Source organism: Anomaloglossus baeobatrachus, chromosome 5 (genome assembly GCF_048569485.1).
Source record: "Anomaloglossus baeobatrachus isolate aAnoBae1 chromosome 5, aAnoBae1.hap1, whole genome shotgun sequence".
Lineage (NCBI taxonomy): Eukaryota > Metazoa > Chordata > Amphibia > Anura > Aromobatidae > Anomaloglossus > Anomaloglossus baeobatrachus.
Genome location: NC_134357.1, coordinates 546387708 through 546526423, shown reverse-complemented (window position 1 = coordinate 546526423; position 138716 = coordinate 546387708). Strand labels below are relative to the sequence as shown.

The following is a 138716-nucleotide window of genomic DNA, read 5'->3' as shown; positions in this document are numbered from 1 at the left end:
TGCCTGACATTAAGAATCTCTGGCTTAATACTGGCTGGTAAAACAAAGCCAGTATTAACTCATGATTACCCAACAAGCCACCCGGCTCCAGGGCTGTTGGAAGAGTTGGATACAGCACCAGATGATGGCGCTTCTATGAGAGCGCCATTTTCTGGGACGGCTGCGGACTGAAATACGCAGCAGAGGCGCCCACAAACCTCGGGCTAACCTGTGCTGCGGATTCCAATCCCCAGCTGCCTAGTTGTACCCGGCTGGACACAAAAATAGGGCGAAGCCCACGTCATTTGTTTTTTTAATTATTTCATGAAATAAGTGAAATAATTAAAAAAAACGGGCTTCCCTATATTTTTGGTTCCCAGCCGGGTACAAATAGGCAACTGGGGGTTGGAGGCAGCCCGTGGCTGCCAGCTGTACCTGGCTAGCATACAAAAATATGGCGAAGCCCACGTCATTTTTTTGGTGGGCAAAAAACTTCTGCATACAGTCCTGGATGGAGTATGCTGAGCCTTGTAGTTCTGCAGCTGCTGTCTGCTCTTCTCCATACAGACAGACAGCAGCTGCAGAACTACAAGGCTCAGCATACTCCATCCAGGACTGTATGCAGAAGTTTTTTGCCCCCTGAAAAAATTATGTGGGCTTCGCCATATTTTTGTATGCTAGCCAGGTACAGCAGGCAGGTACGGCTGCCCCCAACCCCCAGTTGCCTATTTGTACCCGGCTGGGAACCAAAAATAAAGGGAAGCCCTTTTTTTATTATTTCATGAATTTCATGAAATAATTAGAAAACAAATGACGTAGGCTTTGCCCCATTTTTGTGTCCAGCCAGATACAACTAGGCAGCTGGGGATTGGAATCCGCACCACCGGTTGGCCTGAGCTTTCTGGGCCCCACTGCTGCGAATTGCAGTCTGCAGCCACCTCAGAAAATGGCATTTTCATAGAAGCGCCATCTTCTGGCGCTGTATCCAACTCTTCCAGCACCTGCCTGCTATACCTGGCTAGCATACAAAAATATGGCGAAGCTCACGTCCTTTTTTTTTTTGTAGCTTTTTGGCAAAAAAAATAAAAAATGCTTCCCTGGATTTTCCATTGCCAGTGAAGGTAACACCAAGCAGTGGGGGTCAGCAGCCAGTAGCTGCTTGGATTACCCTTAGCTAGCAATACAAAAAATGCAGCGGGAGCCCATATATATTTTTTTTAATTATTTATTTAAATAACTAAAAATAAATTGGGCTTCCCTGTATTTTGATTGCTGGACATCACAGTGCTGTAAAAATAAATCTTTAAAAAAATGACGTAGCGCTCCGTGGTATTTTTGATTCTCAGCGCAGATAAAGCAGACAGCTATGGGTTGCCACCCCCATCTGCCTGCCGTTACCTTGGTTGTCAATCAAAATACAGGGAAGCCCATTAATTTTTTCTATTTAAAAAATAGTTAAAAAAAAAAAATGACGTTGGGTCCCCCCATTTTTGATAGCCAGCTAGGGTAAAGCAGACGGCTGTAGCCTGAAAACCACAGCTGGCAGCTTTACCGTGGTTGGGGATCCAATGTGGAGGTCCCCTCAGGCTCTTTTTTATAATTATTTTATAAATATTAATAATTACACAATAAAAGTAGGGTCCCCCCCAAATTGGATCACCAGCCAAGGTAAAGCGGACAGCTGTGGTCTGGTCTCAGGGTGGGAAGGTCCATAGTTATTGGGCCTTCACAGCCTAAAAATAGCAGGCCGCAGGCACCCCAGACGTGGCGCATCCACTAGATGCGCCAATCCTGGCGCTTCACCCCAGCTCATCCCGTGCCCTGGTGCAGTGGCAAACGGGGTAATAAATCGGGTTGATACTAGCTGTAAAGTCACCTGAGATCAAGCCCAGCAGTTTGTGATGTCATGGCGTCTATTAGATACCCAACATCATAAACTGTCAGTACTAACAAAAACAAAAAATCGACAAAAGAAATTTATTTGAAAAAACAGTCCCCAAAACATTTCCTCTTTCACCAATTTATTGTAAGAAAAAAAATAAAGGGGTCCCACGACGACTCTGGACCGTCTAGAATATGGGGGGGAGACACTCGGGGAACGTATCCCCCATTTTCTAGGAGTGCGGACCCTTCATGTGAGGAGTGTGGGTGCAATGAATCTGCACTCACTCTCCCCGGGTCCACAGCAGCAGAGTCCATGTCGTAATGGTTGCTACCAAAGCTGCAATGCCCTGCTCATGAGGTAAGGGCATGCCTAATCAGGAGAACTACTGTAGAGGAAGCTCTGCTCACTGGTATATAGGTGCTCAGAGGTAATAATAGATAAAATTAGTGAGTAACCTCGGCACTCTATATCTCCCAGACTAAGTCAGTAAGTCACAATGGATAGTAATGCAAAATCACTCTTTATTGGTCCGTATTAAGAAAAAAATTTTTTCATAAGCATATATGTTTTTGTCCAAAACAAGTTACAAATGATGTTTCGGCCTGAGCCTTCGTCAGATTGGACTTATCTGCATGTAATCATGAAAAATGACAATAATCAGTATCACATAAGAGTGAGAGAACAATAACATAAACTCGAACAATGTAGAGGTACAATTGGGATGCAGCAAAAAAATTGCAACACAGCAAGAAATGAAACACATGATACAAATGTCATAATACAGTACAAGTACAATATAGTAATGACAAATATGGGGTCAGAGTAGGCTTAGACAGCTCTGGTACGAAAGAGATGTCAATCATAAAGTAACATGTGCAGTAGGTGTAGAGCTACAGTATGCATGGCAGAGCTAATGGGTAGACCGACCATAGAAAAAGAACGGAGAAAAAGTGGAGAAAAAGTGGAGCATAAGAGGAGAAAAAGTGGAGAAAAAAGTGGAGAAAAAAGTGGAGAAAAAGTGGAGCATAAGAGGAGAAAAAGTGGAGCATAAGAGGAGAAAAAGTGGAGCATAAGAGGAGAAAAAGTGGAGCATAAGAGGAGAAAAAGTGGAGAAAAAGTGGAGCATAAGAGGAGAAAAAGTGGAGCATAAGAGGAGAAAAAGTGGAGAAAAAAGTGGAGAAAAAGTGGAGCATAAGAGGAGAAAAAGTGGAGAAAAAGTGGAGATTAAGAGGAGAAAAAGTGGAGAAAAAAGTGGAGAAAAAGTGGAGCATAAGAGGAGAAAAAGTGGAGATTAAGAGGAGAAAAAGTGGAGAAAAAAGTGGAGCATAAGAGGAGAAAAAGTGGAGAAAAAGTGGAGCATAAGAGGAGAAAAAGTGGAGCATAAGAGGAGAAAAAGTGGAGAAAAAGTGGAGCATAAGAGGAGAAAAAGTGGAGAAAAAGTGGAGAAAAAGTGGAGAAAAAGTGGAGCATAAGAGGAGAAAAAAGTGGAGAAAAAGTGGAGAAAAAGTGGAGCATAAGAGGAGAAAAAAGTGGAGAAAAAGTGGAGAAAAAAGTGGAGAAAAAAGTGGAGATTAAGAGGAGATTAAGAGGAGATTAAGAGGAGATTAAGAGGAGATTAAGAGGAGAATAAGAGGAGAATAAGAGGAGAATAAGAGGAGAATAAGAGGAGAGTAAGTGGAGATTAAGAGGAGATTAAGAGGAGATTAAGAGGAGATTAAGAGGAGATTAAGAGGAGATTAAGAGGAGATTAAGAGGAGATTAAGAGGAGAATAAGAGGAGAATAAGAGGAGAATAAGAGGAGAATAAGAGGAGAATAAGAGGAGAAAAAGTGGAGAAAAAGTGGAGAAAAAGTGGAGATTAAGAGGAGATTAAGAGGAGAATAAGAGGAGAATAAGAGGAGAATAAGAGGAGAATAAGAGGAGAATAAGAGGAGAATAAGAGGAGAAAAAGTGGAGAAAAAGTGGAGAAAAAGTGGAGATTAAGAGGAGATTAAGAGGAGATTAAGAGGAGATTAAGAGGAGAATAAGAGGAGAATAAGAGGATAAAAAGTGGAGAAAAAGTGGAGAAAAAGTGGAGAAAAAGTGGAGAAAAAGTGGAGAAAAAGTGGAGAAAAAGTGGAGAAAAAGTGGAGAAAAAGTGGAGAAAAAGTGGAGAATAAGAGGAGAATAAGAGGAGAATAAGAGGAGAATAAGAGGAGAATAAGAGGAGAATAAGAGGAGATTAAGAGGAGATTAAGAGGAGAATAAGAGGAGAATAAGAGGAGAATAAGAGGAGAATAAGAGGAGAATAAGAGGAGAATAAGAGGAGAATAAGAGGAGAAAAAGTGGAGAAAAAGTGGAGAAAAAGTGGAGATTAAGAGGAGATTAAGAGGAGATTAAGAGGAGAATAAGAGGAGAATAAGAGGATAAAAAGTGGAGAAAAAGTGGAGAAAAAGTGGAGAAAAAGTGGAGAAAAAGTGGAGAAAAAGTGGAGAAAAAGTGGAGAAAAAGTGGAGAAAAAGTGGAGAAAAAGTGGAGAAAAAGTGGAGAATAAGAGGAGAATAAGAGGAGAATAAGAGGAGAATAAGAGGAGAATAAGAGGAGAATAAGAGGAGAATAAGAGGAGAATAAGAGGAGAATAAGAGGAGAATAAGAGGAGAATAAGAGGAGAATAAGAGGAGAATAAGAGGAGAATAAGAGGAGAATAAGAGGAGAATAAGAGGAGAAAAAGTGGAGAAAAAGTGGAGAAAAAAATGGAGAAAAAGTGGAACACCCTTTGGTACCTTTCATGTGGCACTAAGGGGTGCTTAGCTTTGTATTTAGCCAAAAAAATGAAAAAAAAAATGACGTAGGGTTCCCCCTAGTTTTGTAGCCAGCTAGGGTAAAGCAGACGGCTGCAGCCTGCAGACCACAGCTGGCAACCTCACCTTGGCTGGTAATCCAAAACTGAGGGCACCCCACGCTGTTATTTTAAATTAAATAAATAATTAAAAAAAAAAACACGTAGGGGTCCCCCAAAATTGGATCACCAGCCAAGGTAAAGCAGACAGCTGGGGCCTGATATTCTCAGACTAGGGAGGTCCATGGTTATTGGAATCTCCCCAGCCTAAAAATAGCAGGCCGCAGCCGCCCCAGAAGTGGCGCATCCATTAGATGCGCCAATCCTGGTGCTTCGCCCCAGCTCATCCCGCGCCCTGGTGCGGTGGCAAACGGGGTAATATATGGGGTTAATACCAGATGTGTAATGTCACCTGGCATCAAGCCCTGGGGTTGGTGAGGTCAGGCGTCTATCAGATACCCGACATCACCAACCCAGTCAGTAATAAAAAAAATAGACGACAAACACATTTTTATTTGAAAAAACACTCCCCAAAACATTCCCTCTTTAACCAATTTATTAGATTGAAAAACAAATCCAGGTCTGCTGTAATCCAAGGGGTTGCCATGACGATCCACACTGTCCCAGTCAATGAAGAGCAGGATGTTCCCCATTGGCTGGGAGAGCAGTGCAGTGACCTGAGCTAACATCAATGGGTCAGCCCAGGTCACTGCAGGGGGGTGACAAGTGCTGCTGTCAGCGAGGTACATTACCTGCGCTGATCTCCTGCACTGCCGACAGCCCCTGTCACTGAGCTCAATGACCGGCGCCTTCACATCAAGTATCGCGAGAGGTCCGTGACGTCACCGCTAGTCAGTCTCGGGTCGGAAGCGAGAGGTGATGTGACAAGCGGCGGCCATGGAGGACAGTGACAGCGCTGAGGTCGGGATGGCGGGACTTCATCACCGCAGGTAAGCCGAGCGAGCGGGGGGGGGGCGGGGGGGGGGTGTTTGTGTGTGTGTGTGTGTGTGTGTGTGTGTGTATGTATGTGTACATGCCGCGGGCAGGAGGGGGCGGAGCGAGCTGAGCGGGGAAGTGTGGGCTTCCTGCACGTAACTAAGATAAACATCGGGTTACTAACCAAAGCGCTTTGCTTGGATACCCGATGTTTATCTTGGTTACCAGCTTGTGGCAGGCTGCCAGCGATGGCTCCTGCTCACTGTAGCTGTAAAAAGCCCTGCTTTTTGCTGCTAGAACCGTTCTCGAACGTATCTAGAACTATCGAGCTTTTAGCAAAAAGCTCGAGTTGTTCTAGTTCGATCTCGAACAGCCCCAAAAATCACTCGAGCCGCGAACTGGAGAACCTCGAACCGCGAACCGCGCTCAACTCTAGTAGGGTGTGACCATTTATTAAAATCTTGTATCATATGCTGTTTTAGATGGGGGAGATTTCATTTGGGTAAAGAAGATTTGTGGCTAGTTAAATTGATACCCAAATATGAAATATAGTGTGTCTGTTTTTGAAACTTGAAGTTAGTGAGGATGTTGTTTTGAATATTATTTGGGGTGTTTACGAAGAGCGCCTCCGTTTTCTCTACATTGACCCTGAGTCCAGAGAGGGCCTCAAAGCGATGCAGGAGCGACATGAGATTGGGGAGTGAAGTGTGTGGGGATGTGACTGTTAACAGGAGGTCATCTGAAAACTGGCTTAGCTGATAAGTTTCCACCCCAATCTTGTATCCCCTTATACCTGGATGTTCTCTAATGGCTTGTGCCAGTGGTTCCCTTAGCTATTGCGAATAACGCTGGCGACAGTGGACAGCCTTGTCTAGTTGCTCTCTTGATACAGATTGGTTGTGGGTAGCTTTAGGTAGGCCTTAGGGTTATCATACAGAATTTGAATAGAGCGAATAAAATTATTTGAGAACCCCATTTTGTTCATGACCCTAAATACAGTTAGGTCCAGAAATATTTGGACAGTGACACAAGTTTTGTTATTTTAGCGGTTTACAAAAACATGTTCAGAAATACAATTATATATATAATATGGGCTGAAAGTGCACACTCCCAGCTGCAATATGAGAGTTTTCACATCCAAATCGGAGAAAGGGTTTAGGAATCATAGCTCTGTAATGCATAGCCTCCTCTTTTTCAAGGGACCAAAAGTAATTGGACAAGGGACTCTAAGGGCTGCAATTAACTCTGAAGGCGTCTCCCTCGTTAACCTGTAATCAATGAAGTAGTTAAAAGGTCTGGGGTTGATTACAGGTGTGTGGTTTTGCATTTGGAAGCTGTTGCTGTGACCAGACAACATGCGGTCTAAGGAACTCTCAATTGAGGTGAAGCAGAACATCCTGAGGCTGAAAAAAAAGAAAAAAACCATCAGAGAGATAGCAGACATGCTTGGAGTAGCAAAATCAACAGTCGGGTACATTCTGAGAAAAAGGAATTGACTGGTGAGCTTGGGAACTCAAAAAGGCCTGGGCGTCCACGGATGACAACAGTGGTGGATGATCGCCACATACTTTCTTTGGTGAAGAAGAACCCGTTCACAACATCAACTGAAGTCCAGAACACTCTCAGTGAAGTAGGTGTATCTGTCTCTAAGTCAACAGTAAAGAGAAGACTCCATGAAAGTAAATACAAAGGGTTCACATCTAGATGCAAACCATTCATCAATTCCAAAAATAGACAGGCCAGAGTTAAATTTGCTGAAAAACACCTCATGAAGCCAGCTTAGTTCTGGAAAAGTATTCTATGGACAGATGAGACCAAGATCAACCTGTACCAGAATGATGTGAAGAAAAAAGTTTGGAGAAGAAAGGGCATGGCACATGATCCAAGGCACACCACATCCTCTGTAAAACATGGTGGAGGCAACGTGATGGCATGGGCATGCATGGCTTTCAATGGCACTGGGTCACTTGTGTTTATTGATGACATAACAGCAGACAAGAGTAGCCGGATGAATTCTGAAGTGTACCGGGATATACTTTCAGCCCAGATTCAGCCAAATGCCGCAAAGTTGATCGGACGGCGCTTCATAGTACAGATGGACAATGACCCCAAGCATACAGCCAAAGCTACCCAGGAGTTCATGAGTGCAAAAAAGTGGAACATTCTGCAATGGCCAAGTCAATCACCAGATCTTAACCCAATTGAGCATGCATTTCACTTGCTCAAATCCAGACTTAAGACAGAAAGACCCACAAACAAGCAAGACCTGAAGGCTGTGGCTGTAAAGGCCTGGCAAAGCATTAAGAAGGAGGAAACCCAGCGTTTGGTGATGTCCATGGGTTCCAGACTTAAGGCAGTGATTGCCTCCAAAGGATTCGCAACAAAATATTGAAAATAAAATTTTTTTTTTTGGGTTTGGTTTATTTGTCCAATTACTTTTGACCTCCTAAAATGTGGAGTGTTTATAAAGAAATGTGTACAATTCCTACAATTTCTATCAGATATTTTTGTTCAAACCTTCAAATTAAACGTTACAATCTGCACTTGAATTCTGTTGTAGAGGTTTCATTTCAAATCCAATGTGGTGGCATGCAGAGCCCAACTCGCGAAAATTGTGTCACTGTCCAAATATTTCTGGACCTAACTGTAGGTATGGCCAGATAAGTGAGTCAAAGGCCTTTTCTATGTCTAAGGCTAAAAGGAGATTTGGATTTATTAGCATGTTGGATAATGTTGAGGTTTTTTCATATGTTATCTGGAGCTTGTCGTGTCGGAATGAAACCAACCTGGTCAGGGTGGATGAGGGCCTGTAGACCTCTATTGATTCTGTTTGTCAAAATCGATGTGAATATCTTCAGATCTACATTTAAGAGAGAAATGGGTCAATAGTTCTTTACCTGTAGAGCAGGGGTGGGGAACCTTTTTTCTGTCGGGGGCCATTTGGAAATTTCTACCAACCTTCGGGGGCCGCACAAAATTATCAATGTTTAAATGACCCTGCTATATTGGGTGAAGGAATTAATTAACTGGGGGCATGGGGCTGGGGGCACAGACGCCATAAGCGGTTCTGGGGTCACAGACACCACAAGCTGTTCTGGGGCCACAGACACCACAAGCTGTTCTGGGGCCACAGACACCACAAGCGGTTCTGGGGGCACAGACACCACAAGCGGGGCTGGGGGCACAGACACCACAAGCGGGGCTGGGGGCACAGACACCACACGAGGGGCTGGGGGCACAGACACCACACGAGGGGCTGGGGGCACAGACACCACACGAGGGGCTGGGGGCACAGACACCACACGAGGGGCTGGGGGCACAGACACCACACGAGGGGCTGGGGGCACAGACACCACACGAGGGGCTGGGGGCACAGACACCACACGAGGGGCTGGGGGCACAGACACCACACGAGGGGCTGGGGGCACAGACATCACTGGGGGGAGGCACAGACATCACGGGGAGGATGCTCACAGAACTGGGAGATGGGCTGCACACAGGACTGGGGGATGGGCTGCACACAGGACTGGGGGATGGGCTGCACACAGGACTGGGGGGGGCTGCACACAGGACTGGGTGATGGGCTGCACATAGGACTGGGGCAGCTGCACATAGGATTGTGTGGGGGTACACACAGGACATTGGGGGGCTGCACACAGGAATGGGGGAGGGGTGCACACAGGACATTGGGGGGCACACTGCGCTGAGAGTTTCATGCAACTCTGGGGGAGAAGGTTTACAGAACTGGGGTGGGGAGGCACAAAGCATTGGGCAAGGCACATAGCAGCAGAGGGTCGGCGCTGAACTCACAGCAGCATTGCATTCACATCACCGGAGTGCAGGAGCCGGACACACTGCATCAGAAGGAGAAGGTGGGCACTGATCTCCGGAGGGCAGGGGGCGTGCACACAACGCTGGAAGCTGTGAGGCTGCTGTGGACCCGCCCACAATTGGCACTGGCCGACGGGAGCACACATTGCAGCACAAACAGCAATGTGTGGATTTAAAGGGCCGGCGGCAGCAAGACCGCGGTGACAGCACGAGCACTGCCTCCCCCGGGAATCTGCCCGGGTGCCACATAAAAGGTCATGGCGGGCCGCATGCGGCCCGCGGCCCGGAGGTTCCCCACCCCTGCTGTAGAGAGTCTTTTTTTGGTTTTGGGATGACTGTGATATGGGCCAATAAAAATTCTGGAGGTACTGTTTTACCCTCTATAATTGCATTACATAGGTTGAAGAAGTGGGGTTTTAATATGTGGGACAATTTTTTGTAGTATGCAGCCGACAGCCCATCATGGCCAGGTGCTTTATGCAGTTTTAAATTTTTGACCACTTCATCTACTTCCTGCTCTGTCACCTCTGCTTGTAGAGTGGTGGAGAAGCTGGGCGTAAAGGATGGTAGGGAAATAGAATTTAAAAATTCGTCAATTGCACCTGTGGTAGGGGATGATGGTTGTGTGTATAGTGTTTGGTAGTAATTATGGAATATTTGGTACACTCTATCTGGGTGTGTTGTTTGGCCCCCGTGAGTATCATTTATTGTGTATACCAAATTTCTTCTTTCTCTTGCTCTTAATTTTCTGGCCAGGAGCTTATCCATTTTGTTAGATAATTTATAATAAGTTGCTGGCGTCCATTTTACGGCCCGTTCAGTAGCAGTTGTTAATTGGATCTGTAGCTGAGTTTTTGTGTCTGCTATCTGTTTCATGAGGTGTAGAGTGGGGTGTGCTTGGTTAGCCAATTCCAACCTCATTAGGGTATTTTCTAGATTCCTCTGTTCATCCGTCCTTTCTCTTTTTTTCTTTGAGGCTATTTTGATGAGAGTGCCCGTAATGAATTTTTTATGGGCCAACCAAAGATTCCATTCAGAGGTCTCTGGTGTGTGGTTTGTGGAGAGGTACGTCTCCATTCTTTCTCCACTTGTTCCCTCACTCCCTGGTTGGTCAGCAAAGACTCATTAAGTCTCCATCTATATACTCTTGCTGATTCAAAATTAAGCCCAAAGGCGGCAAGAACACAATCGTGGTCCGGCCATGCTGAAGGTATGTGCCTGGAGTATAGTACGGCTGGCATATTTTCAGCATTCGTAAATATATAATCAATTCTGGAGTATGAGCGATGGATGTTCGAAAAATATGTGTAGCCACGAGTGGAGCCTTTTGATTCTCTCCATGTGTCAGCTAGGGTGTGTTTTTTCACTATTGCATTGAGGGATTTCCTGTCTGTGTTTCAGATATCCATTCTCTTTGCCGATGAGCTATCTAAAGTTAAATCCAGGACTAAATTCATGTCACCACCCCAGATCAGAGAGTCGTAATCTACATTTGAAAGGAATCTTGAAATAGCTCTAAGGCCAAGTGCGCACGTTGCGTTTTTTCATGCGTTTCTGCAGCGTTTTGAACTGCAGCGTTTTAATGCAAAAAATGCATGCGTTTTGACTTCCAAGCAAAGTCTATGGGAAATTAGGCATATTTTGTGCGCACTATGCATCCAAAAAACGCTGTGTTTTTTGTGACAAACGTTTGTCAAAATCTCTGCGTTTGAAGAAGCAACATGTCAATTGTTTTGAGCGTTTTGGCAGCGTTTTGGTAACATTGAAGTCAATGATAATTATCAAAACGCATCCTAAAACAAATTTCTAGCGTTTTACATGCATTTTTAATGCATAACGCATGCTTTTGTCAAAATCAAAGCATGCGTTTTTGGCATTATAGTGAGGTCAAGAGGTTTCCTTTTGTCCTCACATCCAGCCCGACTAAAAAAAAAGAATCAAACAATAATTTTACTTTATTTTGAACATAATTATTAAATCTCAATAATCATTTTCAGCTTTTTTTTTTTTCACTTTTCTCCTAGTGTTTGAGTGTTCAAACTTTATTTAGTAATGTCTTCGTATTGAAAACGCATCCCATTCCATTTTAAGCACTGGAAATGCATGTAAAACGTGGTCAAAACGCGGCAAAAACGCAAAAAAAAAGGCATGCGTATTTCATGCGTTTATGAGGTCAAAACCAAATTTTATAATCACAAATTCTGCCAGAGGATGCGTTCATTTCTGAAAGGTACAGAACGCAACGTGCGCACATAGCTGTGTGGAGGAACAGGCTCCACCGTCTTTTAAAGGTGTGATAGGTCTCCAATAACCTGTGACCCTAGCAGCAATGCACGGGCTAGCAGAAATTAACTCCTGCTACACTGATTACTAATAAGCACACAACTGGTCGACGCCCGAGTCTGACTGTGCAACTCAAAAATACCAGGTGTTGTGTCAGATTCTGCAGTGTGAAGAGGGTCAGAAGTCGCCGTGATACTCGTTGAGCTTAGAGCTGAACACCGCATGATAATGGGAAAATGTATATACTGTGTACGTGTATGCAAACATGTATTTGTAGTAAAGCTGTATGTGTGTATATAATGTATATATGTAGCAGAGCTCTATGTGAATATCAATGTGCAGATGTAGCAGAGCTAAGTGTGCATGTACTGTTCATGCAGCAGTGTTGTGTGTGTATATACACGTGCACTACAGATTGCTCATTAATTTCCTTGCTGTGAAGCTACATGTACAGTAAATAAAACCTCTGGTGCAGAAAAACACTAATAGAATTATTACTTCCCTATTCTACCCTAGTGCATTAAAATTTGTGATATTGACCCTCCTTTTTAGATCTCCAGGGAAGATTTTAATTAGTAAGAAATATATTTTTTCTATTTGGTACTTTCTAAATCTGCAATGGGTCTTATCTTGGGTTTATCTTATAGTTCAAAAAATATTGTTATATACAGTACAGACCAAACGTTTGGACACACCTTCTCATTCAAAGAGTTTTCTTTATTTTCATGACTCTAAAAATTGTAGATTCACATTGAAGGCATCAAAACTATGAATTAACACATGTGGAATGAAATGCTTAACAAAAAAAGTGTGAAACAACTGAAAATATGTCTTATATTCTAGGTTCTTCAAAGTACCCACCTTTTGCTTTGATTACTGCTTTGCACACTCTTGGCATTCTCTTGATGAGCTTCAAAAGCTAGTCACCAGAAATGGTTTTCACTTCACAGGTGTGCCCTGTCAGGTTTAATAAGTGGGATTTCTTGCCTTATAAATGGGGTTGGGACCATCAGTTGTATTGTGCAAAAGTCTGGTGGATACAGAGCTGATAGTCCTACTGAATAGACTGTTAGAATTTGTATTATGGCAAGAAAAAAGCAGCTAAGGAAAGAAAAATGAGTGGCCATCATTACTTTAAGAAATGAAGGTCAATCAGTCCAAAAAATTGGGAAAACCTTGAAAGTGTCCCCAAGTGCAGTGGCAAAAACTATCAAACGCTACAAAGAAACTGGCTCACATGAGGACCGCCCCAGGAAAGGAAGACCAAGAGTCATCTCTGCTGTGGAGGATAAGTTTATCCGAGTCACCAGCCTCAGAAATCGCAGGTTAACAGCAGCTCAGATTAGAGACCAGGTCAATGCCACACAGAGTTCTAACAGCAGACACATCTCTAGAACAACTGTTAAAAGGAGACTTTGTGCAGCAGGCCTTCATGGGAAAATAGCTGCTAGGAAACCACTGCTAAGGACAGGCAACAAGCAGAAGAGACTTGTTTGGGCTAAAGAACACAAGGAATGGAAATTAGACCAGTGGAAATCTGTGCTTTGGTCTGATGAGTCCAAATTTGAGATCTTTAGATCCAACCACCGTGGCTTTGTGCAACGCAGAAAAGGTGAACGGATGGACTCTACATGCCATACCATAAAGCATGGAGGAGGAGGTGTAATGGTGTGGGGGGTGCTTTGCTGGTGACACTGTTGGGGATTTATTCAAAATTGAAGGCATACTGAACCAGCATGGCTACCACAGCATCTTGCAGCAGCATGCTATTCCATCCGGTTTGCGTTTAGTTGGACCATCATTTATTTTTCAACAGGACAATGACCCCAAACACACCTCCAGGCTGTGTAAGGGCTATTTGACTAAGAAGGAGAGTGATGGGGTGCTACACCAGATGACCTGACCTCCACAGTCACCAGCCCTTAACCCAATCGAGATGGTTTGGGGTGAGCTGGACCGCAGAGTGAAGGCAAAAGGGCCAACAAGTGCTAAGCATCTCTGGGAACTCCTTCAAGACTGTTGGAAGACCATTTACAGTGACTACCTTTTGAAGCTCATCAAGAGAATGCCAAGAGTGTGCAAAGCAGTAATCAATGCAAAAGGTGGCTTTGAAGAATCTAGAATAGAAGACATATTTTCAGTTGTTTCACACTTTTTTGTTAAATATTTCATTCCACATGGGTTAATTCATAGTTTTGATAGCTTCAATGTGAATCTACAATTTTCAGAGTCATGAAAATAAAGAAAACTCTTTGAATGAGAAGGTGTGTCCAAACGTTTGGTCTGTAATGTATGTTCATATACAGCTGGTGAAATAAGTATTGAACATGTGTAACGTTCTGTCCAGAGGTGGATCCACAGGACCATGCACCGGACTCCCCCAGAGAGACAACCAGGAGCGAACCCCTCTACAGGGACTGTCTGGCGGCCTCCCCAGAGGGCCTAGATGCACAGCAGCCGGGACACAAGCGAGTTCGGGTTTCGCGTCCTTCAGATGTCCGTACGGGATATGGCGACTAGTCCAACGGCAGCCGTCGGCAGGACGGATGACAGGAACTGGGTACAGGTGCCGAGTGGAAACAGCAGACCAAGTCCGGGTCCAGCGAGGAGTGCAGGCTGATGTGGCCAGATGGAATCCAGAACAGATGACTGGTACAGGCTGGCAGAAGATGACGGGATCCACAGCTGCTAGTCACCGTGGCAACTCCTGGGAAACGGTAGGCTGGACACACTCAGGTTGGCCGTCGGACACTGTGGGCAGAGATAGGGTTAAACTAGGTACAAAGCACAGAGGGACCTGAACATCTAGTGCAAGAGATAAACTGCAAGAACACGTTGAACAGGCACCGCCCACAAGAAAAAGGAAGTTTTATATACCCTGTACCTGTAATGAGCCATATCCTGTTTCAGTGACGCTGGCCCTTTAAGAAGAGATGAGTGAGCGCGCCCGCACCCTAATACGCATGCACGAGGCCCGAGCGCCGGAGATCAGCACAGGACGCAGGGGAGAGAGTGGAGGAGATACAGGGGGGCCAGAAGCTGGGTCCCGGACCGCAGCGGGACGCCAGGGCTGAGGAGCGGGGAGCACGGAGGACGCACAGGAGGGAGAGCGGGGGCATCAGCCATGGCCAGGGTTCCCGGGGACTGGATCGGTGAGTGACGGGCGGTGCCGGGATCTCAGGAGCGTGACAGTACCCTCTCCCTCATGCCCCCCTCCCTGCAACCGGGACAGGAATTCGCAAAGAAGAGGAGCAGCAATGTTCTCCCGGGGTTCCCAGGACCGAATTTTTCCCAATCAACAAGAAAGAACTGCTTACCCCTCACTCTCTTCATGGCCAAGATGTCTCTTACCTCATACACATCATAATCAGCAAAAGGTGGAGGAGACGTACTGGGATCAGAGAAGTAGGTACTTAGGATGACTGACTTGAGCAAGTTAGGGATGCGCATTGTGGCCAGAAGTCTCGTACAAACTTCAGCCTTGTTGATCCGGTTGATGATCTTGAAAGGACCGATGTATCGAGGACCCAACTTGTAGGATGGAATCTTCAGCTGGACGTACTTGGAGGAAAGCCACACCATATCCCCAGGAGAAAAGTGAGGAGGATCGAGGCGTCTTTTGTCAGCATGTTTCTTCATCTGAGCGGAAGCACATTCAAGAGAGGTTTTGACGGTGCTCCATATCTTGGAGAAATCTCTGGACAGGACGTCTGCAGCAGGTACACCAGAAGTAGAGGGTACTGGTAGTGGCACAGAAGTCTGAAGACCGTAGACAATATGGAAGGGGGAGCTGGAGGAGGACTCACAGGTGTGATGGTTTTATGAGAACTCAGCCCAAGGTAGCAGCTTGGTCCAGTCGTTATTGTGGACGTTGACAGAGTGTTGAAGAAATGAAGTCAAGACCTGGTTGACCCGTTCGACCTGACCATTCGATTGAGGATGGAATGCCGAGGAGAAGTCTAGGGACACTCCCAGGAGTTTACAGAGCGCTCTCCAGAAACGTGAGGTGAATTGACTCCCCCTGTTGGACACAATATGCAGAGGAAAGCCGTGAAGCCGGAAGATATGTTAAATAAAGATGTTGGCGAGGTCTGGAGCAGAGGGTAGTCCGACCAAGGGAACGAAATTGGCCATTTTTGAGAAACAATCCACCACAACCCAGATAACAGTACAGCTCGAAGACAATGGCAAATCCGTGATAAAAATCCATGGCAATGTGTTGCCATGGGACGGAGGGAATGGGCAGAGGCAAGAGACGACCGGTGGCCAGGTGCTTGGGAGTTTTGTTGCGGGCACGGGACGGACAAGCTGCAACAAAAGAGACGACATCCTTACGAAGAGATGGCCACCAATAGTGACGGGAGATAATGCCCCAAGTCTTCTTCTGACCCGCATGACCGTCCACCTTCGAGGAATGGCCCCACCTTTTGTCTGTCGGCATCCACAACGAAGGTCTTCCCAGGAGGTATCTGCAACAAAGTCACTGGAGCCACCGGAATGACCTTACTGGAGCAAATGATGAACTGGTCCCTCTCTTCCTCTTGTTCTGCAGGTACGAAGGACCGGGACAAGGCATCGGCCCGCACATTCTTGTCAGCGGGCCGGAAATGTAGCTGGAAATCGAAGCGGGCGAAAAACAGAGCCCACCGGGCTTGTCGAGGATTGAGTCTCCGGGCCGAATGCAGGTATGCTAAGTTCTTATGATCAGTATAAATTATGACCGGATATACCGCTCCCTCGAGCAAGTATCGCCACTCCTCCAAAGCCAACTTAACAGCCAAACGCTCCCGATCACCGATTGTGTAATTGCGTTCCGGAGCAGAGAAGGCCTTGGAGAAGAGTGAAACAACTGAAAGTATGTCTTATATTCTAGGTTCTTCAAAGTAGCCACCTTTTGCTTTGATTACTGCTTTGCACACTGTTGGCATTCTCTTGATGAGCTTCAAGAGGTAGTCACCGGAAATGGTTTCCACTTCACAGGTGTGCCCTGTCAGGTTTAATAAGTGGGATTTCTTGCCTTATAAATGGGGTTGAGACCATCAGTTGTGTTGTGCAGAAGTCTGGTGGATACAGAGATGATAGTCCTACTGAATAGACTGTTAGAATTTGTATTATAGCAAGAAAAAAGCAGCTAAGTAAAGAAAAACAAGTGGCCATTATTACTTTAAAAAATGGAGGTCAGTCCGTCCGAAAAATTGGGAAAACTTTGAAAGTGTCCCCAAGTTCAGTGGCAAAAACCATCAATTGCTACAAAGAAACTGGCTCACATGAGGACTGCCCCAGGAAAGGAAGACCAAGAGTCACCTCTGCTGCTGAGGATAAGTTTATCCGAGTCACCAGCCTCAGAAATCGCAGGTTACCAGCAGCTCAGATTAGAGACCAGGTCAATGCCACACAGAGTTCTAGCAGACACATTTCTAGAACAACTGTTAAGAGGAGACTTTGTGCAGCAGGCCTTCATTGTAAAATAGCTGCTAGGAAACCACTACAAAGGACAGGCAACAAGCAGAAGAGACTTGTTTGGGCTAAAGAACACAAGGAATGGAAATTAGGCCAGTGGAAATCTGTGCTTTGGTCTGATGAGTCCAAATTTGAGATCTTTGGATCCAATCACTGTGTCTCTGTGCGATGCAGAAAAGGTGAACGGATGGACTCTACATGCCTGGTTCCCACCGTGAAGCGTGGAGGAGGAGGTGTAATGGTGTGGGGGTGCTTTGCTGGTGACACTGTTGGGGATTTTTCAAAATTGAAGGCATACTGAACCAGCATGGCTAGCACAGCATCTTGCAGCAGCGTACTATTCCATCCGGTTTGCGTTTAATTGAACTCTCATTTATTTTTCAACAGGACAATGACCCCAAACACACCTACAGGCTGTGTAAGGGCTATTTGACTAAGAAGGAGAGTGATAGGGGGCTACGCCAGATGACCTGGCCTCCACAGTCACCAGACCTGAACTCAATCGAGATGGTTTGGGGTGAGCTGGACCGCAGAGTGAAGGCAAAAGGGCCAACAAGTGCTAAGCATCTCTGGGAACTCCTTCAAGACTGTTGGAAGACCATTTCCGGTGACTACATCTTGAAGCTCATCAAGAGAATTCCAAGAGTGTGCAAAGCAGTAATCAAAGCAAAATTTGGCTACTTTGAAGAACCTAGAATATAAGACATATTTTCAGTTGTTTCACACTTTTTTGTTAAGTATTTCATTCCACATGTGTTAATTCATAGTTTCGATGCCTTCAATCTACAATTTTTAGTCATGAAAATAAAGAAACCTCTTTGAATGAGGTGTGTCCAAACTTTTGGTCGGTGCTATATATATATATATATATATATATATATATATATATATATATATATATATATATATATATATATATATATATATATATATATATATATATATATATAATATACAGTCATATGAAAAAGTTTGGGCACCCCTATTGATGTTAACCTTTTTTCTTTATAACAATTTGGGTTTTTCCAACAGCTATTTCAGTTTCATATATCTAATAACTGATGGACTGAGTAATATTTCTGGATTGAAATGAGGTTTATTGTACTAACAGAAAATGTGCTATTGGCATTTAAACAAAATTTGACCGGTGCAAAAGTATGGGCACCTCAACATAAAAGTGACATTAATATTTTGTAGATCCTCCTTTTGAAAAAATAACAGGCTCTAGTTGCTTCCTGTAGCTTTTAATGAGATCCTGGATGAGGGTTTATTTCACCATTCCTGTTTACAAAACAATTCCAGTTCAGTTAAGTTTGATGGTCGCCGAGCATGGACAGCACGCTTCAAATCATCCCACAGTTTTTCAATGATGTTCAGGTCTGGGGACTGGGATGGCCATTCCAGAACATTGTAATTGTTCCTCTGCATGAATGCCTGAGTAGATTTGGAGCGGTGTTTTTTATCATTGTCTTGCTGAAATATCCATCCCCTGCGTAACTTCAACTTCGTCACTGATTCTTACACATTATTGAATCTACTGATACTGAGTTGAATCCATGCGATCCTCAACTTTAACAAGATTCCCGGTGCCGGCATTGGCTACACAGCCCCAAAGCATGATGGAACCTCCACCAAATTTTACTGTGGGTAGCAAGTGCTTTTCTTGGAATGCCGTGTTTTTTTTCCTCCATGCATAACGCCTTTTTGTATGACCAAACAACTCAATCTTTGTTTCATCAGTCCACAGGACCTTCTTCCAAAATGTAACTGGCTTGTCCAAATGTGCTTTTGCATACCTCAGGCGACTCGGTTTGTGGCGTGCTTGCAGAAATGGCTTCTTTCGCATCACTCTCCCATACAGCTTGTCCTTGTGCAACGTGAGCTGTATTGTTGACCGATGCACATTGACACCATTTGCAGCAAGATGAAGCTGCAGGTCTTTGGAGGTGGTCTGTGGATTGTCCTAGACTGTTCTTACCATTCTTCTTCTCTGCCTTTCTGATATTTTTCTTGGCCTGCCACTTCTGGGCTTAACAAGAACTGTACCTGTGTTCTTCCATTTCCTTACTATGTTCCTCACAGTAGAAACTGACAGTTTAAATCTCTGAGACAACTTTTTGTATCCTTCCCCTGAACAACTATGTTGAATAATCTTTGTTTTCAGATCATTTGAGAGTTGTTTTGAGGAGTTTATGATGCCACTCTTCATAGGAGATTCAAATAGGAGAACAACTTGCAAGTGGCCACCTTAAATACCTTTTCTCATGATTGGATACACCTGCCTATGAAGTTCACAGCTCAATGTGGTTACAAAATCAATTTAGTGCTTTAGTAAGTCAGTAAAAAGTAGTTAGGAGTGTTCAAATCAAGAAATTGATAAGGGTGCCCATAATTTTACACCGGTCAAATTTTGTTTAAATGCGGATTGCACATTTTCTGTTAGTACAATAAACCTCATTTCAATCCAGAAATATTACTCAGTCCATCAGTTATTAGATATATGAAACTGAAATAGCTGTTGCAAAAACCCAAATTGTTATAAATAAAAAAGGTTAACATTAATAGGGGTGCCCAAACTTTTTCGTATAACTGTTTGTTACAGTTCAAAAAATATTTTCTTATTGTTTAAAGGAAAGCACATTTTTTTTTCAATTAAGCTAACATTAAATTAAACAAATACATTCTACACATTGTTAATGTGGTAAATGACTATTCTAGCGGCAAACGTCTGGTTTTTAATGTAATATCTACATAGGTGTATAGAGGCCCATTTCCAACAACCACCCCTCCAGTGTTCTAATGGTACATTGTGTTTGCTAACTGTGTTAAAAGGTTAATGGAGGTTTAGAAATCCCTTGAAAACTCTTGTGCAAGTATGTTAGCACACCTAAAAAACAGTTTTGCTGATTAGAGAAGCTATAAAACTGACCCTCCTTTGAGCTAATTGAGAATCTGGAGCATTACATTTGTTGGTTCTATTAAACTCTCAAAATGGCCAGAAAAAGAGATCTTTCATGGGAAACTCGACACTCTATTCTTGTTCTTAGAGATGAAGGATATTCCATGCTAGAAATTGCCAAGAAACTAAAGATTTCCTACAAAGGTGTGTACTACTCCCTTCAGAGGAGAGCATAAACAGGCTCTAACCAAAGTAGAAAGAGAAGTGGGAGGCCCCGCTGCACAACTGAGCAACAAAACAAGTACTTTAGAGTCTCTAGTTTGAGAAATCAATGCCTAACAGGTCCTCAACTGGCAGCTTCATTAAATACTACCCTCAAAACGCCAGTGTCAACGTCTACAGTGAAGAGGCGACTCCGGGATGCTGGCCTTCAGGGCAGTGTGGCAAAGAAAAAGCCATATCTCAGACTGGCTAATAAAAGGAAAAGTTTAAAATGGGCAAAAGAAGACAGACATTGGACAGAGGAAGATTGGAAAAAAGTGTTATGGACAGACGAATCAAAGTTTTAGGTGTTTGGATCACACAGAAGAACATTTGTGGGACGCAAAACTACTGAAAAGATGCTGGAAGAGTGCTTGACTCCATCTGTCAAGCATAGTGGAGGCAAAAAAAATGCCCATCAAGGCCAGTCCAACTTCTGGGAGGGGCTTCTGGAAGCATAGGGTGAAATATCTCCAGATTACCTCAGCAAATAAACAGCTGGAATGCCAAAGGTCTGCAAAGCTGGAATTGCTGCAAAGGGAGCATTCTGTGCCGAAGGCAAAGTTGGAAAGAGAAAATTATTATTTCAAGTAAAAATCATTATTTCTAACCTAGTCAATGTCTGGACTATATCTTCTATTCATTATGTAACTCATTTGATAAATAAAAGTATGATTTTTCATGGAAAAGATAACATTGTCTGGGTGACCCCAAACTGTAGTGTACATATTTGTTATATACATACAGTTAGGTCCAGAAATATTTGGACAGTGACACAATTTTGGCGAGTTGGGCTCTGCATTCCACCACATTGGATTTGAAATGAAACCTCTACAACAGAATTCAAGTGCAGATTGTAACGTTTAATTTGAAGGTTTGAACAAAAATATCTGATAGAAATTGTAGGAATTGTACACATTTCTTTACAAACACTCCACATTTTAGGAGGTCAAAAGTAATTGGACAAATAAACCAAACCCAAACAAAATATTTTTATTTTCAATATTTTGTTGCGAGTCTTTTGGAGGCAATCACTACCTTAAGTCTGGAACCCATGGACATCACCAAACGCTGGGTTTCCTCCTTCTTAATGCTTTGCCAGGCCTTTACAGCCGCAGCCTTCAGGTCTTGCTTGTTTGTGGGTCTTTCCATCTTAAGTCTGGATTTGAGCAAGTGAAATGCATGCTCAATTCGGTTAAGATCTGGTGATTGACTTGGTCATTGCAGAATGTTCCACTTTTTTGCACTCATGAACTCCTGGATAGCTTTGGCTGTATGCTTGGGGTCATTGTCCATCTGTACTATGAAGCGCCGTCCGATCAACTTTGCGGCATTTGGCTGAATCCTGGGCTGAAAGTATATCCCGGTACACTTCAGAATTCATCTGGCTACTCTTGTCTGCTGTTATGTCATCAATAAACACAAGTGACCCAGTGCCATTGAAAGCCATGCATGCCCATGCCATCACGTTGCCTCCACCATGTTTTACAGAGGATGTGGTGTGCCTTGGATCATGTGCCATTCCCTTTCTTCTCCAAACTTTTTTCTTCCCATCATTCTGGTACAGGTTGATCTTTGTCTCATCTGTCCATAGAATACTTTTCCAGAACTGAGCTGGCTTCATGAGGTGTTTTTCAGCAAATTTAACTCTGGCCTGTCTATTTTTGGAATTGATGAATGGTTTGCATCTAGATGTGAACCCTTTGTATTTACTTTCATGGAGTCTTCTCTTTACTGTTGACTTAGAGACAGATACACCTACTTCACTGAGAGTGTTCTGGACTTCAGTTAATGTTGTGAACGGGTTCTTCTTCACCAAAGAAAGTATGCGGCGATCATCCACCACTGTTGTCATCCGTGGATGCCCAGGCCTTTTTGAGTTCCCAAGCTCACCAGTCAATTCCTTTTTTCTCAGAATGTACCCGACTGTTGATTTTGCTACTCCAAGCAGGTCTGCTATCTCTCTGATGGATTTTTTCTTTTTTTTCAGCTTCAGGATGTTCTGCTTCACCTCAATTGAGAGTTCCTTAGACCGCATGTTGTCTGGTCACAGCAACAGCTTCCAAATGCAAAACCACACACCTGTAATCAACCCCAGACCTTTGAACTACTTCATTGATTACAGGTTAACGAGGGAGACGCCTTCAGAGTTAATTGCAGCCCTTAGAGTCCCTTGTCCAATTACTTTTGATCCCTTTAAAAAGAGGAGGCTATGCATTACAGAGCTATGATTCCTAAACCCTTTCTCCGATTTGGATGTGAAAACTCTCATATTGCAGCTGGGAGTGTGCACTTTCAGCCCATATTATATATATAATTGTATTTCTGAACATGTTTTTGTAAACAGCTAAAATAACAAAACTTGTGTCACTGTCCAAATATTTCTGGACCTAACTGTATACACTATATATGTATATATACTGTGTGTGTGTGTGTGTGTGTGTGTGTGTATGTGTGTATATATATGTATGTATGTATGTGTATATATATATATATATATATATATATATATATATATATATATATATATATATATATATATATATAAAATAATTAGTACAGACCAAATTTTGGACACACCTTCTCATTCAAAGAGTTTTCTTTATTTTCAAGACTCTGAAAATTGTAGATTCACATTGAAGGCGTCAAAACTATGAATTAAAACATGTGGAATGAAATACTAAGTGTGAAACAACTGAAAATATGTCTTATATTCTAGGTTCTTCAAAGTAGCCACCTTTTTGCTTTTATTACTGCTTTGCACACTCTTGGCATTCTGTTGATGAGCTTCAAGAGGTAGTCACCGGAAATGGTCTTCCAACAGTCTTGAAGGAGTTCCCAGAAATGCTTAGCACTTGTTGGCCCTTTTGCCATCACACTGCGGTCCAGCTCACCCAAAACCATCTCGATTGGGTTCAGGTCTGGTGACTGTGGAGACCAGGTCATCTGGCGTAGCACCCCATTACTCTCCTTCTTAGTTAAATAACCCTTACACAGCCTGGAGGTGTGTTTGGGGTCATTGTTCTGTTGAAAAATAAATGATGGTCCAACTAAACGCAAACCGGATGGAATAGCACGCCGCTGCAAGATGCTGTGATAGCCATGCTGGTTCAGTATACCTTCAATTTTGAATAAATTCCCAGCAGTGTCACCAGCAAAGCACCCCCGCACCATTACACATCCTTCATGCCTCACGGTGGGAACCAGCCATGTAGATTCCATCCGTTCACCTTTTCTACAAAGACACGGTTGTTGGATCCAAAGATCTCAAATTTGGACTCATCAGACCAAAGCACAGATTTCTGCTGGTCTAATGTCCATTCCTTGTGTTCTTTAGCCCAAACAAGTCTCTTCTGCTTGTTGCCTGTCCTTAACAGTGGTTTCCTGGCAGCTATTTTACCATGAAGGCCTGCTGCACAAAGTCTCCTCTTAACAGTTGTTCTAGAGATGAGAAGATGTGTCCAAACTTTTGGTCTGTACTGTATGTATGTGTGTTTTTATATATAATATATATATATCCTATTTATATGCTGTTATCTATAAAGTTCAGTCTCTTTTTTTAGCCTTATGTTGTTTTACAGAGACGGATGCTTTCCATCCCATACATGTGCGGATATTATACAGCCACAGCTCTCTTGATTCTAATCTCATGTTGTAATTCAAATAGATACAATTCTCTTACTCTGGTCAAGTGTCAGCAATTAGAGGGGTTATCGGACTTAATTTGACTTTTTCTTGTTATTACTAGAGATGAGCGAACTGGTCCCGGTTCGGCTCGAGGCCGGTTCGCCGAACGGGGGTCCCGTTCGAGTTCGGTTCGTCGAATGTTCGACGAACCAAACTCGAACGTATAGGCTAGAATGGGAGGCAATCACAAACACATAAAAATGCATGATAAATATACACAAACAGTTAATAAACATTGCCATAACACTTACTGGTCCTCGCGATCCCTTCTGCACTCTGTCTCCTGCCGCTATTCCATCCGATGATCGCTGAATCCTCCCGGTGACCTGCACTGCCAGCAGAGATGCAGGACCTATCGTGACGTCAAAATAGCCATGTGACCAGTCACGTGGCTATTATCTCATTGGCTACAGACTGGTCACATGACTATGACACGTCATGTAGGACCTGCGAGTGCATCTCTCCGGTACACGGAGCACATATGTGTATCGCCGTGTACCGGTGACATGCTCTAGCACACGGTCGACTCCCCGTTCCGTTAGGGACCGGCTGACACAGCCGGTCATTAACGGAGATCACCGTTGCCATAGCAACGCAGTTAGCGGTGACGTCACCGCTAACCGCGGCTCCGAGAGCACCGTTGCTATGGTAACGCGTCTGTCAGCGTTACCGCTAGCAGCCAGCAGTGATCACTCACGGAGTGAAGGCTGCACGCTGCTTCCCGATTGTAGTGATGATTGTAGTGAGGATGGAGGTTCCCCAGCCCCAAGTGATGAGCTGGTGAATCTCATCCTCACTACAATCGTCACTACTACTACACTAGTGATGATTGTAGTGAGGATGGAGGTTCCCCAGCCCCAAGTGATGAGCTGGTGAATCTCATCCTCACTACAATCGTCACTACTACTACACTAGAAAGAAAGAAGACAGAAGAGCAGGATCGTGGAGGGCTGACAGGGGGTAATAAAGATGGAGTCTCTAATGTCTCTGTATATTTATTTCTATTTAAAGTATTTTTTTCTCTGTGTGGTGTCTTTTTTTTAACCCTTTATTGGAGATTCTTAATGGCCGGGTCAAACGTGCCTGACATTAAGAATCTCTGGCTTAATACTGGCTGGTAAAACAAAGCCAGTATTAACTCATGATTACCCAACAAGCCACCCGGCTCCAGGGCTGTTGGAAGAGTTGGATACAGCGCCAGATGATGGCGCTTCTATGAGAGCGCCATTTTCTGGGACGGCTGCGGACTGAAATCCGCAGCAGAGGCGCCCACAAACCTCGGGCTAACCTGTGCTGCGGATTCCAATCCCCAGCTGCCTAGTTGTACCCGGCTGGACACAAAAATGGGGCGAAGCCCACGTCATTTGTTTTTTTAATTATTTCATGAAATAAGTGAAATAATTAAAAAAAAAACGGGCTTCCCTATATTTTTGGTTCCCAGCCGGGTACAAATAGGCAACTGGGGGTTGGAGGCAGCCCGTGGCTGCCAGCTGTACCTGGCTAGCATACAAAAATATGGCGAAGCCCACGTCATTTTTTTGGTGGGCAAAAAAATTCTGCATACAGTCCTGGATGGAGTATGCTGAGCCTTGTAGCTCTGCAGCTGCTGTCTGCTCTTCTCCAGACAGACAGCAGCTGCAGAACTACAAGGCTCAGCATACTCCATCCAGGACTGTATGCAGAAGTTTTTTGACCCCTGAAAAAATTATGTGGGCTTCGCCATATTTTTGTATGCTAGCCAGGTACAGCAGGCAGGTACGGCTGCCCCCAACCCCCAGTTGCCTATTTGTACCCGGCTGGGAACCAAAAATAAAGGGAAGCCCTTTTTTTATTATTTCATGAATTTCATGAAATAATTAGAAAACAAATGACTTAGGCTTTGCCCCATTTTTGTGTCCAGCCAGGTACAACTAGGCAGCTGGGGATTGGAATCCGCACCACCGGTTGGCCTGAGCTTTCTGGGCCCCACTGCTGCGAATTGCAGTCTGCAGCCGCCTCAGAAAATGGCATTTTCATAGAAGCGCCATCTTCTGGCGCTGTATCCAACTCTTCCAGCACCTGCCTGCTATACCTGGCTAGCATACAAAAATATGGCGAAGCTCACGTCCTTTTTTTGTAGTTTTTTGGCAAAAAAAATAAAAAATGCTTCCCTGGATTTTCCATTGCCAGTGAAGGTAACACCAAGCAGTGGGGGTTAGCAGCCAGTAGCTGCTTGGATTACCCTTAGCTAGCAATACAAAAAATGCAGCGGGAGCCCATATATATTTTTTTTAATTATTTATTTAAATAACTAAAAATAAAATGGGCTTCCCTGTATTTTGATTGCTGGACATCACAGTGCTGTAAAAATAAATCTTTAAAAAAATGACGTAGCGCTCCGCGGTATTTTTGATTCTCAGCGCAGATAAAGCAGACAGCTATGGGTTGCCACCCCCATCTGCCTGCCGTTACCTTGGTTGGCAATCAAAATACAGGGAAGCCCATTAATTTTTTCTATTTAAAAAATAGTTAAAAAAAAAAAAATGACGTTGGGTCCCCCCATTTTTGATAGCCAGCTAGGGTAAAGCAGACGGCTGTAGCCTGAAAACCACAGCTGGCAGCTTTACCGTGGTTGGGGATCCAATGTGGAGGTCCCCTCAGGCTCTTTTTTATAATTATTTTATAAATATTAATAATTACACAATAAAAGTAGGGTCCCCCCCAAATTGGATCACCAGCCAAGGTAAAGCGGACAGCTGTGGTCTGGTCTCAGGGTGGGAAGGTCCATAGTTATTGGGCCTTCACAGCCTAAAAATAGCAGGCCGCAGGCACCCCAGACGTGGCGCATCCACTAGATGCGCCAATCCTGGCGCTTCACCCCAGCTCATCCCGTGCCCTGGTGCAGTGGCAAACGGGGTAATAAATCGGGTTGATACTAGCTGTAAAGTCACCTGAGATCAAGCCCAGCAGTTTGTGATGTCATGGCGTCTATTAGATACCCAACATCATAAACTGTCAGTACTAACAAAAACAAAAAATCGACAAAAGAAATTTATTTGAAAAAACAGTCCCCAAAACATTTCCTCTTTCACCAATTTATTGTAAGAAAAAAAATAAAGGGGTCCCACGACGACTCTGGACCGTCTAGAATATGGGGGGGAGACACTCAGGGAACGTATCCCCCATTTTCTAGGAGTGCGGACCCTTCATGTGAGGAGTGTGGGTGCAATGAATCTGCACTCACTCTCCCCGGGTCCACAGCAGCAGAGTCCATGTCGTAATGGTTGCTACCAAAGCTGCAATGCCCTGCTCATGAGGTAAGGGCATGCCTAATCAGGAGAACTACTGTAGAGGAAGCTCTGCTCACTGGTATATAGGTGCTCAGAGGTAATAATAGATAAAATTAGTGAGTAACCTCGGCACTCTATATCTCCCAGACTAAGTCAGTAAGTCACAATGGATAGTAATGCAAAATCACTCTTTATTGGTCCGTATTAAGAAAAAAATTTTTTCATAAGCATATATGTTTTTGTCCAAAACAAGTTACAAATGACGTTTCGGCCTGAGCCTTCGTCAGATTGGACTTATCTGCATGTAATCATGAAAAATGACAATAATCAGTATCACATAAGAGTGAGAGAACAATAACATAAACTCGAACAATGTAGAGGTACAATTGGGATGCAGCAAAAAAATTGCGACACAGCAAGAAATGAAACACATGATACAAATGTCATAATACAGTACAAGGACAATATAGTAATGACAAATATGGGGTCAGAGTAGGCTTAGACAGCTCTGGTACGAAAGAGATGTCAATCATAAAGTAACATGTGCAGTAGGTGTAGAGCTACAGTATGCATGGCAGAGCTAATGGGTAGACCGACCATAGAAAAAGAACGGAGAAAAAGTGGAGAAACAAATGGAGAAAAAAGTGGAGAAAAAGTTTAGAAAAAGTGGAGAAAAAGTGGAGCACCCTTTGGTGCCTTTCATGTGGCACTAAGGGGTGCTTAGCTTTGTATTTAGCCAAAAAAATGAAAAAAAAAAAAATGACGTAGGGTTCCCCCTAGTTTTGTAGCCAGCTAGGGTAAAGCAGACGGCTGCAGCCTGCAGACCACAGCTGGCAACCTCACCTTGGCTGGTAATCCAAAACTGAGGGCACCCCACGCTGTTATTTTAAATTAAATAAATAATTAAAAAAAAAAAAAACACGTAGGGGTCCCCCAAAATTGGATCACCAGCCAAGGTAAAGCAGACAGCTGGGGCCTGATATTCTCAGACTAGGGAGGTCCATGGTTATTGGACTCTCCCAAGCCTAAAAATAGCAGGCCGCAGCCGCCCCAGAAGTGGCGCATCCATTAGATGCGCCAATCCTGGTGCTTCGCCCCAGCTCATCCCGCGCCCTGGTGCGGTGGCAAACGGGGTAATATATGGGGTTAATACCAGATGTGTAATGTCACCTGGCATCAAGCCCTGGGGTTGGTGAGGTCAGGCGTCTATCAGATACCCGACATCACCAACCCAGTCAGTAATAAAAAAAAATAGACGACAAACACATTTTTATTTGAAAAAACACTCCCCAAAACATTCCCTCTTTAACCAATTTATTAGAATGAAAAACAAATCCAGGTCTGGTGTAATCCAAGGGGTTGCCATGACGATCCACACTGTCCCAGTCAATGAAGAGCAGGATGTTCCCCATTGGCTGGGAGAGCAGTGCAGTGACCTGAGCTAACATCAATGGGTCAGCCCAGGTCACTGCAAGGCATGACAAGTGCTGCTGTCAGCGAGGTACATTACCTGCGCTGATCTCCAGCACACTGACAGCCCCTGTCACTGAGGTCAATGACCGGCGCCTTCACATCAAGTATCGCGAGAGGTCCGTGATGTCACCGCCAGTGTCAGTCTCGGGTCGGAAGCGATAGGTGATGTGACAAGCGGCGGCCATGGAGGACAGTGACAGCGCTGAGGTCGGGATGGCGGGACTTCATCACCGCAGGTAAGCCGAGCGGGGGGGGGGGGGGGTGTGCGTGAGTGAGAGTGTGTGTGCGTGTGTGTATATGTATGTATACATGCCGCGGGCAGGAGGGGGCGGAGTGAGCTGAGCGGGAAGTGTGGGCTTCCTGCACGTAACTAAGATAAACATCGGGTTACTAACCAAAGCGCTTTGCTTGGATACCCGATGTTTATCTTGGTTACCAGCTTGTGGCAGGCTGCCAGCGATGATGGCTCCTGCACACTGTAGCTGGGAGGGGGGGGGGGGGGTGTGCGTGAGTGAGAGTGTGTGTGCGTGTGTGTATATGTATGTATACATGCCGCGGGCAGGAGGGGGCGGAGTGAGCTGAGCGGGAAGTGTGGGCTTCCTGCACGTAACTAAGATAAACATCGGGTTACTAACCAAAGCGCTTTGCTTGGATACCCGATGTTTATCTTGGTTACCAGCTTGTGGCAGGCTGCCAGCGATGGCTCCTGCACACTGTAGCTGGGAGGGGGGGGGGGGTGTGCGTGAGTGAGAGTGTGTGTGTGTGTGTATATGTATGTATACGTGCCGCGGGCAGGAGGGGGAGGAGTGAGCTGAGCGGGAAGTGTGGGCTTCCTGCACGTAACTAAGATAAACATCGGGTTACTAACCAAAGCGCTTTGCTTGGATACCCGATGTTTATCTTGGTTACCAGCTTGTGGCAGGCTGCCAGCGATGGCTCCTGCACACTGTAGCTGTAAAAAGCCCTGCTTTTTGCTGCTAGAACCGTTCTCGAACGTATCTAGAACTATCGAGCTTTTGCAAAAAGCTCGAGTTCTAGTTCGATCTCGAACAGCCCCAAAAATCACTCGAGCTTAGAACTGGAGAACCTCGAACCACGAACCGCGCTCAACTCTAGTTATTACACTATTGGGCTACATTGGGGCAGGTAAGTAGATAGTGACTACTTGCCTGCCCTGATGTCAGCCCCTCTTCCCCCGCCTCAGAACAGTCATGTAACCACTCCTACCGTGATTTTGCTGCTCCCTGTGATGTCGCGACGACAAGTGCAGAAGCTTATGTGCCTGCCTAGTCAACATGCAGCACAGGCGAAGTTATGTACCCGCCCTGCTGGGCAGGTACAGTGCGTGGCATCCCTGCCCCCTTCCCTGCACCCTCCCACACATCCCATAGTGTAGGGGTCTCGCTGCCTGTACACTGCATGCTGCACCCATGCTACTGGCAGCGCACAGGCAAATGGCCACCCTTGCTGAACGCGGCCTGTGCTGGAAGCCCGTGCAGTCAGCGCTGTATATCAGATACCAGATTCCAGGGCGACCTGCAGAGCCTCTATACAGCGATGATCAGCCGCCGGCCAATCAGAGGCAGCAGCTGATCAGTGGAGAAGCTGCATAGAGAGGCGTCCCTGCACAGTACCTGGAGTCTAGTCATCTGATATAAACCGCTGACTGCACAGGCCGCGATCAGCAAGGAAGGGGCTGCGGCTGCAAGAGACAGACAGGACACCAAGGAAACTAGGAGGGGTGAGGAGCGTTTGAATTACTTTTTTTTGTGTGTGTCTAGACTGGCAGACTAGGGAGAATCAATGTCATTAAAATAATAGTCCTTCCTAAATTCTTATATCTTCTGGAACATTCAGCCTCCTTTGACCCACTAACGGTCTTTGACATGATCAACTTTCATTTAGCATCCCTCACATGGTGCTTAAACAGACACAAAATGAAACTGACTACTCTTCAGAGTCCAATGGATGAGGCAGGTGGGGCACTCCCGGACTAGTTATACTACTTAGCTGGCCAACTTCACTTTCTACAACACTGGATAGCAGATAATTATTGGCCTAATTCTGAACACCACCTTGCACACTTTTTCAGCCTTCAGAGTCTATAGGGGGTCATGGAGGAACCAAAACAACACTCACGCTCCTTTTTGCCAATTCACAGACCTGAGGTCCTACATATCCAGCTACCAGACTTTAGAATTTTTTCTAATATACTCAAACCCCCTGAATGGTATTCTAAGGAGCCAGGAACACAAGTGGCTGATCTCCTTTTTATACACCCAGTTACTAAGCAGGAGATGTTGCTCATCACAATTGTTGATTGAGGCCAAATGAAGAACAGTAATACCCACCCTATTGGAGGAGGATTGAAGCAAGCCCTTCACCTCCACACAATATGTTCCACCGGCAATTAATAACATACTAATCCAATAGATATATAGTCCATCAATGTTACTTGACATCTAGCAGGTTATATAAAATGGTTAGATCTACCACTGCAGATTGCCATAGGTGTGGGGAAGATTTTATACACCTGATGTGGCGTTGTCCTCCTGTTGCAGACTTTAGATAAAAGAGCATAGCTATCCTCAAGATTATACAGTTCCCTGTATTAAGTCCCCGTCACACGCAGCGACGTATCTAACGATATATCGCTGGGGTCACGGATTCCTTGACGCACATCCGCCATCGTTAGCGACGTCGTTGCGTGTGACACGCACGAACGGCCGTTAACGATGGAAAATACTCACTATATCGTCCATCGTTGACACGTCTTTCCTTTTTAAAAAAACGTTGATTGTTGAGCACGCTGGTTGTTTGTCGTTTCCGAGGCATCACACATCGCTACGTGTGACACCTCGAGAACGACGAACTGCAGCTTACTTGCGGCCGCCGGCAATGCGGAAGGAAGGAGGTGGGCGGGATGTTACGTCCCACTCATCTCCGCCCCTCCGCTTCTATTGGGCGGCCGCTTAGAAAGGAGGTGGTTCGCCGGCAACAGCAATGTCTAGGCAGGTAAGTCCATGTGACGGCTCCGAATGATATTGTGCGCCACGAGCAGCGATTTGCCCGGGACGCACAAACGATGGGGGTGGGTGCTTTCACAAGCGATATTGCTGCGTTTAACACCCCCTTTACTCTGCCCTAAGGTGTATTTATTAGGGATCCTTAAGAGACAACCTGGCCTCACCACCCTCGCTTTCTTCTCTTGGAAACACTGATTTTGACTTGTAAGGTTATAGCCATGATATAGATAGATAGACCACCCAAATTTACACTGGTTTAATATGGTAAATACTGCCGCTTCCAAGGAGAGAGTGTTACATAAAAAATTCGATAAGATATGGAAGCCTTGGTTTGATTCTCCTTTGACTCACATTAGTCCCCAGGCGATGAGGAATATTCTCGCATGATTAAAATGTGATATTTGGTGTTTTATGCTATTGGTTAAAATATTAGACCCATGGTATGCCAATGGCAAAGGTTAGCTTGTCAGACAATATTAATAAACAATGAGAAATGCTGATTGTTCTTTTGTTCTACGATGTAACTTTGTTATGTTGTATAATCTTCAACTAAACCAGTTTAAAAATGAATAGAATAAAAGGACGTTCAAAAATATAATGCCGCCATATAGTAGACGTCCAATTACTGGTAATAATTACCTCAGTTGTGTCGTGTTTATAGCAAGGAAAATAACATATTACATTCCACACATAAAACTGCCTAGAAAAGGTGGCGCGAGGGAATAGTGAGAGAAGTGAGGAGCGAATAATGCTGGAAACGTAACTGACTAAGCAGCCATGTCCATGTAGAAACTTCACTCCAGATATCACCGCAGAGCTCACTCTTTATATACACTGAGGAAACTGATCATGTGACCCCTGACTCCTCCCCTCCATGTGACATCACAGGTCCTGGAAGCACAGAGCAGCCATATATCTAGTGTGCTGCTCTGCAGGAGGAGGTGAGTGGAGATTCCCCATTACTGGGGCAGGGGGCATTAACCCCTTCAGCTCGGACACTTTCTTGGTGTTTTCCTCTTGCTGATTTATATGAATCGTGAGGTCTTTGTTCCTTTTCCTCTGATAGATACAGACGCCCCAACTATGAGAGGACGGAAGTGAAGAAACCCGTCTGCCCTCAGTCCTCGGCCCCTTTCTGCCCTCAGTCCTCGGCCCCTTTCCTGCCCTCAGTCCTCGACCCCTTTCCGCCCTCAGTCCTCGACCCCTTTCCGCCCTCAGTCCTCAGCACTTTTCCAGCCCTCGGTCCCTTTCCTACCCTCGGTCCTCGGCCCCTTTCCTGCCCTCAGTTCTCGGCCCCTTTCCTGCCCTCAGTTCTCGGCCCCTTTCCTGCCCTCAGTTCTCGGCCCCTTTTTGGCCCTCCATTCTCGGCCCCTTTCCTGCCCTCAATCCTCAGTCCCTTTCTGCCCTCAGTCCCCGGCCCCTTTCTGCCCTCAGTCCCCGGCCCCTTTCTGCCCTCAGTCCCCGGCCCCTTTCTGCCCTCAGTCCTCGGCCCCTTTCTGCCCTCAGTCCTCGGTCCCTGCCCTCGGTCCCTTTCCTGCCCTCGGTCCTCGGCCCCTTTCCTGCCCTCAGTTCTCGGCCCCTTTTTGGCCCTCCGTTCTCGGCCCCTTTCCTGCCCTCAGTCCTCGGCCCCTTTCTGCCCTCAGTCCTCGGCCCCTTTCCTGCCCTCAGTCCTTGGCCCCTTTCCTGCCCTCAGTCCTTGGCCCCTTTCCTGCCCTCAGTCCTTGGCCCCTTTCATGCCCTCAGTCCTTGGCCCCTTTCCTGCCCTCAGTCCTCGGCCCCTTTCCTGCCCTCAGTCCTCGGCACCTTTCTTCCCTCACTCCTCGACCCCTTTCCGCCCTCGGTCCTCGGCACTTTTCCTGCCCTCGGTCCTCGGTCCCTTTCCTACCCTCGGTCCTCGGCCCCTTTCCTGCCCTCAGTTCTCGGCCGCTTTTTGGCCCTCCGTTCTCGGCCCCTTTCCTGCCCTCCGTTCTCGGCCCCTTTCCTGCCCTCAGTCCTCGGCCCCTTCCTGCCTTCAGTCCTCGGCCCCTTTCTGCCCTCAGTCCTCGGCCCCTTTCCTGCCCTCAGTCCTCGGCCCCTTTCTTCCATCGGTCCTCGGCACTTTTCCTGCCCTCGGTCCTCGGCCCCTTTCCTGCCCTCAGTCCTCGGCACTTTTCCTGCCCTCGGTCCTCGGCACTTTTCCTGCCCTCGGTCCTCGGCACTTTTCCTGCCCTCGGTCCTCGGCCCCTTTCCTGCCCTCAGTCCTCGGCACTTTTCCTGCCCTCGGTCCTCGGCCCCTTTCCTGCCCTCAGTCTCTGCCCTTTTCCTGCCCTCGGTCCTTGTCCGTTTTCCTGCCCTTGGCCCAAAAGGATGTCTGAAAACCCCCACAAACATTAAAACATAGAAAAATAAAACAAGACACTTACCCTCCTTCATCAGTTTATTCAAAACAAATTTCCCAGCTAGTTCAACATAGTCCAGTGCGAATCCAAGGAATAAAGTCTATAGAACATTGTGCTGACACTCCATAGGCTTTGCTTACAGGGAATTCCAGATCTTGCTGTGCTGCGTGAGACCCGGCTATCTGCTGAGCAATGACATCAGTAATGTTAGAGATGCTCAGGGTTGCCGCTTCAGGTCATTCTGAGTTACGTTTTGCGTGACCCAGCGTTTGAGTAATGATATCATTGACTTTACCGCTCATCAGAGTCGCCTAGTCAAGCGCAGCACAGCGTGACCTGGAGACCCTGAACAGCGGTAACATTACCAATGTCACTGCTTATCAGAGGTGCAGGGTCTCACACAGCACAGTGTAGCATCCAGGGGGTCCAGGTCGGGTCTTGTACCTGTTTTCACTAGTCACCGGGCCGATGCGGAGGTCGGGGATGTCGATTTAGCCTGCCCGGTTTTGTGCCCCGAGGTGTCCACAATAAATGGGGGATGATGAGGTGGAGGTTAGGAATGTCGTGACGCCACCTGTGGTATGCGGCCAAGGATTAGCTCCCACTGCTGTCGCTGTTCTCTGGGGCGGATGGTAATAGCAGCAGAGATAGTGTTACTCCCCACAGGTGAAGCGGGTCCCGGGTAGGATGATGAGGGGAGTAGTTGTATTGGTGGCGGTGGCCGTTGGGGGTGAGGTGTGGGGCGCCAGTAAAAAGAGTCTTAGTCGGCTGCTGCGGTTCCAGGTGTCTTTACTCACAGTTCTTTAAGTAGCCCAGTTGCTGTGATGGGCTCCGTCGACCTCGGATAAGTTGGAAGAAGTCACCGGTGTTTGGAAAATGTTCTTTGTAAGAGTTGCCCCTCCAGTAGTGAGAAACCTGGGCTGAGCGTTCTGCTCCAAGCCTAGGCCACTAGAAGAAAAAAATGAAGAGAAGATGGTGTCGTGTCCCAGAACTGAAGTTCTGGGTAGACTGACTGGTGATTGTGTGAAGTTGCTCCTACTTCTACCCCAAGTGGAACCCGCCCCCCAGGTGGTTGTCCTAGTGACCGGGAAATTCCCATGCTTCGTGATGGCCAACCCCCTACCTACCCTAGCACAGCTCCCCAGTGAGAAGGCTCATAAGCTGTAAAGGTAAAGTGTGAATATGGAACACCGGTGATTAACTCCCTCCTTACCCGAGGTGAATACCGCACCTAAATTAAGGTGCAATACTCTGTGGCGACTGGAGCCGCAGGGGCGCCACACAGCGTGACCCAGAAGTGCCTGTAAGCAAAGTCTATAGAATGTCAGAATGAAGCTAGACTTTGTTTGTCTGAATCCCTCTACTACGTCTGACTAGCTGGGTTTTTTTTTTTTTACTTTTGAATAAAGTTGTCACGCTGTACTCTAAGATGTACAATAGCAGTACAGCGCAGTAATGTGGGACTGAGAGGATTCCTGAAACTATCTGAGAAGGTAGTTAGCTGGTAAACCACTAGGGGGCGTAAAAGTAGAGGAAACGTATGAGCAGGGAATTCCCTAGCAGAGGTAATACTAGTCAACCCCATCAGATGGCAGTAGAATCGTCAGAAAGCCGTGTCACAACATGAGGTCTTGTAAGTACACAAGGGCAAAGTCTAAACGTAGTCGGAGGGAAGTAAATAATCAGAGCCTAGAAGCGAGGAGGAGTGGGAAGACAAGACAGAATAAAGGTAAACAGATAAGGAGCGAACAGGGAGACAGCAGGAGAGACACTGATGGAAACAGACAACAGAGGAGGTTAACAGGTCAGGTGAACATGGAGGTCAGGAGGGGGCAGGGCAGATAACAGGTCACTCAAGAGCAGAACACAGCAGAGCCAGAAGTATCATCGGCGAAGTCCAAGAGATACACTGCCCTAATAAAGCAGCCTGACCTCCAGAACGAGGCAGAAAGGATTAACCCCTAACGTGACTTGCATCAGAAGTGAAACTAAAAAAAAGGCTCAGCTCCAGCTGAGCCAGGAGTCAATCATGACAGTACCCCCTGCTCAAGGGGGGCCACCGGACCCCCAGGTTTCCCAGGAAACCTTCTATGAAAGGCACGAGTAAGTCGGTCAGCATGGACAGATTGTGCCGGAACCCAGGATCGCTCCTCCGGTCCGTAACCCCTCCAATATACCAAGTACTGAAGCAAACTACGGACCCGCCGAGAATCGATGATGCGCTCAATCTCATGTTCCATCTGACCATCCACCGAAACGGGAGGAGGGGGGTGAGGACACTCGGAAACAGAAGGAACAAAAGGCTTGAGCAGAGATTTGTGAAACACATTAGAAATGCGAAAGGACTGCGGTAACCGCAGACGAAAAGCCACTGGGTTGACAATCTCGATGATCTCATACGGACCAATAAATTTTGGACCCAACTTAGTGGAAGGAATTCTCAGACGAATGTTTTTGGTAGACAACCAAACTTTATTCCCCACCTGAAAATTAAATCCTACCGATCGTCTCATTTCAGCAAAGCGCTTTTGCTGCCCTAAAGCCACCTCAACATTATGCCGGACCTCCCTCCAAACCTCCTCCAACTGCTGAACTGCAGAATCAGCCCCAGGACACCCAGAATCAAGTCTGGAAAATTCACCAAAATGGGGATGGTATCCATAGTTACAAAAAAATGGAGTAGTACCCGTGGACTGATGGACCCGGGTATTGAAAGCAAACTCAACCATAGGCAGTGAGGAACACCAATCGTCCTGCTGAGACGTAGCCAGACACCGCAGAATTTGTTCCAATGACTGATTAGTTCTCTCAGTCTGCCCATTGGTCTCGGGATGGTAAGATGAAGAAAAGGACAACTCAATTCCCAGCCGTCTACAAAATGCTCTCCAAAATTTGGAAACAAACTGAACCCCCCTGTCGGACACAATGTTAACAGGGATGCCATCAATCTAACCACCTGTTCAATAAACAATTTGGACAGAGTCTCAGCATTAGGTAATCCCGACAAGGGAACAAAATGCGCCTGTTTGCTGAATCTGTCCACCACCACCCAAACAACAGTCTTGCCAGCGGAAACAGGTAAATTAGTGATAGGCCCTGGACTCATTTGTCCATGGATTTTATCTGGAATTGGTAAGGGCACTAATTCCCCGGCCGGCCGGTTATGGGGAACTTTAGCACGTGCACACGCATCACAAGCAGTCACAAACACGGCGACATCGGAGTACATAGAGGGCCACCAAAACAACCTGGCAATAGCCTTACGAGTAGCTGAGACCCCCGGATGACCACCAAGCACACAGTCATGAAATTCCTGGAGAACCCGTAATCGAAACTGGACAGGAACAAACAATTTGGCATCGGGCAATGAAGGAGGGGCCAATGCCTGTGCAACACGAATCTCAGCCTCCAATCCGGAGGATAAAACAGCAACGACTACCCCATGAGGAATGTCGTGGAAACCTTGCTATACAAAAAAAGCTATAGGAGAAAGACAAATGGTCTCACACGTTTGCCAGTGTTAACTAAAACAAGTTGGTCGATCGATTGGAGAACAAGGACACACACACAGCCAATTGTGTCAGTGTGCTAGGCTTGTCTGGCTCTCAGATGCCCAAGACACTAGTTTTATTACTGTCACAAAGAAAGGGGCATGACTTAATAGATTACCTTAAATGGGTATATAGGTTGACAAAAACAAGATCGTAAATGATGGATCCTGCTGCATTCCTAAAAGTCTAGTTCTGTCCAGTTTTCTGGACATTCATTAACAAAGACATTTGAGACAAAAGCATCTTTATAACAAAGAGTACACCCTGTGTTATTGCTTTTATGAATAACACTTATGAAGCTAATATAAAAGTACAAAATTATCAAAGATATATAGATATATAAATTGCTTAAATGATAATCTAACTTAATATAAAATATTAACCATAACAGGAAGAATGGAGGAAGGAGGTTCGGGAGGTGAAAACGGATCCAAACTGTGAGATAACGCATCCGCCTTAACATTCTTAGAACCGGGCTGAAAAGTAATGGAAAAGTGAAAACGGGAAAAAAAAAGTGACCACCTAGCCTGTCTAGGAGTCAACCGTTTAGCAGACTCGATGTAAGACAGGTTTTTATGGTCCGTAATAACAGTGATCCGATGAACAGCCCCCTCCAAAAAATGCCTCCATTCTTCGAAGGCCAACTTTATGGCCAACAACTCTCGATTCCCCACATCATAATTCTTCTCAGCAGAAGAAAATTTTTTGGAGAAGAAGGCACACGGTCTTAAATTAAAGTAGCGGGTCCTTGGGAGAGCACCGCCCCCACACTCACCTCTGAAGCATCAACCTCCACAATAAACGGCTGAGAGAGGTCAGGTTGAACAAGTACAGGAGCAGTCATAAAACATTCCTTTAACCTCAGAAATGCTTCTATCGCCTGCGGTGACCACTCCCTAAGATCAGCCCCCTTGCGGGTGAGATCCGTGAGTGGCTTGACCACTTGAGAAAACCCTTTAATAAATTTCCTGTAATAATTGGCAAAACCCAGAAAACGCTGCAGACCCTTGAGGTCTCTGGGTTGCACCCAATTATAAATGGCTTGTACTTTTCTGGGATCCATCCGAAAACCATCAGCAGACAGAATAAAACCTAGAATTGTGATTTCTTGGACACAAAAAGTACATTTTTCAGGTTTAGCAAATAGGGAATTCTCCCGTAACCTATGAAGTATTGTACTTATATGATCAATATGAGACTCTTTGTTGGACGAGAAGACAAGAATATCATCTAGGTACACAACCATAAAACGGCCAATAAATTCAGAGAAAATATCATTCATAAAATTCTGAAACAGGAGCATTAGTAAGGCCGAAAGGCATGACCAAGTTTTCAAAAAGGCCCTCTGAAGTAAGGAATGCCGTTTTCCACTCATCCCCTTCCTGAATGCGAATGAGGTTATAGGCTCCCCTGAGATCAAGCTTGGAGAACCATTTAGCTCCAGATAACTGATTATAGAGGTCCGGGATGAGTGGAAGTGGATAGGTATTTCTCACCGTGATCTTATTAAGTTCCCGAAAATCGAGGCAAGGGCGTAGGTCACCATCCTTCTTCTTAACAAAAGAAGAACCCAGCAGCAACAGGCGAGACAGAATGACGGATGTGTCCCTTACGTAAACTATCGGATATGTAGTTTTTCATGGCAGTGCGTTCCGGGCCAGTTTAAGCAAAAATTCCTCACAGACAAATTCAACCACATTTCGTGACAATGGTGTCCTATCAATAGCAATAATGTGAACCGGAGTCTCTAGCCTAACTGTCCCTATCTTAGCTTTGGAAACCAGACTGGAGTCAATGAAGTTCATGGAGGAACCACAGTCCACGACAGCATAGGCTGGAATACAACAGTCTCCTATTACAAGTTCCACCTCAAGCAAAATTTTTTGGAAAGAGGAAAAGGGTACCTGAGGGTCTGGGTGACCTCCTCGAACATCACCCAGACCTAAGCGTTTCCCGACGGTTTAGTAGCAGGAGGACAGGTAGGACAGTCCTTCCTCCAATGTCCCGGACTTCCACAGTAGAAACACAATTTCCACTCCCGTCGTCGTCTCCTCTCCTTCTCCTTGGAATCTGTGGCACTGACCTCCATGGGCTCCGCAAGTGAAACAACCTCAGCTTTGACCGGGCATAATGAGGTTTCCCGCAGGGTCACTCCTCTCTCCCGCAACCTCCGATCCATCCGTACTGCCTGGGTCATGGCCTCCTCCAAAGAACTGGGTGGAGGATGAAGGGCCAGAGCTTCCTTGAGATGATCAGAGAGCTCTCTCCTAAACTGGCATCTCAGAGCAGAATCATACCAGGAAACCGTCGTACACCACTGCCTGAACTCAGAACAATACCACTCTGCAGTGCGTCTACCCTGAGAGAGACCCATGATCCTGTCCTCTGCCACCATGACCCGGTCCGGTTCATCATAAAGAAGTCCTAGGGCGTCAAAAAACCTATCCACAGACATACGCTCAGGGGCTGTTGGAGGTAAAGAAAAGGCCCAAGTCTGAGGTCCCTCCCTAAGCAAGGAAATTATTATCCCCACCCGCTGACTATCATCCCCAGAGGAACGGGGTCTAAGAGAAAAAAGTAATTTACAGCTCTCCCGAAACGTGTGAAACCTCTCCTTCTCTCCGGAAAACTTATCCGGGAGCATGACCGTGGGTTCTGGAGAATAGAATGATACATCTACGGGACCGGGCTGTGATTGAGTCATGGAATCCTGGAAAGCCTTTACTGCAGCAGCAAGCTCCCCCTAGAGTTGAGTATGGGAAGAGGCTAGGGCTCTATGCTCAATGGATAAGTCCTGGATCATTTGAGTCAAATTAGACATCTGATCCGTAATGATACGTAACGGATCCATAGGGGTAAAAATGTAAGGGCCAGTGATAATGTCACGCTGTACTCTAAGATGTACAATAGCAGTACAGCGCAGTAATGTGGGACTGAGAGGATTCCTGAAACTATCTGAGAAGGTAGTTAGCTGGTAAACCACTAGGGGGCGTAAACGTGGAGGAAACGTATGAGCAGGGAATAATTCCCTAGCAGAGGTAATACTAGTCAAGCCCACCAGATGGCAGTAGAATCGTCAGAAAGCCGTGTCACAACATGAGGTCTTGTAAGTACACAAGGGCAAAGTCTAAACGTAGTCGGAGGGAAGCAAATAGTCAGTAGCCGGGAAATCAGACCCTAGAAGCGAGGGGGAGTGGGAAGACAAGACAGAATAAAGGTAAACAGAAAAGGAACAAACAGGGAGACAGCGGGAGAGACACTGATGGAAACAGACAACAGATGAGGTTAACAGGTCAGGTGAACACGGAGGTCAGGAGTGGGCAGGGCAGACAACAGGTCACTCAAGAGCAGAACACAGCAGAGCCAGAAGTATCACTGGCGAAGTCCAAGAGAAACAGTGCCCTAATAAAGCAGCCTGACCTCCAGAACGAGGCAGAAAGGATTAACCCCTAACGTGACTTGCATCAGAAGTGAAACTAAAAAAAAGGCTCAGCTCCAGCTGAGCCAGGAGTCAATCATGACAAAAGTCTTGTTTTATTTCTCTATGTATGTTTGCGTGGTTTTTTTTTTCAGATATCCTTGTTTGGACTGTGACTGATTCTGTGGACTACAGTGGTGCCACATTTTTTTTTATATTTTTTTAAATAATATGGTAAATGTGGGAAAGTTTCGGGGAGTGTAAAAATGTTTTTCTTGTGTGTCCATCTTTTTTTGGGGGGATTACAAAGTTATTGTAGCATTGGCAGCCTTGCACTGCTCTTTCTCTCCCTACCAGAGACGCCGACTCACTCACCGCTGCGGCCTGCACCTCCTGCCTTGCTTCCCCATGGTCCTCCATGTGTGAGCATGGCTCTGAAAGGGCAGGCATGTCATTTCCTGGAAGTACCTCTCAGCCTATCGCTGAGAGGCACTAGCTACTTAAAGGGAAGGAGTCGCGTTTTTTATTTTTGTATTAATATTAGTGATTATGAAATCAAGTATGTTTAATACAAAATTAAACTCACTGTTTAGTTACTTTTTATTTAATTCTAGTTTTACTGAAGCACTGGGGCTGCCATCATGGATTTGGTATTTGTAACGACAGTTACTCACCTCCTTTATGGCAGCCCCCTGGGCATAGAAGACCTTTGTCGGACTCTGACCCTATACTGTAACATAGAGAAGGCGTCTGCTGTGAAATGGACGCGCCCCCTGGGCTGTCCAGCTCACAGCAGAGGAAGGAGATTGGCGCCATCTTTGTGCAGCTCACAGCATATGTTGTATGCTGCACTTTTCCCCTGTCACCCATCCGCCTGTGTGAGTATCGGTGCCCCTCCCCCCGCCAATACCATCTCCAATAGCCCCCCCCCCTGCTCTCCCCTCCCTGCGCCGCCACTACCCTCCAACCCCCACTCTCCTTGCCGCAGCCACCCTCATGGTGCGTGCTCGGTCACACACACAGCATATACACACAGTACACACAGTATATAGTGTATACACACTGGTTCCGCTGCCTTCATGCTGCTCGGTCACACACACAGTATATACACACACAGTACACACAGTATATAGTATATACACACACTGGCTACGCCTCCCTCATGCTGCTCGGTCACACACACAGTATATATACAAACAGTACACACGGTATGTAGTATATATACACACACTGGTTCTGCCGCCCTCATGCAGCTCGGTCACACACACCGTATATACACACAATACAAGGTATATAGTATACACACACACTGGCTCCATACCCCCCATGCTGGGTGCTCGGTCACACACACAGTATATACACACTTGACACACACACACACACACACACACTGTGTGCATGCATGTGGCAGAGCATTGCGGGCATGCATGTGGCTGAGGATTGTGTGTGGGCATGTGTGTGGCACAGGATTGCGTGCATGTGTATGTGGCAGAGCATTGTGTGTGTGTGCATGTGGCAGAGCATTGCTGGCGTATATGTGGCAGAGCATAGCGGGTGTATGTGTTGCAGAGCATTGTGGGCGTGCATACGTGTGGCAGAGCATTGCATGTGGGCGTCCGTGCATGCAGAGCATTGCGTGCATACATACAGAGCAATGCGTGCGTGCATGCAGAGCATTGTAGGCATGCATGCAGAACAATACATGTGGGCGTGCGTGCATGCAGAGCATTGCGTGTGTGCATGCAGAACATTGGATGTGGTAGTGCATGCATGCAGAATATTGCGGACGGGCATCTGTGCGTTCGTGTGGCAGAGCATTGCAGGCAGGCGTGTGACGGAGCATTGCGGGCATGCGTGTGGCAGAGTATTGTGTGCATGCGTGGAGCAGAGTATTGCGGGCGTGCATGTGGCAGAGCATTGTGTGCATGTATGTAGCAGAGCATTACGGGCATGCATGTGGCAGAGCATTGTGTGTGTGCAGGCGTGTGGCAGAGCAGTGTGTGTGCGTGTGGCAGAGCATTGCGGGCATATATGTGACAGAGCATTGCGCGTGTGCATGTGGCAGAGCATTGTGTATGTGCGTGCAGAAGAGCATTACGGGCGTGCATGTGGCAGAGCATTGTGTGTGTGCAGGCGTGTGGCAGAGCAGTGTGTGTGCGTGTGGCAGAGCATTGCGGGCATATATGTGACAGAGCATTGCGCGTGTGCATGTGGCAGAGCATTGTGTGTGTGCATGTGTGTGGCAGAGCACTGCGGGCATGTATGTGGCAGAGCATAGCGGGCATGCATGTGGCAGAGCATTGCGGGCATGCTTGTGGCAGAATATTGTGGGTAGGCATGCATGCGGTAGAGCATTGTTGGACTGAGGCGTGCAGAGCGCCATGTGGGGAATACTATGCAGCTGTCCTTGGTGACACCTTAGACATTTGTGGTCACCAACAAAATGGCTCTGCACTGTGATCCTAAACTTCATCTTCCCCTATCCTTTTGGAAACACCCAGATTGGGAGGGGGAGCAGTGACATCACACACAGGAGAACATATTCTGCCCACTTTTACTGCAGTTGTAATGTGAGCTAGTTCTACAGTAGTTCTGCAGTAGGATTTCAGCAGCTGTTCCCCCTAGTGTTTAAGAGTAGAAAATATCAAACTTTTTCATTTTTTTTACTTTGCTCAATTAAAAACAAATAATAATATTTAAACAAAACATTAAAACATTAATACTTTACATATTTTCAGGTATTGAAATTTTTTTTTTTTTCGGCCAACACCTTCCCTTTAAGGCACAGACAACTGTTCTACTCAGCCAGGATTTACTGTGGTCTCCATGAGAGACCAATTGGCAGGTTCCTCTAGCAAAGGATAATCTCCACGAAGAAAAAACAAATCAACTTCTGAATTTCAGCATGACACATCCTTCGTTCATCTGACATCATCTGTCTTGAGACCATCACATATGTTAGTAAACTAATTGCCCCTGAAATGAGAGGTTTCAGCTCCCATGTGTATGGGAGCTTTACAAGGTAGCGTAAACAAAATGTTGTGAAATAATAAAAATACCATCGCTGCTTGGGTGTCCTGCCAGTCTCTGTATTTCCTGGCCTGTCCCATAGAACTTCTGATTCCTACAGCCATTCAGTTGCTGGAGCAGTGGCCAAGCTAGCCAGTGATTGGGAGCATGGAGGAGATGTCTTAGGCTACTTTCACACATCAGTTTTCTGTATTCAGGCACAGTCCTTTTTTTTCCTGATCCAACGGATCCTGAAAAAAAAGTGAAAACCGTATCCACCGGATCCGTTTTTTTAACGGATCCGTTATGCCGGATCCGTTAAAAAACGGATCCGGTGGATACGGTTTGCATCCGTTTTTGCATCCTTTTCGTCCGGTTTTTGGCTGGATCCGTTTTGTTAATTACATTGGTGCATGCGCAGTTAACAAAAACGGATCCGGCGGCCGCATCCGTTTTTTACCGCATTACGCCGGATCCGGCGTCCATAGGCTTCTATTGTAAAACACGCCGTATCGCGCCGGATCCGGCGCGATGCGTTTTTTTTGCCAGACAAAAAAACGTTGCAAGCTACGTTGCCTCCGGCCGCCGCATTTATTTATTTTGCCGCATCCGGAAAAAAACGGATGCACCGCAAAGCCATCCGGTACAATCCGGTAACAATGCAAGTCTATGGGGAAAAAACGGATGCGGTACTGGATCCGTTTTACCCGTTTTTTTCCGGATTGAACCTGATGGCAAAAAACTGATGTGTGAAAGTAGCCTAAGTCAGTAATTTAACTTATGTTCCAGTCTGTATGAGACACGAGAGAATAAATTATCTACACCTACACCAGGGGTCTCAACTTGGCTGGGTATATGGGCTGCAAATAGAAAAAAAGGTAATTTGGGGGTCGCATTCTTTGCAAGGCCAAGTGACATTTTTAGTGGTACCATTATATTTTTTTATACACACCTGTGAATCACTGTTTTTGAACATTTTTCGCTTGCTTATTATAACAAGCATGCACTTTTTTGTTCATATAAATATATATATATATATATATATATATACATATATAAAAAAATATATATATATTAACCCCTTCACGACCGCGGGCAGTAAAATTACGTCCTATTTTAACGTGACTTAACGACCAGGGACGTAATTTTACTGCCTAAACTTCATTTGATTGCCGTGGCCAATCTCTCCCCCTCTGCTCTCCCCCGACGTCCTCTTACCTGTCTTCACCGGCCTGATCACATCTGCGTCCATCGCTGGGTCCTTCCTGGGCATTCTGCTGATCTGCCTGCTGCTCCTGTAAAGCTGTCCATCTCTCTGCCATCTGTTCCTCTGCAGCTCTTCTGGTCAGTGATCCTCCTGCTAGTCCTCTGGGTACTGTGAGTATAACTTTTTTTTTTTTTTTTTTCCGTATCCCCTGTCCATTTTTACACCTCATCCGTCCGTGCGTCCCGCCAAGCGCTGATCAGGAATGCAGATAACGGATCGGCATCCCTGCTCAATTTTTGGCGTGACTTTTTTTTCCGTATCCCCGACGCTTTTTGTATCGCATCCGTCCATGCGTCCCGCCAAGCGCTGATCAGGGATGCAGATAATGGATCGGCATCCCTGCTCAATTTTTGGCGTGACTTTTTTTTCCGTATCCCCGACGCTTTTTGTATCGCATCCGTCCGTGCGTCCCGCCAAGCGCTGATCAGGGATGCAGATAACGGATCGGCATCCCTGCTCAATTTTTGGCGTGACTTTTTTTTCCGTATCCCCGACGCTTTTTGTATCGCATCCGTCCGTGCGTCCCGCCAAGCGCTGATCAGGGATGCACATAACGTATCTGCATCCATGGTCAATTTTTGGCGTGACTTTTTTCCGTATTCACGACGCTTTTTGTATCGCATCCGTCCGTGCGTCCCGCCGAGCGCTGATTAGGGATGCAGATAACGGATCGGCATCCCTGCTCAATTTTTGGCGTGACTTTTTTCCGTATTTGCGACGCTTTTTGTATCGCATCCGTCCGTGCATCCCGCCAAGCGCTGATCAGGGATGCACATAACGTATCTGCATCCATGGTCAATTTTTGGCGTGACTTTTTTTTTTACGTATCCCCGACGCTTTTTTTTATCGCATCCGACCGTGCATCCTGCAGCGGCCGATCAGTGCACCGCGTCTGTGCGTTTGAAAAGTCAAATGGCGCTCCTTCTCTTCTGAGCCCCGCCTTGCGCTCAAACAATTACTTTCCACCACATATGAGGTATCTGCGTACTCAGGAGAAATTGCACAATACGTTTTATGGTGCATTTTTTCCTGATACCCTTGTGAAAAAAAAAGCTACCTAGTTGAAGCAACCGTTTTGTGGTAAAAAAAAATTTTTTTCTTTTCACGGCTCAACGCTATAAACTTCTGTGAAGCCCCCAGGTGTTCAAAGTGCTCACCAAACATCTAGAAAAATTATTTGAGGGCTCTAGTTTCCAAAATGGTGTCACTTGTGGGGGAGCTCCACTGTTTAGGCACCATAGGGGGTCTCCAAACGTGACATGGCGTCCGCTAATGATTCCAACCAATTTTGCTGTCAAATGGCGCTCCTTCTCTTCTGAGCCCCGCCATGCGCCCAAACAATTACTTTCCACCACATATGAGGTATCTGCGTACTCAGGAGAAAATGCACAATACATTTTATGGTGCATTTTTTCCTGATAGCCTTGTGAAAAAAAAAGCTACCTAGTTGAAGCAACCGTTTTGTGGTAAAAAAAAATGTTTTCTTTTCACGGCTCAACGCTATAAACTTCTGTGAAGCCCCCAGGTGTTCAAAGTGCTCACCAAACATCTAGAACAATTATTTGAGGGCTCTAGTTTCCAAAATGGGGTCACTTGTGGGGGAGCTCCATTGTTTAGGCACCTCAGGGGGTCTTCAAACCCGACATAACGTCCGCTAAGAGGTGCAGCTAATTTTGCACTCAAAAATTCAAATGGCGCTCCTTGCCTTCCGAGCACTGCTGTGTGTCCAAACATTTGATTTCCACCACATATGAGGTATCTGCGTACTCAGGAGAAAATGCACAATACATTTTATGGTGCATTTTTTCCTGTTACCCTTGTGAAAAAAAAAGCTACCTAGTTGAAGCAACCGTTTTGTGGTAAAAAAAAATTTTTTTTCTTTTCACGGCTCAACGCTATAAACTTTTGTGAAGCCCCCAGGGGTTCAAAGTGCTCACCAAACATCTAGAAAAATTATTTGAGGCCTCTAGTTTCCAAAATGGGGTCACTTGTGGGGGAGCTCCATTGTTTAGGCACCTCAGGGGGTCTTCAAACCCGACATGGCGTCCGCTAATGAGTGCAGCTAATTTTGCGTTCAAAAATTCAAATGGCGCTCCTTCCCTTCCGAGCTCTGCCGTGCGCCCAAACAATTGATTTTTACCACATATGGGGTATCAGCGTACTCAGGAGAACATGCACAATAAATTGTATTGTGTACTTTCTCTTTTCTCCCTTGTAAAAATGAAAATTTTATGGCTAAAGTAACATTTTTGTGTTAAAAAGTAAAATTTTCATTTTTTCCTTCCACATTGCTTTAGTTCCTGTGAAGCACCTAAAGGGTTAATAAACTTATTGGATGTGGTTTTGAGCAGTGTGAGGGGTGTAGTTTTTAGAATGGGGTCACTTTTGGGTATTTTCTGTCACCTAGGCCTCTCAAAGTCACCTCAAATGTAATGTGGTCCCTAAAAAAAATTATTTTGTAAATTTTGTTGGAAAAATGAGAATTTGCTGATGACCTTTGACCCCTTCTAACTTCCTAACGGAAAAAAAAATTGTTTCGAAAATTGCGCTGATGTAAAGTAGACAAGTGGGAAATGTTATTTAGTAACTATTTTGTGTGACATATCTCTCAGATTTATGGGCATAAATTTTCAAAGTTTGAAATTTGCGAAATTTTCAAAATTTTCGCCAAATTTCCTAAATTTTCACAAATAAACGCAAAACATATCGGCCTAAATTTACCACTGACATGAAGTACAATATGTCACGAAAAAACAATCTCAGAATCGCCAGGATCCGTTGAAGCGTTCCAGAGTTATAACCTGTCAAAGTGACACTGGTCAGAATTGCAAAAAATGGCCCGGTCATTAGGGTGTTTTAGTGGCCGGGGGTGAAGGGGTTAAAAAAAAAGCATTTTTAATGGTAAAATAAATAAATCCTACTTTATTTTTTTTATCCCCTTCTTGTAAATAATAAAGTCTTATAATTAGTACCATATAGTAATTTTGGCCAACATCTTGTAGTAATGTTCCCATCCTGGTCCTCATCTTTTAGTAATGTCCCCCATCCTGTTCCACTTCTTGTAGAAATGTGTCTCATCTTGGTCTAATTCTGTAGAAATGTGTCCATCCTTGTCCTCTTGTAGTAATGTGCCCCATCATTGTCCCCATCGCGTAGCAATATCCCCATCATGTTCGCTATTCTGTAGTAATGTGTCCCATCCTTGTCCCCATCCTGTAGTAATGTGCTCATTCTTGTCCCCATCCTGTAGTAATGTGCTCATCCTTGTCCCCATCCTCTAGCAATGTGCCTATCTTTGCCTCATCCTGCAGTAATGTGCTCATTCTTGTCCCCATCCTGTAGTAATGTGGTCATCATTGCCCCATCCTGTAGAAATGTGCCCATCATTGTGCCCCATCCTGTGAGTAATGTGCCCATCCTTGCCCAATCCTGTAGTAATATACCTATCCTTGCCCCATCCTGTAGTAATGTGCCCATCCTTGTCCCCGTCATGTAGTAATGTGCCCATCATTGTACCCTTTTAGTAATGTGCCCGTGCTGGTGTTCTTCTTGTAGTGATGTTCCCTTTCCTGGTCCTCTTCTTATAGCAATGCCTCATCCTTTAGAAGTGTCACCTACTGTGCCATCCTTCACACATATACACACACAGACACACACAAAAAAAAACCAAACAATTTTTCTCACCTATCTTGTGTTCCACAGTGTCTTCTTTCCTGCTTCTTGCTGCCCGCAGCCCCCTTGATGATTACGGCCGGTGCAGGGGGGCAATCGCATTCAGCACTTTATTTCAGATAACTGATTTGTAGGCACTGCATAGAGACAAGCTCTGTGCACAGCTATTTCAATGGCAGCCGCCGACCAATCAGAGGCAGCAGCTGATGCGTATGACATCAGTTGCTTGCCTCTGATTGGACAGCAGCTGTCAGTGGACTACCTGTGCACAGAACTTGTCTCTACGCAGCGCCTGCAAGTCAGTCATCTGAAATAAAGCACTGAATGCAGCGTCCTCCTGCACAGGCCGTGATTATCAAGGTGGCCACAGGCCTGCGGTGTGTTTGATACTCTTAATCTTAACGTATATATCCTCATATGTTTCCGTTTATTATCTCCAGTAATTGTATTATTACAGTGGATTCTTTATGATGGTACATCATTATCTTCTCCCCATTCAGGTCCCTACAATATCTGATCCCCTCAGTGGGAATTTTCTATATGTAGAGAATTTTTCTGATTTACTTCTCAAGGATGGATATGGACAGGGACAAGATGGTGGAGAGGATATTACACCTCACCCTAGAGATCCTGTTCCGGCTTACTGGAGAGGTGAGAGATTCTGATGACGTCACATTACATCATTCTTATCTATGGGAAAACAGATGGACAGAACTGGAGAGGTGAGGACTCTGGAAATGTCTGTAGTGAGATTTATTACTGTGTCTCTCCATAACCAGGATTACACAGTAGTGAAGAAGACCTCTAGTGAGCGCTGTCAGGACCCTGTGTCTGAGGGATGGGGAAGACTCCTGACCCGAATCACGGGGCCTTCACTTCACCCCCCGATACATGAGGACATGAATGACCAGAAGATCCTAGAACTCGCCTACAAGATGATTGAGCTGCTGACTGGAGAGGTGACACTGCTGGGAATGCTGGGAAATTACACAGTAACACTATGAAGGGATCGGGGATGACGGTATCATTGTATGTGTCAGGTTTCTATAAGGTGTCAGGATGTCACCATCTATTTCTCCATGGAGGAGTGGGAGTATTTAGAAGGACCCAAATTTCTGTACGAGGACAGGGACAAGATGGCAGAGAGGATATTACACCTCACCCTAGAGATCCTCTTCCGGCTTACTGGAGAGGTGAGAGATTCTGATGACGTCACATTCCATCATTCTTATCTATGGGAATAACAGATGGACAGAACTGGAGAGGTGAGGACTTTGGAAATGTCTTTAGTAAGATTTATTAATGTGTCTCTCCATAACCAGGATTACACAGTAGTGAAGAAGACCTCTAGTGAGCGCTGTCAGGCCCCTGTATCTGAGGGATGGGGAAGAACCCGGAGCCCAATCACGGGGCCTCCACCTCACCCCCCGATACATGAGGACATCAATGACCAGAAGATCCTAGAACTCACCTACAAGATAATTGAGCTGCTGACTGGAGAGGTGACACTGCTGGGAATGCTGGGACATTATACAGTAACGCTATAAAGGGATCAGGGGATGACGGTATCATTGTATGTGTCAGGTTTCAATAAGGTGTCAGGATGTCGCCGTCTGTTTCTCCATGGAGGAGTGGGAGTATTTAGAAGGACACAAAGATCTGTACAAGGACGTGATGATAGAGGTTCCCCAGTCCCTCACATCACCAGGTAATAGACAGGACTAAATACACACAGCCTATAATTATCTGTATGTAAGGAATTAATTCAGTCCCTGTATGTGTTTCCTCCAGTTCTATCCAGTAAGAGGACAACACCAGAGAGATGTCCCCGTCCTCTTCTTCCACAGGACTGTAAACAAGAAGATCCCGATGTTCCTCAGGACCATCAGGTAGATGGAGAGAAGGTGTCATGAAATCTCCGTATGATGTGTAGACGGCTGTGAAGGTCTTGTGCTCAGTCTTGTTTTATCCACCAGTATTATATGTTTTATACTTGTGTAATGAGAACGGTGGAGATGACAGGATTAGAGCTGATCATAGATGGGACTTCTCCATCTGTCTGTAACTTTTACAATATTTGTTTCAGGGGGAAGACCTGACCCATATTAATACTACAGAGACATATATGAGGGGTGATGAGCGGTGTAAAGAGGAGATTCCTACATATGACTACCCTGGTGAGTAGTGACCACTAAATACAGAGAAGTCACAGATTCTTCTCAGTCACCGGCTGTGGCTGCTTTATCAGTGGTGTTGTCCAGACATATCATAATTGTGTGATAACCATTATGCCGCTAGATCACAACATTGTCTTCTACCCAGAATTGTTCAAATTAAAGGGGTGGTTCACCCATATTTTTTATTGTCTAAATCGATATTATATTGAGAAACAATGTTTCTCTCAAATACCTTATGTTGGCAATAGTGCCTGTGAGAGGCGCTATTGTGCACCGCTGTTCTCCACTCTGTGACCCCCGGGCTCCGCGATCTCGGGGATCCAGTGACGTCATGTTTAGTCCCGGACACATCACATCCCTGCGGCCGGCCCCAGTCTTCCTGACTCACTGAGCTGTGGGCGGTGTTTCACCGCTTGTCACAGCTCAGCGTGTCTTCTGCTTGCAGTGCTTTGCTGTGAGGGAGGAGGGAGCTGATGGGCTGTGATGAGCGGTGAATCACAGCCCAATACCCAGTCACTGACGGACACTGCGGCCCGCCGCGGTGTCATGAACTTGACGTGACGTCACCGGATCCCCGAGGTCACAGAGCCCGGTGGTCACGGAGCGGGGAACAGCGGTCTGCAATAGCGCTTCTCACAGGCACTTTTGCCAACATAAGGTATTTGAGAGAAACATTGTTTCTCAATATAATATTGATCTAGTCACACTCAAACAGTCACACTCTAAACTCCACTATGGTGAAGACCAAATAGCTGTCGAAGGACACCAGAAACAAAATTGTAGCCCTGCCACAGGCTGGAAAGACTGAATCTGCAATAGGCAAACAGCTTGGTGTGATGAAATCAACTGTGGGAGCAATAATAAGAAAATGGAAGACATACAAGGTCATCTGATAATCTCCCTCAATCTGGGGCTTCACGCAAGATCTCACCCCGCGGGGTCAAAATGATCACAAGAACGGTGAGCAAAAATCCCAGAACCACATGGGGGGACCTAGTGAATCACCTGCATAGAGCTGGGACCACCGTAAAAAGGCTACTATCAGTAACACACTATGCCGCCAGGGACTCAGATCCTGGAGTGCCAGACATGTTCTCCTGCTTAAGCCAGTACATATCCGGATCCGTCTGAAGTTTGCTAGAGAGCATTTGGATTATACAGAAGAGTGTTGGGAGAATGTCGTATGGTCTGATGAAACCAAAGTAGAACTGTTTAGTAGAAACACAACTCATCGTGTTTGGAGGAGACAGAATGCTCAGTTGCATCCAATCAACACCATACCTACTGTGAAGCATGGGGTGGCAACATCATGCTTTGGGGCTGTTTCTCTGCAAAGGGACCAGGACGACTGATTTGTGTACATAAAAAAATGAATTGGGCCATGTATCATGAGATTTTGATTGTAAACTTTACATCACCAAGTGCATTGAAAATGAATCGTGGTTGGATATTTCAGCATGATAATGATCCCAAGCACACCGACAGGGCAACGAAGGAGGGGCTTTGAAAGAAGCATATGAAGGTCCTGGAGTGGCCTAGCCAGATCTCAACCCCATAGAAAACCTTTCAAGGGAGTTGAAAGTCTGTGTTGCCCAGTAACATGCCCAAAACATCACTGCTCTAGAGGAGATCTGTATGGAGGAATGGGCCAACATACCACCAACAGTGTGTGCCAACCTTATGAAGACTTACAGAAAACGTTTGAACTCTGCCATTGCCAACAAAGGCCGCGCATCAGCCAAAATGAAGATGTAGCACGTTGATGTTATAAACATATTCTTTTATTCCATCGGTCTACGCGTTTCGAGGATACACCTCTTCTTCAGGACCAGTGCATCAACATAGTATAGCATAAATGAAGATGTCAGACATATATATACAGCTGATAACAGAGAGCACCGCCCATTAGATGAAAGAAAAAAAAAAAAAAAAAAACTAGTGGGAGGAACCACTGATTCAGTGACATAACAGATATTTAGTAGAACTCAAATTCACATATAGACTAATAGATAATAATGAATAACAAATATAAAATTTATAGGAGTGACAAATTATTCTGAAAAGAAAAAAAGAAAACAGAAATCATTATATAAAGAAAAAAAAAAAAAAAACCTTTTCTAGGTGTGAACATTACACTAGAACCCACATAGGGTGGATTCCTTAAAACCTCAAAGTCAGTGTTATTAGTGAAACTGGCTATTCCATATTCTGTGAAAGATGTGTAGGAAATAAAAGAATCAAATGTGAAAACATGTGGTGATGTTTCTACAAGTTTTAACATTTTTTATTGCTCTTAATAAAGGTTTTTACCTATTTTTAATGTTTTTTCCGGTCAGCGCTATTTTTTATTAATTGTGAATGTCACTTCAGGTTTTTTAATACACATAGACCCTATCCCTTTAATACACATAGATCTCATACCATACACTCCTCTTTTGTTTTCACATTTGATTCTTTTATTTCCTACACATCTTTCACAGAATATGGAATAGCCAGTTTCACTAATAACACTGACTTTGAGGTTTTAAGGAATCCACCCTATGTGGGTTCTAGTGTAATGTTCACACCTAGAAAAGGTTTTTTTTTTTTTTCCTTTATATAATGATTTCTGTTTTCTTTTTTTCTTTTCAGAATAATTTGTCACTCCTATAAATTTTATATTTGTTATTCATTATTATCTATTAGTCTATATGTGAATTTGAGTTCTACTAAATATCTGTTATGTCACTGAATCAGTGGTTCCTCCCACTAGTTTTTTTTTTTTTTTTCTTTCATCTAATGGGCGGTGCTCTCTGTTATCAGCTGTATATATATGTCTGACATCTTCATTTATGCTATACTATGTTGATGCACTGGTCCTGAAGAAGAGGTGTATCCTCGAAACGCGTAGACCGATGGAATAAAAGAATATGTTTATAACATCAACGTGCTACATCTTCATTTTGGCTGATGCGCGGCATTAACCCCCTCTTCACTCTGATTTGTATGCACATCCTTGTGGGGCTGCAGCAGACGCCTTCATCCTATGCTCTATCAGTGGTTGTGACTATCTCACAACCTTTTCAGGTGAGTGTATTTTTCCTGATCTACCTCACTGATCTGTTGGTATTACACTATCAGCGCTCCTTATTTTTCAGTTTATTGCCAACAAAGGATATATAACAAAATATTGAGATTACTTTTTGTTATTGACCAAATACTTATTTTCCACCATAGTTTGCCAAAAAATCTTGCCAAATCATACAAATTAATTTTGTGGATTTGTTTTCTCATTTTGCCTCTCATAGTTGTGGTCTACCTATGATGTAAATTACAGGCCTCTCTCATCTTTTTATGTGGGAGAACTTCCACAATTGGTGGCTGACTAATTACTTTTTGTCTCCACTGTACATAGAATGCTGTGACAAGTTAGAAAATCATTTGAAGAAAAATATTGTGATGGGCAATGATGCTGTTACCTTCCTAGAATCGTGATATCTCAATTGATGAATCTACCTTTTCTTTTTTCTGTGCTGCTGAATGTGCTCACAATGTCCCTACAAGATCAGGTTCTTTAATCGAAGTACACGTGATCACCCAGCATTGGCTTTCTACAGCGGCTGGGCGATCACGTGAACATCTATTAAAGAATATGAATATTCACTGCTCCCTATGATGATAATCCCGGGCATGTGGAGCAGCGAATATGTCGGCAGCTGATGCTGGTGTAAGTGGCCACGCATGGGAGTGACCTCATGTGCTGCATCAGCATCAGCATCAGAGGACCAGAGAGAAGGTGAGCATAATTGTTTTTTTTTCTTCTTTTTTTTTACTGTGTGTGGCATGATGGAGATCATATGTACCAGTATAGGGCCATGCTTTGGGCATATACCAAGATGGGGCCATGTTGTGGACATTTACAAGAATGGGAACATGATGTGGATTTATACCAAGGTGAGGCTATGATGTGGACACATACCAGGATAAGCCTATTGTGAGGAAAATCCTGGGATATGAAGAGGAATTATGATTTCCAGTCATAATTGCTCTCATCACTCCATGGCAGTGCCCCTCCCTTCTTGTTCTCAATGTCCAGCATCTGGGAAGGTGTCACATCTTAGCAACACATCCCATGGCCATCTCCTGTGATATGGAGATTAGATGACCTGGGAACAGTGGAGACAGGATGCCTCCCTGCCGTGACCCTGTAACAAGAGTTTGTATCTCATTATAAGGCTATGGAAGTATCCAGACAGAACGACTCCAGTAAAAAATGGTTTATATCTCGCAAGCCATATTTCCGATAAAAATGGCAACCATAAAAATGGTGTTTCCGCATGCGGATGATGCTGGCACACCTTTTTTATGGTAGTGGGAGCTTGGGAAGTACCCCAGGCGTGATATCAGCCAATGGGGAACTAGTAGACAAGTCATGAGTCCTCTCGTTCTGTAGCTAAATTCATAACTGTCACAATGAGAGCGTTGGCGTCCGCCTACGACGCTCCCAGGCAAAGTTATGGCCCATATCCCCTGTTGTGGATATTGTCCATAACTCCAGCCAGGGGTGGAGCAGTGCTCCCTCTGAGGTCACTAAGGTAGGAGGGGACCTGGATTTGCCCAGGTTGATAACCCTACTTTGGCCATTTTCCAGTGTTCTTTTGCTCGGGGGTCTGGTCAGGGAAGACCTGTGAGGGAGATCCTGGAAACCTGGTCCACGGCGCCCCCCTGTGGCCAGACGCACAAGGTAACTGCTGGAACTGTGTATGCCTGTTTGTAATCCATATCTTGCTTGTAACTGTACTCTGACCTATGTATATTCTGTAGATCTCCTATTGTATATATTGTAGTTTCTAGTGTGGCTTCGGCCGATTAAAATATATAATTAATCTTGGGTTGTTCTGTTATCTCGATCTTGAATCCCACGTCTGTGTGTTCGGCTAATAGTTACCGTGAAGCGGTTGGTGGCAGCGAGTTGTGCCAAGGAGTATTGTGGGGAGGCCAGTGAGATTCGGGGAGATTTTTTATATTCCGCCCGCGGAGGTCGGGGGAATATATACCCTACTCTCACCGGGGACCCTTCAATAATCGGCATAAGTAGTATAGCGGCCTCCTTGCTTATGGTCGGGCAATTCCATAATTGGCCTGACTATAAGAGGGGCGCTAGAGAGCGCGTCACGTGCTCTGTCTGTCGGTCGGGAGGTATAAAGGAGGGGTGACCCCCACTTGTTACCCCCCGATTGTGACGTACTGGTAGCCAGCGCGGGGGATTTCTGAGTGAACCCCCGGTGGTTCGTGACACCTATGTTGTGAACATAAACCAGGATGGGGATATATGCCAGGATGGGACCATGATGGGGACATATACTAGGATGGAGACATGATTTGGACATTTACCAGGATGGGGTTATGATGTGGAGATATACCACCGAAGGGCCATAATCTGGACATATACCAAAATTAGGCCATGATGTAAATATAAATCATGATTGGGATATATATCAGGATGGGGCAATTATGGGGGTATATATACCAGGATGGGGCCAAGATGAGGGCATATATGCCAGGATGAGGACCATGACGGGGACATATGTACCAGGGTGGGGCCATGATGGGGACTTATATACCAGGATGGGGCAATGATGGGGACATATATACCAGAATGGGGCCATGATGGGGACATATATACCTGGATAGAGCCATGATCGGGACATATATACCAGGATGGAGCCATTATGGGGTCATATATACCAGGATGGAGCCATTATGTGGTCATATATACCAGGATGGAGCCATAATGGGGTCATATATACCAGGACGGAGCCATAATGGGGTCATATATACCAGGACGGATGATGGGGTTATATATACCATGATGGAGCCATGATGGGATCATATATACCAGGATGGAGCCATAATGGGGACATATATACCAGGATTGGGCCATGATGGGGACATATATGCCAGGATAAGGCCATGATGGGGACATATATAGCATGATGGGAACATACAGCTCTGGCAAAAATTAAGAGACCACTTCCAAATTTTCACTTTTTCTGATTTTTCTCTTTATAGGTATATTTTTGAGTAAAATATAAATGGTTCTTTTATTCTATAAACTACTGACAACATGTCTCCGAATTTCCCAAAAAAAAATTTGTATTTATTTTCTGAAAATGAGAAATGGTCAAAATAACCAAAAAATGCATTGCTTTCAGACCTCAAATAATGCAAAGAAAACAAGTTCATAATCATTTACAAACAACAATACTAATGATTTACCTCAGGAAGAGTTCAGAAATCAATATTTTGTGGAATAACCATGACTTTTAATCACAGCTTTCATGCGTCTTGGCATGCTTTCCACCAGTCTTTCACACTGCTTTTGGGTGACATTATGCCACTCCTGGTGCATAAATGTAAGCAGTTCTTTGTTTGATAGCTTGTGACTATCCATCTTCCTCTTGATTACATTCCAGAGGTTTTCAATAGGGTTCACGTCTGGAGATTGGGCTGGCCATGACAGGGTTTTGATGTGGTGGTCCTTCATCCACACATTGATTGACCTAGCTGTGTGGCATGGCGCATTGTCCTGCTGGAAAAAACAGTCCTCAGAGTTGGGGAACATTGCCTGAGCAGAAGGAAGCAACTGCTTTTCCAGGATAACCTTGTATGCGGCTTGATTCATATGTCCTTCGCATGAAAGCTGTGATTAACAATCATGGTTATTCCACAAAATATTGATTTCTGAACTCTTCCTGAGTTAAAACATTATTAGTATAGTTATTTCTAAATGATTATGAACTCTTTTTCTTTGCATCATTTGAGCTCTGAAAGCAATGCATTTTTTTGTTATTTTGACCATTTTTCATTTTCAGAGAATAAATACAAAATGTATTGCTTGGAAATTCGGAGACATGTTGTCAGTAGTTTTATAGAATAAAAGAACAATTACCATTTTACTCATAAATATACCTATAAAGAGAAAAATCAGAAAAACTGTCAATTTGGAAGTGGTCTCTTAATTTTGCCAGAGCTGTATATACCAGGATGTGGCCATGATGGGGACATACAAGTGCTTCTCAATAAATTAGAATATCCTCAAAAAGTTAATTTATTTTAGTAATTCAATACAAAAAGGGAAACATATATTATATTATATAGAGTCATTACACACAGAAGGATCTATTTCAAGTGTTTATTTCTGTTAATGTTGCTGATTATTTAAGCAAGCATTGTTGACCTTAGGGAGATCAACATATCCACTGCGGAGACACCATCACGTGTTTCTCAATGCAGTGATTCTAGAGCATTGCCCCCTGGGAAGTATGCAAATAAGAAAGCCGCGGAGACACCATCACGTGTTTCTCAACGCTGCCAGGAAACTAGCCAGGTCTTTCACCGGGAAGGAACAACCACGGGAAGGGCAGTCTCCAGTCAAGGAGACCACCTATACCAAACATGGTATCCATCCACAGACAGCCGTTTCGGGGTATTTGCCCCTCATCAGTGTGGAGTAGGAATCTGGCTAGTGGGGGCAATGCCTAGTAAAAGACTACTTAAGCAAGCATTGTTGACCTTAGGGAGATCAACATATCCACTGCGGAGACACCATCACGTGTTTCTCAACGCAGTGATTCTAGAGCATTGCCCCCTGGGAAGTATGCAAATGTTGCTGATTATGGCTTACAGCCAATGAAAACCCAAAAGTCATTATCTCAGAAAACCAATGATCAGAGTAACCAATTCAACATATGGTATGCAGGCAGAAGAAATGTTTACGGTTGCATATTATGTGATCTGTCTCATTCTTGAGAAAATATGTATTTAATCTGCTTTTTAGGTAGTGTGACTTTATAGAATTAGGTAGTTGGGTGTTTTTCCAAAAGGGTTAATGTTTGGAAAGTTATTAATTGATTATCACATTCATGTCCGTTTTGTACTAGGTTGGTTTCATATAAGGATTTATGTTTATTTATCTGTGTATGCCTATGAGTCCTTTCCAAAACGCGTAAGGCAGGGGCCTTATTAGGTCCACATCATGAGACATATTTGATTTTATCAAGTATGTGTTTTTTCAATAAAGAAGACAGAATTTTTTGGTACTGGACCTTTCCTTTTTTCTATTTGACTTGTGGTAGCCAGCCACGTCTGCGCACCTGTGGATCTGCAGAACTAAAGATGAGCTTTCTCCCCATCCCTGTTTTTTGTGGGTTACATATTCAGCTCCTTTTGATTATTGGGCCTGGTGTCTTTCATCTTTTTTTCTCTTGACAATACCCCATAGATTCTCTATGGGGTTTAGGTAAGGCAAGTTTTCTGGCCAATCAAGCACAGTGATACTGTGGTTATTAAACCAGGTATTGGTACTTTTGGCAGTGTGGACAGGTGCCAAGTACTGCTGGAAAATGACATTTCCATCTCCATAAAGCTTGTCAGCAGAGGGAAGTATGAAGTGCTCTAAAATTTTTTGGTAGACAGCTGCGTTGACTTTGGTCTTCATAAAACACAGTAGACGTACGCCAGCAGATGACATGGCTTCCAAAACCACCACTGATTGTGGAAACTTCACACTAGACCTCAATCAGCTTGGATTGGGGCCTCTCCACTCTTCCTCCAGACTCTGGGACCTTGCTTTCCAAATCAAGTGCAAAATTTACTTTCATCTAAAAACAACTTGGACCACTAAGCAACAGTCTCTGGTATAGCAAGGCCACCGGGGTAGCTGAGGCTGGAGGCATGGCCAGGTCAGACAGACTGGGGTATAGTACACTGTAACAAAGCACAGTGGGCAAGGGGACCTGTCAGCTAGCTGGCTAGGGCAAACACTAACTAAACAAGTTGATCAGGCACCTTGCCTAGTGGAGAGAGCAGTACGTATCCACTACTTCTCAGCAGTAGGCAGCATCGCACGCGCGCACCCCAAGGACACTCCCAGGAGAAGGAAGCAGGGGGCGCACACGTGGAGGGAGAAAGAGACACTGGGACACATGTGAGAGCTGGACGTGGTGGTGAGTAGCACACATGTGGGAGGAGGAGAGCAGAGAGCGCAGGGACGCCAGCGCTAGACATTCACTCTGCCATATAGCTGTATGAAAGGTCCAACTCCTGTTGTAGAAAACATTCCCTGAACCATGACACTTCCTCCACCACCTTTCATTAACTTCTTAACACACTTTGGGTTCAGTCTTTCCCCAGTTTGTTGACGAACATGTTTTCTATCAGACCCAAATAAATTAAACTTGTTTTCATCACTAAAGTAACCTGTGGACTACCTCTCCTCTGTGCACACAACATGCTCCTCACCAAAGGTGAGTCTAGCCTTTTAATTTTTTCTGCTAATGAGAGGTTTGGTCACTGCAGAGTGGGATTTCAGTCCAAATGCTCTTAAACGTTGTGACACTGTATGACGAGACAGATCCTTACCCTGTTCAGTACTGAACTGGCGAATAATTCCAGCTGCGGTGTTGAAACGAGTACCCATGAAGTTCTTCCGCATTATCCTGTTCTCTCTTGCATTTGTCTCTTGAGGGTGACTAGCTTTTTTGGGGGACTTGAAAGAGTTTGTGATGTTGTAAAGATGCAATATTCCCGAAAACACAGAGCTGGAATGACCAAATTCTCTTGCTATAGCTAATAGGGTCACCGCTTTGGATTTCATCTGGACAATCTGCTACCAGAGGGTTTCAGTCATTTTGGAACGGCACACCATTTTTGCATAGACAGTGCCAAATGGAAAGTTAGGCTGCCAGTTACATAGGGTTTGTCAGATTATTAAGGAAATTAGCGTCAGGTGTCAGATTAACAGCAGTAACTTGCAGGTATCTAAAAGTGTTCTCTAATTTTGATCAGAGTTCTTTTTCATTTATCTCATTTACATTTTAAGTATGTGCTTTGTAATAAATTAAATTTATGAAATAAGCTTAACCCCTTCACCCTCAGCCACTAAAACACCCTAATGACTTGGCCAATTTTTACAATTATGACCAGTGTCATTTTGACAGGATATAACTCTGGAATACTTCAACGGATCGTGGCGATTCTGACACTGTTGTTTCATAACATATTGTACTTCATGATAGTGGTAAATTGAAACCGATATTTTCTTGTGTTTATTTGTAAAAATTTTGAAAGTGTGGCAAAAATATTAGACTCTTTGCAATTTTCAAACTTTGAAAGTTTATGCCTATAAATCCCACAGATCTGTCACACAAACTAGTAACTAAATAACATTTCCCACATGTCTACTTTACACGAGCACAATTTTCGAAACAAAATTTTATTTAACTAGGAAGTTAGAAGGGTTCAACGTTCATCAGCAATTTCTAATTTTTCCAACTAAATTTACAAAACCATTTTTTTTATCAACCTTATCACATTCGAAGTGACTTTGAGAGACCTAGGTGACAGAAAATACCCAAAAGTGACACTATTCTAAAAAAGGCACCCCTTAAGCTGCCCAAAACCATATCCAAGAAGTATATTAACTCATTAGGTACTTCACAGGAACTAAAGCAATGTGGAATGAAAAAATGAAAATGTTACTTATTTACACAAAAATGTTACTTTAACCATAAAATTTTGCATTTTCACAAGGTAACAGGAAAAAATGCACCATAAAATTTATTGTGCAGTTTGTGCTGAGTATGCCAATACCTCATATGTGGTAAAAATCAATTGTTTGGGGGCACGGCAGGGCCCGGAAGGGAAGGAGCCCCATTTGAATTTTTGAAAACAAAATTAGTGGATACAATGTCGTGTTTGGAGACCCCCTGAGGTGCCTAATCAGTGGAGCTCCCCCCACAGGTGACCCCATTTTAGAAACTAGAACCCTCATGAAATGTATCTAGATGTTTGGTGAACACTTTGAACCCTGGGAGATTCACAGATGTTTATAACGTTGAGCCGTGAAAATATATATTTTTTTTTTTACCACAAAACTTACTTCAACCAGGTAGATTTTTTTTCACAAGAATATCAGGAAAAAATGGACCATAAAAGTTATTGTGCAATCTCTCCTGAGTACGCTGATGCCCCATATGTGGTGTAAATAAATTGTTTGGGCGCGCGGCGAGGCTCAGAAAAGAAGGAGCGCCATTTGAATTTTTGAAAGCAAAATCAGCTAGAATCATTAGCAGACGTCATGTCGCATTTGGAGACCCCCTTAGGTGCCTTAAGAGTGGAAACCTCCGACAAGTGACCCCAATTTGAAAACTAGATCACCCTCAAGGAACCTATGTGTACTGAGCACTTTGAACCCCCCTGTTGATCCAGTGAATTTTATAATATTGCACCGTGAAAATGAAAACAATACATTTTTACCACAAAAATGTTCTTTCTTTTTTCATTTTCACAAGGACAACAGGATAAAATGGACCTCAAAATGTGTTGGGCATTTTCTCCTGAGTATTCTGATACACCATATGTGGGGGGGGGGGACCACTGTTTAGGTGCACGGCAGGGCTCAGAAGGAAAAAAGCGCCATTTTAATTTTCAAAATTGTCTGCAATCGTTAGCGAACACCATGTTGCGTTTGAAGAGCCCCTGATATGCCTATACAGGGGAAACCCGTCACATGTGACCCCCAAAGAACCTATATGTGGGACATTGTGTAGGGGGTGTGGGGCGTGTGTAAAAAAAAAAAAAACAAAAAAAACCCCAAACTAGTCAATATCCAGCTCTTGACGAGTTTAAAGATATGAGAAGGGAAATACCAAGGCCAGGTGACCACCCACAGACAGCTGTTTCGGGGTATTGCCCCTCATCAGTGTGGAGTAGGATTCTGGCTAGGTGGGAGCAATGCCTAGTAGACCAGCAAGACAAAACAATCACTGATCTCAGGGAGACCAGCCAGAGAAAACACTGCCGGCAGCCAGCAAAGGCGCTCAACACAGTGAAATCTTAGGTGCTGCTGAGCTAGGGACAGATTTAGTTTGTGTCTTAGGTAGTGTAGGTACTAGGTAGGGTACACAATCCATCTCAACAAACAGTCCTTTTCAGGACAAATACAGCTGTATATAGGCAGTGTATATAGGCAGGCAGGGTATATACTGTGACAGAGTGCTGTGCATAGCACAGGAGGCTCCATTCCAGTCACGTTTGGGGCTGGTGTAGCCTGTTACACATATTATCCATCTCTAAAAAAAAGCCAGTCCTTTTCAGGATTAATCCAGCTGTATACAGGCAGTGTACAGTCCCTGACAGAAGTTCTGTCGCTTATCCATGTTATGTAAATAAAAGCTTATCACCTTACTTTAAATTCATCCATTGGTTTTATAAATTACTCTTTTGAAAGCTGAAACCCTCCCAAATTTGGTTTAAGTTATTAAAATAAAGTTGCTGCATAGCTGAAATATTGATAATTTAATGAACACAGAAAGGTCAGATTTTGGCAAGAAAAAAGTTTTGTCGCCCACAGAAAGTAATGTGAAATTCAAACAAATAATTAACTTCTAATACAAAGATATGTTGCATAACGTTGGTGAATGAAGTTGTGGTACTATTAGAGCCAAATTTAATATTTTGTGTGACTTCCATGAGCTTGAAGGACTGTATCCATGCGGTTCAACAATGATTCATACAATTTATTGATGAAGTCATAAGGAATAGCAAAGAATGCAGTCTTACATGCCTCCCAGAGTTCATCTAGATTCTTTGGTTTTGTCTTCCAAGCTTCCTCTTTCATCCTACCCCAAACATGCTCAATGATGTTCATGTCTGGTGACTGGGCTGGCCAGTCCTTGAGCACCTTGATCTTCTTTGCCAGGGGGAACTTTGTTGTAGAGATGGATGTATGAGATGGAGCACCATCCTGCTGCAGAATTTGACCCCTTTTATGATTGGGAATGTAAGAGGTAGCTAATACTTCTTGATATTTTAGGCTATTGATATTGCCTTCCAGCTTGCAAATGTTTTGCACATCCTCATAGTAAATGTAACCCCAGACCATGATCTTTCCACCAGTAAACGTATGTTTTCTGGATCCATACGGGCTCCAGTAGGTCTCCTGCAGTATTTGTGGCAGCTGTGGTTTAATTCAACTGAAGATTCATCAGAGAAATCCACCTTCTGCCACTTTTTCAGTGTACATCTGTTTAGCAAATCAAAAACGGTCCGTGGAGCCTCTGTTAGGAGTCTCGAGACAGAAAACAGCCAGATATCCCTCCGGGAAGGACCTAGCCAATGAGTGGCTCTTTTTAGGAGACAACCATAACCACCCACAGAAAGTAATGTGAAATTTGGCTCTAATAGCACCACAACTTCATTCACCAACGTTATGCAACATATCTTTGTATTAGAAGTTAATTATTTGTTTGAATTTCACATTACTTTCTGTGGGCGACAAAACTTTTTTCTTGCCAAAATCTGACCTGTGTTCATTAAATGATCAATATTTCAGCTTTGCAGCAACTTTATTTTCACAACTTAAACCAAATTTGGGAGGGTTTCGGCTTTCAAAAGAGTAAGGGGTGCTTCACACACAGCGAGCTCGCTGCCGAGATCGCTGCTGAGTCACGCTTTTTGTGACGCAGCAGTGACATCATTAGCGATCTCGCTGTGTGTGACACTGAGCAGCGATCTGGCCCCTGCTGCGAGATCGCTGCTCGTTACACACAGCCCTGGTTCGTTTTCTTCAAAGCCGCTCTCCTGCTGTGACACACAGATCGCTGTGTGTGACAGCGAGAGAGCGACAAATGAAGCGAGCAGGGAGCAGGAGCCGGCGTCTGACAGCTGAGGTAAGCTTGTAACCAAGATAAACATCGGGTAACCAAGGTGGTTACCCGATATTTACCTTAGTTACCAGCCTCCGCAGCTCTCACGCTGCCTGTGCTGCCGGCTCCGGCTCTCTGCACATGTAGCTGCTGTACACATCGGGTTAATTAACCCGATGTGTACAGCAGCTAGGAGAGCAAGGAGCCAGCGCTCAGTGTGCGCGGCTCCCTGCTCTCTGCACATGTAGCTGCATTACACATCGGGTTAATTAACCCGATGTGTACTGTAGCTAGGAGAGCAAGGAGCCAGCGCTTAGTGTGCGCGGCTCCCTGCTCCCTGCTCACACTGGTAACTAATGTAAACATCGGGTAACCATACCCGATGTTTACCTTAGTTACCAGTCTCCGCAGCTTCCAGACGGCGGCTCCGTGCAAGCGCAGCGTCGCTTGCACGTCGCTGCTGGCTGGGGGCTGTTCACTGGTCGCTGGTGAGATCTGCCTGTTTGACAGCTCACCAGCGACCATGTAGCGATGCAGCAGCGATCCTGACCAGGTCAGATCGCTGGTCGGATCGCTGCTGCATCGCTAAGTGTGAAGGTACCCTAAGTTATAAAACCAATGGATGAATTTAAAGTCAGGTTATAAGCTTTTATTTACATAACATGGATAAGCAACAGAACTTCTGTCAGGGACTGTACACTGCCTGTATACAGCTGGATTAATCCTGAAAAGGACTGGCTTTTTTTTAGAGATGGATAATATGTGTAACAGGCTACACCAGCCCCAAACGTGACTGGAATGGAGCCTCCTGTGCTATGCACAGCACTCTGTCACAGTATATACCCTGCCTGCCTATATACACTGCCTGTATACAGCTGGATTAGTCCTGAAAAGGACTGTTTGTTGAGATGGATTGTGTACCCTACCTAGTACCTACACTACCTAAGACACAAACTAAATCTGTCCCTAGCTCAGCAGCAGCTCTCCCTACACTAGCTGACTGTGGATCAGAGGGATGAGCACAGCGTTGTCAGGTCTTATATAGACCTGATGACGCTGCGTGGCCAGCCAATCACTGTAATGCCACAACCAACATGGCTGTGGCATTACAGTGTCTGGCAGCCAATCTCTGCATGTGGGCTGACTCTGTAAAGTACGCAAACATGCAGGGAGTGGGAGCCGAGCATATGCCTGAGCATCTCGCTAGTACTCGGCGCTCGCCGAGTATCTTCGAGTACTGAGATGCTCGGGCGAGCACCGAGTACCTGCGAGCATGCTCTCACATCCCTACAAACAACCCCATTTTGGAAATTTAGACTTTTCAAGGAATTTATCCAGATGCTTGGTTAGTACCTTGAACGCCCAGGTGCTTCACAGAATTTTATAACGTTGAGTGGAGAAAATAAAAAAATACATTTTTACCACAAATTTGTTACTTCAACCAATTTGCAACTAGCTTTTTATTTTTTTAACAAAGGTAACAGGATAAAATGCACCTTACAATTTGTTATTTAATTTCTTCCGAGCATGCCGATACCTCATATGTGTGGTGGTAATCAACTGTTTGGGCGCATGGCAGGGCTTGGAAGGGAAGGCGTGCCATTTCACTTTTTGAATGCTAAAATAGCTGCAATTGTTAGTGGATGTCATGTCGCGTTTAGAAAGCCCCCGATTTGCCTACACAGTGGAGCTCCTGCATAAGTGACTTCATTTTGGAAACTAGACCAAGGAATTTATCTAGATGGTTGGTGAGCACCTTGAATCCCTGGGTGGTTCACAGAATTTTATACATTGAGCCGTGAAAATATAAAAAAAATGTTTTGTTATTTCAACCAGATAGCTTTTATTATTATTAACAAGAGAAAATGGACCATACAATTTATTCTGCAATTTCTCATGAGTACGCAGCATTTGAATTTTGCAGCACAAAATTGTCTGGAATAGATAGCGGACTAGCGGACACCATATCACGTCTGGAAAGCCCCTGATGTGCCTAAACAGTGGAGCTCCCCCACAAGTGACCCCATTTTGGAACCTAGACCCCTCAAGGAGTTTATCTAGATGGTAGTTGAGCACCTTGAATCCCTAGGTGCTTCACAAAATGTTATAATTTTGATCTGTGAAAATGAAAAAATTCATTTTTGACCACAAAAATATTTTAACACCAAAGCTTTCCTTTTTCACAAGGGTCACAGGACATAATGGATGTAAAAGGGGAAATAATCTTGCTAATATATAAAAGGCTAGCTTGCCTTTGTGGAAGGGGGAAAAAAAGCAGGAAAATACAATAACTTATTCCCGTCTTCCTGCATAAAGGATCTATTTCCACACCACAGATATACTGTATGTATTTCAAAGGGTATATTTTCTCTTACAATTACTGCTTTTCCCTAGCTACCTGGTGTACCCTAAAAAAGTGCAGATGTCAGACACTTTGTTGTAATAATAAAATATAATAAGTTTATTCGCTAACAAGACTACGCTTAATACACAATATAATATTAACATATGTAAACAATATTAAAAACGTACTAAATAATACACAAATACAATACAAGAGAACACCAGTAACTAACTACACAATTAAACCCATCTCTCTCTCTCTCTCTCTCTCCCTCTATCCCTCCCTCTCTCTCCCTCCCTCTCCCCCTCCTCTAAACGTGGAGATTTAGGGTATGTGTCCACGATCCTGGATGCAGCGTGTCTTCTTCTGCAGGAGACCGTAGTTGCCCGTGCACTCAATCAGGGTTTGGGGTGCTGTGGAACTCTGTTTTCCCTGCGGTGAACACTTGCATCTCCGCAAGCATAAATCGGCATGCTGCAGCTCAGTAAGTTGCGCCGCATTGTCAGTTTACGCTGCAAGGAAAAAAAGTACAGTGGGCATGGGATTTCTATAAATTCCATCCACTGCGTTTGTACAGTACAATACAGCGTTTTGATCCCAGCAAAAACACGCAGCTTCCAAAACGCTGTTATTTCTCAATGTGGGGACATACCCTTACGTGTAATCATGGTGTAAGCGCTCAGCATAGAGCCCAGGATAAATATGAGCTGCTCCGTACTGTGATCTATTAGAGGCAGAATGAACAAATCAATAGCTGTTGAAGAATTGGCTTTATCTACCTGTCTTTATTTTTTATGCCATTCACCTTGCGATATAAGTGATAAGGCGGCTTTATTCCTCCAGTCAGTACGATTACAGCGATACCAGATATATATTGTGTTTTTTAGGTTTGGCAACTATCACACTAAAAACGCATTTTTACGATATCAGCAAGGTGCTGGGGGAATACTATAGAAAGCTATATGGGTCAGGAAACAATGATTTCACTGACGAGGATGATTGGTTAAGACAAGCTCAAATGCCTAGCTTAAAGGAGGAAGAGCTGGGAGCCCTAAAAGCGGACATTTCAGTGGAGGAGGTAACAAGAACAATCGGGGAGCTTAACACCAATAAAGCGCCAGGACCTGACGGTTTTAATAGCAAATTTTATAAAGCACTTAGGGATCTAATTGTACCGAACTTAACCTCAGTTTTTAATGCAATCCTGGGAGGAACAGAAATTTGGAAATGCCAACATAGCATACATTAAATTACTCCCGAAGGGTAACAAAGACCTAGGTGATTCCTCTAGTTACAGACCCATATCGCTCATTAATCAGGATTTAAAAATAATGTCCAAAATCATGGCCGATAGACTAGCACTGATTTTGCCTAGGATAATCTCCGAACATCAGGTAGGGTTTATCAAAGGGAGAAATGTGGTTACCAACATCAGGAAGACGATCTTAGCGGTAGATGCGGATAGATTGGGGCATGGCGAGAGAGGGGCAAAACCTGCTTTAGTTACATTCGATGCTGAGAAAGCGTTCGATAATATTAATTGGAACTGGCTAGATAAGGTGATGGAGGCCATAGGAATTACCGGTAAAATGAGACTTTACATCAGAAGTTTATATGCCAACTCGGGAGCAAGGATACATACCCCGGGATTCCTGTCGGAAGTGTTCCCCCTGATGAAGGGGACAAGGCAGGGCTTCCCGCTATCTCCCCTACTATTTAACCTGGCAATTGAGCCATTATGTAGAGTTCTCCACGGTCCTAACAGCTTCAAAGGGATCAAAATAAGGGGGGCAGAAATGAAGATAGCGCTTTTCGCTGATGATGTGATACTGTATGTGGGAAACCCAGGCGTGAACTTACCCCAAACCCTTGACATGATTGAAAAATTTGGATCATTCTCAGGCTTTAAGTTAAACAAAAAGAAGTGTGAGATCTTGTTCTTGAGGGGAGGTGACGGTATTGTTTGGAGAAATTTGAGAGATGGTTGTATATGTGGGATCCCTATAGCACAGACATCAATGAAATATCTGGGAGTGCAGATAGGGAGAACGGTGGAAACAATTTATAAAATGAATTATGGCCCGCTGATCAGGAAAATCATTACACAACTAAGGGGATGGAAAGGCTTAGGGGTACTTTGCACACAGAGATAAATCTGCGGCAGATCTGTGGTTGCAGTGAAATTGTGGACAATCAGTGCCAGGTTTGTGGCTGTGTACAAATGGAATAATATGTCCACAATTTCACTGCAACCACAGATCTGCCAAAGATTTATCTGTGTGTGCAAAGTAGCCCTTACCATTGCTGGCAAGATGCCACTTGATAAAAATGATGAGCTTTCCTAGGCTACTGTATCCTTTTCAGACAATTCCGCTACTATTAAAACTAAAAGATGTTAACAGACTCAACGCAGCATATGCGGATTTTGTGTGGAGGGGAAGGAAACCCAGAATAAAATTACGCACATTGATGAAGTCAGTGGAGGAGGGAGGAATCAATTTCCCGGACGTTAGGGGGCATAATCTGGTGTCTATTATGAGACACGTGATCGACTGGTTGAGAGGAACAAGTAGACACTCAGATCATGACATGGAGAACAAATACGCAACATCATGGGACCTGAAGTCCATTCTCCACGCCCCATTGTCTAGGACTGAGGGTCACATAAGAAACTCTATCATATTCCGAGACACCATGTAGTTAGAAAGAAACTGGGACTTTCCTGGAAGGTGTCTAAGTATTTAAATCCCTGGGCATCCCCAAATTTCCCTCAGGGTCGAGACAACAAGTTATTTCTGGGATGGAAAGAGAAGGGCATCAAGAGAATGCAAGATGTTATGAATGTGGAGGAGAGACGCTGGATGACAGGAAGGGAAGTGCTCGATTAAATATGACCTCAATAGCATTCACATTATCCAGTATGAGCAATTGAAGTTTGGAGTAATCAGAGATCTTGGCGAGATTGGAAGGGAACTGAACAAAAGTCCGATTGATGAGCTCCTGGAATGTGAGGTTACAAATGTAAATGTGTCCCAAATTTACCGAACACTTAGGGAGGTATTAATATCTCGGGAGGATAGTCGTACCTTATTAGCATGGGAGAAACAACTGAAAGGTCAAGAAGTGGTGGGAAATAAATTGAAAGGGTGGGTCCAAATGCGGAAACACATCACCAACGAGGGTTGGAGAGACACCCAGTTTTGGATTTTACATAGGGCTATTGTAGGTTTTAATATTCCGGGTAGAGATGCACGTTGTCCAAAATGTCAAACAGAGAAAGCAGATATGCTACATGGACTCTGGAAATGTAAGGAAGTGCAGAGGTTCTGGAATCGAGTAAGAATGTTGGCCCAAACAACATGGGGGATATATTGCAGACCAGAATTAATGGTGTGGATTTTCCATTTCTTTGAGGGTGGAGTCAAAGGGGGATCAAATACTCGGGATAAAAGGACATTTGCAATCATACATGACTTGGCCATGATAGCTAAAAGTTGTATCTTAAGACCCTGGATACAGAGGGAGGGTCCATCTACAAAGGAGGTTATTGGGGAATTGCATGCTTTTCTGAAGTTGGAAAAATTGGAAGCGGAAAGGGATAAGGATCAAAAGACAGCCACGTTCTTTTGGAGATGGAAAACTTTTATTGAACACCACTTCACACAGGGAGAAATCAATAACTTGGTGACACCTTTCATACACACGGAGTGGTATCTCCTGAATAAAATCCAGGGTAGCTTGGGCAACCTAAGGCTCACTTAGCGGGGGCTCGAGAGGAAGGAGGAGGCGAGACGTCAAGTAAGTATTAAGACACATCATTGATTTTGGAACCACTAAAGAATGACACAGGGATTTGAGAGACTATATTACATGTGGTTTATTTTGACTTTCTAGTTCGGTTTCATCACATGTCATTTTTCATGGAAGAACAATCTGGACTAGCAAGAGGGGGTTGTACCCCTTTTTTTCTTCTTCTATACCATACTCTGCCAATTGATTGTCCTTCCCTTTAATCATACTCATTTTGTTATGGTTTTTATAAAATTTGGGAAATCAATAAAAAATGTTTGGAAAAAAAACCCGCATTTTTACAAAATAAAGGTTTTTTTGCATCACTGAATTTTGAAGACTATAGTTTTTTCATTTTTCTGGCGACAGTCATCAGAGGGCTTGTTTTTTGCGAAATGAGTATAATATAATAATATATACATTTGTTGATCGCTTTCTATTCCACTTTTTGTAAGGCAGAATCTAGAAGAAACAGCACCTTACAAATAGTTTTTTGTTTTTTATTTACATCGTTCACCAAACGTTAAAAATAATAAGGAATCATTATTCTTCAAGTCGGTACGATTGTAGCAATACCACAATTATATAGTTTTTCTTATGTTTTGCCGCTTTTACACCATAAAAACTAATTTATAGGAAAAAAAACTATTTTTTCATTCGTATATTCTGAGAGCTGTAAGTTTTTTTATTTTTTTGGCTCATGGATGTGGTGTGGAGACTTGTTTTTTTGTGGTGACTTGTTTTTTTGCTGGACAAAATGACGTTTTCAGTTGTACAATTTTTATGTATATACAGTCATATGAAAAAGTTTGGGCACCCCTATTAATGTTAACCTTTTTCTTTATAACAATTTGGGGTTTTGCAACAGCTATTTCAGTTTCATATATCTAATAACTGATGGACTGAGTAATATTTTCGGATTGAAATGAGGTTTTTCTTCAGCGCTCTATTGGGAGACCCAGACGATTGGGGTATAGCTACTGCCCTCCGGAGGCCACACAAAGCACTACACTAAAAAGTGCAAGGCCCCTCCCCTTCTGGCTATACCCCCCCGTGGTATCACGGGTTCTCCAGTTTTCAAGCTTTGTGCGAAGGAGGTCAGACATCCACGCATAGCTCCACAGATTTTAGTCAGCAGTAGCTGCTGACTATTTCGGATGGAAGAAAAGAGGGCCCATATAGGGCCCCCAGCATGCTCCCTTCTCACCCGTGGATGGTGTTGTAAGGTTGAGGTACCTATTGCTGGTACAGGGGCTGGAGCCCCACATGCTGTTTTCCTTCCACATCCCCTTGTAGGGCTCTGTGGAAGTGGGATCCTGCCGGCCTCTAAGCTCTGACGCCGGGCTCCATCCACAGACCCATAGCACCTGATGGATATGGAGCAGGAGTACAATCAGGGACAAGGCCCTGCATCATACAGGTACTCTGTGTCCCCGGCAGGCACAGACACACTCCGGGCTGGCTGGGTGTTGTAGTGCGCCGGGGACCGTAACGTTGGAGTTAGTGTTCCTACAGTTTACTGGGGGACTTTGTGTTGTGGGAACGCAGCGCCGACCCCCACTGGACCGGGCGGCGCTGCTGTGACTTGTGGTGCGCCGGGGACACGCCGACCGCGCTTTTACGGCGGCGGCGTTTATAAATCCAGTCCCCGGCTTTTGCGGCCTAGCTCCGCTTCGTTCCCGCCCCCACCCTGTCAATCAGGGTAGGGGAGAGACGCTGTTTCGCAGCAGCGACGAGGGCTGGAGCCTGATTTACATGCTCCAGCCCTCTCACTAGGCACAGAGGGAAGCAGGCTTCCCGCTCTTAGTCAGGAACGCCCAGGGCCCGCCCCCCCTCCTCTCCCAGGACGCCGGCAGCCATTACATGCAGTCTGGCTAGAGGAAGGACGCAAGGCTTTGGGAGACCTGGACTAGGGGGCTTTTGGAGACCACACACCCGCTCTTAAGCGGGCGGTAAGCGGCATTTCAGCTGGCCCCTCTAGTGCCTCAGTGTGTATTGGTGTACTGTGTCACCAGATATATATATTTAGTTATTTCTTGCACTGTAAGGTCGCTTCCTGGCTGGATACCCCAGATCGCTCTGAGGAGGCAGCAACATGTCATCCACAAAACGCAAGGCTGCCAAGGCTAGGGCTGTGTACACTGCGTGTGCTGCATGTGGGGCTGCTCTACCAGCAGGTTCCAAAGACCCCCATTGTGTGCAATGCTCAGATCCGGTGCTGCTTCGCCAGCCGGAGTCCGGAGAGGTAGTGACCCAGGCTGAGACGCTTGTAAGTCCTGCCCCGGTGTCAGGGACAGACTTTGCAGTTTTTGCTGATGGAATGTCTGTGACTATGGCAAAGATCCTTGAAACTTTGCAATCCATGACTGGGGCTCAGTCTATGGACACGGCGAGGTCTCTGTCCTCTAATCCCCCTCAGTTGGAATTAATCCAGACTGCAAGGGGGTCCCCGGCTTCCCAGGCTGAGTATTATGACTCAGATGATAGCCCCAGCCACCCTAAGCGAGCTCGCTGGGAAAGACCCTCAACGTCATCACACTGCTCAGGGTCTCAGCGCAATCAGTCGCCCTGTGATGCGTCTGAAGAGAGTGATCAGGAGTCTTATCCTGGAACCCCTCTCAATCTGGATACCCCGGATGGGGACGCCATGGTAAACGATCTTATCTCAGCCATCAATAGACTGTTGGATATTTCTCCCCCAGCTCCTTCTGCAGAGGAGGCAGCAGCAGAGCAGGAGAAGTTTCGTTTCCTCTATCCCAAGCGTAAATTGAGTGCTTTCTTGGATCACTCTGACTTCAGAGAATCAATCCAGAAACACGACGCTCATCCAGAAAGGCGTTTCTCTAAACGTTCTAAGGATACACGTTTTCCTTTCCCCCCTGATGTGGTCAAGCGCTGGACCCAGTGTCCAAAAGTAGACCCCCCGATTTCCAAACTTGCAGCTAGATCCATAGTTGCAGTGGAGGATGGCGCTTCACTTAAGGATGCCAATGACAGACAGATGGACCTTTGGTTAAAATCTGTCTATGAAGCTATCGGCGCGTCGTTTGCTCCAGCATTCGCAGCCGTATGGGCACTCCAAGCTATTTCAGCTGGTTTAGCAAAAGTGGATGCTATCATACATCCAGCGGCGCCGCAAGTGGCGTCCCTTACCTCGCAGATGTCTGCGTTTGCGTCTTACGCTATCAATGCGGTCCTAGAATCTACCAGCCGCACCTCAATGGCGTCCGCCAATTCGGTAGTTTTGCGCAGAGCCTTGTGGTTAAAGGACTGGAAAGCAGATGCTGGTTCCAAAAAATGTTTAACCAGCTTGCCTTTATCTAGAGATAGACTGTTTGGCGAGCCATTGGCTGACATCATTAAACAGTCCAAGGGTAAAGACTCTTCCTTACCCCAGCCCAGATCAAGCAAACCTCAGCAGAAAAAATGGCAGCAGAGGTTTCAGTCCTTTCGAGGTTCGGGCAAGACACAATTCTCCTCGTCCAAAGGGACTCAGAGGATGCAAAGAGTCTCAGATTCCTGGCGGGCTCACGCACGCCCCAAGAAAGCAAATGGAGGAACCGCTTCCAAAGCGGCTACCTCATGACTTCCAGCCCCCCCCCCCTCCGCATCTCCGGTTGGGGGCAGGCTCTCCCGCTTTTCCGACATTTGGACGTCACAGGTCAAAGACCGGTGGGTGACAAACATTTTGTCTCGCGGGTACAGAATCGAGTTCAGTTCTCGTCCTCCAGCTCGGTTCTTCAGAACCTCCCCACATCCAGACCGAGCAGATGCCCTGCTGCAGGCGGTGGACTCCCTAAGAGCGGAAGGAGTAGTGGTTCCTGTACCGCCTCAGGAACAAGGGCGAGGGTTTTACTCCAATCTCTTTGTGGTTCCAAAAAAGGACGGCTCGTTCCGTCCTGTTCTGGATCTAAAGCTGCTCAACAAACATGTGCACGCCAGACGGTTCCGGATGGAAACCCTCCGCTCTGTCGTTGCCTCAATGTCTCAAGGAGACTTCCTTGCCTCAATAGACATCAAAGATGCTTATCTCCACGTGCCAATTGCTACAGAACATCAACGTTTTCTACGTTTTGTGATAGGAAACGACCATCTTCAGTTCGTAGCTCTGCCATTCGGTCTGGCGACAGCCCCCCGGGTCTTCACCAAGGTCATGGCGGCGGTGGTAGCAGTCTTGCACTCTCAGGGACACTCGGTGATCCCTTACCTAGACGATCTACTTGTCAAGGCACCCTCTCAAGAGGCATGCCAACTCAGTCTACATGCTACGCTGGAGACTCTACAGACGTTCGGATGGATCATCAACTTTCCAAAGTCGAATCTGTCACCGTCACAGTCGCTAACGTATCTTGGCATGGAGTTTCATACTCGAGCAGCGAGAGTGAAGCTTCCGCTGAACAAGCAGCGGTCCCTACAGACAGGGGTGCAATCCCTCCTTCAAGGCCAGTCGCACCCCTTACGGCGCCTCATGCACTTCCTCGGGAAGATGGTGGCAGCCATGGAAGCAGTTCCCTTTGCGCAGTTTCATCTGCGCCCACTTCAATGGGACATTCTCCGCCAATGGGACGGGAAGTCAACGTCCCTGGACAGGAAAGTCTCTCTTTCCCAGACGGCCAAGGACTCTCTACAATGGTGGCTCCTTCCCACCTCATTGTCTCAGGGAAGATCCTTCCTGCCCCCATCCTGGGCAGTGGTCACGACAGATGCGAGTCTGTCAGGGTGGGGAGCAGTGTTTCTCCACCACAGGGCCCAGGGGACGTGGACTCCGCAAGAGTCCACCCTTCAGATCAATGTTCTGGAAATCAGGGCAGTGTATCTTGCCCTACTGGCCTTCCAACAGTGGCTGGAAGGAAAGCAGATCCGAATCCAGTCGGACAACTCCACAGCGGTGGCATACATCAACCACCAAGGAGGGACGCGCAGTCGGCAAGCATTCCAAGAAGTCCGGCGCATTCTAATGTGGGTGGAGGACACAGCCTCCACCATATCCGCGGTTCACATCCCAGGCGTAGAAAATTGGGAAGCAGACTTCCTCAGTCGCCAGGGCATGGACGCAGGGGAGTGGTCCCTTCACCCGGACGTGTTTCAGGAAATCTGTCGCCGATGGGGAGTGCCGGACGTCGACCTAATGGCGTCCCGGCACAACAACAAGGTCCCGGCATTCATGGCGAGGTCGCGCGATCAAAGAGCTCTGGCGGCAGACGCATTAGTTCAAGATTGGTCGCAGTTCCGGCTCCCATACGTCTTCCCACCTCTGGCACTCTTGCCCAGAGTGTTACGCAAGATCAGATCCGATTGCAGCCGTGTCATACTCGTCGCCCCAGACTGGCCGAGGAGATCGTGGTATCCGGATCTGTGGCATCTCACGGTCGGTCGACCGTGGTCACTGCCAGACCGACCAGACTTACTGTCCCAAGGGCCGTTTTTCCATCAGAATTCTGCGGCCCTGAACCTGACTGTGTGGCCATTGAGTCCTGGATCCTAGCGTCCGCAGGATTATCTCAAGGAGTCGTAGCCACAATGAGACAAGCTAGGAAGTCTACGTCTGCTAAGATCTACCACAGAACGTGGAAGATTTTCTTATCCTGGTGCTCTGCACAGAGAGTATCCCCTTGGCCATTTGCATTGCCCACCTTTCTTTCCTTCCTGCAATCGGGGTTGGAAAAGGGCTTGTCGCTCAGCTCCCTTAAAGGGCAAGTCTCGGCACTATCCGTGTTTTTTCAGAAGCGTCTAGCACGTCTTCCTAAGGTGCGCACGTTCCTGCAGGGGGTCTGTCATTTTGTGCCCCCGTACAGGCGGCCGTTAGATCCATGGGATCTGAACAGGGTACTAGTTGCTCTCCAGAAGCCGCCTTTCGAGCCTCTGAAGGAAGTTTCCTTTTCTCGCCTGTCACAGAAAGTGGCGTTTCTTGTTGCGATCACATCGCTTCGGCGAGTGTCGGAGCTGGCAGCTCTGTCATCCAAGGCTCCCTTCCTGGTGTTCCACCAGGACAAGGTAGTGCTGCGCCCCATTCCGGAGTTTCTCCCTAAGGTCGTATCCTCGTTTCATCTTAATCAGGATATATCCTTGCCTTCCTTTTGTCCTCATCCGGTTCACCGGTATGAAAAGGACTTACGTTTGCTAGATCTGGTGAGAGCACTCAGAATCTACATTTCCCGCACGGCGCCCATGCGCCGTTCCGATGCACTTTTTGTCCTTGTCGCTGGTCCGCGCAAGGGGTTGCAGGCTTCTAAAGCCACCCTGGCTCGATGGATCAAAGAACCAATTCTAGAGGCCTACCGTTCTGCGGGGCTTCCGGTTCCTTCAGGGCTAAAAGCCCACTCAACCAGAGCCGTGGGTGCGTCCTGGGCATTACGACACCAGGCTTCGGCTCAACAAGTGTGCCAGGCAGCTACCTGGTCGAGTCTGCACACTTTCACCAAGCATTATCAGGTGCATACCTATGCTTCGGCGGATGCCAGCTTAGGTAGAAGAGTCCTGCAGGCGGCAGTGACACCCCCGTAGGGGAGGGCTGTTTTGCAGCTCTAACATGAGGTATCTCTTTACCCACCCAGGGACAGCTTTTGGACGTCCCAATCGTCTGGGTCTCCCAATAGAGCGCTGAAGAAGAAGGGAATTTTGTTACTTACCGTAAATTCCTTTTCTTCTAGCTCTTATTGGGAGACCCAGCACCCGCCCTGTTGTCCTTCGGGATTTTTTTGTTGTTTGCGGGTACACATGTTGTTCATGTTGAACGGTTTTTCAGTTCTCCGACGTTATTCGGAGTTAATTTGTTTAAACCAGTTATTGGCTTCCTCCTTCTTGCTTTGGCACTAAAACTGGAGAACCCGTGATACCACGGGGGGGTATAGCCAGAAGGGGAGGGGCCTTGCACTTTTTAGTGTAGTGCTTTGTGTGGCCTCCGGAGGGCAGTAGCTATACCCCAATCGTCTGGGTCTCCCAATAAGAGCTAGAAGAAAAGGAATTTACGGTAAGTAACAAAATTCCCTTCATTGTACTAACAGAAAATGTGCAATCCGCATTTAAACAAAATTTTACCAGTGCAAAAGTATGGGCACCTCAACATAAAAGTGACAATAATATTTTGTAGATCCTCCTTTTGCAAAAATAACAGCCTCTAGTCGCTTCCTGTAGCTTTTAATGAGTTCCTGGATCCTGGATGAAGGTATATTTTACTATTCCTGTTTACAAAACAATTCCAGTTCAGTTAAGTTTGATGGTCGCCGAGCATGGACAGCACGCTTCAAATCATCCCACAGATTTTCAATGATATTCAGGTCTGGGAACTGGGATGGCCATTCCAGAACATTGTAATTGTTCCTCTGCATGAATGTCTGAGTAGATTTGGAGCGTTGTTTTGGATCATTGTCTTGCTGAAATATCCATCCCCTGCGTAACTTCAACTTCATCACTGATTCTTGCACATTATTGTCAAGAATCTGCAGATGCTGAGTTGAATCCATGCGACCCTCAACTTTAACAAGATTCCCGGTGCCGGCATTAGCCACACAGCCCCAAAGCATGATAGAACCTCCACCAAATATTACTGTGGGTAGCAAGTGCTTTTCTCGGAATGCCGTATTTTTTGCCTCCATGCATAACGCCTTTTTGAATGACCAAACAACTCAATCTTTGTTTCATCAGTCCACAGGACCTTCTTCCAAAATGTAACTGGCTTGTCCAAATGTGCTTTTGCATACCTCAGGCTACTCTGTTTGTGGCGTGCTTGCAGAAACTGCTTCTTTCGCATCACTCTCCCATACAGCTTCTCCTTGTGCAACATGCACTGTATTGTTGACCGATGGACATTGACACCATCTGCAGCAAGATGATGCTGCAGGACTTTGGAGGTGGTCTGTGGATTGTTCTTGACTGTTCTCACCATTCTTCTCTGCCTTTCTGATATTTTTCTTGGCCTGCCACTTCTGGGCTTAACAAGAACTGTACCTGTGTTCTTCCATTTCCTTACTATGTGCCTCACAGTGGAAACTGATAGTTTAAATCTCTGAGACAATTTTTGGTATCCTTCCCCTGAACAACTATGTTGAATAATCTTTGTTTTCAGATCATTTGAGAGTTGTTTTGAGGAGCCCATAATGCCACTCTTCGTAGGAGATTCAAATAGGAGAACAACTTGCAAGTGGCCACCTTAAATTCCTTTTCTCATGATTGGATACACCTGCCTAAGAAGTTCAAAGCTCAATGAGGTTACAAAACCAATTTAGTGCTTTAGTAAGTTAGTAAAAAGTAGTTAGGAGAGTTCAAATCAAGAAATTGATAAGGGTGCCCATACTTTTGCACCGGTCAAATTTTGTTTAAATGCGGATTACACATTTTCTGTTAGTACAATAAACCTCATTTCAATCCAGAAATATTACTCAGTCCATCAGTTATTAGATATATGAAACTGAAATAGCTGTTGCAAAAACCCAAATTGTTATAAAGAAAAAAGGTTAACATTAATAGGGGTCCCCAAACTTTTTCATATGACTGTATGACTTTTTTGATGGCATTTTAGTCCACTTTTTTTTTTTAGCTGTATGATGAAAAGACAGTTTTTGCAACTTTTTTTTTAGTGTTCACTGAAGGGGTTAACTAGTGTGACAGTTTTGTAGATCTGGTTGTTACGGACGCGGCGATATTAAATATGTGTACTTTTTTTTTTCTTCACATAAATACAATTATTTATTGGATTTTTTTCACCTTTATGTTCCTTATTTTCAGATTTTTTCATTAATGTTTTTACTTTTATTAACATTTTCACTTAGTCTCTTTATGGCACATCACCTGACAGTGTTCTAATGGCAACTGTAATGTTCTGCAGTGCTCAACTACTATAAAGAAAAAACAAGATAGCCAGCACTGAATGTGCACTACTGCACTAAAAATTCCAAACTGTACTTATTATTAAAATTTGAGATTCTTGGCAAAAAATTGCAATTTCTTGAGCTACCCTGCCACGTCACGGCAAATTTCTTTGGGGCAGTCCAACTACTGCAGAACATCACAGCTGTCAGGGGTACTTTGCACGCTGCGACATCGCTAGCCGATGATAGCGATGCCGAGCGCGATAGTACCCGCCCCCGTCGCACATGCGATATCTTGAGATAGCTGCCGTACCGAACATTATCGCTACGGCAGCTTCACACACATTTACCTGCCCTGCGACGTCGCTCTGGCCAGCGACCTGCCTCCTTCCTAAGGGGGCGGGTCGTGCGGCATCACAGCGACGTCACACGGCAGGCGGCCAATAGAAGCGGAGGGGCGCAGATGAGCGGGACGTAAACATCCCGCCCACCTTCTCCCTTCCGCATAGCTGCTGGAGGCAGGTAAGGAGATGTTCCTCGCTCCTGCGGCTTCATACACAGCGATGTGTGCTGCCGCAGGAACGAGGAACAACATCGTACCTGTCACTGCAGCGAAATTATGGAAATGACCGACACTACACAGATCACCGATTTTCGACACTTTTGCGATAGTTTATTGGTGCTTCTAGGCTTTGCACGTTGCGAAGTCGTTACCGGTGCCGGATGTGCGGCACTTTCGATTTGACCCCGACGAGATCGTAGTAGCGATGTCGCAATGTGCAAAGTACCCCTCAGAGCTGCACAGAGAAAGACTGAGTGATCATGCTGCAGGTATAATTACTCAGGCTTTTCATAGTTATGACGAATTCAGGTAACTGTGAAACGATCGGGGCTTTAGGATTGCGGAGGTCCCGATCGAAGGGAAGAGGGAGCGCAATTCTTCTCTAAATCCCCTAAGTGATATCGATCATGGCATTTAGGGGGTTAAACAGCCAGGGCCGTGCAGGCTTTCTGATAAGAGCGATCACGCGTCATTGGCTGATCATTCTAATCAGCGCTGGAGCTGGTGACACCACCAATGCCAGGATCAAGCATATGGTCGGTGCTGTGTTTGCACCGATCATACCTCAATGTTGCAGGCAATTTCATTAGCTTGAAAAGCAATGAAATGAAATTTGTTTGAGAGTGGTGAAACCCCCCATGGCTTCAAATCTTGGTGACGTGCTGTGAGAAGCTGTAGGCACCTTTATGCGATCATCGTCCCTGCTGTCACGGTGGCTGCATGATTGCCAGGACGTACCCATACGTCCAAGGTCGGAAACTCCTTCCTAACCAGGACGTGTGGTACGTCTAATGCGGGCGTCACAAGAGATGATCTATCATGCAATGTGTCGTCGGGGTCACGGTTTTCGTGTCGCACATCCGGCATCATTCACGACGTCGTCTCGTGTGACACCTACGTGCGACTCCAAATCAGTTATAAATCGTGGACCGTGTACTCGTCGCTCATTTTTAAAAATTGTTTAATCTTATTTGCGCAGGTTGTTAATCGGTCCCGGGGCAGCACACGTTGCTCCGTGTGACACCCCGGGAACGATGAACACAGCTTACCTGCGTCCCGCGGCACCCCTGGCTATGCGGAAGGAAGGAGGTGGGCGGGATGTTTGCGTCCCGCTCATCTCCGCTTCTATTGGCCGGCGGCTGTATGACATCGCTGTGATGCCGAACGTCCCTCCCCCATCAGGAAGAGGATGTTCGCTGCCCACAGCGAGGTCGCTCAGCAGGTAAGTACGTGTGACGGCGGTTTAATGACTTTGTGCGATATGCGCAGCGATTTGCCCGTGACGCACAAACGATGGGGGCGGGTACGATCGCTCGTGCAATCGCACGATAGATCGTACTGTGTGAAGCCCGCATAAGGGTTGATCTGTTTTAGGCACACTACAAGGCTCAGAAGTGAGAGAGATTTGAATTTGAGAGACCAGATTTTGCTAGATTGGTTTATAGGAGCCATGTTGCTTTTTATGCATTTATGAGTTACTTATAATGCGAAACTCTCTAATTTTCCATTCAGAGATGAGGAATTGGTATAATTTTCACCTACATAATATTTTTTCGTGGCTTCTTATTCCAATATATGGGAGGTAGATTGAACAAACAGTTGTACACCACGCTGTATTGGTTCATGCTATAAGGTTTTCTATTAGATTGAACTGTAATTGCTTTACTGAATAATTCAATTTTGCTTCTTAACATGCCATTTCTATAGACATTTTAAGTAGAAATGTTCAAAAATATTTAAAAGATATTTTGTTAAAAAAATAATAATTGGTTTTATTATTGGCAGATGACTGTACCAGGAAAACAGAGAGACAACTCACATCTTCAATTTTTAAATTAGATGACCTTGAGATGACACAGGATACAATTGAAGTAAATGCTACGACTCCAGATATCCCATCATGCCTTCACAGCAAAGATCTATCCTCAGATCCTATCAGACAGGTCTTATCTTCTGAATCATTACAGACTACTAAGAAAAATAACAGTCACAAAACAAGCTTTAAAAATCGAACTGCTTTTACAGCAGACAAGCCAATTTCACATTCAGAATATGGAAATAGTTTTCCCCGCAAACCATTTTTTGTTCAACATCAAAAAATTCACACAATGGAGAATAGATTTTCTGGTTCCAAGCATGGGAAATATTTTACCAGGAAAACAGATCTTGTTAGGCATGATAGAATTCATACTAAGGAGAAGTCATATTCATGTTCAGAATGTGGGAAATGTTTTGTACAGAAAAGACACCTTCTTAGTCACCAGAAAACTCACACAGGGGAGAAGTCTTTTTCATGTTCGGAATGTGGGAAATGTTTTGCACGTAAATCATTTCTTCTTACACATCAGAGAAATCACACAGGGGATAAGCCTTTCTCATGTTCAGAATGTGGGAAATGTTTTGTACGTAAATCATCTTTTCTTAGACACCAGAAAACTCACACAGGGGAGAAGCCATTTTCATGTTCAGAATGTGGGAAATGTTTTGTATATAAATCAATTCTTTTTACACATCAGAAAACTCACACTGAGGAGAAAGCTTTTTTATGTTCAGAATGTGGAAAGTGTTTTGTACAGAAATCTCAGCTTGTTACACATCAGAAAATTCACACAGGCGAGAAGCCTTTTTCATGTTCAGAATGTGGGAAATGTTTTATAACGAAATCTAAGATGGTTGAACACCAGAGACGTCACACAGGGGAGAAGCCTTTTTCTTGTAAAGAATGTGGAAAGTGTTTTGTACAGAAATCTCATCTTGTTACACATCAGAAAATTCACACAGGGGAGAAGCCTTTTTCATGTTCAGCATGTGGTAAATGTTTTGCAGATAAATCATATTTTGTGAAACACCAGAGAAGTCACACAAGGAAGAAGACTTTTTCATGTTTAGAATGTGGAAAAAGTTTTTTAAAGCTATTTCAACTTATTAGACACCACAGCAGTCAAACAGGGAAGAGGTTTTTTTACTGTTCAGAATGTGGGAAATATTTTAACCAGATATCGGATGTTATGATACACCAGAGAATTCATACAGGGAAGAAGCCATAGTCATACCTACATTTTGAAACCTAAATTACTGGAAAATCATATTTTGTTTACCATCAAAAATAATTCACATGGGTAGAAATTATATATCTTATTGTATAATGTTTCTTTATTGAATAATTCACAACAAAAAGACAAAGAACAGAAAGAGAAAAAGATCATCAGTATCATCAACATGACGTATACATCTTGTTACATACAGTGGAACCTCGCTTAACGAGTAACCCAGTTAACGAGAATGTCGCTGAACGAGCAAATCTTTCTGTAAATTTGTAACTCGGTTTACAAGAAATCTTTGCTGTACGAGCAAAATTCTCACTGCACACACTTCCGGTTCCGTACATCCACCGCGCTCTAACCCGCTCTTGCAGTCCACACAAACACACACAAGCATGCACAAACACACACAAACAAACAGGCACACACATACAGTATTATGCTCACCTTACCTTCCGTTCCATAGCCGGCCTCATGGTTCTTTTAGTTCGCCGGTGCATCGCGATGAGAGTGGAATCCTCGCGGTGAACTACAGGACCCTAGAGGCCGGCGATGGAACGGAAGGTAAGATGAGCATAATAGGTGTACCTTCCGTTCCATCGCCGGCCTCCTGGGTCCTGTAGTTCGCCGCTCCAGGATGTGTATCGGCAGGCAGCGCGACGAGGCAGGAAGTTCCGCTGTCAGATGCTACTCAAAGGCAGCATGCTGGCCAATCAGAGGCAAGCAACTCCTGCCTTTGACGTCAGCGCTCTGGGTGCGGAAGTTCCTCCCTCGTCGTCATGGTTACCCGATACACAGCCCGTACTAACGAACAGCAAGTCCCAGGAGACCGGCGATGGAACGGAAGGTAAGGTGAGCATAATATGTGAGTGTGCGTGCTTGTGTGTGTGTGGAATGACACAATAGGGGACCAGGATGGGACATTTAACAAGTTGTTGAACGAATTGTCTGCATTGCAATGATTTCCTATGGGAAATCTTGCTTTGCTGAACGAGTAACTTGGTTAACAAGCACAGTCCCAGAACGGATTGTTCTCGTTAACCAAGGTTCCACTGTACTTGGATTGATTTTCATCCTATATCCCTCATATTGTTGCTACAATTATGCCCTGTATTAACTAACAGCTTAAAATAGCTAAAACTACTATATATTCATACATTTGAAAAAGAAGGAATACTTAAATATCAGTTGTTGTAAATCATTTTTTCACATCAGAAATTATATATTTTATAAACAAATTGTACAAAAAAACATATGAGACTCTTGTATAATTTAATGAGCAAGGGAAATTACTTTAAAATGAAATGTATTTTTGTACTATAAGACACACGTTTAACAAGAAAAAAATCTTGGTAACAACAGAGTGGCTCTTAAGGTAACTTTACACACAACGATATCGCTAACGATATATCGTCGGGGTCACGGTGTCCGTGACTCACATCCGGTGCCGTTACCGATATTGTGTGTGACTAAAAGGAGCGACGATCAACGATCGCAAAAACGTCAAAAATCGTTGATCGTTGACACGTCGCTCCCTATCATAATATCGTTGGTGGTGCATATGCCGCTGGTTGTTCGTCGCTCCTGCGGCATCACACATCGCTATGTGTGACACAGCAGGAATGACGAACATCTCCTTACCTGCGTCCACCGGCAATGAGGAAGGAAGGAGGTGAGTGGCATGTTCCGGCCTCTCATCTCCGCCCCTCCTCTGCTATTGGGTGGCCGCTTATTGACGCCGCTGTGACGCCGCACGAACCTCCCCCTTAAAGGAGCGATTGTTCAGTGTCTCCAGCGACGTCGCTTAGCAGGTATGTGCGTGTGACGCTGCCGTAGCGATATTGTATGCTACGGCAGCGATCACCTCCAAGACGAAACAGCGACGTGGGCGGGTGCTATCGAGCGTGTAAAGCACCCTTAAGGCTATGTTCACACAGGGCGTTTTTGCAGCATTTTTTAGCTTTGGTTTTATGCAAATCCAAGCTAATAAAAAGCTGCTTTTTACAGCCTCAGCAAAGTCTGAGATTTCTGAAATCTCATGCATACACACACAACCACCTCCGGATTTTTTCCTGACTGTTTTGTCAAATAGCTGCGTTTTTTAGTCAAGTTTTTAAAGAATGAACATGTCCATTTGTGACGCCCTTGACCTTATCAGTGTGTCACAGGGAACTGCACTCCTTTCTCTTATGGTGCAGAACTCACCCCCCATGGTTCTGGGATCCTAACTTTTGGTATTGCTTCCATCAGCACTCAAATCCTAACCACACCTCACACCACACTCTGTCAGGCACACCAGTAAGTGGTCTAACTGGAAAAGGGCCACCCGCCTAGGGGTCTGGCAGACTGGTGGGAAGGACATAGTCAGTTCAGGAGTAGATCCCACAGAGTGAGGAGCTGGGAGTAGTAGTGTCGCGGACGGGTGCCGCTCCACGGCAGAGGGGCTGCTCGGGGCGCTCGGATCCGGGATCGTGTCTGGGCATCGAGTGGTGACCGGACTCGGGGCTAGCGCAACCGCCCGTCCTCGCAACAGTGAAAAAGGGGGATATTTACAGGGGAGATAGTTTTTGTCTGTGACGCCACCCGTCGGTTGCGGTGATGAGATGGTGGCACCGCCGCTGCCTCTGGTGCCAGTGCCCGGGACCGATGGTATGGGGCAGCAAGGTGGTATCCCCTCCACGGGTAGCGGAGGTGTAGTCCCGGGGTTCAGGTGTAGGTGGGGAGCAGTGCTGGGGTGCCATCGGCAGGTTGGACCGGATGACACCAGTGTACTCACGATTAGGAATAATCCACACAGAGTCTGTACTGTAAACCAAGGCCGGATGCCAGTTGCCGTTCGAGAGGTGTGCTGGTCCCACACACAGGTTAACAAGGTAGGGACCCTTCCTTCTGCACTTGTGTCTTGCTGTGTGTTGCTTTAACCCGCTTGGAACTGGAAAAATCCGCTCCCTGTAGTTTTGTATACAGGGAAGCCATTGCCCGCAAAATCTGACGCGTGGGATTTTAATGAGTTCTTGGCGGACACCCTATCCCCCGCGTTGGGCTGCCGTTTTGCTCTATCTGGGCTTCTCTCTCTGGAAACAAGGCCTGGAACATTGTCCCGCTGGTCAGTTAACAAGGGGCTTGAAGCTTGCCTCGTCCTAGGGTCCAGGTACCCTGCCTGTGCACGGCCTCCGGACCGGATTCCCGTTGTCGGTACTGGCGGGCTACAACTCTGCCCCGGTCCACTTCAGGTCTCCCGCGACCGGATCTCCGTCGCCTGTGGCCCTACTCTGCCGTCTGCCACCTAGTCGGTTCTCCCGTGGTCCAAGGGCTTCAACCTTGACAACACTGCACTTCAGCTCCTCTCCACTTAACTCCACTGTGAGACTGTTCTGTCTCAACTCTCTGTTCTGCTGTTCCCTCCCCTTGTCACCTCAAGACCCCTAGGTGGGCGTTTCCATTCGCCTGGTCCCGCCCACTGGTGTGTCCCGGCTGTCATGGGGGGGCCGACTAGGCTTGTGGCTGGTGTTCCTGTGTGTGGAGAGTGGTGTTACTTCCCAAGGAGGAGGCGATTCCTGTACCCTTGGTGGGGGCTACAGTAATCTGTGACTACCTGGTTTTGCCAGGGCGTCACACTCCTCCTTGGTAAAACACAGCCCGTCCGTGGGCTGTCCGGCATCGGTGTTTATTTTTTTCGGCATCTGAAAAAAGGTACAACATAAATAACATTTCAACAGTAAAACTTTTGAACATTTCATCCCTTTATGGGAGGCACATAGCTTAACACTAGAACTACTGGACTCATGACACCTATATAGAAATACATGGTGCAAAGTAGTCAAAATGACTACCTCAGTAGTTCTAGTGTTAAACGTTACTTTAACGGTTACCATCTATCCTTTTTCCTTTGTCCTGCCACCCAAAACACCTGTAACCTCCCTTGGTGTCAACGCTAGTCGTAGGTGCTACACCATTCCGGGCTCCTGTGGGTGTCCTTGTTAATGTCCGGGTCAAAGTTCCGCACCCTGTATCACCCCAAAGGGTCCCATGGACCGGAACCCTTTGGCCTGGAGGGTAGGCACCGGTTTCCGTGGTGACTGGGCCTTGGCCGACTCCACTGCAGGCCCTTCCTTCAACCGACCTCTCCAGTGGGTGCCGCCTCCTGGCGGTGAGTAACAAGAAAGTTGATGGGGGGTTATTTTCAAGACCTAAGAAAGTTTTTGGGGTAGTTTCGTCAGTCCTGAAACCATGGTCCATGTTTTTAACTGTTAACCAGGGTAAACTTTTTAAACAGCTGTAAATCAGGTTAAGTACACAGATAATTGGCATTTGAATTTGCTTATACATTACTATATACACAGGCATACAGGCTTCACTCACTCTCTGTATCTGAGTGGTGGCTGACCTAGGTTAGGGCGTGTAGACCTCTTCAACCCTAAGTTCTCTCCTAGGCTCGGTGGGCTGAGACTATTTACAGGTTCCCCACTCCTGGTGATAGGTAAGGAAGGCAAATACCGCCGGGTGCGGAGCATAGGTATAGGTGCAACTCTAGGTGTAGGGTCAGCAGGCCTCTCTGGTTCTGGCTCTTCCATGGGTTGTGGGAATGTTAGAACGGGAACGATCACGGCCCCATTTTACATAGGCCAATCTGCTGGGAAGTCACCTAGGATAGTGTGGATCACCTCTTTCCCTCTTTCTGCACTCGGGACTAGAGTGGGCACTTCTTCCAAGACTTTCAGGGGTTCTGGGCACCTTTTCAGTTGGTCCCTCGAGATGGTAGCTGTAGTCTTTCCTTGGTCTCGACTCACGAGATAGGTCTTTTGATTCTCGGAGTCAGAGGGTTGTATGACATAGGGGACCTTCTCCCACTGGTCGTCCAATTTATGCAGTCTTCTCTTCCTCATCAGTACCATGTCTCCTGGTACAAAGGGGGCAGCTTTTGCCTGTTTGTTGAAGTGCTGCTCTTGCTTTTTCCAGCTTTGGTTCATATTCTCTTCCACATATTCTTGAATCTGCTTGTACTGCATCTGACGTTTGGAATTCCAGTCTGTGGTCGTGGAGATGGTTTCTGGCACCTCAACATCCATATCCAGATCCACTGGCAATCTCCCGGGCCTTGCCCTCATGAGGTAAGCAGGCGTACACTTAGTAGAACTGACGGGAATGTTGTTGTGCATATCCACCAGAGTGGGCAACTTCTCTGGCCACTGATTCCGCTCTTCAAGGGGTAGAGTCTTGAGCAGGTTGATAACTAGATGGTTCATCTTCTCACACATCCCATTGGTTTGGGCATGGTAAGGTGTAGTACGTATCTTCCTGCATCCGTGCAGACTGCAGAATTCCTTAAAGATCTCCGCTTCAAAGGCAGGGCCTTGATCCGTAAGGACCTTTTCTGGATAGCCGTGTCATCTGCAGAAATGCACCTGAAAGACCCTTGCCGCTGTTAGATCCTTAATGGGTACCACGAGCATAAATCTTGAGTAGTGGTCCACTATGGTGAGGGCATATGTATACCTGCTCCTGCTTGGTGTAAGCTTGACATGATCTAGAGCAGGGGTGGGGAACCTCCGGCCCGCGGGCCGTATACGGCCCGTCACGACTTTTTATGCGGCCCCTAGGCACATTCCCAGGGACCGCTGTGCTCTGGCAGCAGCCGCGCTTTTCCCGGCTGCCGGCCCTTTAAATCTCACTGCCTTATGCCTTGAGGGTAGATGCTAGAATGTACGGGCTCTATCCAGATCCTGACTTCCAGGACCTGACTGCAGCCCATACATTCTAGGCTTAACCCCGGCCTGTGCTAGTGTGCTCTCTGCTCCGGTGGGCGGAGTAAGCAGCACGCTGCGATATGTCACAGAAGAGCTGCGGCAGATTTACCAGCCTCCCGGACCTGCTGTCTGCGTGACTCCTCCTCCCCCTCACTGTGAGTACGCAACCCATCGCTACCCCCCCGCTAAGTGCTGTGTACTTCCTCGTGCTGTGTGTACCCCTCAATGCTGTGTACCCCCTTGTGCTGTGTACCCCCTAATGCTGTGTATCCCCTAATGCTGTGTGTACCCCCCAGTGCTGTGTACCCCCCCAGTGCTGTGTGTACCCCCTAATGCTGTGTGTACCCCCTAATGCTGTGTGTACCCCCTAATGCAGTGTGTACCCCCTACTGCAGTGTGTACCCCCTAATGTTGAGTACACCCCTAGTACAGTGTGTACCCCTTAGTACTGTGTGTGCTCCCCTAGTAATGTCTATACCCCTTGGGTGATGTCTATGCCCCCCCCAGTGCTGTCCGCACCACCTAATGCTGTCCATGCTGCCACCAGTGCTGTCCATGCCACAGTCAGTGCTGTCTGTGCCCACTTATGCTGTCCGTGCTCCCCAGTGCTGTGTGCCACCCCTCAGTACTATGTACCCCCCAGTGCTCTGAACTTGCTACTGCTGTCTGTACCCTCCCACTGCTTTCTATGCCCCCCAGTCTGTGCCCTCCTGTTGATGTCTATGCTCCCCCAGACTTCTCTGTGTCTCCCTAGTGATGCCACCTAGTGCTGTCTGTGCTGCCACCTAGTGCTGTCTGTGCTGCCACCTAGTGCTGTCTGTGCTGCCGCCTAGTGCTGTCTGTGCTGCCACCTAGTGCAGTCTGTGCTGCCACCTAGTGCAGTCCGTGCTGCCACCTAGTGCAGTCCGTGCTGCCACCTAGTGCAGTCCGTGCTGCCACCTAGTGCAGTCCGTGCTGCCACCTAGTGCAGTCCGTGCTGCCACCTAGTGTAGTCCGTGCAGCCACCTAGTGCAGTCCGTGCAGCCACCTAGTGCTGTCTGTGCCACATCCAAGGCTGTCCATGCCCCCCTACTGATGTATATGCCCCAGCCCCCTCCTGTGATGCATATGCCCCAGCCCCTCCTGTGATGTGTACTCCCAGTGTCTCCTGTAATTTATGCACCCCAGCCCCTCCTGTGATGTATATGCCCCAGCCCCTCCTGTGATCTATATGCCCCCAGCATCTCCAGACCGAGATAAACCTGGAAACGCAGCTGTGAGAAACAAGATGATCAATATCACCGAACACACAGTCACACCAAACAGAAGCAGCTCCTGCCTCCACAGTAAGGGTGAGTTAATTAATCGTTTGACCAAATTTTTCAAGTTGATAATGTTGTGCGGCCCCCAAAGGTTAGTAGGAAATTCCAAATGGCCCCCGGCAGTAAAAAGGTTCCCCACCCCTGATCTAGAGCAACGAGTTCCAACAGCTGATTGGTGATGATCAGCTGCAACGGGGCTCTCTGGCTGGTACCATCCTTTCTTCTTAACACACAGGGACCACAATCCCGACACCATGCTTCAATGGATTCCCTCATTCCAGCCCAGTAGAAGCGCTCCTGTAGTAGCATCTCCAACTTCTTCCAGCTGCATTGCCCAGCTCCATCATGATAGGCTTCCAAGACCACTGGTATGTATGCTTGAGGTATGATTATCTGGCAAATCCTCTCGTGTGTCTTGGGGTTGATCAGTCCTCTGCACAACCTGCCTCTCTGTAGGTACAACCGGCTCCTCTCTTTCCACAGCCTCCATGCTTCTGCTGGGGCAGTGGGCTCCAACCTGGAATCAGCCTGCGAAATCAGCGTCTTGACGGCAGGATCTCTATCTTGTGCTTCTTGTCAACCGTGATGAGGCAACGGATTGAATGCTGCTTCCTGCTGACTGTTGTAGTGCTTGGTATTTTCCAGACTATCAGGTTGATGGAATGCAGGCAATTCAATCTCTTACAGCTCATCTTCATCTACTCCACCATCGGGCAGGTGTGGCATCCTAGACAACGCGTCAGCAATGGTGTTCTTCCGACTGGCTCTGTACTTTATGGTGAAGTCATAGTTCGCCAATCGGGCTACCCAGCGTTGTTCTAGGGCTCAAAGCTTCGCTGTATCCAGGTGAGTCAAGGGGTTGTTGTCCGTATATGCAGTAAACGTTGCAGAAGCCAGGTAATGCTTAAATCTCTCTGTCACAGTCCAGACGAGAGCCAGGAACTCCAACTTGATGGAACTGTAGTTCTCGGGGTTCCTTTCTGATGGGCGGAACTTCCTGCTATCACCTTCTCCTTGCCATTCTGCATTTGGGATAGGACGGCCCCCAATCCCAAGTTGCTGGCATCCGTACACAGTATGAACGGGAGACCGTAATCGGGGTATGCCAGGATCTCTTCGGTCAGGACTGACTTCATCTGTTGAAAGGACCTTTCTTGCTCTTTACCCAACGTGAACGGGGACTCCGAAGTCTTGCTGTGCTTAGTTTGCCCGACCAGGAGGTCCTACATAGGAGCTGCCATCTTGGTATAGCCTTTGATGAAGCGGCGATAGTAGCCCATCAGGCCCAAGAACTGTCGTACCTCTCTGATGGTAGTAGGTCTCGGCCAGTTCTGGATGGCAGTGATCTTCTCTGGATCTGGGGCCACACCCTCTGCACTCACCACATGCCCGAGGTATTGGACTTTAGGCTTCAGCAAGTGGCACTTGGACAGTTTCAACTTCATCCCATACTTGGAGAGGGCTTCGAAGACTTCGGCAAGGTGTTCTAGGTGATCTTCGTACATCTTTGAATAGACAATAACGTCGTCAAAGTATAACAGTACCGTCTCGAAGTTGCGATGTCCCAAGCAGCACTCCATCAGCCTCTGGAAGGTTCCTGGTGCATTGCACAACCCAAAGGGCATGCTGTTGAACTCGCAGAGTCCCATCGGGGTGGCAAAGGCGGTCTTCTCACGGTCTTCCTCAGCAACGGACACTTGCCAGTAGCCACTAGTGAGATCAAGGGTAGAGAAGTAATTTGCCGTCTTCAATGCAGCTAGAGATTCTTCAATACGGGGGAGTGGATATGCATCCTTATGGGTGATCTGATTGATCTTCTGATAGTCCACACACATCCGCATGGTGCCATCCTTCTTCTTTACCAGAACCAGCGGAGCTGTCCAGGGGCTACAGCTATCATGGATAACCCCCGCCTCCTTCATGTTCCTCAACATGTCTTTGGCACACTGGTAATGTGCAGGTGGTATCGGCCTATACCTCTCCTTGATGGGTGGATGTGCACCTGTGGGAATGTGGTGTTGGACCCCTTTGATTCTCCCAAAATCTAACGGGTGTTTGCTGAAAACCTCCTCGTACTCTTGCACTACCCTGTAGACCCCCTGCTTGTGGTGTGTAGGCGTGGAGTCAGTGCCTACATGTAGTTCCTGACTCCATTCTTCTGACTGGCTTGGTGAGTTTTTACTGACCAGTTGGGGTGTAGGGTTAATGGATGCTGCTGCTTGGATTGCATGTGTGTCTACTGTGAACAGCTTGGCAATAGTGGCATATCTAGGTAGCCTCACCTCTTCCTCTCCGCAATTCATCACACTCACGGGCACTCTCCACTTCCGGACATGAATCACTCCTCTGGCTGTCAAAACTGTGGGCCAGTTTCTGAAGGCAGGGGCTCCACCACTGTCTGATAATCTTGTCCGCGGGTGCCTACAGCTGCCCTACACCAAATCATCATCTCGCTCCATGGAGGCACTACAAGGGGTGCTACATCCATCACTCACACACCGCCAATCTCTCCACCAGATAGGTTCACCTGTTGCCGCTGCAGGAGGGCTCGGATCTCACGTTGCAGAGCCCTCTGCCGGCCCACTCCTGCTGTTACAGACAGCTGTTGAAGCAAGTATAACACTTTCCCCGTGCAATTTTCAATTACATTGGTCCCTAGGGCCATTTTCAGGTTACGGTCATTAGGGTCATTCTGCACCACTGAGTCCCTGGTGCTCTAACTCTACTCTCCCCCCTTTAACAGTCACTTTCTTAAACCCCACTTGGGTCATAGGGAGTCCATTGGCTGCAATGATAGTCAGGCTAGAATCTGGCGCGGTAAGGTCGTCATCAGACCAGTAACGATTATACAGTACATAGGGTATAATCGTTACCTGCGAGCCAGTGTCCAGAAGCGCGAACGTCGGGATCCCATCCACGGTAAGGGAGATGATGGGGTGGCCTCCGACATACCGCTCACGCCAATCAGCTGAGCCTTGTTGGTCTATTCCTGAGGATTGGCCCTTGGCCTCAGGAGTGGCCCGTTTAAAGGACACCGACGGGAGTAATGGCCGGTCTTGTTTCACCTGTAACAAACGGGTTGTCCATACCGGTTGTTGCTCCTTCTCTGCATCCAGGGGACGTCTTCAGGACTGTCAGCGAGCTGGATCTTCTCCGACGGCTTGGGCTTTGATTGTAGCTGCATGGCCTCGAGGATCCTGGCGACGTCTTTGCTCAGCTGTTGGACTTGGGAAGTCAGGTCTCCGGGAACTCCTGGGGACTCTGTTGGCACCGCAGGTGCTGGTAAGGCCAGTAGAGGGGGCTTCACCAGCAGGTGGGAGGTGCCTGCCGGCCAGGATGACGATGTGGGATCACTGGCCCCAGGGGTCTGCAGAGCCTTTTTAGCTCGGTCCTTTAAAACTGCAAAGTCTATAGGCCCCGTTACATGCAGCGATATTGTTAACGATATCGCTAGCGAGCGTACCCGCCCCCATCGTTTGTGTGTCACAAGCAAATCGCTGCCCGTGGTGCACAAAATCGTTTTGAGCTGTCACATGGACTTACCTGCTTAGCGACGTCGCTGTTGCCAGCGAACCGCCTCCTTTCTAAGGGGTCTGTTCGTGCGGCGCTACAGCGGCCGCCCAATGAGATGAGATGAGCCACCGTAACAGCCCGCCCACCTCCTTCCTTCCTCATTTCCGGCGGCCGCAGCTAAGGTGTAGTTCGTCGTCCTCGCGGTGTCACACGTAGCGATGTGTGCTGCCGCAGGAACGACGAACAACCTGCGACCACAACAATCAACGATATTTTGAAAGTGAACATGTCAACAATCAACGATAAGGTGTGTATTTTTGATCGTTAACTGCCGTTCGTTGGTGTCACACGCAACGACGTCGCTAACTATGCTGGATGTGCGTCACGGAATCCGTGACCTCGGCGATATATCGTTAGATAAGTTGTTGCGTGTGACGGGGCCTTTAGTCTGGATGCTCCAGGGCCCACAGCCGTAGCTGTTTGCGGTTGTCCGCTGACCCCAGCCCCTGCAAGAACTGCTCCACAAGCCTTTTGTTGCTCTCTGGCTCGTTGATAGGATCTACTAGCCTTAGGGGTACTTTGCACGCTGAGACATCTCTAGTGTTCTCGTTAGCGATGTGAAATGCTAGATCGCAAGTGCGATCTTTCGAGATCGCACATAGGTCATTTTACGTATGTGCGATCTCGAAAGATCACACTTGCAATCTAGCATTTCACATCGCTAACAAGATCGCTAGCGATGTCGCAGTGTGCAAAATACCCCTTAGAGTATGCAGAGCCGTTTGTAGTCTCAGGGCGTATCCCGGATGCTGGCCTGGGGACACTGCCTGCAGTGGTAAAAGTTCATTCGTAGCTCCGCCTCCGTACGGGTTTCGAAGGCAACTTGCAGCTTATGAAATATGGCGGGTACGGAGACCCGATCCTCATCAGTCCATGTCTCAACCTCCTGTTCGGCTGCGCCTGTCAGCTGTCCGAGCACCACGGATGCACGCTGCTTGCCGGTCATTGTATACATGTCGAGAACAGTACATATCTTTTTCTTGAATACATGCAGGGCTTCTCCGTCATCCTGCACGGCTATGGTAGCCGCGGCTCCACCATAACCATTGGGCGCCAACATCCTTCCTGTTTTTCCCCTCTGGTTTTCAACAACAGTCTCGCGGGACCCACTGTCCTTTGCAACTTCCTGCTTTGGGAGTCACCGTGTTCCGCCTGCATTCTTAGGGGGCGGGGCTTCGGCTTCGCGCCCTTTTTGGGGAAGAAGACGATGGCGTTGTTGTTTTGGCGCCAAAGATGGCGGGCAAGATGGCGGCAGTTCAAGATTCTGCAGCGTTTCACGGAATTCAAAGCAAGGCGCACATCATCCACGGATGGGGTAAGAATCTTGTTCATGACGCCAGGTTTTTGTTGTCACGGACGGGTGCTGCTCTACGGCAGAGGGGCTGCTCAGGGCGCTCGGATCCGGGATCGTGTCTGGGGGCTCAAGTGATGACCGGACCCGGGGCTCGCGTAACCGCCCATCCTCGCAACAGTGAAAAGGGGGGATATTTACAGGGAGATAGTTTTTGTCTGTGACGCCACCCATGGGTTGCGGTGATGAGATGGTGGCACCGCCGCTGCCTCTGGTGCCAGTGCCCGGGACCGATGGTATGGGGCTAGGTGGTATCCCCTCCATGGGTAGCGGAGGTGTAGTCCTGGGGCCCAGGTGTAGATGGGGAGCAGTGCTGGGGCACCGTCGGCAGGTTGGACCAGATGACACCGGTGTACTCACGATTAGGAGTAATTCACACAGAGTCTGTACTGTAAACCAAGGCCGGATGCCGGTTTCCGTTGGAGAGGTGTGCTGGTCCCACACACAGGTTAGCAAGTTAGGGACCCTTCCTCCTGCACTCGTGTCTTGCTGTGTGTTGATCAAACCCGCTTGGAACTGGAAAAATCTGCTCCCCTGCAGTTTTGTATACAGGGGGAGCTGTTGCCCGCAAAATCTGACCAGTGTGATTTTAATGGGTTCTTGGCGGTCACCCTATCACCCGCGTTGGGCTGCCGTTTTGCTCTATCTGAGCTTCTCTCTCTGGAAACAATGCCTGGAACCTTGTCCCGCTGGTCAAATAACAATGGGCTTGAAGCTTGCCTCGTCCTAGGGTCCAGGTACCCTGCCTGTGCACGGCCTCCGGACCGGATTCCCGTTGTCGGTACCGGTGGGCTACAACTCTGCCCCGGTCCACTTCAGGTTTCACGCGACCTCCGTCCGTCGCCTGTGGCCCTACTCTGCCGTCTGCCACCTGTCAGACTGTTCTGTCTCAACTCTCTGTTCTGCTGTTCCCTCCCCTTGTCACCTCAAGACCCCTAGGTGGGCGTTTCCATCCACCTGGTCCCGCCCACTGGTGTGTCCCGGCTGCCATGGGGGGGGCAACTAGGCTTTGTGGCTGGTGTTCCTGTGTGTGGAACATGGTGTTAATTCCCAAGGAGGAGGCAATTCCTGTACCCTTGGTGGGGGGTACAGTCATCTGTGACTACCTGATTTTGCCAGGGCATCACAGTAGCTCCCTGGAGAACAGTAGTAGCGCTCAGAGCGTGAGGAGCTGAGGGAGTTGTAGCTCCCTGAGTGACTTCGGTTAGGTTGCAGATGGTTGTCTGGGACCGGTGGAGTCGGAGACCCGGTTGCAGGGTATTGGAGAAGGGTGCCCAGACTTAGTTTTGGAGACCGGTCGGCACCGGAAAATCTAGTAACTGGACCGGTACCGAGTACGGCAGGGTACTGGACCCTAGATCAGGGAGTAGCTTCACGCAGCCTGATAATTCACCTGTGGAGGATAGTCTCTTTATCAACTTTCCCCAAGAGCTCAGAGATCGAAGACACCAACACAACGAGGGGGATATGGGCTTTCCACCTTATGTGGCCCACTGAAATCCCAAGTGTCAGCCATCGAGAGCACAGCTCCTCTATTTAATTATAGTGAGCGGGACCCCAACAGCTTCAGGCCGAGGGGTCACTCAGAAACGTCTAAACACAAGTGCATGGAGGCAGGCTCCGGACCACTAGCAATACCAACGGAGACGAATTCACGGACGAGCTCCCCAGAGGGGCAGCGGCACCCAGAGACTTGGTTTACTCCTGTGTCAAAGTCTGCTTAATGGTCACACCAACATCCACACGGCCTGAGTGAGTACGCTGCTCTCCCCTGCGTCCTGCCTGCCCGCATAGCCTACACCACGCTTTCCTACACCTCCACCATCCCGAGTCCCGGGGCCTCCCCTACCCATGGAGGGAACGTCATCTGGTTGCCCACTCCATCTTCCCCGGGTACTCCCATCGGCAGCGGCGGTACTATAAGGTGGGTGGTCAACAGCAGGAAGCCCAGCTCTGCCAGTTTTGCCAAGGTCACTTCTGCAGTGTGAGCGGAGGCGTTGTCTTGGAGGAACAAGATTCCTTTGGACAGCTTACTGCGCCTTTTGGCCTTCAGAGCTGCTTTCATTTGGTCCAAAAGTTCAATGTAATACCTTGCATTGATGGTGGAACCCCTTTGAAGGTAGTCCTTTAGCAGCACGCCCTCCTTATCCCAGAACAGACGCCATCACCTTAGTGGCTCATTTTTGCACCCAGAACTTCTTTGGACGAGGAGAACCACTGTGCCTCCGCTCTTTTGACTGCTCCTTGTTTTCAGGGTCATACAAATAAATCCAGGTCTCATCCATATTGACCAGTCAATACAGGAAGTTCTTTTCAGTCCGGAAACGCTGACAAATGGATAGGGAACTTTTCACTCGCATGCTTCTCTGATCTGTTGTCAGACATTTGGGCACCCACTTTGCAGATAGCTTCCTCATGTCCAAATGTTCATGGATAATGACACAAACACGTTCACGGGAAATCCCCATGATGTTTGCTATTGCTTTAGTTGAAATCCGTTGATTCTCCAGTATGAGATTGTGCACAGCATTGATGACCACCGGAACAACCACTACTCTCTGTCGTCCAGGACGTTCCTCATCATTGGTGCTGAAGTGGCCCATTTTAAATTTGGCAACCCAATTCTTAACTGTGGAATATGAAGGGAATTGATCCCCCAATGTCTGCGACATATGACTATGAATATCCTTTGCAGACTTTCCTTGCAGAAACAAGAATTTTATCACTCCTCTGTTCTCAGTTGCTGTGAATATCACATTAAACTCCACCATTTTGTTTTCCCGTTTGCGCAGAGCAGTGTTGCCATAACAAATACAACATTTTTAAATCGTATGACACATAGGCTTTTATGTGCTGTAACATTTGTTACCATAGGAAAAAAAAGATCACAAAGCCAAAGACTTATCAGCAGCCCCTTATAGCCTCTGAAATCTGTCACTGATTAGCATACAATCCTGCCACGTAATGAAAAATGTTAGCTAGGTCAACTGATGGCCTATAAAAAGATGCCCCATTATCAGGTGGCACACAAAAAAAAATCTCATGATCGGTAAAACCAGTGAGTTGACTCAAGATATTCGCAACCTTATTTTTGCAAAACATACTGATGGCATTGGTTACAGAAGAATTTCTAAGCTATTAAAGGTTTCAGTGAGCACTGATGGGGTCCTAATCCAGAAGTGTAGAGAGCATAATTTCATCATAAAACGGCCATGACCAGGTTCTCCCCAAAAGATTTCAGACAAAGAATTGAAAAGAATTATCAGAAGAGTTGTCCAAGAGCTAAGTACCATCTGTGCAGAGCTAAAGAAAGACCTTGACTCAGCAGATACAATTGTTTCTTAGAAAGCAATAAGTAATACACTCAATCTTAATGCCTTAAGCCCACTTTACACGTTGCAATTAGTTGTACAATCGCATTTGCGATGTGACACGCCCAGGTTGCATACGGGATCTATGAGATTTCACGTTGGTCGTTCATTTGCTGTCACACGAGCGTTAGTAGTCTATGTTAAATTGGTCAATTTTGTGTGCGATCCTTTAGATCATGTGTTCTGTGACGTATGCATTGAGCACCTTTTTTTTTTTTTATTTATTGACTTGCCAAGCGTGTGTAATGTGTAGGGATGCGTTTTTACTATGTCATCTGCCATTCAGCTCTGCTACATGGCCGCTAACAGCAGACACAGACAGCCATGTAGCAGAGCTGAATGGCAGATGACAGCAGACACAGACAGAGCCGCACTGTCAGAATGAACTCGGGTGAACTTCACCCGACTTCATTGTGATGCTGCGGCTGTGTCTGTGTCGCGTCCTGATTAGCGGTCACCAGTGAAGACTCACCGGTGACCGCTAATCTCCTGAGTAACTGAAGTTAGCAGCCCTCTCTCATATACTCACCAATCCCCGATCCCCGGCGCTGCACGGCATTCACACTGCTCCGGCGGCTTTTACTGTTTTGAAAAAGCCGGCCGCCCTTTAAACAATTTCGTATTCCCTGCTTTCCCCGCCCACCAGCGCCTATGATTGGTTACAGTGAGACACGCCCCCACTCTGAGTGACAGGTGTCACACTGCACCCAATCACAGCAGCCGGTGGGCGTGTCTATACTGTGTAGTGAAATAAATAATTAAATAATTAAAAAAAACGGCGTGCGGTTCCCCCCATTTTTAAAACCAGCCAGATAAAGCCATACGGCTGAAGGCTGGTATTCTCAGGATGGGGAGCTCCACGTTATGGGGAGCCCCCCACCCTAACAATATCAGCCAACAGCCGCCCAGAATTGCCGCATACATTATATGCGACAGTTCTGGGACTGTACCCGGCTCTTCCCGATTTACCCTGGTGCGTTGGCAAATCGGGGTAATAAGGAGTTATTGGCAGCCCATAGCTGCCAATAAGTCCTAGATTAATCATGTCAGGCGTCTATGAGACACCCTCCATGATTAATCTGTAAGTTACAGTAAATAAACACACACCCGAAAAAATCCTTTATTAGAAATAAAAACACACACATATACCCTGGTTCACCACTTTAATCAGCCCCAAAAAGCCCTCCTTGTCCGGCGTAATCCAGGATGATCCAGCGTCGCTTCCACCGCAGCTGCATGGAGGTGACCGGAGCCGCAGCAGACACAGCCGCTCCGGTCACCTCCACGCAGCAAATGAACACAGCCGCGCGATCAGCTGCTGTCACTGAGGTTACCCGCGGCCACCGCTGCATCCACCGGTGGCCGCGGGTAACCTCAGTGACAGCAGCTGATCGCACGGCTGTCTTCATTTGCTGCATGGAGGTGACCGGAGCGGCTGTGTCTGCTGCGGCTCCGGTCACCTCCATGCAGCTGCGGTGGAAGCGACGCTGGATCATCCTGGATTACGCCGGACAAGGAGGGCTTTTTGGGGCTGATTAAAGTGGTGAACCAGGGTATATGTGTGTGTTTTTATTTCTAATAAAGGATTTTTTCGGGTGTGTGTTTATTTACTGTAACTTACAGATTAATCATGGAGGGTGTCTCATAGACGCCTGACATGATTAATCTAGGACTTATTGGCAGCTATGGACTGCCAATAACTCCTTATTACCCCGATTTGCCAACGCACCAGGGTAAATCGGGAAGAGCCGGGTACTGTCCCAGAACTGTCGCATATAATGTATGCGGCAATTCTGGGCGGCTGTTGGCTGATATTGTTAGGGTGGGGGGCTCCCCATAACGTGGAGCTCCCCATCCTGAGAATACCAGCCTTCAGCCGTATGGCTTTATCTGGCTGGTTTTAAAATTGGGGGGAACCGCACGCCGTTTTTTTTAATTATTTAATTATTTATTTCACTACACAGTATAGACACGCCCACCGGCTGCTGTGATTGGGTGCAGTGTGACACCTGTCACTCAGAGTGGGGGCGTGTCTCACTGTAACCAATCATAGGCGCTGGTGGGCGGGGAAAGCAGGGAATACGAAATTGTTTAATGGGCGGCCGGCTTTTTCAAAACAGTAAAAGCCGCCGGAGCAGTGTGAATGCCGTGCAGCGCCGGGGATCGGGGATCGGTGAGTATATGAGAGAGGGGGATAGACTGACATGGACTGAGAGTGAGGGACAGAGATAGTGACGGACTGACAGAGATTAGTGCATGACAGACATTGTGAGGCGCTTCAGAACGCAGCTTTTCAGCTGCGCTCTGAAGCAGACCTTTTTTAAGCTGCGGTGCAGAGCGCACACCTGCGCACATAGCATCAGACAACAAAATCGTATGAGGGATGTCACACGTTACAATTGACTAGGTTCGTGCAACAAAACGCTCAATTCTAGAGAATGATACGATGTGTTTGCGATCAACGGTTTTGCGTTCAATCCTGATCGCATGTAGCTGTCACACGCAGATAACTCACAAACGATGCCGGATGTGCGTCACTTACAACTTGACCCCAACGACGGATTGTGAGATATATTGAAGCGTGTGTAGCGGGCTTTATATGTACGCTCACCATGCAAGACTCCATTACTCAACAAAAAGCATGTTCATGCATAACTTGCAGAGAAATTTGAGTCAACTGCCTCGCTCATGACTGTCAGCGCTCCTGACACAGTACTAGACTCAGCACCAGAATGGATTAGAGACCTGTTTGTCAGACTTAGGACCACTGCAGGGCTGCCACTAGGAATTTCAGGGCCCCATACTGGCAACATTTCGGGGCCCCCTTGAGGCCCCACCCCAGCTGCGCCTCCACCCCGCAAATCTTCCATAGTCTCACCACCACTCTTGGAAAAACTTCACCTCTGTACTACAACCTCACCAATCACACATTAACCCTTCACATTGAACTCCGTGTCACACACGCAGCCAGGTAGACTCTTTTGGCAGGGCCCTACTCTATTATAACTTTTTTTTTTCTTTTTAAAACTAACTTTTTTGGTATATATTTATTTTTGGTATATCTATTTTTTTCTTTAAGGGAATGTGTCACATGCAGGTTTTTAAACTAATTGAAACCAAATTCTGATAATGCAGACTTGTGGATTTAGACCTGACAACACCTTTAACCCCTTAACGACCGCGGGCAGTAAAATTACGTCCTAAATGTCATAATGTTACTGCCCGCGGTCTTCCGGCGGCTACATGCCGCGATCGGCGCACATCTCAGCTGATTTTCACAGCTGAGATGTGTGCCTGCTAGGCACGAGCAGAATCGTTATCTGCTCGTGCCGATTAACCCCTAAATGGCGCTGTCAATGCGTGACAGCGCCATTATAAGCGCGATCGCGGTAAAGTTTTACTTACCGCCTGATACCGGAAGTCACGTGACGCGATCACGTGACTCCCGATAGTTGTCATGGTAGCATAGGGTCATGTGATGACTCCTGTACTACACCTGACTTGCTTTCACTTTCGCTGTGCCGCTGGAAAGAGAGCGTATCTGCTGTTTACAGCCTTGTAGCTGTGATCAGCAGATACTGCTGAGCGATCAGAATGCTGATCGCAATAGCCCCCTAGGGGGACTAGTAAAATAAAAAAAAAAGTTAAAAAAAGTTTTAAAAAATTAAAAAAAAACCTAAAAGTTCAAATCACCCCCCATTCGCCCCATTGAAAATTAAAGGGTTAAAAAAAATAAAAAATTTACACACATTTGGTATCGCCGCGTTCAGAAACGCCCGATCTATCAAAATATAAAATCAATTAATCTGATCAGTATACGGCGTAGCGGCAAAAAAATTCCAAACGCCAAAACGATGTTTTTTTGTCGCCACAACTTTTGCGCAAAATGCAATGAGGCGATCAAGACGTAGCATCTGCGCAAAAATGGTACCGTTAAAAACGTCAGCTCGAGACGCAAAACATAAGCCGTCATTGAGCCATAGATCCCGAAAAATGAGAACGCTACGGGTCACGGAATATGGCGTAAAGCGTGCGCCACTTTTTTCGTACAAACCTCCGATTTTTTTTTTAATCCCTTATATAAAAGTAAACCTATACATGTTTGGTGTCTACGAACTCGCACTGACCTGAGGTATCACACCCACACATCAGTTTTACCATATAGTGAACACAGTGAATAAAATATCTCAAAAACCATAGTGCTATCGCACTTTTTTTGCAATTTTTCAGCATTTGGAATTTTTTTGCTGGTTTCTAGTACACAATATGGTAAAACTGATGGTTTCATTTAAAAGTACAGCTCGTTCCGCAAAAAATGAGCCCTGACATGACCATATTGACTGAAAAAATGAAAAAGTTACGTCTCTCAAAAAAAGAATGGCAAATAAAAAAACGGAAAGTGAAAAATCGGCCGGTCGTGAAGGGGTTAAAGGGAATCTGTCACCAGGTTTTTAACACCTAATCTAAGTGCAGCATAACGTAGTGGAAGAGATCCTGATTCCAGCGATTGTCACTTATTGGGCTGCTTAGTGTAGTTTTGATAACATCACTGGTTAATCAGCAGGAGATTATCATTACAGGACTACTTGGCATGCTACAGGTAATACAGCATATTCATGATCTCTGTATAACTGCTAGATCTGCAGCAGAGAAAACATTGATTTTATCACAATGACAGCAAACAGCTCAGTAAGTGACACATCGCTGGAATCAGGGTTTCTGTCTCTACATTATGCTGCTCTCAGATGGGAGAGAAAAAAACCTGCTGACAGATTCACTTTAAGGCCCCCTTCACATGCACGTGCCTCCGGTACGTGCTAGGTCCATTTCCGCATGTACCGGAGACACGGGCACACGTATACCCATTATATCAATGGGTATATGTGCACGCACGTGTTCAGCGATTGGCCCGTGCCCCCGTGTGGAGTAGACGTGTGCCCGTGTGCTCCATATGGAGGCATGTCCGTTTTTCTCCGGCAGCACGGGTGGCACACGGTCCGCATCCGTACCACACGGATGTAGTGTGGATGCGGTCCCACATGACATGCGCTGGAGAAACACACGTGTCATTTTAAAAATAAAAAAACACATGCTCACCTCCACCAGCCCTGCAGTCTCTGCCGAGGCTGTCACCTGCATCCAACACCCAGTGAATTTGAACAACGCATCTTCTTCACTGGGGGCCTGAAGCAGCGTCAGCGGGGCGTGGCCTGTGCCGGACACTGTCATTCAGCACTATAGACAGCTCCGGAATAATCAGGTAAGGCGGGACTTTCCGTTCTCCGTGTGTTATTACGTATAACACGGAGAACACGAATGTGCCACAAACACGGCACACGGGGAGCAAACCACCCCTTTAATACGGTTCGTGTTTTTCACGTTCGTGTGAAGGGGGCCTAAGGCTCATTCAGCAGTCGGTGAAAACCGGTCTGCACTTGGGCTGCAGTGCATGGACTGGCCATGGGTCTCCTGACCTGATCTCAGCAGCCTCATAGCATATATGAGGATGCAGGTCAGGAGATCGGTGCCCGGCCATGCATGGCGTTTTAAGCTGAGATTTAAACTGATGGTTGTTCTTTATAAGAGCTGAGGAGGGTTGTGAACAAGAAATGCCACATAAGGCAGAATTAGTCCACATGTCCTGCAATCATCTGCTGGGAAAATGGATTTCTGTAGGATCCGTTTTCTTTAACATGGGAGTCTATGGAGGAAAGATCCGTTAACAGATTTCTATTTATCTTCCATCTGTAACGGATGGGCATCCTGACCTGCAGGGCCGCAAGTCTCCTCCGCAGGAGAACGCAGCTGCTCGTGCCCACGATCAGGGTTCGGTACGCTGCAAGCTCCTGCTTGTGTTCTTCCTATGCGACTCCACAGCAAATAATTGACATTCTGTGGCCTCGGAAAGCCGCACTGCAGGTCAGTTATTGCTGCTGGCTGTACACGCACAGTGGGCATAGGATTTCTACAAATCCCATCCACTGTGCTTGTACTGTACATTGCAGCATTTTGGATGCAGCTGAAGCAGGCTGCATCCAAAACGCTGCTAACACTGATGGTGGGCACGCAGCCTTAGGAGATTGTTTATTACAGCCTAGCTATTAGGGCAGGGGGCACCAAAACAGTCTCAGATACAAAGGCCTTACAGGTGCTGTATTTTCCTAAGGAGATTCTTTATCACAGCCTGGCTAATAGCAAAGAATCTCCTTAGGAAAATACAGCACCAGCAAGGCCTTTGTATTAGAGAATGTTGGGTGCCCCTTCTCCTTATAACCAGGCTTTGATTATGATACAGAAACTCCTTAGGAAAATATAGTCCAGCAAGGCCTTTTTGTATCAGTCTAATACAAAGGCCTTGTTGGACTGCTATAGTTTACTAAGGAGATTCAGTATCAAAGCCTGGCTATTAGGGCAGGAGGCACCCAACATTCTCTGATACAAAGGCCTTGCTGGTAATGTATTTTCCTAAGGGTATGTGCCCACGATCAGGCCCCGCTGCATTCTGGACGCTGCGCACACTGACCTGTGGGGCCACAAGTTTCCTCCGCAGGAGAACGCACTTGCTGGTACCCATGATCAGGGTTCGGTGCGCTACGGTCTCCTGCTTGTGTTCTCCCTATGGACTAAACAGGAAATAATTGACAAGCTGCGGCCTCGGAAAGCCGCACCGCAGGTCAGTTATTGCTGCAGGCCGTACACGCACAGTGGGCACAGGATTTGGATGTAGCTGAAGCATGCTGCATCAAAAACACTGCTAACACTGATCGTGGGCACGCAGCCTTAGGATATTCTTTATTACAGCCTGGCTATTAGGGAAGGGGGCAGCAAACAGTCTCTGATACAAAGGCCTTACAGGTGCTGTATTTTCCTAAGGAGATTCTTTATCACAGCCTGGCTAATAGCAAAGAATCTCCTTAGGAAAATACAGCACCAGTGAGGCCTTTGTATCAGAGGATGTTGGGTGCCCTCTGCCCTAACACACACCTGCTCTAAAGACCGAGGAGCCGCCCGCTGTAAAATACTGAGTTATTATGAATATTTGTTCGATAAAATTCTACATGCATTCTTATAATGTATGTATAGATCACAGGTAGATGAGGCCCCTCATCCCTCAGAGTGTGTAAATGTGAGGTTGAAGAAGCTTCTGGCAAAACATCTGACAAGGTAAATCAAAGCTGGCTGACAACTCAGTGCTATTTTTCTATACACTAGGGACAAACATCAACAAGCCGAGGTCTGGAATAGCATTGAAGGCCTTCTAAGTATTACATTAGGTCTAAGGTCAACAAGCCTCAAAGAGTTTCTATACTTTTTTAGGGTCAAGGGGTCAAGTAGCTGGTTTTAGAAATCTGTACTGCGCATGACACTAAAGGCCGCTTTACACGCTGCGATATCGGTACTGATATCGCTAGCGTGGGTACCCGCCCCCATCTGTTGTGCGACACGGGCAAATCGCTGCCCGTGCCGCACAACATCGCCCAGACCCGTCACACTACTTACCTGCCCGGCGACATCGCTGTGACCGGCGAACCGCCTCCTTTCTTACTGCTGCAGTAACGATTTTTTTTTTAAACACAAATTTTATTGCAGTTTTCAGAATCATTACAATATGTCTAACATTTGAACAAGAATAAATTCACCTTACCAATTTACCCACCCTTGTCTTAACCCACCCTCTTTTATTCCCACTTTATCCCCCCAACATTTTTAATACACAGAACACCAGGTATAAGTCGCGAAAGAACACACAGCTCCTCTATATTCTGATTCCCGTTTGAAGCCCTCTTTCTCTGAAACCCTCGTCTCCCCCTACTGTCGTGTCTCTACTGCGTGTGTATTTTCAGCTTTCCCAATGTGCCTTGCAAGTCTCCCAGTAGATACCATTCCGTATTAGTGAAAGGAGATACCACTTTCCGTATTTCTGCAACTCCATACTGTTGTACTATAAATCTCTTCCATTTTTTAAAAAAGTTTCCCGTTAGTTCGTCCTTATTTCTTTCGGCTTCCAACTGTTCAATATTGAGCAGCTTTTTAATCTGATTGACCACCTCTTCCTCTGATGGAACAGATTCCTCGAGCCATCTGCGTAGTAGGGCCTTTTTCCCTATCATAGCAATATTATGAAAGAGTCTTGGAATCGTGGTCCCCCGTGTATCTCCTCCTCCTTCCTTTTCTTTAGTCCTGTGGTGGAAAATCCATAACAATGGGTCTAGCTCCATTTCCACTTCCCATACTTTTTCTATAAGTGTCTTCATTTTTCCCCAAAATTTCTGACTTTCTGGGCACTGCCAAATCCCGTTTTCTGCTGTTTACATTTGGAGCAATGTTCTATTTTATTCATCGTCTGCTTGGTAGGGATGTTAAAACCATAAATTGCTCTGTGCATTAATCTAAACTGTGTGTCCTTCCAGCCCTCATTAATCACCTCCTTCCTCATCCTCATCCATCCCTGCCGTATCTTTTCCCCTGCCTCTGTATCTTTTAGTTGTCGTGCCCATGCTCCCCAGACCTGGTCCGAGTGCAGTGGTACCAGTGCTGTTCTCAAATCTTTGTACAGGGAGGAGATCGTAATCTCCTGTTTATCCTTCATTATAAATTGGTCCATTTCATTCATTACCTATTCTTTTCTAACATCCCTCAATAGTCCCATTATTCCCTTTTCCACCTGTTTGTATTCTATGATTTGGAATGGAGAAAGCCCGTACCTGTTCACCAACTCCTCAAGGGTCAACCACCTATGTTCCGTTTCATGGAGCAGATCTTTCACCCCACCGATCCCCTTATTTCTCCATTCTAGAAATAGTTTGTTTTCCCTCCCTGCTAGGAATTCTGGAAAATTCCAGATATTTAGGTATTTGGAGATTCGCCAGGACAGGTTAAACTTTTTCCTCACTGCTTTACACGCCATTATCGTATCTCTACATACCAGGGAGTGCTTAATTTTCCTCGGAATATTGGCCAATGACGTGTGTAATATTGCCCCCAAGTCCCATGGTCTACAGTACTCACTTTCCAATTTTATGTTAGAATAGCTATTGGTCTTCCTCAGCCAGTCTATTACGTGCCTCATCAAGCATGCAAGGTTGTAGCCTCTCACATTTGGTATCTTGATTCCTCCCTTTTCCAGTGGTAGCATTAGTTTTTCCACCCTAATTCTGGGTCTTTTTCTCTTCCATAAGAAGCTTGTAAATGCTTTATTCAGTCTATTTACATCCGCATGCTTTAATAATATAGGGATAGTCTGCATCGGGTATAGCAGCTTCGAGAAACTCATCATTTTTAAGAGGTGGTTTCTACCTAGCAGGGATAGCGGCAGCCCCTCCCACATCTTTAGCTCTCGTTCTATTTTCTGTATCAACGGTTTGAAGTTTAATTCATAAATCGAGGCAGGCTGGCATCCCATCTGGATCCCCAGGTATTTAAGGTGAGTTTTTGCTATCGGTATCCCACATATGTTATCCCCTATTCCATAGGTTTTCAGGGATGACATGGTTCGCTCATTCAGAAACAGTATTTCACATTTTGTCTTGTTCAATTTAAAACCTGCCATAGACCCAAATCTCTCTATCTGTTGTATTGTTTTTAAAAGGTCATTCTGTGGTCTATTCATGAATAATATGATATCGTCCGCGAATAGAGCTGAATGTACTTTTTCCGTTCCAATGTTAATGCCCTCAAAGCAGTCTCCTCCATTGATCAGTTTTGATAATGGCTCAATGGCTAGATTGAACAAGGAGACAGCGGGCACCCCTGTCTCGTCCCTTTGGTCAAAGAGAAGGGTCGTGACAAAAATTCGCCACTCTTGCCTGAGGGTTTGCATATAGTATACCTATAAATGTTCTGAATGCTCCCCTGAAGCCCATATTATCTAGGACTGTTTCCAGCCATGGCCACTGCACATTATCAAACGCTTTTTCAGCATCCAATATGATCATGGCTGGAAATTCCCCTCCTTGTAAATCCCTGTGTCTGATGGCGTCCATTACTATCATGGCCTTTCTTACGTTTGTCACGGCTGCTCTCCCCTTTACAAACCCCGATTGTGCGGGAGAAATTAGCCTTGGTAATACCTCTGCCAATCGATTGGCCATCAATTTGGCCACTTGTTTAAGGTCTTGGTTGATTAGTGAGATTGGTCTATAATTCGTTGGATTGTCCAAATATTTGTCTCCCTTGGGTAAAAGTTTTATATATGCAGTGTTAAGGTGGCTAGACATTCCCGTACCCCCTAACATTTTATTAAACATACGTGTCAGCGTCGGTGATATTTCCTCCTTTAGTACTTTATAGAATTTCCCATTGAACCCGTCAGGCCCCGGTGCTTTATGTATACTCAGTTCTCCTATTGTTGTTTGCACTTCCTCTATTGTGATGTCCGCGTTCAGTCTAGTCAGTTCGTCCTCGGTTATTTGTGTAAGTCCTAATGTTTTTAGCCACTCCCTCCCTCCTTCTCCATTTTCACCCCCCTTACTATATAGTTTGGCATAGTATTCCCCCAATATCTGGTTGATCTCCTGCGGATTCGTCGATTTGGTCCCATCCTGTCTTGTCATACTAGCTATTAACGTCAACGGTCGTCTTCCCTTTGCCAGGTTAGCCAGCAGTTTAGCTGCCTTATTGCCAAATCGGTGCAAGTCAACCTCCTGCTGAGACCTTACTAGTTCTTCTCGTTTTCCTACCCACATGTCAAACTCTTGTTTTGCTTCCTTCCACTCTTCTTTTGCTTTTTGGGATTTGTTTTCTAGGTACCTTGTGTATTTCTCTCTCAAACTAGTGCTTGCCTCCTGGTAATGTTTTTGCGTCTGTTTCCTGATTTTGGCTACATGCCCCATCAGTCTCCCCCTTAATACTACTTTCGCTGTTTCCCAGAATAGCATTGCCTCTTCCTCGTGCCCGCTGTTAGTGCCGCAATATTCCTCCCACCACTCCTTTAATGTATTAATAAAATCTTTATCTTTGAGTAAGAATGATGGAAATCTCCATATATAATCCGAGCCCCTCTGTATTCTGTCATTTAAGTCTAAGGTCACCGGGCTGTGGTCGGATATAACCATGTTCTCTATGTCTACATCCTTGACCCTGTGCCAGAGTCTTTGGTCTACTAACATAAAGTCAATCCTTGACCATGCTTCGTGTGGGTGTGAGTAGTGTGTAAATTCACGTTCATATGGGTGTTGCGTTCTCCAACTGTCCTGCAGATTTGTGTCTTCCAGTAATTTGGCCATCAAACCCTTTGTATTCCTACTCTGCCTACCTTGTTCCTTGCCATACCTCCTATCCTCCTCTTTCGAAACTACTGCATTAAAATCTCCCCTCTCACTATCTTATTTGGTTCTACATCCACTCCCAATTTGTTGGTGATAAAGTCAAAGAAGGCTTTTTGTTCGTTATTAGGGGCGTATATATTGTGTATGCTAAACTCTCCCTGTGGGCTAGTTAATTTGATATGTATGTACCTCCCACCATCATCACTGTCTTGGGACACTATTTCGTGAGTTAAGTGTTTGTTTATTAAGATCATTACCCCAGCCTTCCTTCCCTGGGATCCCGACCCGACTACCGCCCCCCCACCCATAATTTTTGCATACAAAAAAAATCCCCTTTTTGCAGGTGGGTCTCCTGCAGTAGTGCGATATCTACCTTCAGTCTTTTAAGGTGTCGTAATATCATCATGCGCTTATGTGGAGACTTCAAACCTTTTACGTTCCAAGTGACTAATTTAACCATTATCCCAACATCTCGGGACATTTATGTCGCTATATGTTCTCATTTGTGTGTGTCTTCGCGCCTTTCCCTGGTCTTTTCCCTGCCTTAACTCCGCTGTGTACTGACAACTATGTATTGCCTGGGCACAACCTTGTGTCCCCTTCTTGGCATTAACTATAAACCTGTTGGCTACCCCCCCAACTGCCCTCAGTTGTCTTTCGGTGTGCTTATAGCGTTCCTTTCCCTGAACCCAACTATTCAACCTAAATCTATTGTCAACTAACAACCCCTCAACTGTTCCCCCCTTTACAATCAATCGTCTCATCACTTCCATTTTTTCTGTGATGCTCCTGGCTCCGCAATCCCCTCTCAGCCTACTGATTCACATTTACATATAGCCTGTCCCCCATTGTTCTGTTATCTAACACACCAGAGCAAGGCCTTCCTGGTCAATAGCCGTGCCAGCATACAATACTCCCTCCCTCATTGCCCATACCTATTATTTGTTGCCTCTGATCTCAATTTCACTTCACCTCCCATCAGTATAAGTGACCTGGCTACCAGAAGAGCGATTTATCAGTAGATATTAAAGAGAGAGAAACGCGGTCCCTCATAGATGTGAGGATCCCCTACACCCCCGATGGGGCAGGGCACCTTGGTCCATATAGATTGAAGAGGCGTGGGGAACTGAAGAGAAAAGAAAGGAAAAGCCTACAAGAAGAGAAAAAAAAGGAGGAAAAGAAAAAGAAAGCACAAGGGAGATGGGAAATGAGAGTGGAAAAGGAAGTGGGAAATATAAAGGGAAGTGGGAAAGGAAGTAGGAAGTGGAAAAGGAAGTGGTTGAGGAAGTGGGACAGGAAGTGGAAGTGGAAGAGGAAGTGGAAGAGGAAGGAGGAAGTAGAAGAGGAAGTGGGAAGTGGAAGAGGAAGTTGGAAGAGGAAGCAGGAAGTGGAAGAGGAAATAGGAAGAGGAAGAGGAAATAGGAAGTGGAAGTAGAAGTGGGACAGGAAGTAGGAGGTGGAAGTGGAAGTGGAAGAGGAAGTAGGAAGTGGAAGAGGAAGTAGGAATTAGAAGAGGAAGTGGAAAAAGAAGTAGGAATAGGTAGATGGGGTGGAAGAGGAAGTGGAAGAGGCAGTATGAAGTGGAAGAGGAAGTAGGAAGTGAAAGAGGTGGAAGAGGAAGTAAGAAGTGGAAGAAGTAGGAAGTGGCAGAGAAAGTGGAGTAGGAAGTGGAAGAGGAAGTATGAAGTGAAAGAGGTAGTGAAAGGGAAAGCAGGAAGCGGAAGGGGAGGCGGAAGAGGAAGTAGGAAGTGGAAGCAGAAAGTAAAAATGCAATAATAAACAGTAGATGTTACTCATCCCCTGCATTCCGTCAGTCCCCTCTCTCTTGGGCCCCTCAGTTCAGTTCAAAATATCGATTCTTCTCCTTGCAGCCTCTCTCATGGCATTCCCTTTTTCTGGTTTCCAGGCCAACGCGACGCCGACCTCCTTGCTTTTGGACTTCCTGCATGTATCTCCTTCCCCTCCATCCAGTCGTTCCGGCCCGATGCCCGGCTCTCCTCCTCTCTTCCTTGCCGAGTATATTGCCTCTCCGGGAAGTCCTCCGTCTGGTTTCTGTTCTCCATCTCCTCCATCCATCTCTCCGCCTCACTCAAGTCTTTCGTCGCAAAAAGGGATCCATCATGTCTTGTTACTCTCAGTATTGCAGGATAGAGCAGTTGGAATTTTATGCCTTTACGATACAGCACGGTGCAAATCTTACTAAAGGCTTTCCTCTTGCGTGTAAGCTCCGCCGAGTAGTCCCCGAAGATCAGCACTTTATGCCCTTGTAAAGACAGTGGGGTCCTCCTTCCTCTAAACGCTCGCAGTATCTCTTCTTTGTCTTTGTATTCCAAGTATTTTATTATCACTTGGCGCGGCCTGGCTGGTCCCGTCACTCCCGTGCTGTCTTCCTTCCCATTTGTTCCTCCTGTGCCTGGACGCTCTCTTACAGGGCCCACTCTGTGCGCTCTTTCCACCCTGCATTTGTGCGTTAGACCTAGCGCCTTGGGGAGCTCTGCTTCACATATGTTGTCCAATTGCCGCATGCTTATAGATTCCGGCAGTCCCACCAGCCTTAAATTGCTTCTTCTGGAGCGGTTTTCCAGATCTTCTAGTTTGTCTCTCATGGCCTGGGATCCCTCCACCATCTCCTGCAGCTGCCCCTTTAATGCTGTCACCTCGTCCTCTGTGTCAGAGATTCTTTGCTCCATCTCTGACATCCTGGCTCCCTGCTGTGTGATCTGTTCCTTTAAGGGTGCAAGCACTGCTCCCACCATGGCCTCTAGAGAGTCTTTGATCTTGTCTGCCAGGTGCACTGCCACTGCTCCAGCCAGACGGTCATAATCAATTTGCAGGCCTGGGAACTGGTTGTGCTGCTGGGCTGTCTGTTGTTCGTGCTGCTGGGCTGTCTGTTGTTCGTGCTGCTGGGCTGTCTGTTGCTCGTGCTGCTGGGCTGCCTGTTGCTCGTGCCGCTGGGCTGTCTGCTGCTCGTGCTGCTGGGCTGTCTGCTGCTCGTGCTGCTGGGCTGTCTGCTGCTCGTGCTGCTGGGTTGTCTGCTGCTCGTGCTGCTGGGTTGTCTGCTGCTCGTGCTGCTGGGCTGTCTGCTGCTCATGGTGCTGGGCTGTCTGCTGCTCATGGTGCTGGGCTGTCTGCTACTCATGGTGCTGGGCTGTCTGCTGCTCATGGTGCTGGGCTGTCTGCTGCTCGTGGTGCTGGGCTGTCTGCTGCTCGTGGTGCTGGGCTGTCTGCTGCTCGTGGTGCTGGGCTGTCTGCTGCTCGTGCTGCTGGGCTGTCTGCTGCTCGTGCTGCTGGGCTGTCTGATGCTCGTGCTTCTGGGCTGTCTGCTGCTCGTGGTGCTGGGCTGTCTGCTGCTCGTGGTGCTGGGCTGTCTGCTGCTCATGCTGCTCGGCTGTCTGCTGCTCGTGCTGCTGGGCTGTCTGCTGTGCGTGTTGCTGAGCTCTCCGTTGCTCTCTCAGCTGCTCCCCCTCCTCCTCCTCCATCCATCCCCACTCACCTCCCTGCATACAGCCGCGGCCCGCGGCCGCCATTTTGCGCTCCATGTGCACTGCTCTCTCTGCAGCATCCTGCTCCAGCTGTCTGCCGCTGCTCCGGAGGAGGTACCTCTCCATGCACGGTCACCTCCTGCTCCTCGCCTCCCGTTCTCCGCCTTCTCCCGCGGCCGTGGGGCTCTTGTAGTCGGTGTGTGGGGCTGAGGAATGTGCGGAGCTCTGTCTCCCGCGTCCTCACATCACAGCGCCAGAACCGGAAGTCCTGCAGTAACGATTTTTGAGACTGGACCCCATGTCACCAATGAGCGATTTTGCACGTTTTTGCAACGATGCAAAATCGCTCATAGGTAGAAAAAAACAAGGAGAAAAATTGTATGAAAAATACCCTGAATATAAATAAATAAATTGCAAGTGTACTAGAAAAAACCAAGGAGAAAAATTGTATGAAAAATACCCTGAATATAAATAAATAAATTGCAACGATGCAAAATCGCTCATAGGTGTCACACGCAACGGCATTAATGCGGCCGGATGTGCGTCACCAATTCCGCGACCCCAATGAGTTTGCATTAGCGATGTCGTAGCGTGTAAAGCCCCCTTTATTCTGCAGATTTCGGACCACGTGACAATGGCTTAATGCAAGGTTAAAATTGGGAACGAGTTATATTGGGTTCTTGAAAACATGTTTTAAGACCATTTAAAGAGACAAGTGAGTAAAAGAGGGTGTGGTGAATTGTATTTAAGCTTAAATACACTTCATAGGGTAGAATGGGACCAATCATTATATACTGGCTAAGTGGATACGTCAATCCTATTTTTAACACCCGACAAACACACCCCACGGCCTCCGGGCTTTGACTTACTGTGTAGCCGCCAGGCCAGGTCACTTGCCGCCTGCCGCCTTGAATCGTCCACCGTGCTGTGACGCTGCCTGCCTTCTGTGCCTGCACACGGAAGATTATATTCCTGACTAGCTGTAATATGCGCACAGGGCCTAAAAGAGACTCCCGACTCAGTGTATATTGTGACCCGAGATACTGGAGAGCGGTAACTGCACTCAGAAGAGGAGAAGAGCGGCGGTAGGTGAGTATATAATATATTCACACTGCATCAATAAAAAAGTGAGTAGGAGGCTTCTGTATATGAATGTATTTGCCTATATGTTCAAATGCAACCACAACACACATCCAGCCATTCTCACACTTGTAATGGAGCTGAAATAACATGAACATATAGGTGAATAGAAGGATGTATACAGATAAATATACAGGCATCACACACGTGCATACAAATACATAATATGACACATATACAAACATATGGATGTATGTATGGATAAATAGATAGATAGAGGGATAGATATATAGATAGAGGAATAGATAGATAGAGGAATAGAGGGATAGATAATAGATAGAAAATAGAGAGATAGATAGAGGAATAGATAGAGGGATAGATAGATAATAGCTAGATAGAGGGATAGATAATAGATAGATAATAGATAGAGAGAGATAGAGGAATAGATAGATAATAGCTAGATGATAGATAGAGGGATAGATACATTTAGATAATAGATAATAGAGAGAGATAGAGGAATAGATAGAAGAATAGATAGATAATAGATAGAGGGAGAGATAATAGATAGAATCATAGATATATAGATAGAGGAATAGATAGATATAATCATAGATAGATAAATAGATAGAATCATAGATAGATGGATAGATAGAGGGATAGATAGATAGAATCATAAGCCCGCTTTACACGCTACAATATATCTTACGATGTGTCGGCGGGGTCACGTCGTAAGTGACGCACATCCGGCATTGTAAGGTACATTGTAGTGTGTGACAGGTACGTGCGATTGCGATTGAACGTTAAAACGTTCATCGCATGCACATCGTTCAATTCCTAAAAATTGTACGTCAGATTGTTCATCGTACCCGGGGTAGCACACATCGCAGTGTGTGACACCCCGGGAACGATGAACAAATCGGCAATGCGGAAGGAAGAAGGTGGGCGGGATGTTTACGTCCCGCTCATCTCCGCCCCTCCGCTTCTATTGGCCGGCTGCCGCGTGACATCGATGTGACGCCGAACGTCCCTTCCACTCCAGGAAGTGGACGTTCGCCGCCCACATCGAGGTCGTATGGACGGGTAAGTACGTGTGACGGGGGTTAATCGTTTGTGCGGCACATTCAACAAATTGAATGTGCCGCACATACGATGGGGACGGTTACGATCGCATACAATATCGTATGCGAAATCATAACATGTAAAGCAGGCTATAGATAGATGGATAGATAGAGGGATAGATAGAATCATAGATAGATAGACGGATACAGAGATAGATGGATAGATAGATGGATAGATAGATAGCGGGATAGAGGGATGGATAGATAGATAAACAGATAGAATCATAGATAGATGTCTACACATTACACTTGGACTCACCCTCTCTGCAGATAATTGCACATGGTGCCCAGGATGCCGTTTGGAGCCTGCACTTCTATCTTCTCTGAGGTGCAGCCTCCTTTTCTCCTGGGGTCCGTCTGCTGTGTCCTCCTGCAGTAATTTAAATACAGGAGGGTGAGAGCAGTTCAGCCATGATGAGGAGAGCATGGGCGGCAGGAGCCATGTCTGTATCCAGTAGAGGCCTCTCTGCTGCAGACGGAGCTGTGGGTGGAGCCTTCTTTTTTTGCCACAGACACAGTCTCTTTCCTCAGCGCGGTCGGCATCTTCTACAGATGGCCCTAACAGGTGAGGAAGGGGCCCCTGTCAGCTCAGCACAATCATATGCGTTCAGCTGATCGGGCCCCTGCTTCTCCAGTTAGTGTTTGAAGCTGCCGCCAGCAATGGAAATGAGCACATATTTTCAGTCTCTAGGAGCCCCCTCCGGCTTGGGGCCCCTGTGCGACTGCAGGTGTGTCGCCCTGGGCAAGCCAGGGGACACAGGTCACACACCACCACAAACCACACTCCAGGTAGGCACATCACAGCTAACCACAAATCCTTGTTGCCTTCCTCCAGGAGTCTGTGATGCACACCAGGGGGTGGGCCAGGCGGTTGGCTCCGCCCACCAAGGAGCTCACAGCTCTGGAGGCAGGAAGTAACCAGGCAGATAGAGTCCAGTGAGGGACATGAGAGGGTGAACAGCAGATAGCTCAGGGAGGAGCAGGAGTGAGGAGCTAAGCAGAGGAGTTAAGAAAGTGAAAGTGAAGGAAGGAAAGTAGTAAAGGAGGAAAAGCAAGTAAAGTAACAGAAGAGAAAGACAGCCTGAAGGGTCCAGCTTTGTGGGGGCCAGAACAGCAAGGTCAGCAACGGCGGTGACTGTCTGGAGGGGGACCGTTTGGAAGTTCCTGGAAGGACCCCGTTGGCTGTGTGCCCGGTGGTCTGGAGCAGTGTTCCGAAGGACAGTCAGCACCAGGGCAGGGGCCTCTCGGACCCCGGCAAGGCTAGGAGTCGCCAGATTTGCCAAATCCGTCAGTGACGGGGACGCAGATCCCCCAACAACCAAGTCCCGATTGACGGCAACAGCCCGACCATTACCGGGGAGACACCGCCACCGCCAGGGCACAAGTTTCCCCAGGGCCAGCGCCTGCGGGCAAAGTGTAGAGCTCCTCCGGCCCAGATTGCAGTCGGGGAGCGGGTAACCGGAGGGAATCCACCGCTACCATCAGACAACACAGGTGCAAGGAAGAGAGACATCACCGTCACCTACCGGGAGTGCAGGTGCAGCCGTCTGTGGGACCGTCCTACCAGCCGTTGGTTTACCGTACAAACTGTGTCCGTGTGTCAGGCTGAGTGAGTACCATAGTGCCGCAAGGCACAGCGCTGCCCCCGCGTCCCTGCGCCCTCCAGGCCCTACACTTCACATCTCATCACCGGGCCCCGGGATCACCAACCCCTACCCACGGAGGGGCAACACAACACCTGGCTGCTCCGCATCACCATCCCCGGGACCCCCACACTGAGCAGCGGTGGTGCAATCACCACAACCGTGGGTGGCGTCACGAACTATAACAATCCCTTCACCCAACAAACACCCCCTTTCACTCACGGGCGAGGAGTGTCGCTCGAGAAACCCCGGGATCCGGCCCACGGCTCGAGCCACCAGGAGCAGCTGCCGGACCCGAGCAGAAGGGGTGAGCGCGGTCTGCTGACACCCTCCTCCCCGCCTGCGACACAGGTACTGCACAGTGATATATCAGCCAGTGCAATGTCCCGATCCCTGCCCCCCTGCCCCTGGGGCCCCGTGAGCAGAGGAATGAAAGGGGAGGGGCCCGGGCTGTCAGCCGAGCACCCCTCCTGCCTGCTGCTCACCGGGCCCAGTACAGGAGTCCCAGTAGTAATGCCCTCATGGCGGCCCTGGACCACTGACAACACTTTTGTGGTAGTAGAGAGATCTGTGCTTATACCATAAGAGCAGATGTGTTTTTGCTCCTTGCTGTACTGGATGTAACTCGGCCTTCCATCCTGATCTCTGGTCATCTACATCAGCGGCTGAACACAGATCTTAGGGGTGTTCCACCTCAGACTAGTTCGGGGCACCTGAAGGAGACATGCTGCTTGGTGGCTCCCATATAGACAACATCCACTGCATTTCCCTGGCCCAGTCTGGATCTTATCTACTCATAGAAGCTGATCAGATTAGTTTGACAGAACCGATCCCTCATACATTCATGTTGATACTTGGTCATGAGGTTATTCTTCTTGAGATACTCCAGAATAGCATCTTGCAGGAAACCCTCAAGGATTTTACCCACAGTAGAAATTAAATATATCTGTCTATAAATTCCAGGCTCAGATTTTGTCCCCTTTTTGAATATTGTCACCACATTTGCTATGCCCCAGTCGTGTGGTGCAGACCCTGGAAAGTGATGTTTCTGGCCTGATGGAAAAATGGAACAATGAGTACAATGTGAGCGAGTGGAGATCCTTTATTGATTCATCCACAAAAGTCTGAAACCTGCTACTGCACAATGGCAGCAAGTATGGCTCAGTGTCTGTACAGCATTCTGTGCACTTGAAGGCAAACTATGAGAATTTACACTTTACGCTCAAGAAACTTATCTAAGAGGATCAAGGATGGTCAATAAGATCTGAAAGTTCTAATTTTGCGCTTTGGGCAGAAAGGAGGATACATGAAATACCCAAGGTTTTTGTGTGAATGGGACAACCGGGATAGGACTCATCACTGGAGCCAAAATAGTTGGCCAATAAGAACATCTTTGCAATCTGGACTCAGGAACATGGTTGTGGAACGTTTAGTTGGCCCCACTAAGGCCGAGGCCACACGGGGATACTGCGTGTCCTCACATGACACTCTGGTGTTAGGAGAAAAGAACTGCATAATGGGAAGCAGAGTCCAATATTATTATAAAAAGCAATCTTTATTGTAGCCAAAATATATTATTATAAAAAGCAATCTTTATTGTAGCCAAAATGCACCCCTTCCCCTGGTCTCACATGACACTCTGCTCGCGCTCGCAGTACATCGGGAGCTGCGTGTCATTGCGACTGTGGTCCGATTGTGCGATCAGACCACAGCTGCCAGGGGAGGGATTTATCTCCCTCTCTCCTCCGTTGCTGGCTATTGCAATTCTTGCACTGCACTCGCATTACACCGCTGTAACGGGAGTGCAGTGCGATGTTTCTCTCGCCCCATAGACTTGAATGGGTGCGAGTGACACAGGATCGTATTCCACTTACAGCATGCTGCAACTGTTTTTTCGGTCCTAATAGGGCTCATGGGTGCTGACACATAGGCTAATATTGGTCCGAGTGGAATATGATTTTTGTATCGCATTCCACTCGCTCCGTTATTCTCGCCGTGTGGCTTAGGCCTAAAGTTTCTTCTCCACAAGAAGCGTGGACTGAAGAAGCAGTTTATGAAAGATCTACGGAAAGAAGGAGAAACGTTTCATTAGGTGGGTCACCCGTTGTCATTACTAGCCACATCGATATGTTGAGAAACAAGGTTTCTCTCAAATATCTTGCGTTGCCAGTAGTACCTGTGAGTGGCGCTATTTCAGTCCGCTCACCCCCTTTGCTTGACTTCCAGGCTCCGTGGCCTCTGATGTCCGGTGATGTCACAAACTGAGGCGGACCACAGTCTTCCTGAGTAACTGAGCTGTGGACATGATGCATACATGCGGCTCCACACAAGCTGCACACATGTGGCGTCATACACAGAGCTCTGCAACATGCGGCTCCGCACAAGCTGCACACATGCCTTCTGCGCCATACACCTCGTACACACACGGCTCTGCTCCATACACCTCCTATACCTCCTACACACACTGCTCCGCTCCGTACACCTCGTACACACACGGCTCTGCTCCATACACCTCCTACACACACTGCTCCGCTCCGTACACCTCGTACACACACGGCTCCGCTTCGTAAACCTCGTACACACTCGGCTCCGCTTCGTAAACCTCGTACACACTCGGCTCCGCTCCGTACACCTCCTACACACTCGGCTCCGCTCCGTACACCTCCTACACACAAGGCTCCACTCCGTACACCTCGTACACACTCGGCTCCACTCCGTACACCTCGTACACACACGGCTCCGCTCCGTACACCTCCTACACACACTCTGCTCCGCTCCGTACACCTCGTACACACTCGGCTCCGCACACCTCGTATACACTCGGCTCCGCTCCGTACACCTCGTACACACTCGGCTCCGCTCCGTACACCTCCTACACACAGTATAATATTCCCCCCCCACATAGTATAATGTTCCCACAGTATTGCCACCCCCCCACACAGTATAATGTTCCCACAGTACTGCCATCCCCCCACATAGTATAATGTTCCCACAGTACTGCCATCCCCCCACATAGTATAATGTTCCCACAGTACTGCCATCCCCCCACACACAGTATAATGTTCTCACAGTACTGCCATCCCCCCCACATAGTATAATGTTCCCACAGTACTGCCATCCCCCCTCACATAGTATAATGTTCCCACAGTACCATCATCCCCCACACACAGTATAATGTTCAATTCCTACAGTATCGCTCTCCCCCCCACAAAATTTATGATACTACAAGATGTTCCCCATAATATAGTATGGATACCAGGCCATACAGGGTTGAGCTCTGCATTGAGCCATCACCGCCATTTTCAAGTGCCATATTCCTCCCCTGATGAGCATGGATATGATGTGAAACGCGTCGGGAGGCACTTGGTCTGGATAATAGGGCTAGCCACAACAGGGCCAGCTGTGGACTGCCCTTGTCAGGGCGGGAGTTTATTGTGAAAAAGGGTCAGCTTTATACCTGACAGGGTTAGCGACCAAGTCACTTCTTCCGTCAACTTGACATATGGATCTCGGTAACACAGGAGAAATCTGACCCCTGAACAGGACATAGGAATTGGGAGAGATCACTCCTTTTTCTTTTTTGTCTATTACACTATATAGCAACTGTTGTCTATAGCCTATCTACAGACAGGATTCTTCTTTGTTTATATTGGATCCACTTAGAGTCACCAACTAGTGTATACCCCATTTAACATTATATACATCTATTGAGGTGTCCATCTGCCTGTTAATATATAGGTTGTGTTTTTATCACTAGGCAGCTAGTTCTTGCTCAAATGTCGCCAATTGCTATGTAGTATCCTGGGTTGCCTGCAAGCCTCTTTATTGTAGGCCATATTTACCCAGTGTCCCTATAGCTGACGATATTTAGATGGGTATTGATATATAGGGTAGATTGCCCCTTTTGTTTACCTGTGTTACGATATGAAAGTGATGGTGCTTTATTCCTTGATTGGCCTCATCATTTTCAGGTTTTAAATTGGTGTGTGGATCACTATTTGCACTTTATACTGTATTCTTAATATAACCCAATTAAAAGTTAAGTTTTAATTAACACATGTTGCTTTTCTCCCATAATATAGTACCATCCATCCCACTGACTAATAAATAAATACATTTTTACTTATCCCAATATTTGATGCAGATACAGATGAACTCTGTATTGTGAATTCACCGCTAGCATCAAGCTGTGGGGTTAGTAATGGAAATGCATCTATGAGACACCACCATTACTAAGCCAGTAATTCAAGAGACACACAAAAAAATAATTTATTTCAATAAACACTAGACTAAACATTCCCTCCTTTACCATTGTATAAAATAAAAAACCATGTATCTCCGCCATAGTCTAGGAAATCTCGCCTATTCCTCCGAATCTGTTGTAGTCCAAAAAAAAGGATATCTGAAAAAACCCATAAACATTCAAACACAGAGGAATAAAACAAGACACTTACCCTCGTTCACCACTTTATTCAAAACAAATTTCCCAGCTAGTTCAACATAGTCCAGACTGAATCCAATGAACAAAGTCTATGGAACATCGTGCTGACACTCCATAGGCTTTGCTTACAGGGAATTCCAGGTCTTGCTGTGCTGCGTGAGACCCGGCTATCTGCTGAGCAGTGACATCAGTAATGTTAGAGATGCTCAGGGCTGCCGCTTCACCAGGTCATCCTGGGTGACGTTTTGTGTGACCCTGTGTTTGAGTAGTGATATCAGTCACTTTACCGCTCATCAGAGTTACCTAATCAAGCACAGCGCAGCCTGACATGGAGACCCTGAATAGTGGTAACGTTACTGATGATGCTGTTTATCAGAGGTGCAGGGTCTCACGCAGCACAGCTGGACCCGGAAGTGTCTGTAAGCAAAATCTTTAGGCTGGCTTCACATCAGCGTTTTTCTGCCGGTCGGCAGAAAAACGCAAAACGCATGTTGCCAGATCCGTTGTCAGCTCAATGCAATGTCAATGGACTTGCAGCAACATGCGTTTGCATGCGCCTATGTCAGGATCCGGTGATTTGCAGTTTTTTACCATGTTGCAAAAACGCAACATGTAGCGTTTTTTGCCTCCGTACAAAAACTGCATCTCACCGGATCCTGTACATTGCAGCAGTAGCTGCAATGTATTTCAATGGGTGCCGGTTCCGGTTTTACCACTTGTGGTTGTATGCGGCTGGATGGTTCCTTTTTGCCGTAATAAACATGGTCTGAAACATAATTATCTTTTAAAATCTTCAAAATCTTTATTTTCAATTAAATTCTATAATATATAATATCATCATAGTATCACAGTTTTTAAGGTTGAAGGGAGACTCTAAAGCCCGCTACACACGCTTCAATATATCTCACAATCCGTCGTTGGGGTCAAGTTGTAAGTGACGCACATCCGGCATCGTTTGTGACGTATCTGCGTGTGACAGCTACATGCGATCAGGATTGAACGCAAAACCGTTGATCGCAAACACATCGTATCATTCTCTAGAATTGAGCGTTTTGTTGCAAGAACCTAGTGAATTGTAACGTGTGACATCCCTCATACGATTTTGTTGTCTGATGCTATGTGCGCAGGTGTGCGCTCTGCACCGCAGCGTAAAAAAGGTCTGCTTCAGAGCGCAGCTGAAAAGCTGCGTTCTGAAGCGCCTCACAATGTCTGTCATGCACTAATCTCTGTCAGTCGGTCACTATCTCTGTCCCTCTCTCTCTCTGTCCATGTCAGTCTATCCCCCTCTCTCATATACTCACCGATCCCCGATCCCTGGCGCTGCACGGCATTCACACTGCTCCGGCGGCTTTTACTGTTTTGAAAAAGCCGGCCGCCCATTAAACAATCTCCTATTCCCTGCTTTCCCCGCCCACCGGCGCCTATGATTGGTTACAGTGAGACACGTCCCCACTCTGAGTGACAGGTGTCACACTGCACCCAATCACAGCAGCCGGTGGGCGTGTCTATACTGTGTAGTGAAATAAATAATTAAATAATTAAAAAAAACGGCGTGCGGTTCCCCCCATTTTTAAAACCAGCCAGATAAAGCCATACGGCTGAAGGCTGGTATTCTCAGGATGGGGAGCTCCACGTTATGGGGAGCCCCCCACCCTAACAATATCAGCCAACAGCCGCCCAGAATTGCCGCATACATTAGATGCGACAGTTCTGGGACTGTACCCGGCTCTTCCCGATTTGCCCTGGTGCGTTGGCAAATCGGGGTAATAAGGAGTTATTGGCAGCCCATAGCTGCCAATAAGTCCTAGATTAATCATGTCAGGCGTCTATGAGACACCCTCCATGATTAATCTGTAAGTTACAGTAAATAAACACACACACCCGAAAAAATCCTTTATTAGAAATAAAAACACACACATATACCCTGGTTCACCACTTTAATCAGCCCCAAAAAGCCCTCCTTGTCCGGCGTAATCCAGGATGATCCAGCGTCGCTTCCACCGCAGCTGCATGGAGGTGACCGGAGCCGCAGCAGACACAGCCGCTCCGGTCACCTCCATGCAGCAAATGAACACAGCCGCGCGATCAGCTGCTGTCACTGAGGTTACCCGCGGCCACCGCTGCATCCACCGGTGTCACTCAGAGTGGGGGCGTGTCTCACTGTAACCAATCATAGGCGCCGGTGGGCGGGGAAAGCAGGGAATACGAAATTGTTTAATGGGCGGCCGGCTTTCTCAAAACAGTAAAAGCCGCCGGAGCAGTGTGAACGCCGTGCAGCGCCGGGGATCGGGGATTGGTGAGTATATGAGAGAGGGCTGCTAACTTCAGTTACTCGGGAGATTAGCGGTCACCGGTGAGTCTTCACTGGTGACCGCTAATCAGGACGCGACACAGACAGAGCCGCAGCATCACAATGAAGTCGGGTGAGGTTCACCCGAGTTCATTCTGACAGTGCGGCTCTGTCTGTGTCTGCTGTCATCTGCCATTCAGCTCTGCTACATGGCTGTCTGTGTCTGCTGTTAGCGGCCATGTAGCAGAGCTGAATGGCAGATGACATAGTAAAAACGCATCCCACATTACACACGCATTACACACGCTTGGCAAGTCAATAAATAAAAAAAAAAAAAGGTGCCCAATGCATACGTCACAGAACACATGATCTAAAGGATCGCACACACAATTGACCAATTTAACATAGACTACTAACGCACGTGTGACAGCAAATGAACGACCAACGTGAAATCTCATAGATCCCGTATGCAACCTAGGCGTGTCACATCGCAAATGCGATTGTACAACTAATTGCAACGTGTAAAGTGGGCTTAAGTCCATCACTTATGACTAAGGACTAGTTGGTTTTATTTTCAGTCCGAAACGCGTAAAGCCCTCATGAATTGCGCCTTTACTATGCAAGTTTATTTTCGGTCTTCACCATGTTTTTAAAGAAGTTTCAATAAAGATCCTAAATGTTTTAAACCAAGGAGGAATTGTGCTGGATCACTCCCTCTCCCTCTCCTTCCCACATCTCTGCTTAAATGTTAGTAGTGAATCACTCATTACAACATCATGCGGCAGAGAGTTCCACAGTCTCACTGCTCGTACAGTAAAGAATCCTCGTCTGTGATTATGATTAAACCTTCTTTCCTCAAGACGTAGCGGATGCCCCCGTGTTCCAGTCGCAGGCCTAGGTGTAAAAAGATCTTTGGAAAGGTCTCTGTACTGTCCCCTCATATATTTATACATTGTGATTAGATCCCCCCTAAGCCTTCGTTTTTCCAAACTAAATAACCCCAAGTTTAATAACCTGTCTTGGTATTGCAGCCCACCCATTCCTCTAATAATCTTGGTGGCTCTTCTCTGCACCCTTTCCAGTTCAGCTATGTCCTTCTTATATATCGGTGACCAGAATTGTACACAGTATTCTAAGTGCGGTCGCACTAGTGACTTGTACAGAGGTAGAACTATATTTTTTTCATGAACACTTATACCTCTTTTAATACATCCCATTATTTTATTAGCCCTGGCAGCAGTTGCCTGACACTGTACACTAAAGTGAAGTTTACCATCCACCCATACACCCAAGTCTTTTTCTGTGTCTGTTTTACCCAGTGTTCTACAATTAAGTACATAATCATAAATGTTATTTCCTCTACCCAAGTGCATGACCTTACATTTATCTACATTAAACTTCAATTGCCACTTCTCAGCCCAATCCTCCAATTTACATAAATCTCCCTGTAATATAAAATTATCCTCCTCTGTATTGATTACCCTGCAGAGTTTAGTATCATCTGCAAATATTGAAATTCTACTCCGCATGCCCCCAACAAGGTCATTTATAAATATGTTGAAAAGAAGCGGGCCCAATACTGACCCCTGTGGTACCCCACTATGAACTGAGACCCAGTCCGAGTACGTACCATTAATAACCACCCTTTGTTTCCTATCACTGAGCCAGTTTTTAACCCAGTTACACATATTTTCCCCTATCCCCATTATTCTCATTTTATGTATCAACCTTTTGTGTGGCACCGTATCAAAAGCTTTTGAAAAGTCCATATACACAACATCCACTGCATTTCCCTGGTCCAGGCTTGAACTTACCTCTTCATAGAAGCTGATCAAATTAGTTTGACAGGATCGATCCCCCATAAACCCATGTTGATACTCTGTCATAAGGTTATTTTTCTTGAGATACTCCAGTATAGCATCTCTCAAGAAACCCTCAAGGATTTTACCAACCGTAGAGGTTAAACTTACCGGCCTATAATTTCCCGGCTCAGTTTTTGTCCCCTTTTTGAATATTGGCACCACATTTGCTATGCGCCAGTCCTGCGGTACCGACCCTGTTATTAAGGAATCTGAGAAGATTAAAAATAATGGTCTATCTATCACAGAACTCAATTCCTGTAGTACTCTGGGGTGTATGCCATCCGGGCCCGGAGATTTGTCAACCTTAGTGATTTCGAGGCGGCGGCGTACTTCCTGCTGGGTTAAGCAGGTAATATTCAAGGGTGAATTTATGGTATCACTGGTCATGTCATCTGCCATGGCATTTTCTTGTATAAAAACCGTAGAAAAAAAGTCATTCAGCAGGTTGGCTTTACCCTCATCCCCTTCCACCATTTCACCAAGACTATTTTTAAGGGGGCCAACACTATCGCTTTTCAGTTTTTTACTGTTTATGTAGTTAAAGAATATTTTAGGATTATTTTTACTTTCTCTCGCAATGAGTCTCTCTGTCTCAAACTTAGCTAACTTAATTTGCTTTTTACATATTTTATTTAATTTTGAAAATTGAATATTGCTTTTGAAACCCGCACAGAGGCAGAGCTGAGAATGGGATTTTACAATTTCAGTCAGAGGCCGCAGGACAGTATAAGAGATTATGCACTGAGATTACAAGCAGCACTGTGGACCTTGAAGCATGTAGATGTGCCGCCCCGTGGCCCATTACCTTCAGGTCGTCTCGGGGTCTTCTGGGACGGCGCATCCTGGGTCCTTCTGGTCACAGGTAGGTTGACTTCTATAGTATTTGTGACACCACTCTCGGTATTGCGGTCAGGGCGACTGCCACTGCAGTTTAGGCGGACACCTGGGGCTGATGGTGGGTGTGGTGGCCTCCCGAGAGTGAGGCTAGCTAGCCCCAGGGCCCAGTGTAGGGGGTAGTACCACAGGTCGCAGAAAAACTCACACGCACAGCAGGAATGTCTTTCAGGGTTTTTACTCACTTCAGGTGGCAGGGATGAGTAACCCGGGCGATGCTGTGATGTTCCAAGAGGGGAACCAGGCTCCTTCAGGCTGACTTAGGGGGTGGCTGCTGACTCACCTTCCTAGCCCTCATGTTTTTTGTGGTGACCCAGACTTGTAGTCCTACGGGGTCACCCAAGGAAGTTGTTTCCGCCTGTTCTCCCCTTTTTTGGCCCGTTTGCTTGTAGCCTGGACCTGGTCACTCTGGCTGCTTGCCTCTTGTGATCTATGGGCCCTCTCGTTGCTACGTGGCTGCGGACTCTGGTGTTTTGGTGAAGGGTATGAAGAACCCCCACCTGCAGGTTGAGCAGGCCAACTGAATGGGTCCCTGCTCTGGGGACCTGTAACCCCCTGCAGGCCTGGTCATCGCCTGGCATTTCCCGTACTCAGCCACCTCTCTGCACTCCGGCCTTAGGTGAATTTCGGGTGGCACTACCAGGTGACCGTTCTCCCCTGCCAGCAACCACTGCACCTGCGGTGTCTGACTAGTGACAGCCTCCAGGTTTCCTCCTTGCGACTGCTCTCCCTGAGCTTCACTAACTGACTGGCTCACTACTCCCTCCCCTCTGTGCCTGCCTCCGCAACTTAGCAACCAGGCTCTCTACCAGACCCCTTGAGTGGAGATGGAGGCCACGCCCCCTCCTGGATTCCCCAGGGGTCCCTTCAAAGGTCCATGTGGGAGCCCTGGTTACTATGCGCCTGTGTGTCCACACCCCGGTCAGCCTTCTGGATTACCCGTGTTGTACTGCCCCCAGCATGGGTGCAGTACTCAGTGGTGCCTGACCAGGTCAGGGGCGCCACATTCTCCCTTAGTTATCAACAGCACGTCTTCGGGCTGCAAGACAAACATTTTAAAATGCATAAAACAGGTAAAACATTTTAAAAGCATCATAAAACTCTGTAAAACACACCAGGTACCATACATCACCTCCCTCCACCCACAAGTCCGTCACCCACCCAAAACCCTCTCAGGAGGCAGGTCACCGGTCCTTTTGGTGACCAGGTCTGGGCCATCTGTTTCCCCAGACCTTTCCTCCAATCTTCCTCTCCTGGGGCTGGTGGTTGAAGGCAAACCTCTCCCGTCGAGCAGCGTCTTCAGCCTATTTGGCAGGATGTACAGTCGGCTTTCTCAGTCGGTGTTGTTACCGGGTAACCCTCTCTTGTGGTGCCGCACCTTCGGCCTCTTCTGGCAGGAATGTGGAGGCGGCATCCACAGTCGATACAGACAGGGTACCCTCTTTGTGGTGGAGAGCCAAGCCCCATAAACAGGCGTGCTCTGGTGGTGGTACCTCATAAGGTAACTATCAACACTATCAACAAGTTCATAGCCTAATGGCCCTTGTAAAAGTGCACAAAACCAGGTGCAAAGATTTTGTAAAACGAGTTCTCACAATAGTCTTTGTGGGCACATTCTTGAACTTTAAACGTTGCAAACTGGAACTTCAACTTGGCTGTACTTTACTTTTCTTCACTTAGCACTCTGCCTTCTCTCACACCAGGCGCTACAATGAAGCCATGTCCCGACTTAAGACTAAATTCTTCGACCACTCCACGGCAAAGGGGTCCTCTTTCCTGGTGGCGGGCTTTTCTCAGAAGCTGCTTTTTCCTCCAAGTCCCGGGCTGTGACATCTTCCCTCTGCTGGTCTGGGGAGTGCTGCACAGGGGGTGGTCTTGCTCGGGCACGGCGCAGTGCCCTGCTGGCTGGTCTCTTCTTTTCTGCCGCCTCACCGCCTGCGGGCTCCCAGGTGACATACATTCTGGGTATTGTGATGGCCAGCGCTTCATCTTCAGCGGGGGACGTCGGGCTCTCTTCATCCCAGCGGGAGTAAGACAGTATCTCGGCCTCCCTCAATTCTGCAGGGTGCTGCGTCCTCCTCTGGCTGTTCAGGAGCTTGCTCTTCAGCCTCCAGGCCTCTCCTAATCCCCCTTAGTGCTCTTGAGCACTCCTCCGGCAGCAACACTGGGGGTAAACGCTCTTCAGCAGGCCAGGGTGATGGGCTCTCAGCTGCAGGAGTTGCTGGGGACGATCCGGGTGAGCGCCTGGGGACTAGGTACGTGTCCACTATCTCCTTGGGATAACGGGCACTCAGCTCCTCTTTCAGCTCCAGGACAACTGTGTCTTCTCCCAGCGGGGACGTAGAACCTGATTCCCTGAGTGGTGGCTGAGGTGCAGTGGCTGTTTCTGCCTTGCAAACTGGGGTAGATGGCCTTGCGGCATGGTCTTGGCGGGCCGGGCGTAGCGTCGCTACTGCGGCCTGGTATTGGCGGGCCGGGCTGGGCGTCGCTGCTGCGGCCTGCTCTTGGCGGGCCGGGCTGGGCGTCGCTGCTGCGGCCTGGTCTTGGCGGCCCGGGCTGGGCGTCGCTGCTGCAGCCTGCTCTTGGCAGGCCAGGCTGGGCGTCGCTGCTGCGGCTTGGTCTTGGCAGGCCGAGCTTGGCGTCGCTGCACCAGGCGTCTCTGCAGGGACCGCGGGCTTCACAGCATGGGCCGTGGCGGGCGTCGCCTTCGGGATCGCAGCAGGGATCTTCACGGGCGTGGCAGCGTGGTGCACCGCGGGCATCGCAACGGGGATCGGTGCACTCGTGCGGTCAGGGGCAACACAGGACTCACCCATCGGTAGCATCATCGGAGTCTGGGTGGTCGCCACCCGGTGTGGCACTTGTAACCATCTGTAGCGATCTCCCGGAGCTCGGTGTGTCCTTCCCGGATCTGCTGCATGATCCTGGCCTCCAGCCGGTCACAGAACTGGGCAAGCTCCCAGTCCCACCAGGCAGCGGAGCCTGGCTCCGGATCGCTGTGCGCAGACGCCATCCTCTCTCTGCACGACCTTCCACCTTCACTGGCAGCAGCAGACTCGTGACTCCTCTTCCCGCCATCTCTGGACAACTCCGCCTCCATCACTGACGAGGTCAAGACGCAGCAGGGGTTCTCTGTCTGTAGCTAGCCACACCTCTTCATGTGTGGTTACTTCTTCTAGCGCGGGCTTCTCTTGTTCTTTGGCGCGGTTTTCATGGTGGCAATATGTCGGCGCTTCAAACTTTTGAAGCGGACTGCCAAGGCACATGGTCACCTGCCTTAATAGGTCTAGTCCTTATCTTGTTCGTGACACCAGAGTTGTGCCGCCCCGTGGCCCGTTACCTTCAGGTCGTCTCAGGGTCTTCAGGGACGGCGCGTCCTGGGTCCTTCTGGTCACAGGTAGGTTGACTTCTATAGGATTTGTGACGCCACTCTCGGTATTGCGGTCAGGGCGACCGCCACTGCAGTTTAGGGGGACACCTGGGGCTGATGGTGGGTGCAGTTAGATGTGGTGGCCTCCCGAGAGTGAGGCTAGCCCCAGGGCCCAGTGTAGGTGGGTAGTACCACAGGTCGCAGAAGAACTCCCACGCACAGCAGGAATGTCTTTCAGGGTTTTTACTCACTTCAGGTGGCAGGGGTGAATAACCCGGGCGATGCTGTGATGTTCCAAGAGGGAAACCAGGCTCCTTCAGGCTGACTTAGGGGGTGGCTGCTGACTCGCCTTCCTAGCCCTCGTGTTTTTTGTGGTGACCCAGACTTGTAGTCCTACGGGGTCACCCAGGGAAGTTGCTTCCTCCTGTTCTCCCCTTTTTCGGCCCGTTTGCTTGTAGCCTGGATAGGTCACTCCGGCTGCTTGCCTCTTGTGATCTATGGGCACTCTCGTTGCTACGTGGCTGCGGACTCTGTGGTGTTTTGTTGGAGGGTTTGAAGTACCCCCACCTGCAGGTTGAGCAGGCCAACTGAATGGGTCCCTGCTCTGGGGACCTGTAATCCCGTGCGGGCCTGGTCCTCGCCTGGCAGTCCCCGTGCTCAACCACCTCTCTGCACTCCGGCCTTAGGTGGATTTCGGGCGGCACTACCAGGTGACCGTTCTCCTCCGCCAGCAACCACTGCACCTGCGGTGTCTGACTAGTGACAGCTTCCAGGTTTCCTCCTTGCGACTGCTCTCCCTGAGCTTCACTAATTGACTGGCTCACTACTCCCTCCCCTCTGTGCCTGCCTCCGCAACTTAGCAACCAGGCTCTCTACCACACCCCTTGAGTGGAGATGTAGGCCACGCCCCCTCCTGGATTTCCCAGGGGACCCTTCAAAGGTCCATGTGGGAGCCCTGGTTACTATGCGCCTGTGAAACCACACCCCGGTTAGCCTTCTGGATTACCTGTGTTGTACTGCCCCCAGCATGGGTGCAGTACTCAGTGGTGCCTGACCAGGTCAGGGGCACCACATAGACCGCATCAGTACCCAGGAAGGGATCAAGATGATGATTGATCAGTTCCTGCAGGGGTTGCAATCATTTGAGGACCGTAAGCAACTGTGCCTGTGGGCCCTGGAACATCCAGATGTGGACATTGTTGTCTTAAAGGGACCGAGTAATAAAAGTTCTGCAACCCCCAGCAACCACAGATACTGCTTCTCAGTCATGGCAAGCCAATACCTCACCTCTGAGAATTGAACTGTAAAAGGGGAATACAAAACATCTGTAAAAGGGGGAATAAAAGCACAACTTAACTATTATTGTGCAAATGGTGTAAAAGACCTTCGTCTCTTTACTATCACAAAGGATCTGTTCCCAATATCACAAATATATTGTATATATTCCCAAGGGTAATTATTTCTCTGTTCCTATTGCCTTATTCTGATTTGCCCTATATACCTGGTGCATCCCAAATAAGCATATAATCAGAGTCACTTTGTTGTAGTAATAAATATAACAAGTTTATTATTGACTAACAAGACTACACTTAATACACTATATAATTCTAGCACATGTAATCACTTTGAAAAGCATATACTAAATTATATACACATACAATACAATAAAACAAGGAAATACTTTACTATAAAACCCACAGTTAAATACCACCCACTATGGCAGTCACACAATTACAGCCCAGCCAACAATATGATACTATCTATCCCTATATCAGGGGTACTCAGTCATCCTTCTGTGTGTCCATCCAGGGAGCAATAGAAGAGAAAGAAGGGGTGAGAGGTCAGCTTAATATAGGGCTTGTGACCTGTTATGTCATGAGGGCGTGTGTATAGCTAGGTGTTGGAGACTCCTCCCAACCTGGCTGAGGGTGAAAGACATGATCTTCTGTGTGTGTTACCCTCCCCCATCCAGCACAAGAGAAATTATATTATATATTATTTCTCAATTAACTCCCCTGCTACAGGAACCCTCTTCCTTAACCATTGTGGAGACTAACAGACAGGCTGCGACACCTGGTGCTTCTGATGATCTGTGTTCCCAAGTGCAACAGCTAAGCAAGGACATGGCTAAGATCCTAAAAGCGATGCAACTCAAGCCAGAACCCGTCATTGGAGTAGATCCAGGTGGACGACTGCCCTGAGGACATCCCATGGATGCGAGGAAGAAGGATCCCGTCATCTTGAGGAAGAACCACCGATTGCTACGACTCATCAGGACAACCCATCTGCCGTCGTTGCAACAAGGCAAGCCATATTGCAAGAGCGTATCCTTTAAACCAGCAATCTCTGGGGCCAAGGGCCAACCCCCAGGAATAAGATGACAAGGCCCATCTGATTGGCGTGACCGGTATGTGGGAGGACGACCAGTTCTGTCCATCACCTTGGACGGAATTCCCACATCTGCATTGTTGGACATCGGCTCGCAGGTAACAACCATCCCGTATGTACTTTACAAAAGATTCTGGTCTGGTACTGAGCTCACCCGTCCTGACTCAGGCCTCACCATTTATGCTGTTAATGGATTACCAGTGACTCAGATAGGGTTCAAAGAGGTAACCCTAAAAGGGGGGAAGGAAATGCTAAAGGGCCAAGGATTGATTGTAGTTAAAACAGACGCTAATGAGAAAAATCCACAGATGATTCTGGGTACAAATGTAATTAAAAAATTGTCTGGGAGAAGTGTTGTTCTAAAGCCCCCGTTACACGCAACAACGTATCTAACGATATATCGCCACGGATTCTGTGACACACGTCCGGCATCGTTAGCGACGTCGTTGCGTGTGACACTAACGAATGGCCGTTAACTATCAAAAATATTCACCTTATCGTTGATCGTTACACGTGATACACGTCGTTCATTTTCTAAAAATCGGTGATTGTTGCAGGATGGAGGTTGTTCGTCGTTCCCGAGGCAGCACACATCGCTACATGTGACACCTCGGATATGACGAACTACAGCTTACCTGCGGCCGCCGGCAATGAGGAAGGAAGGAGTTGGGCGGTATGTTACGGCCGCTCATCTCCGCCCCTCCGCTTCTATTGGGCGGCCGCTTGGTGACGCCGCACAAACCTCCCCCTTAAAGAGGAGGCGGTTCACCGGCAACAGTCACGTCGCTAGGCAGGTAAGTCCGTGTGACGGCTCCTAACGATTTTGTGCGCCACGGACAGCGATTTGCCCGTGACGCACAAACGACGGGGGCGGGTGCTTTCACCAGCGATATCGCTAGTGATATCGCTGCGTGTAAAGCCCCCTGTTATGGTCTGGAACCATGGAAGACCACCACAAATCATTGGCAAAAAGGTGACAAGAGCATTGGCAACTAATCTGGCCGCCATCCCCTTACTAACCATCACAACTAGAAGTAGCCGAGGGGTGAACTAACATCCTTTGCATCGCGAACCCAGCCGGAGAACTAACTATCCTAAAGGTAGGAAAGATGAATAACTCTCTGCCTCAGAAAATAGACAAGAATAGCAAGCCCCCCACATTCAAAGACTGCGGTGATATAGGAAAAACACAATACACAGGTAGATGACAGGATTAGAAAAAGGTGAGGCCCCCGCTGACTAAAATAGGAAAGGACAGGAAAGGGACTGATGGTGGCCAGAGAAAAATCCTGCAAAATACCAACTTCCTGATAGTACAAAAAGGCCCTCAGATCGCTCGATCTGAACTCCGTCCTATACCAGGTGCCCTTGTCATACCAATGAACAGAAAACAAGAATTATAACAAATTCAACAAGCCACAAACACATGGACCCAAAGGAGCTATACTCCACACAGAACTGCAGGGAGTTCCTCAACAATCCACTGAGGGGGACAATCCCTGGAAGGAAATAAACTGAAACCAACCACAACAAATGACAAACCCAGATAAGCAAATGAACCAGACAATAAATAAAGAGCAAGCACTTATCTGGAGTAGATGTGGTGTAGAGCAGGATTAAGCAGGCTGGAGATACAAAGAACAACTGACATCCGGCAACAGCCTGCAATCAGACCAGGACTTAAATAAGCAGAGAGTTAGCAAAGGAAACACCCACTGCACAACACACCTGGTCTCTGTCCAAACCATTCCTGGCCACCAGAGGGAGCCTCCCAGCAGCCAAAACATACCTAACATTCACAACAGCCCCCTTTACTCCAACAGATTGCTGAAACTGCCGGCATCAGGCAGCAGAGGGTCCTGCAAAAAAGAAATCAGAGCCCTCCTACAGAGGCAACAGGTAAACCTATCTGGTGGGGAAATTGGTAATGTACGGTTAATGGACTCCGGATCCATTGTAATACCACCCAGATGTGAGATGATGATATCGTTTCAGGCGGCAATAGGCATCAAAGGGCGAGATTACCAGGCAGTGGTGGAGCCCATATACTCAGAAAACTGGTCTACAGTCCTGACAGCCAGGGGGTTGGTTGATGTACGCAAGGGAAGGGTACCTGTACAAGTACTAAAATGCGGGGAGGAGGAAACTAAATTGCCCAGGTACGCAAATTGTTTACTGTGAACAATGACTCCATCCAGGCAGTGGAACCTCTGACCTCATCAGAACCAGCAGAGAACAACAGCTCCCTAGAACAGTTAGAGGATTGGTGTCAGAAACTGCATGTAGGCACTGATTCCATTCCTCACCAGAAACAAGGAGTTTATCGGGTAGCACAAGAGTATGAGCAGGTTTTCAGCAAGCATCCCACAGGGAATCATCCCCCCATTAAAGAGAGATATCGGCCTATACCACCGACTCACTATCACTGTGCCAAGGAAATGTTGAGGAACATGATGGAGGCTTGGGTAATCAGAGACAGTTGTAGCCCCTGGGCAGCTCTACTGGTCCTAGTCAGAAAGATGGATGGAACAATGAGGATGTGTGTAGATTATAGGCAGATAAATCGCATAACACATAAAGATGCTTACCCATTACGCCGCATAGAGGAGTCAATAGCTGCACTAAAAGCTGCTAACTACTTTTCTACTCGGGATCTCACTAGTGGGTATTGGCAGAGGAGGACCGGGAGAAGACTGCATTTGCAACACCAATGGGCCTGTGTGAGTTCAACAGCTTTCCATTTGGACTCTGCAATGCACCTGGAACATTCCAAAGACTGATAGAATGCTGTTTGGGACACCGAACCTTTGAGACCGTGCTGCTCTACTTGGATGATGTCATCGGGTATTCAAAAACCTATGAGGGACGCCTGAAATATCTGGCAGAGGTATTTGAAGCACTGTCCAAATATGGAATGAAGTTGAAGCTATCAAAATGCCATTTGCTGAACCAAAGGTCCAGTATCTCGGGCATGTGGTCAGTAGAGAAGGAGTGGCACCGGATGCAGAAAAGATCACTGTAATCAAGAACTGGCCCAAACCAACCACCGTCAAAGAGGTACGTTAGTTCCTGGGCCTAGTAGGATACTACAGGAGATTCATCAAGCGCTATACGAAGATGCCAACACCTTTGCAACAACTCCTGTTTGACCAGGCAAAGAAGGGCAAGACTTCTGGTCCTCCATTTGAATGGGGTGATGGGGAAGAGAATGTCTTCAGAAAGATAAAATCCCAAACTGGTGATGAGATTCTGGCTACAACCTACCGTTCGTGTTATACACTGATGCCAGCAACGTGGGATTGGGAGCCGTGCTATCTCAAGTGCAGAAGGGCAAAGAATGTGTGATTGCCTTTGCAAACAGGAAGCTCCGTCCTACTGAAAGGAACCCAGAAAATTACAGCTCATTCAAGCTAGAATTCCTGGCCTTGGTCTGGGCTATCACTGAGCAGTTTAAACATTATCTAGCAGCTGCCAAGTTCACTGTCTTCACAGACAATAACCCGCTGACCCACCTGGATACTGCAAAGTTGGATGCACTAGAGCAACGTCGGATGGCCCGGTTGTCAAATTATGACTTCACCATCAAGTGTCAGGCTGTTCGCAAGAACGCCAATGCGGATGCGTTGTCAAGGATGCCTCACTTCCCAGATGCAGGAGAAGATGTGGATGAACTAGAAGAGATAGAGCTACCAGCTTTTCACCGCCACGGTGCATCCCAATATCAGCAGTCTTGCACCAACAGTCGGGAAGCGGTGCTGAATCTGTTACCTCACCATGGGTGAAAGGAAACACAAGACGAAGACCCAGCAGTTAGCTTAATTAAAGAACTGATAACCAAACTCGGCTCATGCCTGAGCCCAGATGCTCCCCTCAAAGCACAACATCTATGGAAAGAGCAGAGTAGGCTATTTATCTATGAAGGCAAGCTGTGTAGAAGTGTTACCAACCCTAAAACTCATGAGATGGTGTGGCAATTGGTAGTGCAAAAGAAAAATGTCCAGATGGTGCTGGAGGCATACCATGACTGAGCAGGACACTTTGGATGGAAGAAGCTGGAGGAACTGTTGACATGAGAACCGCCATAGAGAAATGGTGTAGAAATTGTGATCCCTGCAACCTAAGAAGAAAAGACCGTGACAGCCAAAGGGCACCGCTGAAACCAATTGTTATCAAGCAGCCACTAGAACTTGTAGCTCTGGATCATGTCAAATTGACACCCAGTAGAAAAGGCTATACCTATGCCTTTACAGTGGTGGACCACTATTCCAGGGTCCTAGTGGTAGTTCCAGGAAAAGATATGACCGCTCAAACCGCAGCAAGAACCTTCCAAGCCTACTTTAGCAGACCACACGGATACCCAGAACAGGTATTAACAGATCATGGTCCTGCATTTGAAGAAGTATTCCAAGAGTTCTGCAACTTATATGGATGTAAGAAAATTCGTACCACACCTTCTCATCCACAGACCAACGGCATGTGTGAGGAAATGAACCACCTAGTCATTGACCTGTTGAAAACTTTGCCATTAGAATAAAGAAACATGTGGCCAGAAAAGTTGCCTGACTTAGTAGACAGGTACAACAACATTCCTGTGAGCTCCACGAACTGTACACCAATATGTCTAATGAAAGCAAGACCTGGAAGATTACCATTGAATTTAGAAATGGGAATTGTCGTTCCTGAAATCAATTCACCAGATGCTGATTGGGACTCTAATCGTCAAGCAGAATACAGAAAAGTACAAGAGTGTGTAGAAAGAAGTTTAAACCAACGCAGAGAAAAACAAGAAAAAGACTACAACAAAAATGCGCAAGCTGTTTCATTAACACCTGGAGAAATAGTTCTCAAAAGAAAAGAAGAGTTCATAAACTTTATGATCAGTAAGAAGTAGAACTTTACACTGTACTATCCTCCAATTTTGATAACAAGAAGACTTGCTTGATCCATAAAGATGAAGGAAAAACATCAGCAACAGTATCAAGAGATCATCTAAAGGAATGTCCAGAACAGTTGAAATCCAAAGAAGAAATTCCCTGTACACCTCAAGTACAAGAAAAGAAAGAGAAGGTGATACGTACAGTACTTGGAGGCTTTCCTGAAAATTGGCCTCAATACAATAAAGCCATCATAGTACCAGTACTTACTTTCCCACAACCAGCAGAAGAGCAGGAAAGAATAGAAGAACCAGTTCAAGTTCCAGAAGAATCACTTATTGTAGCAGAACCAGAGCTTGCAATCGGTGAACCTGTCAATCCTGCAGACATACTTAAGGGGGCTTTACACGCTACGATATCGTTAATGTTTTATGGTCGGGGTCACGTTGTTTGTGACGCACATCCGGCGTCATTAACGATATCGTCGCGTGTAGCAGTTTTGTGCGATCTAAAACGATCTCAAAAGCGGCAAAAATCGTTTGCCGTGGAGAGCTCGTCCTAAAACCAAAAATCGTTTAATTCTAATTAGCGATGTTGTTCCTCGTTCCTGCAGCAGCACACATCGCTGTGTGTGACACCGCAGGACCGACGAACATCCCCTTACCTGCCTCCACCGGCTATGTGGAAGGAAGAAGGTGGGCGGGATGTTTACATCCCGCTCATCTCCGCCCCTCCACTTCTATTGGACGCCTGCCGTGTGACGTCGCTGTGACGCCAAATGACCCGCCCCCTTAGAAAGGAGGCGGATCGCTGGCCAGAGCGACGTCGCAGGGCAGGTAAGCCGTGTGACGGGGGAGCACGATTTTGTGCGCGACGGGCAGCGATATGCCCGTCTCACACAAACGATGGGTCTTCCTTATGTGTGTATGTATGTATGTATGTATGTATGTATATGTATATATATATGTATATCTAATATATAAAGCTGAATGTGTGTGTGTGTGTGTGTGTGCGTGTGTGTGTCCGGGATTGGCATCCGCACCGTCGCAGCTACAGCCACACAATTTTGCACACTCACACTTCTGGACCCCGAGAGCGTCATAGGCTATGTTTTGAGGGGAAATTTTAACCCCCCTCTTTACAGTTATTCGCCAA

General features: G+C 46.7%; 1 protein-coding gene across 2 annotated transcripts; it reads left to right on the top strand.

The window, feature by feature from the left end:
• The first annotated feature begins 32692 nt into the window (after positions 1–32692).
• LOC142312237 (uncharacterized) lies at positions 32693–84698 on the top strand. 2 transcript variants are annotated; one of them, XM_075351153.1, is made up of 9 exons: positions 32693–32747; positions 49602–49752; positions 49881–50060; positions 50142–50294; positions 50424–50603; positions 50686–50809; positions 50893–50990; positions 51188–51278; positions 82254–84698. In XM_075351153.1, exons 2-9 carry the CDS (start codon positions 49675–49677, stop codon positions 83513–83515), a joined length of 2166 nt encoding a protein of 721 aa, XP_075207268.1. In that variant the 5' UTR covers positions 32693–32747; positions 49602–49674; the 3' UTR covers positions 83516–84698. The 2 variants fall into 2 exon arrangements, with proteins under 2 accessions (XP_075207268.1, XP_075207269.1); XM_075351154.1 differs by lacking the exons at positions 50142–50294; positions 50424–50603.
• The last annotated feature ends 54018 nt before the right edge of the window (positions 84699–138716 follow it).

Coding starts and splice junctions, on each gene's coding strand:
- LOC142312237 (XM_075351153.1), top strand. CDS start 49,675: ATGGATATGGACAGGGACAAGATGGTGGAGAGGATATTACACCTCACC. Junction 50,061..50,141: donor TTGAGCTGCTGACTGGAGAG/GTGACACTGCTG, acceptor TGTATGTGTCAG/GTTTCTATAAGGTGTCAGGA. Junction 50,295..50,423: donor TCTTCCGGCTTACTGGAGAG/GTGAGAGATTCT, acceptor CTCCATAACCAG/GATTACACAGTAGTGAAGAA.